Source organism: Canis lupus, chromosome 11 (genome assembly GCF_048164855.1).
Source record: "Canis lupus baileyi chromosome 11, mCanLup2.hap1, whole genome shotgun sequence".
Lineage (NCBI taxonomy): Eukaryota > Metazoa > Chordata > Mammalia > Carnivora > Canidae > Canis > Canis lupus.
Window position 1 is genome coordinate 66,918,363 of NC_132848.1, and position 121,896 is coordinate 67,040,258.

The 121,896-nt window shown below is 42.2% G+C and overlaps 1 protein-coding gene and 4 long non-coding RNA genes across 12 annotated transcripts; 2 read left to right on the forward strand and 3 right to left on the reverse strand.

Annotated features, from left to right (window-relative positions):
* Nucleotides 1-5,878: 5,878 nt before the first annotated feature.
* On the reverse strand, nucleotides 5,879-7,129 carry LOC140642324 (uncharacterized). Its single transcript, XR_012038799.1, has 2 exons — nucleotides 6,974-7,129; nucleotides 5,879-6,134 (listed from the first exon to the last, which is right to left on the reverse strand). It is a non-coding gene; the product is annotated as an uncharacterized lncRNA (long non-coding RNA).
* A 25,200-nt stretch (nucleotides 7,130-32,329) lies between these two features.
* Nucleotides 32,330-56,815, reverse strand: LOC140600365 (uncharacterized). The gene is made up of 4 exons (XR_012003625.1): nucleotides 56,589-56,815; nucleotides 44,338-44,383; nucleotides 40,484-40,585; nucleotides 32,330-32,646 (listed from the first exon to the last, which is right to left on the reverse strand). It is a non-coding gene; the product is annotated as an uncharacterized lncRNA (long non-coding RNA).
* On the forward strand, nucleotides 36,815-103,683 carry AFTPH (aftiphilin). Of its 7 annotated transcripts, XM_072768615.1 has the most exons (11): nucleotides 36,843-37,080; nucleotides 42,328-42,452; nucleotides 63,632-65,595; nucleotides 78,288-78,439; nucleotides 80,224-80,350; nucleotides 80,977-81,033; nucleotides 83,892-84,014; nucleotides 89,985-90,045; nucleotides 91,590-91,673; nucleotides 95,539-95,662; nucleotides 102,528-103,683. In XM_072768615.1, the coding sequence occupies exons 3-11, from the start codon at nucleotides 63,664-63,666 to the stop codon at nucleotides 102,673-102,675; spliced, it is 2,808 nt and encodes a 935-aa protein (XP_072624716.1). In that variant the 5' UTR covers nucleotides 36,843-37,080; nucleotides 42,328-42,452; nucleotides 63,632-63,663; the 3' UTR covers nucleotides 102,676-103,683. The 7 variants fall into 7 exon arrangements, 6 of the variants coding, with proteins under 6 accessions (XP_072624719.1, XP_072624713.1, XP_072624716.1 ...); XM_072768612.1 differs by lacking the exon at nucleotides 42,328-42,452 and having other exon boundaries at nucleotides 36,817-37,080; XM_072768613.1 differs by lacking the exons at nucleotides 36,843-37,080; nucleotides 42,328-42,452 and adding an exon at nucleotides 57,486-57,631.
* On the reverse strand, nucleotides 47,782-51,578 carry LOC140600362 (uncharacterized). The gene is made up of 2 exons (XR_012003623.1): nucleotides 51,328-51,578; nucleotides 47,782-51,239 (listed from the first exon to the last, which is right to left on the reverse strand). It is a non-coding gene; the product is annotated as an uncharacterized lncRNA (long non-coding RNA).
* A 1,694-nt stretch (nucleotides 103,684-105,377) lies between the features above and the next one.
* LOC140600366 (uncharacterized) lies at nucleotides 105,378-113,249 on the forward strand. Of its 2 annotated transcripts, XR_012003627.1 has the most exons (4): nucleotides 105,378-105,731; nucleotides 106,085-106,272; nucleotides 107,311-107,506; nucleotides 109,232-113,249. It is a non-coding gene; the product is annotated as an uncharacterized lncRNA (long non-coding RNA). The 2 variants fall into 2 exon arrangements; XR_012003626.1 differs by having other exon boundaries at nucleotides 105,378-106,272.
* The last annotated feature ends 8,647 nt before the right edge of the window (nucleotides 113,250-121,896 follow it).

Here is a 121,896-nt window from a genome sequence, read left to right on the forward strand (position 1 = left end):
CGAGGTGGCTTTGAGAAATATTAACCTCTCTGTGTCACACTTGCCTGTGGGAAAAATGGGAACAATGATGTCGGCCCTGCCTATGTCACCACCTGTATGAAATGAGGGAAAGAACACCTGCCCTGCCTGCCTGCGTGGGGAGTGAGTTCGGTTCACTGGTTCACACCGACCCTCTGAGGAGCCAGCCTCACCCCAGGGTGGGCCTCGGCAGAGTGCGTGAAGCCTGTGGCCACGGCTGACGGGCCCAGGAGTGGACACCAGTCTCAGGCAGCGAGGGCCCATCAGACTGTCCCTCCTGCGATCATAGAGTGGGCACCGGGGGACTCAGGGTCAGTCGAGGCTGAGAGATAAAAACCTCCGTTTCTGAGCTTGGCCATCCTTGACAGAGGAGGCAGGGTTAGAGAAGAACAAGCAGCTTGCTGAGAGGCATTGCTGACAATCGGGATGGGTTTCCAGTTCTGGAACCCTGATCTGAGTTGAGGCTGGCCTAGCTCCAAATCTGCAGAAATGCCCTGATGGTTTTATCATAAATTCCCCAATTTGTCTTAAACGCACTTAGATGGTCTCTGCTTCTTGTAAGTGATGGAGCTAACAGAGCATCTATTAGAATCTAATAGGCTCATTTTATATGAAAGATTTGAAACCTCCTTTAGAAAGTCTGTCTGCTGACTTTAGAGAGTTAAGGTGAGATCTCAGGGTCTGTTTGTCTAATCTGAAAATTCAAACAATCCTGCTAATTCCAATCCCGCCCTTACCCCACATTCAAAAGTGTATGTTGTGGGGTACCTGGGGGCCTCAGTAGCTTAAGCGGCCGACTCGTGGTTTCGGCTCAAGTCATGATCTCAAGGTCGTGGGACCCAGCCCTGAGTTGATTCTACACTCACGGCGCTCAACACAGAGTCTGCTTGAGATTCTCTCTCTCACCCTCTGCCCCTCTACCTGGCTTGTGCCCTCTTGTGCTCCCTCTCTCTCTTTCTCCAAAATAAATACATAAAATCTTTAAAAAACAAAAAAAGTATATGCTGCATGCAATTCCTGGGCTTTCTGGGGGTCTGTGGCACCAAGTAACATGATCCTTGGGTTCTGCATTGGTTAAGGAGCCCTGTCTGCTGTAACACGCAACCCCCCAATTCTCAGCCAGTGAGCAAAATAAGAAGTTAATGGCTACCTCGCATCAAAGTCTGACAGTGTTGGCAGGGAAGCTCTGCTCAACCCCATTATCAGGGAACCCAAGTTCCTCGAACCACGTAACTGCAACTTCTGGGGCTCGTGCTGTACCAGCCAGCAGGTAAACAAAGAGCAAGTGAGAGCACAAAGGCCAGGCCTGAAAGTGGCGTGCCTTATTTCTGCCCATATTTTGCTATTCAGAACTCAGTCACGTGGCCCCACCTAACACTGAAGAAGGCTGGAAAAACACAAGCTAATACGTGCCTGTACAAAAATGGGGTTTGCTGAACACACAGCTGCCCTTGAGTCCATTTCCAAGCCCCATCTCCCCCACTTCTGTTTGTAGCTGTCTCTGGTCTGCTGTTGTTTAATCAAGAATACAAGGGTGGCCAACAATGAATGGCCTGTGGGCCATATCCAACCCATGGCTGTTTTTATAAATAAAGTTTTATTGGCACACAGCTGTACCTAGGTTTTGTTGTTTTTTTTTTTTTAACCTACTGTCTATGGCTATTTTCACACTATCATGACAGAGTTAAATAGCTTTGACACAGACCTCGTAGCCCACAAAACCTAAACTATTTGCTACCTGGACTTTTACAGAAAAAAAGTTGACAACTTGTACAAAAACACATCAGCTTTCTAAATTCCAAGAGTGTGTTGACCTCTCTGTTGACTGAGTCTTTTCTTCTGTTTCTTTCCCCCTCGTGGGTCAGCACGGTACGCTGGCAAACCAGAGGATGAGACAACCTCTAGAGAAGAGTCCCAATGTGCTGGGGAAGAGCTTGGATGCATTTTGGTCATGCTGTAACATATATGAGGTTTTCTGTGTGTTTTAGACTTAAGGGAATTTCTTCCTGAATTTAATCCCTTTCTCTTACGCACCCTCTAAAAGAAGTCCCCATCCCACCTGGAAGGTTTATGTATATTTTCAACTAATGGAACAGGAAGTAAACAATCTGAGTATGATCAACTCAAGAACCAAAGAATGGATTATATCGGAAGAGCAAAAATTGGGAAGAGATGAGAGATGTTATGACAAGTCTCCCAGACTGCGACGCCAACTCTGCTCCTCTAGTATCTTCTTATTGCTGTTACAGAAAAAGACCAACTGCAGATTATGAGCTATTGCATAAGTTGTGCTATCTTTGTAAATTCAGAGCCTATATGTCACTTCGATCGTTTTTAGTTGACAACGATCACGCGTTGCTCCACTGTCCTTTATCACGTACAGTGTTATTAAGCTCTGCTGTATGATCGAGGCTTCCCGGATCTTTTCTTTAATAAAGATTCGGGTGCTTGCAAAGAAGCTGCATCGTGCCCAGATGGCCTCTTCTAGCCCGGGGTTCCCGTGATTCACAGCAGCACCATCCCAGTCCCAAGGCTCTGCCAAGCCCTTCCGCGGTGTTTCTAAGGACACAGGTTGGATTTCAAAAAGCACCGACACCTCCCTGCCTCTCCCAGAGCTCAGAAAAGAAGTTTCCAACCTCCTGCTTTGCCGGCTTTGGCCAGAGCCCACACCCTGTTCCCCTGTTTGCAGGACGCCAGAAGCGAGCCTGGGCCCTGTGGCGGGGGCACTGTCCTCTCACCCTGGGGAGCCAGTGGTGGGGAGCCAGTGTGGGTGCTGCCCTCCGGAGCTGCGGGGAGACTCTGGGTGCGGTTGGGGCTGGAAGGTTTGAAGGCTCTCTCTCTGGCCCCACCTGAAAGAGCTGTTGTAGTCTCCGAAGCATCAAAGGAACTTTGGCTTTCTGCTTTCTGGGCCTTTTTCACTAATCTCCAACCCTTTTGTGGATCGTTGAGGCCATCTCTGTGGCCTGCAATCTGTTCCCCTCCTCCTGAAATGTCCCCTTCCTTCACCCCCTCAAGGGGCCTGCTGGGATGTAAGCTCCATGAACACAGGGCTCTTTGTCTCTTCACAGATGGATCCCCAAAGAGCCCAGGACATATTAGTTGCTCAATAAATATTTGTTGACTGAATGACTCTTAGATGATTTACCTAGAGGACACTTGGGAATGACTGTGTGTCTACCTACTAGTGCTCCTTGAGAACTATGCCTTGTTTATTTCTTAGACAAAAGAGTTTTTATTTAAAGTTTATACACAGAGAAATGTCAGGTCTTCAATACACATGAGATTTCAAAGATATATTCCCCATGCAACCAAAAATCCCATCAAGATGTATAAAACATTTTTTTAAATTTATTTATTCAGAGAGAGAGAGAGACTGAGAGGCAGAGACACAGGCAGAGAGAGAAGCGGGCTCCAAGCAGGGAGCCCAACACGGGACTCGATCCCGAGTCTCCAGGATCAGACCCTGGGCCGCAGGCAGCGCTAAACCGCTGCGCCACCGGGGGTGCCCCCCATCAAGATTTATAATATTTCCATCACCCCGGAGAAGAAATAATGCCCTTTATTAATCAATTTGGGGTCCTACCTCACTTTACATATTCCCCTTTAGGGTTCTCATTTCATTTTATACTTTAGAGGGACTCATGCCTGCCTTCACCTTCCAAAGTATCAGCTCAGTGAGGTTGGGGATAGCATGACCTGTTGGGCCCTCTCCAGAGCCAGGCAAGTGAATAAATGTCGAAGCGCCCTCCTGGATATGCAGACAATAAAACGTACGTTGAAGATGCACTGATGCCCATATGACCTATTTCTGAGAGCAGTGCTGGGTGCAGAAGCACAGAGAGAAGATGCTGGTGGAGAAGGAGAAGCTTCTGAAGTTGAAGAAAGAACAGAACAGGGTTCACGAAGTGCCACACGATGGGACCCAGAAACCTGACAGTTTTGCCTCAGTTCAGATCTACTATTCTGATTTTTTTTTTTAAGATTTTATTTATTCATTCATGAGAGACACAGAGAGAGAAGCAGAGACATAGGCGGGACTCGACCCCAGGACCCCGGGATCATGCCCTGAGCCGAAGGCAGACACTCAACCACTGAGCCACCCAGGTGTCCCCAGATCTACTATTCTTAAAGCAGAAGGACTCTTTTTCCAATCATTCAATGAAAACTTAGCAGGGTTCATCTCCACCCCAGAACCTATACCCCAGGCTTACAAGGTAGTAGCGATTTGCACCTAACTGATACTCGGCACATGATCCTTGAACAGAGTTTATTGAACACCTGTCTTATCTCATGATACAGCCTGCAAATCACTAGGGGCTAACGGACCCTGCAGGAGATGGGCTAAGATCTGGAGCCGGCCAATTACAGCAGCCCGGGAAGAGCGCGGGCTCTGGAGCACCCCCCCCCCCCCCCCGGGTTCCAGCGCAAATTCCTGGGCCACTGCTAGACCAGGGGCTCCGTGGGTGGCACGTGGCCTCTCCGGTCACCAGCATCCTCATTTACAAAGCAGGCTGACAAGAAGAGCAAGCCTCTTGTGAGGGTTCAGGGAAACAACACACACACAGAGCTGGGCACAAGCCTTGCACACACCAAGGGGGTCGTTACTACCAAACCTCAGAGAAGGGCCAGCCTGGCAAGACCAGCCCCAGCTGCAGGAACTAGGGAAAAGCAGCCCCTGGGTTCCAGGGCAGCCTCAACAGGTGGGAGCCCCCCCAGAGGGGCCCTGGGGAGCCAGCTGGGGGGCCAGCAGAACAGCCCAAGGGGCAGGGAGGGAAAGCTCGGAATCCACGGCACCAGGGATTGAAGACAAGGCAGGGAGAAATCCTGATCGTGACGATGGAAACTGAAAACGAGTGATTCGTCCCAGAAATGGGAAGGAGTCAGCTCAGCCTCCGAACCTCCAAACCTCAACAGGTCCTGCCTCCAGTTTTTCAAATTAGGCCACGAGCACACACCAGGCGTGGGCTTCAGACTGGACACAGCGCGGCCTTGCCCCGAAGAAACAATTAGGCCAATTAATAGGGGATTTTGAAAACACACCTGGGGGGCGGGGGGAAGAGCCCCTGGCACCTCAGCTCTATGGGAGCTCACGCTGCCAGGCCAGGCCGTGCCCTGCAAAGCAGAGCCCCAGGAGCTAGTCCCCACCCCCAGACCCCAGCAAGGCGGGGAAGTGGGGGGCGCATCAGATGCCAGGCTGCTTCCCAGGAACTTCTTTTCCTCTTCCGAGCTCCTCTCCCAGCATCGCGATGATTAATTCCCCATCTCTGCAGTCCCTATTAGAGGCACCTCCTCCAGGGAAAAAGCAGTTGACCTTTCGAAAATGTAGTCCTTTAAAGGTTTAGACCTATGCCTGTCCCCTCTGTGATGTTCTAAAAATGCTTCCCTGGGCGGCTCAGCAGTGACTCATACAGCATGGAATAGCATTTCAGGGAAATTCTTTCTCTCTGTCTCTGAAGCCAAGCTTGTGGTCTAGTGGCCACAGTAGCCTTCCCTGGCGTGGCTGGTGGGACTCCGTGGGGCCGCCCTGCTGATGGTCTCAGAGCTCCAGCTGCAGAGACAGCCTGTCCGCCCCATGGCTCCTGTCCCCCTTGGGTGCTGCAGGAGAAGCGTCGGCTGTGGAGGCCTGGGACGCCCCCTCTGGGCCCTGAGACTCCTGGTTCACCCTTCCTGCCAGGGGGGCAGCTGTCCCCAATAAACAAGAGCTGTCGGAGCGGGTGGCGCCGCGTCCTCCCTGGCCTGCTCAGTCTTTGATTTAACACAGAAACAATTTGACTTGGAGAGTGAAGAAGGGATTCCTTCCCAGGGGATTTGTTCACCTGGCAGCAGGTCTGGCTAGAAATCTACCGGTTGGCACAGAACAAAAAAGAACAGAGTGATTCTATGAAAGCTGTACAATCAAGCCGGTCAGCCCTCCCCGCGTGAAGGCCTCACGTTGGATTCAGCCCCATCTGCAGGCCCCATCTGCAGGCACGAGTGGGCCTTGTGGAGTGGACACGTGGGCTGTGTGGAGTGGACACACTTTGCTTGTGTCCCAGCACTGTCACTTCCCTGATAAGTGATCCTGAGCAAGTCACATCAACTCTCCAGGCTTCCATTTTCTTACCTGTAGAATAGAACTAACAAACAAAAAAAAAAATAGAACTTGGGTGAATAGTCATGACTAAATTAGATCAATCACGGGAAGTGACCTGCAAAGCGCTTTGACATATAGTAGGCCATCGTTATTGCTCATTTCTTAACATGTTTCTCTTCCCTGTTCCTTCCCCTTTCCTGATGGCTCTTATAAAAACATGGAGAATGGGAAAATCAGTAAATAAAAGGCATGAAGAAAGAAAGGATAATCCAGGCAGGGAGGAAGACAGACCTGGAAGGAAAAGTCTCAGAAGGAAAGTTTAGGACATTCAGAAACAACAACAATGACAGTATTTTGTGTCCTAAGATGTTCTGTGGGGCCATCTGTCTGTTTTTCCTATCTGCTCAAATGTCATTCCCGCTTGTGTTGGTTTTCTAATGCTGTGTAACAAATTACCCCTGAACTTAGCAGCCTAAAGCAATGCACACTCCTTATCTCTCTCAGTTTCTGTGGGTTGGGAATGTGAGTGTGGCTCAGCTGGATCATCCAGCTCAAACCCTCTCACAGCTGCGATCAACCAGTAGGCCTAGGCTACCCTCACTCAAGTCTCAGGTGGGGAAGCATCCCACTCCCACATCCACTCAGTGGTTGCTGGCAAGGCTCCATCCCTTACTGGACCTTGGCCAGAGGCAACCCTCAGTTCCTTGCCACAGGAATCTTTCCAGAGGGCAACTTACAACATGGGAGCTGGCTTCACCAGAGTGAGTAAGGGAAAAGGAAGGGGTGGGGGTCACAGATTTTGGTTGGGCAATGTTAGAAGGGTTATCCCATCACTTTTGCCATATTCTGTTCATTAGAAATGAGTCAGTAGGTCAGGCTTACACTCAAGGGGAGGGAATTACAGAAGGCCTGGATACAGGAGGTGGTGGGGATCATCTGGGACCATCTTAGAAGGCTTGTTACCTCACTGCCCTTCTAATAAGAGCAACCCTCCTTCCTCTTCAAAGGCACATATGATTCTGGTGGGGCTGCTCTCCATAATACCTGCCCTCTCCACCCCATCCCCACGTTGGAAATGCATGAGTCATAATGCAACCAGGTATGGCCAATCATCATAACGCAACCAGTTGACCACAGTGCCTGGTTCAAGAAGTATCCATGTGACCCAAGCTTGGCCAATCAGTCTTTCCCTGGGATTTATATACACTGGAAACAAGGAGACAAAAGTTCTCTCTTTCATCTAAAATCACTAGCATGAAATGATAGAGCCTGCAGTTTCCTATGGCCACAACAATTGAAACCATGACCTTTTCAAGGAGAGACAAAAGATTTGATGTTAAAAAGAGAGCACAAATAAACTAGGGACATTTTTTTTTTAATTCCCTGAAGCTAGCTCCACCCCTGAAAGCTAATATATCTCTCTTTTTCACTTGAGATAGTTGAAATTATGCTGTTTCTTGAAGCAAAAAAGAATTTTGGTTAACTCAGCCTCAGTTTTTTCATCTGGAAAAATCAAGAAGCTAAACTAAATGATCTCCATGTTTTCCCCCATATTTTGACTTCTAAAATTCAAACTTAAGGGGCCTGATCTTTTACTAATAGATTGTTTAGGGATGCCTGAGTGGCCCAGTGATTGAGCATCTGCCTTCGGCTCAGGGCGTGATCCCAGGGTCCTGGGATCAGGTCCCACATCAGGCTCCCCACAGTGAGCCTGCTTCTCCCTCTGCCTGTCTCTGCCTCTCTTTCTGTGGGTCTCTCATGAACAAATAAATAAAATCTTAAAAAAAAAGAAAAAGAAAGAAAGAAATAGATTGTTTAAAAGTGGAGAAGGAGCAAGAGGAGCACCCTGAGGGAAGCAAATGCATAAGAAGGAAACAGCACTTCTGTGACCATGAGAGCCATAGACCAAGTCTGCCTTCTTCATAATGTAGGCAAGGCTCCAAGTTCTAACTCAGAGCTTTATGCATGTCACCCAAAAGGACTCATACCTCTACTGATCCAGGGTAAGACCCAGACATATGCTTCTTTCGCATGCTTCTGGAGCCATGATAACACGATATAAGGGGCATGGGCCTTATTAGCTAATTTTACTGACTGCTTATTATGTACCTGGTAGTGTCTCACGTCCCAGCTCCTTGATTTACTAGGTATGTTACCTTAGGTCACTGACTTGACCTTCCCTAAGCCTCTGCTTCCTCTGTAAAATGGGCATAATAACAATTTCTTTCTCGCAGGGCTACTGTGAGCATTGCATATCAGTCAATGCCAGTAGAGCACCGAGCACAGCATTTGGCATGGCTGTTCTTAAAAGCTTCTTCCTTGCCTTTTATACCCCGCTCAAATGTCAGCTCTTCCACAAACCTGCCCCAATTGCCCTCCACTTCCTCTGAACTCCCACAGCACTTTGCTCTTGCTTCCTTTTCTAACCCTATGACCCTGCATTACTCTTCCCTGCTCACATATTTACCACTCCTGGTAGACCATACCCTGGTTATCTTTGGGTTCCTGAAGGCTAGATCAATGCCAAACACACAGGGGGAGCTCAATAGATTCAAGTGGATGGACTGATAGGCACAATGAGTCTCTCAAGAAGAGGAAACTGATAGGCTGATGAGTGCGTGGCCACACCTTTTGGTTTCACCGCCTCATTGGGCATGGAGGATTTTTGTCAGGCGAAACTCTGATGTGTGTTTGTAAAAGTGGTTCTCAAATGAAACCACCAATTGCTCAAGTTAAAGGTAACAATTCCTTACAACTAAAGGGCCAGCCCATCAGTAACTGGTGTGGAGCCCAGTGTTAACGGGTGCGGTGCTGCTGGTTTGGAAGCTGACCAAAGAGACAGTGAATAAACATGACGGTTGCCCGGGTGCATAAACACAAAACCAGTGTCTCATCGCCTCATCCCCGAGACACTCCAGTCACCACACCGGTGACACCCATAAGTGGTTACTTGTCAGCTCCTGTCAAGCACAGCAGCAAGGCTCAACCACCCCCAAAATGCAGATATTAAGGGCAAAAAGAGTCACAGCAATTTTTATCAGAAGCAGAACACTGTGTGTGTTTGTGTGTGAGTGTTCAGAAAAAGATATTTTTTCTAAGGAGAGTACAGGACAATGGTCTGTGTTAAAAGAGGAAACATTTTTCAACTTTTGAGACCGTATTCTTTTCTCCAGCTAGAGGCTGGGTAGGACTAGAAGGGAAATTCTGTTGGAAGCACCCACCCAACTGTGTCCAGAGAGGCCCTCTGAAGAACAGTCAGCTATGCCACCTGGGTCTGACCATGCAGCACCCTCTTTCTCGTTAGTGCGAATCCCAGGGAAGCAGTACAAAGTGCTTTCTGAATCTATAAGGAGAGTAGAGGAGGAAAGGAGAAGCATGCCTGGCTGGGGTGGCAGAAATAATGGAATAAAAGATTTTAAAGCATTTTTTTTATTTCATTTATTTATTCATGAGAGACACAGAGAGAGAGAGAGGCAGAGACACAGGCAGAGGGAGAAGCAGGCTCCATGCAGGGAGCCGGACGTAGGACTCGATCCCGGGTCTCCAGGACCACGACCTGGGCCAAAGGCGGCACTAGACCGCTGAGCCATCCGGGCTGCCCATAAAAGATTTTAAATACAATTTTTGTTTCCCTGTGTTGATTGGAATTCAACTGTAGGGCTTGCGGGACTGCAGTGGGTGGTCTCCTATCACATGACAGGAGTACAGTAAAACTCACTCACTCCCAATTCCTCTTCCCCATCGGTTTGTTTCTATTCCTTCACTCATTCATTTCTTCATACCCTGCCTGGGTCCTCTACAGGCACTGGGGAGCTATCCGTGGTTTTTAAACAGGGGAACCCCACAATCAAATATGACTTTTAGATCATGGGGAATCAGTGTCTAGAACAGCATCAGAGAGGACAGGACAGGGGCTAGTAGCCACCCACAGGAGTCATCATTTGTGACTATGGGGGCGGGGAGGAGGACAGAGATTATTTAAAAGATCGAATCATCAGGATTCTTTGTTGGCTCCATGTGGATGGCAGAGAGAGAGAGAGAGAGAGAGAGAGGGTAAAATCTAACTAGAAGGTTTCTGGTTTAGATGACTTTGTGAATGATGACAGTACTAGAAGCAGGTTGATGATACCGGAAGAGGCCCAGCTTTGGAGAAGCGGAGATAAAAAGCTCAAGGAACTGCTTTAATGAAAAGTGTCACAAAGTGACGTGTCCATTCGCAGCATAGGGGACAGATAATGTTGTTAATGAGGGTCAGGCATCGCTCCAGTGGTCTGTTGGGGGTTGATCCCCAGCTGCCTCACTTGACGTTGCTCTGTCTTCCATCCACAGCTTGTCTGTGTCCCATGGTATGATCACTACGGTCACCAGAGGAACTCTGAGAGAGTTGGCAACGCAACAGTGGCCGAAGCCTAGAGCCGCCCTCAGACACCCTTCTCCTACTGACACGGGCCCCATGGGGAGCCGCTTGCACATAGAGATATCTGGACACTGGACGGAAATTAACACATGATGGAAAAGTGAGTACAGGAGGGTAGATAATGGGACTGCTGTGATTTTCTCAGGTCCCCCCCCTTGGGTCTCCACCCAAGTCTGACCTGCTACCCTAAGAGACGAGTCCTTTCAAATTAGCCTAGTTTCCTCTCTTGCGCTGGGACCCCCTTCTTCCCAGCTCAGAGCCTCTGCTGCCCCTTGCACGCCCCCCAGAATGCCTTCCTTTTCCACACTGGACCAATCCACCAGCATCCCCGGTGGGAGGAGCAGCAGCTGCCTCTGCATCTGGTAGGCTGCTGGCCCTACAGGTGGAACTCCGTCGTTAGGCTTGTGAATCCTCCGCGTATTGCTTATTTATTCTCATCTTGTTTTAAATAAACGTTTGAGGCATTTGCAGTATAATTTTTTTTTCCCCAAATAAGAACAGAAGGAAGGGGAGGGGGATGCCTTGCAGGGGCTGAGGCCCTACAGAGCAAATGTAGAGGCTCCCCCTGCCGGCTGGTGTTGCTCCTGCAGCCCCCCCCCCCCCCCCCATCGCGTTGGCCCCCAGGCCTCGGCTCCCCGCGGGGCTGCACCCCGCTGCACCGGACACTCCTGTTCTCACAACCAGTGGTTGGTGCCCCTGGCCCACCGAGCGTGTGTTAAGGCTCCTGCGCTCCCTTCCTGCGCTCCTCTTTCACCGGTGCTTGCACAAATATTCAGAGCCCGATGCATTGTCTGCGGGACATTGACCTGCAGCGCTGAGCCCAAGGCGGATGCGACCCCCTCCCTGCCCCCCCCAGGAGCCCCCATAAGCTGAAGTGCCCCCCTCCGGCTCTGCAGCCCCAGACGGGCACACTGAGAACGCTCAGACCGAGGGGCTCCCGGCCAACCGGATGGGTGGCACCTGTCTAGGATTTTTGGGAAATAGCAATGTTTTACCAGCAGTTGACTCGGAGGTTATTGGGGGTGGGGGGTTGGGGGGGGTCCCTCCTCCTCTAGGTTGAGACAGCACCAAGCTGCCCCCTACAGGTGGGAGGGAAAGGCAGGCATCCTGAAGACTGCAAACCCCCACCTCCCCCACCCCAGGAGGGAGAGGACAGGAGCAGAGGGGGGGTGGTGCTGTGCTTACCCCAGGTCATCTTCATCTCTGGGAGCCCCTCCCCCCCGGGAGGGCTAGAGCAGCAGTTCTCAACCCCTGATTCCCAGGCTAGTCACAGCAGCAGCAGCTGGGGACTTGTTAGAAATGTAAATTCTCAGGCCCCAGCCAGGTCCCACTGAAAGGCAGCTCTGGGAAATGGGCCCAGCAGTCTCATCTGGGGGATTCTGATGAACCCTCAAGTTTGGGAACCCTGGTACGGCCACCTGCGGCAGCCCTTGCTTGATAGCTTGGCCTGCTGAGATGGGGCCCGTCCCGCCTATTGGGAGGCACCTCCTGCAAACCCTTCCCTTAACAAATGAGGACACTGAGGTGCAAGGATGTGTGGCCTGCCTGAGACCACCCTCTCAAGGAATCTTCCCCCAAGCCTCTCAGATCACAGGAGAGGGAGAAGGAAGCCAATAAGAGTAACTATCTGGGGTTCCTCAGTCCTAACCGCTCCCGGAGGTCTGCCTCGCCCAGGCCTTGCTGGATACGTTGAGCCCTGGGCCCAGGCACAGGCCGTGTGGCACCCTGCCTTGTCCTCTCCTCTGAGGTGACGTCGCGACAGCTTTCTCCTCTCGGATCCCACTGTCCTGCCTGCCACTCACGCGGAGATGAACACAAAGGGCCCAGCTGTGAAGAAGATCACAACAGGATTTGGTTTTGTTTTTATCCATCTCCAGCAGCTAAAACTACTTGTCAATCGGAGAGAGATGGGAAGTCACTAGAAAGACAGGAAACGTTTGAGGATGGAAACGCATCCCCCCTTGGCCCGGTCATATGGCACAGATGTCTTTCCAGAGAAGTGCCAGGCTCTGTTTGGCAGGCGGGCATTAGGAGGGTGCTCTGCCCTCCTCGCCCCATAATATTCACAGGTGTTGATTTTCTAGAAGGCAGGTGGGGGGAGGAGAAAAGGAGAGAATAGCATCTTTATTAATATTAGTATCTTTATTAGTATCATCAGAAGTATTGGGTCACAAAGGGGATGTTGTGCTTTTAAGCCCCGTCTCACACTTGCACTGGGGGCTCCACTCCCCCCACCCCAGCCCTCTTGGGAGGTGGGCTTTGCAGAAAACTTGGTTGCATTCAGAGGGGTTTCAGCAGGTATTGGTAGCATGGCTGGACGTTAGGATGAGAATTAAAAGAAAAGGAGAGGAAGTTGCAGCTGCTGTGGTCAGGGGTGCTCAGGGTTTAGAAGTCTTGCCCATCTCACACACACACACACACACACACACACAGAACTGATTCTGTTTTATTTTCTGGCTATCCCACTTCATTCCAAGAAAGAAGCCAATTCATCTATTTCTTAACCTCAGGAGCACTTGCTAGGTGGAAAGCTGATGTTTCTAGAAGATGAACTCTTTCCCCAGGGCTCAAATGAATACTGTATCGAGGAGTCTATACTACTGAGGATACTATATTATTCTGCAAGGGGGCAGCATCTGAGGGAGGGGTTGGGGTTGGGCTGGAGGAGGTGGAAGATTCTTGGCTTCCTTGGAGGATTGGGACCCCTCTCTGTGCTCTGTTTGTGCCCCAGGGATAGGGCAGGGCTTCCAGGAGGAATGAGGCTAGATCTAGGTCTGGGGAATACTCAGGTCACGCAGAGATAGTGTCGTGGTTAAAAGAAGTCAGGTGGCCCGGGTTTGAACCCAAGCTCCGCCACTTTCTGGGTATGTGCCATGGGATAGCCACTTCCCTTTGTGTGTCTCCGTTTTCTCACCCGTAAAATGAAAAATATTTATGTATCCCACAAACATTTCTTGAACTGTAAGCCCTGTGGGTGCTGTCCTAGGGGCTTGAGAGACAGAAATAAACAAAATAAAGATCCTGCCCTCGTGGAGCTTACATTCCAGTAGGGGAGGCAGACCGAAACCCTATTGGTATGTATGTAAATCCTAGAGCAGAGTGTGTCAGAAGAAAGTGCTATGGAAACAAAAATAGCCCAAGGGAAGGAGAGGGGTGGCTGTGTGTGTTTGGGGTGGGGGGTGGGGTGAGGCAGAGATGTGGGTAGTTAGCCTGGGCCTCACTGGGAAGGTCATAGTTGGGCAAAGACTTGGAGATGGGGGAGAACCATGAGTTACCTGGGGAGAGTATGTTCTAGACCAAAGAGTAGTTGCCTCATATGAAATTATTTATGTGAAGCACTACGGAGTCCCTGGTGCTTTAGCAACTTTCCAAAAACGTTAGTTGATATTTTCATCTTCCTGCCCAGGTGTGGCCCAGCGGCCAGCGGCCAGCAGCCAGCAGGGTACACTGCGGTGTGGGCCATGGGCCCCACCCCAAACCAGGCAAGCAGGAGCAGGGGTACAGAACGTGCCGGCAAGGACCCCGGGGAAGGACCCATGGGTGGAGATGCTGGAGGCGGCACCCAGGGCTCTGCGGTGGGGGCAGGTAGACAGGCCTGGCGGAGGGGCTGGCGGCCCAGGTGGGGGCAAAGCCAACGGACATGTGAGTAAAGTCACATTTCCTTCTGACCTGCAGTCCATCGGCAACTACTGGAGGCTGCAGGGGACAGTCCTCCGGGACACCCCACCTATCTCAAGGTTAATGCTTTGCTAGAGGGAGAAACGACCTTACTTGACAACAGCTGGGCCTCCAGGGTCCTGTGAGGCTTTACCATCTGAAAGTCCTTTTGGAAACTTCCCTTGCCTTTACCTCCCCCAACTCCAGAGCAGACGGTTGCTCCTCACTGTCAGGGGGCAGCCCTTTCTGCCCACGGGGCCTGTACCCTGCTTTAATACAGCCACTTTTTTTGCACCAAAGAAGTCTCAAGAATTCTTTCCTGGGCTCCGAACCCCAACATTTCCGACATCAGTGATGGGACAGGGTCGCACGTGGCTCTGGGGAAGCAAGTTCGCCCACAGCCCAAAATGTTTGGGCTCCATAGATCCGAGGGCCTTAATTGTGTTCGAATTCTAAAGTGTTGAAATCCTGGAAAAGGCTTTAGTGCTTTTCTAATGTGACCTGTTCCTTTTTATTATTATTTTAAGATTTTATTTATTTATTTGACAGAGAGAGAGAGAGAGCAGAAGCAGGGGGAGCAGCAGGCAGAGGGAGAGAGACTGACATGGGGCTCGATCCCAGGACCCCGGGCTCAAGACCTGAGCCCAAGGCAGACGCTGCACACTGAGCCACCCCTGACCCATTCCTTTTTATAAGCAAAGGAACTGAAACTCAGAAACATGAAGCAATTTGCACAACTTGCCAGGGCTCTTTCATTCACAGGGACAGAGACCCAACTCAAACCAAATGAATAAACGAAGGGAATGTACTAGCTGCTGTAACTGTGAGGACCGGGACTGGTCCACACGCCAGCATCTAGACAGAAATTTAGGTATGAAATCCAAGATTTATGGCAGAGATGAAGAGTAGACTGCTGTCACACTATTCGGGGAAGACAAAAGCAGGCGGAGGCTCCCTGGACTGTACAAGACTTTTCTCAAAACGCATGTGGTCTATTTCCCAGAACAAAATAAATCAAATGTCTGCTCTGTGGGAGGCAGAGGACTGCTCGCAATCCTAAATGGCACTTTCCTCCAAAGACTTCTAAAATGGAAGTCGTAAACCAATGGGCCTTGAACTGAATGAAATCTCCAGGTGTGCTGTTCTGATTCACACAGTGGGATGTTTTTGTGTTTTTGTTTTTTTTTTACAAAATCATTCACTTAAATAAATGTTGAGCACAACGTGTCAGGTACTAGTCTAGGCACTTGGCATGCAAGAGCTAACAAGACAAGGCGAACAATTCCTGCCCTCCTATATTTTGATTATAATGATAGGAAATGGCAGAACAAGCAATATGTTTCTTGAATTATCATTTATTTAGAAGGTGATAAATAGTATGGAGGAGGGGGAAAAAACAGGGAAAGGGTTGAGAGTACAGGAGGGAGGGAGAAGGTGTTGCAATTTTAAGGAAGGTGGTCAGGAAAGGCATTACTGAGAAGGTGAAGTTTGGACAGAAAGATCTGAAGAGAAGAAGGACCAGGTCTTGCAGGTGTCTAAGAGGAAGAGCATTCCAGAAGGACCAGCAGGTGCCTAGACCATGAGGCAGAGACATTCCTATGACATTTAGGAAACAGCAGGGGTGTCTGGTCTGGGTTTTGACTTCATTTTGTTTAGAATTCGTATGTGCTGCCAACATTTAAATGTTGACGGAGTTCACATTCACATCCAGATTTCCAGCTTCTCTTGAAAAAAAATTTTTTTTTTTTTTTTGGTTAAGACCCGGCAATGCTGGCCCCAAAATATTTCATAAGAAAACAAGCTAGCTCTATCTGAGCCCCGCTCTTCTATAATGGGAGGAGCTCCTCCAACTCAACACGGTTCCCCTCCCACTCCTAGTTCCCTGATAGCCACTTTATTCATTTTAATTGCCTGCTAGTCAAGCCCCTGCAAGCATTTAAGCCCGCGTGGTCTGCCTACTAGGCCAGGCTAGGCTATGGTCATAAGTAAACCGTGACAGCTCAGTGGCTTAATTTCACAGATTTATTTCTCATTCACACAAAATCCAGTAGGGGTGGGGTAATTCTTCTAGGCATCTGTCCTTCGTGCAGTAGCTCCAGGATCCAGATTATTTCCATTTTGTGGCCCTACCATTGCAACTCATCGGCTTCACGGTCACCACAGGCAGGAGAGAGAGAGCATGGAGGAGACACACTTACCCTTAGGTACTTCCCCTTGGAAATGACACACATCACTCCTGCTCACATCCAATTGGCTAGAACTAGTCAATGGCCTTGCCAACCTGCGGAGAAGCTGAGAAGTGTTGTCTTCAGGGTCCAGGGAAGGAGAAAGAACTGGATAGAGGTAATAAGTAGTAGTCTCTTCCCTACCTCTGTTTAAAATTGTTTTTTTTTTTAAAGGGGACCTGGGTGGCTCAGTTGGTTAAGCCTCGGACTTTTGATTTCATTCAGGTGGTGGTCTCGGGGGTCATGGGATCCAGCCCTGCATCAGGGTCCCCGCGGGGCAGGGAGTCTGCCTGAGATTCTCTCCCACTGCCCCTCTTACCCATGAGCATGCATGCACTCATGCTCCCTCTCTAAAATAAATTTTAAAATCTTAAAAAAAAAAGAAAAAAGAAAAAGAAAACTGTGCTTAAAAACTGTGCATGTAGTCCCAGCCAGAGCCACCTGGTTATATCTACACGATGTGATGTCACTGAGAATTTCCCAGATAGCTGAGCCAGCCAGCCAGATGGCTGATTTATCTAAGCAATCTTTGGTAAATTATACATGACACAGAGGTGAAGCACAGGAGCTCTGGAATCAAGCAGCTTCTCTAAATTATGGCTCCATCATTTCTATTCTAACAGTGTGACTTTGGCCAAGTCTTTTAACCTCTCTAAGCCTGTGTCCTCATCTTTAACTTGCAGATTGTAAGAGTGCCTGCCATATATGGTTAATGTGAAGATTAAAAGGTATTATACATACAAGTGCTTTGAAGATTATTTACTAAGTACCCATCAAGTCTTTTTTTTTTTAAGATTTTATTTACTTATTCATAGAGATGCAGAGAGAGAGAGAGAGAGAGAGAGAGGCAGGGACACAGGCAGAGGGAGAAGCAGGCTCCATGCAGGAAGCCTTACGTGGGACTCTCTCCCGGGTCTCCAGGATCACGCCCTGGGCTGCAGGCGGCGCTAAACCTAAACCGCTGCACCACTGGGGCTTCCCCCCATCAAGTCTTTAATAAATGTTAGCTTTATTATCCTGAGATGTTTTTAAACTTTATGCTGTGAAGTAATTCAAGATGGATATATTGCAAAAGGAGTACAAAGAATTTCCATATACTTTTCTCAAATTCCCCAAATGTTACTATATTATCACACTTTATTATTGTCAGCCTCTCTCTACACATGTGCAACTTTTCTTCTGAAATGTTTGAGAGTAAATTACAAACATGATAGCTCTTTACCTCTAAATATCTCGCTATGCATTTTCTATTTTATTTTATTTTATTTCTGTGCATTTTCTAAAAGCAAGGACATTTTCTTACATAACCATAGTATAATTGCCAAAATCAAGAAATTGGCATTGAAACAATAGTATGAAGTCTACAAAACTTATTCAGATTTTGCCAATTGCCCCACTATTGTCCCTTTTCTGGTCCAGGATCAGATTCTGAACCGTATGCGGTGTTGAGTTGCCACATTTCTTTAATCCGTTTTAATTTGAAACAGTTCTTTCACGACCTTGACATGTTTTAAGAAACCAGGCTAGTTCTTTTGCAGAATATTCCTCAGTTTGGGTTCGTCTGATGTTTCTTCATGATTAGATCAAGGTTATGCATTTTTGTCAGAAATATTCCAAAAGCTGTTTGTAGCCTCCTCATCGCTTCATGTCAAGGGGCACATGATGCCTTTTTGTGCCATTAGTGATGGTGTTCCCTTTGATCACTTGCTTGAAGTGGCATCTGCCAGATTTCTCCATTGTACTTGAGTAATTTTACCTTTGTAGTAAGTAGTTTCTGGGGAGATACTCTGAAACTGTCTGAATGTCCTGTTTTTCATCCTACTTTTGCCCATTAATTTTAGCTTTTCTTGGGGTGCCTGGCTGGCCCAATCAGAAAGAGCATTTGACTCTTGATCTCAGGGTTGTGAGTTTGAGCCCCACGCTGGGTGTAGAGATTACTAAAAGAAATAAATAAAATTAAAAAAAAAATTTTTTTTTAGCTTTCCTTGATGAATCTGAAGCAATTATTACTGTGGTGGTGGCTAAACAGCAAATTTATTTTTTTTAAAGATTTTATTTCTTTATTTATGAGAGACACAGAGGCAGAGACACAGGCAGAGGGAGAAGCAGGCTTACTGTGGGGAGCTTGATGTGGGACTCGATCCCAGGACCCCGGTATCACACCCTGAGCCAAAGGCAGATGCTCAACCGCTGAGCCACCCAGGTGCCCCTAAATTACAAATTTCTAATGCTGGCATTCCTTCTACATTCCTCATTAGTTATCATTACACATCAGTGCATCTTGAGCCTCTCAAAGGAATGGGCCCTCTGGTGTGAGGCTAGGAGATGTGTCATTAAATTAAAGATAATGAACAATGAAAGAATGTGGCAACATCAAGGGACTTGTGGAATGAGCACAGTTGTTTCTTTTTTTGGGGGGGGGCTGGGTACAGTATACTTTATTGATGGTACATGACAAGGTAGGGCTCCCCAAGCCCCTTCCCTTCCTCGGGGTCTAGGATGTAAATTGGAGGTCAGGAGATTGTCAGTGTGTTGGGGGCTTAAGTTGGAGCAGGGACTCCCCGGCAGCTGAGGGCCTCTCTCTTTCTCTCTTCTTCTTGTTCTTGCTGGGGCTGGTGGTCCAGGAAGCTCTTACTCCTTGGAGGCCATGTGGACCATGAGGTCCACCACCCGGTTGCTGTAGCCGAATTCATTGTCATACCAGGAAATGAGCTTGACGAAGTGGTCATTGAGGGCAATGCCAGCCCCGGCGTCGAAGGTGGAAGAGTGGGTGTCACTGTTGAAGTCACAGGAGACAACCTGGTCCTCAGTGTAGCCCAGGATGCCCTTGAGGGGGCCCTCCGATGCTTGCTTCACTACCTTCTTGATGTCGTTATATTTGGCAGCTTTCTCCAGGCACAGGTCAGATCCACAACTGACACATTGGGGGTGGGGACACAGAAGGCCATGCCAGTGAGCTCCCATTCAGCTCAGGGATGACCTTGCCCACAGCCTTGGCGGCACCAGTGGAAGCAGGGATGATGTTCTGGGCAGCCCCTTGGCAGTCACGCCACAGCTTCCCAGAGGGGCCATCCACGGTCTTCTGGGTGGCAGTGATGGCATGGACGGTGGTCATGAGGCCCTCCACAATGCCAAAGTGGTCATGGATGACTTTGGCTAGAGGAGCCAAGCAGTTGGTGGTGCAGGAGGCATTGCTGACAATCTTGAGGGAGTTGTCATACTTCTCGTGGTTCAAGCCCATCACAAACATGGGGGCATCAGCAGAAGGAGCAGAGATGATGACCCTCTTGGCCCCACCCTTCAAGTGAGCCCCAGCCTTCTCCATGGTGGTGAAGACCCCAGTGGACTCCACAACATACTCAGCACCAGCATCACCCCATTTGATGTTGGCAGGATCTCGCTCCTGGAAGATGGAGATGGACTTCCCGTTGATGACAAGTTTCCCGTTCTCAGCCTTGACTGTGCCGTGGAATTTGCCATGGGTAGAATCATACTGGAATATGTACACCATGTAGTTGAGATCAATGAAGGGGTCATTGATGGCGACAATGTCCACTTTGCCAGAGTTGAAAGCAGCCCTGGTGACCAGGCGCCCAGTACAGCCAAATCCGTTCACTCCGACCTTCACCATCGTGTCTCGGGGACGCGGCTGGCCCTGCACCAGAAGATGCGGCTGTCTGTCAAACGGGGAGGAGCAGAGAGCAGCACAGTTGTTTCTATAGGAACTCGTAATTTCCAACATGAATGAATGTGGCCACCATCACCACCCACAGCCTTTCCAAACTGGTGAATTAGGGTTGGGGTAGCCTGGTGCGTGCCTGCACATCTTTCAAGTTATCCAAAATAAACTGTGCCTCCTAGGACCTGGCTGGCATCCTCTTGGTCACATCAAAGCAGGAGGGAGTGTCGCCAGGCTTTCGGAGAGCATGGCAATGAAAGAGAAATCAAGGATAGATGCATGCAGAGAAATCTGTGTGAAGGGGCATTTGGGGTGTTTTGACTGTTAGGGCTCATGCAACAGAAGAGCCAGTGAGAGAGAAAGGCTAGAGCGGGGAATAGCACAGTGTTATGGAAACCATGGTAGGAATCCGAAGAAGGAGAAAGCATCCAGGGTTATCTTCTGCTCCTAAGTAGAGTCTTGGATTTGGAGTCACTTGGGGGCTTTAGATTAGAAACACTTGGGTTGAACACTTTCAATATGCCTGACTCTGTAAAATAAGGGAGAAACTCCCCATGGGCCCTGGGGTGTCTGGCCAACTCCTTTCCCTGAAACCAAAGTCACACGGCGAGTCCTCTGCCCAAGTCCACCAGGATGTACCAGACCTGCCGAAAGGGCCTGGGAGGCATCTCTGTTCCCTCTAGCCTCTACAAAAAGAACCAAGCCCAAGGTCCTGGTGTGTCTGACTCAGCTTTACCTCTGTAATAGCAGCTTGCAAAAACCGCACCTCCCCTCAGGAATCTCATTTACCTCCTTTTCCCTCTCCAAGCCCCAGCTGTCCCCCTTCCCTAAGCATTGCCCATAGTCAGGAGTATCAAGGGTTACAGCAGTCAGCAGCATGACCTCATTGGATGTGCGCTGATGCAGTGCATTGACGACTTTTGAGAGGCCAATTTTTTTAAAGATTTTTAATTTATTTGACAGAGAGAGAGAGAGCAAGCACAAGCAGGTGGAGCAGCAGCAGGAGAGAGAGAGGCAGGCTCCCTGTTGAGCAGAGAGCCCCACATGGGGCTCGATTCCAGGACCCCAGGATCATGACCTGAGCCACCCAGGCACCCCTGAAAAGCCAGTTTTAATAAAAATTGTGAGAGTTCCAGATAAATTGGCTACAGCCTACACTTTCCAGAAAGACAGGTTAGCTAGCAATGTAACAGGAAAGCATAGCTGTGGCATAGGTTTTTGCAGTCAAGACAACAGGGCATGTTTTTAAGAAGCTAGAGGAGAACAAGAACTTGAAGATGCCAGAAAGAGGGAAGTAATGAACAATGGGGATTAAGTGGAGAATCATTGGTGAAAAACCCCAGGAAAGGTCAGCTCTGCGGTGAAAAATAGGATGTGGCTTCTCTGGAAATAGAAAGAATGAAGAGGAAAAAGCTAAGGATGGATGGTGATGCACGCAAAACTGAGATAGTAGAGAGAAGAGATGAGGCCTTGACCTTCTCAGTAAATTAGGTGTAGAGGGCATCTGTGGCAGTAGGGGGAGGTCAAAAGTTCTTTAAGAAGAGTGAGGAGAATTTGGAACAGCTGCCTCCCAGAAGTCACTAGAACGTTAAGAGGAATAAAAAGGCTGCTCTGACAACAAAATGACTTATGAATCTGAAAAACAAGCATGCCCGGATAATGCATTGGGTACAGATTGATTTTCTCCAGAAAAGTCTTTACAGGTCTCTGCTGATTGTAATGCTTGTTGGACCATCTATCTGAATGTCTAAGTCTGATAAGAATCTTTGGCAGACCAATGGCTGGGATAACTATTAGCATGCACTTCTCAATACTTGGAGAAATGAAATTTTCCACTCACAGTAAGCTGTTAAAATCCTAATTATCCCCCTGGAGCCTGGCCCTCTCAATTTCAGACTAGCTCCTTTACAAAGGAAGGGGATCACACACACACACACACACACACACACACACACGAAGTAGCCATTCACACACACCATGAATAAAATAAATTGATCTTTGTTTCCTCATCCAGTAAGATACTCTAAGTCACTCCTTGACACATTGACTTTCTGGTAATCTCATCATTGATCCTTCCAAACACTGTAAGCTTTTTACCCACTACACAGTGACAGCAGCAGCTGGGTTTTGTTGGAAGATGCATTCATGTCAACTATGGAGAACATTTACTCCTACTCCCACTGCATCCCACACCACACAGCGGCCAATTATGAATGAAAGGCCAGGTTCTTTCCTCCTGAGCTTTTGTGGAGAGACTGAGAAAATCATTTCCTGGGGAAATGAAGGCTGAAAGCCCTAGCAGGGAAGGAGACAGTTCTCCAGAGAGGGGTAGGAGAAGGTTGGCAGGGACAAAGATGTAAGGGACTGATGCCAAGAAGCAAGGTACTGAATGTTGACAGCACCTTCTTCCAAGCCCTAAAGGGGTTCTTTGTGGGCTCTAGCTTTCAGCAAAAGGCAACTTGCAGGAAGCGGTGAGGAGAGTTGCCCTCGCTTGATCCAGAGAAAAAAGACTGAGTAACGGCAGCCTAGGAAGCCCCAAATCAAACACAAGCCCCATGGCAAGTGGCCCAAAGCAGGGCCCAAGAACAGAGTGGAGGTTGGAGGAGGTTTGGGAAGCAGAGTCATACTTTAACCAAAAGGTGATCAGCAATAGAAGGAAAGAGAATAAGAGTCTCCTGTGCAGTTTTGCCTGCATTGAAAATGGAATTAAGAGTTAAAATAGGGATCCCTGGGTGGCGCAGCGGTTTGGCGCCTGCCTTTGGCCCGGGGCGTGATCCTGGAGACCCGGGATCGAATCCCACATCGGGCTCCCGGTGCATGGAGCCTGCTTCTCCCTCTGCCTGTGTCTCTGCCTCTCTGTCTCTCTCTGTGTGACTATCATGAATAAATAAATAAAATCTTTAAAAAAAAAAAGAGTTAAAATAATAATAATAAATAAATAGGGGCACCTGGGTGGATCAGTGGTTGAGCATCTGCCTTTGGCTCAGGACATAATCCCAGGGCCCTGGGATCGAGTCCCACATCGGGCTCCCCACAGGGAGCCTGCGTCTCCCTCTGCCTATTCTGCCTCTCTCTCTGTGTCTCTTGTGAATAAACAAATAAAATCTTTAAATGATAATAATATTAACAAATAACATCAAGAGACTCAAAATATACTCTACAAAATTGAGAATTTGCAGCATTTTGTTATTTAAGGGCACGTGTCAGATTGCAGTTAGATGTGTAGTTTAGCATATAGATCATATCATACTTAGCTTAGCACATGCAGATCAGATCACATTACATATTACTATATTATTAGAGTTACTTTGCTCTTTGCAAAATGTGCCTTATAGAAAATGACCATCTCCCCAAATAAGTGATGACTGAAGAAGTGGTTCTGTTGGGGGAGAAAAGTAATTATAAAGTCAAACATGTTAGAAAAGTCAGGCTTGAGGGGACCAAGTATTTACCTTTAGAAGTTATGCTAGAAAATGCTGCAAGTGTGTGTTATAAATCCACCAGTAGTTGAAAAGAGAAGAAACCAACAGGGCTATGAGGACGGGGGACACCATGGGGACATAGTTATATGCAGTAAAAGAACACAAATAATATGAAGTTATGTGAATAGATTAGAGCTACTCTTGAAGATAAAAGAAAACACTTGAGTTGAAACACAACCAGACAGGTGATATATTTGCTTTTTCCCACAGTTGGCTGTTCTTTAATTGTGCTGTTTATCTCCTAAGAACACTTGAGTGGTTGCAAAGCAAACTTTTTTTTTAAAGATTTTATCGACAAGCAGGCTTCCCACTGAGCAGGGATCCCAACATGAGGCTTGATCCCAGGACTCTGGGATCACGATGTGAGCCGAAGACAGATGATTAACCAACTGAGCCACCCAGACGCCCCTGCAAAGCAAACTTCTGAGCCGAGATCTGAAGTCTCAATTCAAGGGCAATACATTAAGAGCATCCCTATTGCTATAAATCCATGGTGCAGAATTTAAAACCCTGTATACATCGGTCTCAGCCTGCTTCCCAAACTAAGGCACAGAAGAGAGCCAGTCGTTACAACGTTAGGTTGAGAAAAGATGAGTTAACTCTGGGCTAACACCATGTTGGTAATTGAATGAATTTACTGGTTGCCTAAAAAGGAATGGGATGCTGGGAAAAACAAGACGTGCCCACCCATCCAGGCATTGCCCCATCTCCTCTGCTGCCTTCTCCACTACCTTCTTCCCTCACCTGTCACCCCTTGTATTCTAGAAGTGACCTCAGACCTGCTGCAGTTATCATCATATCCAAAACCAGACTTGCAGCCAGCCCTCTGATATGCTCCAAACTTACTACTCTCCTTTCCTTCCACTTTCTACCCTACTCTCCTGATTTAAGATATCATGGCATTATTTGTGACAGTAAAACATAGTAGAAAATGTGGAATTCGTTTGGTTTTTCTAAATACATAGTTGGCCAGATTATGGAGTACTATGAAGCCATAAAAAAGGAGAGAAGAGTGTTATGTGTACTGATGGGGGAAACATCCATCATCCATAATATACTATTGAGTTGGGGTTTTTTTTTTTAAGTAATTAGCCCAAAACACCATCTGGAGTCAGATGATACTATCTTTGTAAAATAAACGAAGCAAAACAAAACTACATAGATGTCTTGAGATTCTAAGGGTACGACTGAAGAACAACAGGTGATCTGCTTGGTTAAGGCCAAAGAGTCTTGCCTTGCTGGGTTGGGTTGAGTATATACATACCAAGTGCATCTAGAGGTGAAGGTAGCAGAGAATGAAAGGCAGTTCTGGAGCAGGGAGGCTGGGAGGAGGCAGGTGTGGGAGGAGGATGAGTAGAAGAAAAGGAAAGGTGAAAGAGATCCCATAGAGAGAACTACTTTGAGGATGTCCTGCCAGCTTCTCTGCAAGTCATGTGGGAATGTGGTATGACAGCTACTTGCCAGAGCCAATTGTTCAGCTCAGAATATATTTTTTAAAGATTTTCTTTATTTATTCATGAGAGACAGACAGAGAGAGAGAGAGGCACAGACACAGGCAGAGGGAGAAGCCGGCTCCATGCAGGGAGCCCGACATGGGACTAGATCCCCTTTCTCCAGGATCACGCCCTGGGCTGATGGTGGTGCTAATCCACTGAGACACCTGGGCTGCCGAGCTCAGAATATTTTTAAAAATTCCCTGAAGAAGAAATGAAAGTCCTCATTGGGTTTTAGGTTTATAAACTGTTAAAAGAACTTTTATTTATTTATAAACCACTACAAAAGGAAGATAATGGAGCTGGTTCTTGTTGCCTCAAAGACCAGAAATCACACTGTATGGTCTTAAAGAAGGAAAACCCAGAGAAAGATGAGGGAGGAGAAGAAAAAAAATGCTTTGAGTTTAATGGAACTTCATATACGTATCTCCATAGGATTAGCACTAAGGTAATTTCTGAACCATCATCATTTCCTATCATTGTTTTACCAGCTTCCACGACTGTAGGAACCTTTATCACAAGCCTTTCTGTCCATATAGATGTAATAGGTTTATATTTGACATAGATAAAGTTCTGTAGAAAACCCATTTGACAGCAGTGGTGATTTTGTTTCCCCATAATCAATGACAACAGGGATGTCTGGGTGGCTCAGGGGTTGAGCATCTGCCTTTGGCTCAGGGCGTGATCCCGGGTCCTGGGATCAAGTCCTGCATGAGGCTCCCTGCATGGAACCTGCTTCTCCCTCTGCCTGAGTCTCTGCCTCTCTCTTTGTGTCTCTCATGAATAAATAAATAAAATCTTTAAAAAAATGACAACAGAGAAAACTATACTTTGATGGATATCAGTGCACAAATTTATGCTAATCTGAGACCTTCATCATTATCCCAGTTGCCAGCTAACAAAGGCTTTTTGTTTAGTTCATTAGGTCTTCATCTCAGCTTCTTCATCAGCCAAGGGCAGGACATTTGCAACACAACATTGAATTAACAAAATATTTTAGATCCAAGTGATTTGTTTGCTAGATTCCGTTGAATAAAAACTGATTCTCTTCTTTTAAAAAAAAAAAAAAGATTCATTTATTTATTTTAGAGAGAGAGTGCATGTACAGGAGCTGGGGGAAGGGCAAAGGGAGAGAGAGAGAGAGAATCTCAAGCAGACTCACCCACTGAGCACAGAGCCCCACTTGGGGCTCAATCTCACAACCCTGAGATCATAACCTAAGCCAAAATCAAGAGTGGGCTGCTGAACTGACTAAGCCACCCAGGTGTCCCAAAACTGATTCTCTTCCAAAGGAAAAATATACTTCTGGTTTTTTGTTTCAAATTTAAATACAATCATTGATGCTAATTAGACTTACTATGATGATCATTTCTCAATATATACAAATATTAAATCATTACATTGTACACCTGAAACTAATAGGATAATGTTATACTGTATGTCAATTATACCTCAATTAAAAAGAAATTCTGGGAAAAAAATGGTATTTGGGATTTTGATCAGGGTTATGTTGAATCGGGCAGCCCCGGTGGCTCAGCGGTTTAGTGCCGCCTTCAGCCCAGGGTGTGATCCTGGAGACCCAGGATCGGGTCCCACATTGGGCTCCCTGCATGGAGCCTGCGTCTCCCTCTGCCTATGTCTCTGCTTCTCTCTCCTCTCTACGTATTCTCATGAATAAATAAATAAAATTTAAAAAAAGGATTATGTTGAATCCATAGGTTAAACTGGGGGGAACTGCCACCTTAACAATGTCAAGTTTTATGCTGCATGAACATTATAAATTTCCATTCACTTAGGTCTTTGCTAAACTTTCTCACAATGCTTTGTTAGCAGAATAAATGCCTTGCAGATTTTTGTCAGTTTATTCCCAAATATTTTGCCTTTAAATTCTATTGTGATGTCTTTCAAGTTCATTTTTTTCAATTGTTGTAGGTAGCATATACAAGTAGAGCTGATTTTTTTATATTAACCTTGTAACATGCAATGTTCTTAAATTCACTTTTCAGTTTTAGTAATTTTTTTCATAGATTCTAAGAGGATTTTTTTTAAGTTTGTTTATTTCAGAGAGTGAATGAGAGAGCATGAGTGGTTGGAGGGGCAGAGAGAGAGGGAGAAGCAGACTCCCTAGTGAACAGGGAGCCTGACGTGGAGCTGATCCCAGGGCCCTGGGGCCATGACCTGAGCTGAAGGCAGACGCTTAACCGCTTAACCCACTGAACCATCCAGGCGCTGCTAAGAGTTTTCAATGTAAACAACCATGTTGTCTGTAGTAAAGGGAGTCTTGAGAAATACCCCACCAGATAGTGGTTGCTCTACATGGCTGAAACGTCTAGAATTTGCATAACTGAAGATCTAGATTGCTAATCTGTGATGAAGCTGGCAAGAGTGAACTTCAATAACATTTCTCCAGGTTGGGTGCTAAAAAAGATGGATAACCTGGATTCTCTCAGCAGAAGCAGATCAGTGCTCCAGTATTCAGGGTGGACCCATTTCTGTAGAAGGTAACAGAGACTTAACACTGTTGCATCCTAAACATATGCACTCATTCATCCAATACACATTTGAGTATCGTACGTGCATAATACTGATGGAAGGATAAAAGCACCATGATAAGCTCATAAAAGCTCCCAGGGGCTGGGAACCACCAACACCATTTCCTTAGTGCATGTTACTTAACATATTCTCTTTTGTACCTGAGTACAACCCAAGATTCAGCCCTGCTTCATCCCAGTCCAGGAACTGCTTTGAGAACCACAGGGAAGGAAGGGTCTTGGGACCCATGGAACACTGATCTACTTGAACCCGTGCTCAGGAGTTCTCAGGAGTCTATCTCCAACTCCATGCAGCTGATACAGTAGGAAAAGATCAGTTCTGTCTCCCAGTCGGTAGGGACACAACACTCGTGGAATAACCACATCAGTGATAGCTAACATTTGCTGGTACTTATCATGTTCCAAGCCCTGTGTTCAGTACCATAGGTACAGCATCACATTTAGACCTCCTATAGGTCCATGAGGCAGAAACTATTAACAGTTGTTTTATTGAAATTTAAAATGTACAGAGAAAGTGCACAAAACATGTAAAATCTTTGCATGTACCTGATACTAGGCTGTAAACTCCTAAGGGACAAGGAGTATCTTGTTCATGCTTGTCTTCACAAACCCTAGGATGGAGCCTTAACATACTACTTAATGTTGTTATGTGGTTAAATAATAAGCTCATAGCCAAAAGTAAATAAATGGTCCCTCTGTCTTTTATTTATTTATTTATTTATTTATTTATTTATTTATTTGAGACACAGAGAGAGAGGCAGAGACATAGGCAGAGGGAGAAGCAAGCTCCATGCAGGGAGCCCGATGGAAGACTCGATCCCAGGACCTGGGATCACAACCTGAGCCGAAGGCAGACACTGAACCACTGAGCTACCCAGGCGTCCCAGTCCCTCGTCTTAATTGTTATCAACTTTTGGTGCACATCACTGTCATCTGTGGAACTGCAAAAGCCATAGGTGCCAATGTTCCAAGCCTGGGGATCTGATACAGTGGAAGAATCCTGATTCGGTAGCTGGATTTTTGGCCATATAAATATTTTCATTAACCTTTAGCCCTGGGCTGTTCTCAAACAAGAACGCGTTTGCTACGGCTTCACTAAATCATATGGCTAGAAGTTTCACGATATGTATCTGTCATCTCTTCTAAGATGACTTTTTTACACAACTTTTCATCTCAAATGCTTAAAGTACTCTGGGGAATTTCGCTAAAAGGATTTTTAAACCCACACTTCCAACATTTTTACATCAAAAAAAGAATAAAAGTAATCATTGGAATAACAATGAAAATGTCTGTGGCAGTGCACAAAAAGGAAATAGGTACTAGGTTAAGAAGGAATCCATTAATATTATGGATATCAGTAGTATCCAAAGAATTTACGGTGGTATTTTATAAAAGCAATACTCTAAAATTTGCTCCATTTTTCTTGTCAAGAGAACCTTATCGATGTTCTATTATGACAAGAATGTAACTGGTAAAAAAGAATAGAAATGATAACTGTTTATGTCCAGAGAGGTTATAAACATACTAAATTTCATACCATCAATTTCATTCATTTCAATTACTCATTCAGCCAACAAATGTGAGATAAACACCATACTAGGCACTAGAGATACAGAGATGAAGAACCCAGTTCTTTCCCCTTAAGCTAGAAGTTTCAGGGCGCCTGGGTGGCTCAGATGGTTAAGCATCTGCCTTCAGCTCAGGTCATGATCTCAGGGTCCTGGGATGGAGCTCCACATCCAGCTCCTCCCTCAGCAAGGAGTCTGCTTTTCCCTTTCCCTCTGCCTCTCCCCACTGCTCCTGATCTTTCTCTCTCTGTGTGTTTCTCTGTCTCTGTCTCTCTCTGTCTCTCTGTCTCAAATGGATAAATAAAAATTAAAAAAAATAAAGCTATAAGTTTAGTGAGGGAGACAGTTTAGGAAATTGGAAACGACAATCGATATGATAAGAGCAATATTATAGATACACACAAGGCACAACAGAGGCTTAGAAGAGAAGAAACAAATTTGAGGGGGGCAGGGAGTACAGAGAGGATGTCAGTGAAGGTTTCTAGGAGGAGAAATTGTTGAGGAGGAATGAATCTTTGAATTTTATCTTAAGGAATGAATAGGAGCAACATAGTTGAAAGGAGTATCTGTCAGGGTTCTTAGTCACCAGCAACAGAATTGACATAGACTGATTAAGTGGAAATTATTAAAACATTAGGTAGCTCACAGAATCTCCTGTATGACTCAAGAACAAAGCTCAGGGTCCGAACAGCCAGGAACCTCTCCCCAAATCATGCCAGAGATCTGGTCCAGTGAGGATGCTGCGGAAACTGGTATTGCCAGGGCCACTAGCCCTGGACATGAAACACCAGCTGGCTCCTGCTGCGTCAGAAGCTATCTCGCCAACCCGGCTACCATCACCATCAGAAAAAGTTCTCCGTGGCTCTTGCTTCTATTTGTTAATTAGCTCCCAATTCAAAGTCTGGGGACGGGCATCTGTTTGGGAAAGCCTAGGTCACACGCTCCACCTAGCAGCAAAGGAAGTTGAGAAAGGAAGCATCTGCCCGCATTCATTGCCAATTGCCAAGTAACAAACCACTGCAGGACTTGGTGCCTTAAAACAGCAGTGACCATCATTGTAACTGAAGATTCTGTGGGATGACTGACTGGGCTCAGCTGGTCAGAGCTTCTGCTCTAAGTGGTGTCTTACTGGGTCTAAAAATTATCTGAAGGGTCATCTGCCTGGAATGTCCAAGATGGGTCACGTCCATGGCTGGCTGTTGGCTGAGAGCTTAGAGTAGGTCACTTCTCCTATCCTTGTGTAGATTGGGTTCCCACAGCATGCAGCACTCAGGGGTTGTTGTACCTTTTACGTGCTGTCTCTCTTCTGGGACAAGCATACCAAGCAGAAAAGTCAGAAGCTCCAGATCTCTTAACGCTCAGTCTGAAAAGTTACACAGCACCACTTCCACCCATTCTGTTGGTCAGATTAAGCCACAGGCTAGTGCACACTCAAGAAGAAGAGCAATAAATGCCATCTCAAAATTGCAGAAGTGGCAAAAGTCTGCAGCTGTCCTTACTTCTCCACATTGGCCCTTTCAGCCTTTATACTGGGAAGAAGGGGTTGCCTCCCATGTAGACTCATAAATTGGTGATTTTCCCAAACATAGGAAAGAGGTTCGGATTCTGAGCTCTTCAAAGAAAAAGAGAAAAAGGGGGGGGGGAGACAATCACCCACTGTAAGAAGCAGGAAGAAGGGCATTTCAAGTAGAAGGAACAGTATTGGAAAGTCACAGAGGGCTGCCGCTGATACTACCACTTAAATAGTGCACTACTCTTGATAATATAATTCCCGCTGTTCTCTTGCTAACACTGCATTAGAACTGCTCCTTGTTGAACAGAGCTGTAATTCTACTGTATTTGTGCATATTAGAGGATTTAAACTAATTACAATTGATTTGGAAGTTGCAGTCCTTGCTTGTTTTCTCCTTTCTACAGATTTAAAACCCTTTACAAGAGCACTGTTTACAAGGTCTGCTCCAGAATCAGAAATGTGTATTTGACAATGATTGCCTGGGGAATGCAGTAATTTGAAAATAAATGTAAGGGAAACCCAGACTTCATCTGTATGCTTGGATATTTTTTTAATAGCCTTTTCTTTTACTTTGTATTATGAAATACTCAAAATAGCAGAGAAGTTAAAAAAAAAAAAAAGCCTAATAAACACTAAGACATCCACCACCTAGATTCGGTTTAATAATTTCTAGCATTTTGCCATATTTGCTTTATCTCTAGGTATTTGGGGTATTTTTCTGAACCATTTTATTTTTTAGATTTATTTAGAAAGATTTATTTATTTGGGAAAGACAGAGAGAGCAAGCAGGGGGAACCGCAGAGGGAGAAGGAGAAGCCGACTCTCTGCTGAGTGCAGAGCCCGACGTGGGGCTCAGTGTTGGGATCTTGAAATCATGACCCGAGCCAAAATCAAGAGTCCGACCCTTAACCAACTGAGCAACCCAGGTGTCCCTTTCTGAACCATTTTATTTTCTTTTATTTTTTAAAAGATTTATTTATTTATGAGAGATGGAGAGAGAGAGAGAGAGAGAGGCAGAGACACAGGCAGTGGGAGAAGCAGGCTCCATGCAGGGAGCCCGACGCGGGACCCAATCCCGGGACGCCAGGATTACTCCCTGGGCCAAAGGCAGGCGCTAAATTGCTGAGCCACCCAGGGATCCCCTCTGAACCATTTTAAAATAGATTATACACATCATTATATGTCAGGCATCTCCAGAAAGTAAGGACATCCTCATACAGATCCATAATTTCATTACCAGATCTTAAAAATTCACAATAAATCCTCAAGAACATTAAATGCCAATACACAGTCAGATTTCCTCAACTATCTCCAAAAATGTCTTTGTTAACTGGTTCATTCAAATAACAATTCTGTCAAGAACCACAAATTGCACTAGGTTGTTATTTCTTTTACATTTCTTTTAACCTAGACTATCCCTTTTCAAGAGAACATGTTATTTGCAGAATAATCCATGTACTGGATTGGTACATTTGTTTCTTAGTAGTCCTGTTTAACTCGTTGCTCCGGTATTTCCTATAAACTGGAAGGTAGTTTTAAAGGCTTAATGAGATTCAGATTAAATATATTTGGCAGAAATGCTGTGTACTTCTGTGATCTGTGTATTTCACACTGCATCACACTGGGGGCTCATTGTGTCCAATTGCCTTTGTCTTTCACTTTGGGGAGGGACACACAAAAATAATGCACGCAGGTTGGGTGAGACAAAACAGTCTAAGACAGGATTCCAACAGGACTAAAGGTGTGGATAGAAGTGACAGTGAGCCCCTTGGGGGTTGCTGTCTGCTTCTGAGCCCTTAGCTTTGGGCTGACTCGATTACCTGAGAGGAGAGACATTCATCTTGATGGTATTAATGAGGGGAGGCAAAGATCCCGGCTGGAGTCTGAGAATAAAAGGAGAGTAAGGTCCCGGCATAGCCCCTGCTCAGGTCTCTCTTGCCTTGTTCTGGAAGATGTCTGGTCTGATTTCCTATTAGGAAAAGCACCACAGCAACATTTTACTTACAGGGGTCTACAGACCTATAAGAATTTAGGGTCTGGCATACTTAATATGGACCCAGAGGCCAGAGCCTCTGAATTATTGTCTCTGTCAGCTGTAACATGCCAGTGGAGGCCCAAAATGCTAGTAGAAAGCTCTGAGAAAACCAGTGGGGCAGTTTGGCTCCTGGAGTGATTTTTAAGTTTGGGGGAGCAGTAGTAGTAGCAGACACTTGGGGGACCTACAGGCTCTACAGGGACTGTGCGAGAATCAGGAGAGAAATATACTTAAAAGCGTTTTTGAACAGTTGAACAAATCTTAGATATTAACATTAGCATAATACACCAGGAACTCTCTCTAGGATGCTGTTCGCAATTTGTCGCTTTAAATTAACTGGCTCTGGAAAAGCTGTTTTTTAACTTGAAAAAATGAATACAGAACATGTCAGAGAATTATATAACACACACCCTGTACCCTCCACCTAGAATTAAATATAAATGGCTTGAACAAAGCATCAAGTTGTACGTCTTAACTAAATACAACTTTTACTTGTCAGTTGTATCTCAACAAAGCTAGAAAAAGAAGAAAAAATGCAAATGGCTTGCCACATTTACTTCAGATTTTTTTTTTTTTAAGATATAAGACATTGCAATTACAGGTAAAAATCCACTTTGGTGCTTTCTGACCCATTCCATACTGGCCTCTAATGAATTTTGTGTATCTTATTCTGGTCCATATTTTTGTACTTTATTATACAAAATTTATATCCATTAATTACTGGTTTATTTTTTAAAACTCACATACACTATAAAATTCATATCACATTTTACCCATTCTGAAACCTCATTCACTTTTGTTTTTATAATCATTGATACCTACAGGTCTAGTTTATTTAAGTGCTGAAAAGCAATCCATCTATGAATATATTATAATTTATTTGTCCACTAAAAAGTATTACTTAGCCAGAAAGCATTTACTGGGTTATAAAATGAAATCCTAGGAAAACGTGTAGATGAAAAGAACCTTGGAAGTCATCTGGGCAGGGTTTCTGAAGCTGTGGTTCATAGACCCTCTTCCATGAATGAGCTCTAGGAGGTCTAAGAAATTTGAATGTCTGTGGGATGAGCATTTCCCGCAGAAAGGGTCAAAGCTTTGACCATATACTCAAAGAGATACATGCGCTAGTTACTTGTCCTAAAGGAGTTGAGGACCTGTGATCTAGTTTTCACTCTCTCATTTGACATAGAAGAAGACTGAAGTCCAGAGAGGTTAAGTAATTTATACAAAATCATAGTGCCATAGATCCTGTTCATGAACCCAGGTCTATGTTATTCTTCTTCCAGAATATCAGATTGCTAGGGCTTTATGTTTGTTGATTTCTTATATAAATGAGTTAACTTCCTTTCAACTTTTAGTCTAAAAAGCATAATTCCATCTTTTTTTTCTTTTAATGATTATCCACTGCTGGTAAGGAAGTGGTAAAATTGGTACATTCCTATATTACTGGTAGTATTGTAAACTGGCATAGTCTTTTGGAAAATAATATGAGATGATAAAGTGCCAATAAAACATTAATATCTTTTTGGCTCAATCATTTTTATATTGAGAAAAAAGTCCTACAATTGGACAAAGCCCCATGCACAAAACGTTCATCAGAGTATTATTTGCAATGGTGGAAAATATCTACTAATAGGATAACGGATAAATCACGGTATGTCCACTCCATTGAATACCATGGAGATCATTAAGGTCTTACAAAATGTTAAGCAATAGAGGGAAATGCTTACAACAAAATATTAAGTGGAAAGTTAGCTTTATTTAGTTATGATTACAACTTTGTAAACAATCTACACAAAACACTAGAAGTACATACAACACGTGATAAACTGTCATTTACTTTTTCTTTTCTTTCTTTTTTTTTAAGATGTATTTATTTATTCGTGATAGTACTTTTTCTTTTCTTGATGCAAATTCTTGGGTAATGAAGTTCTGGTCATAATTTTTAGAAAGTAAACCAAAACAATATCATCATTAGATCCAAATGCAGTAATTTTGTTTTTCCCCAAATGCGATGAATTTTAGTAATTATGTTTCCTACAGACTCATCGTCTTAAAAAACATTGAGAAACAAAGGCTGTCCTTTTGTACTAGACTTTAGTAGGCTTTGGAATGCTGCTGGGAACCCTGTGTAAGATTACCCATTACCAGCTGGTTGATTGCACTCACAAGTCATCTGACCAAATAGCTACCCAATCGCCTTATTCAGAGTTGGACACTGATTTCTAAATTGTTGTCCTCAAGTGGATAGAATTGGCTCCTACCATTTATCTCATTAAAAAAAAAAAAATCACTTTGGAATCGTATGTTATGTGTGGATCAGGGACCTACTTTTTCCAAAATCAGGGTTTTCTTTTTTAACGTTCTGATGTTTGAGTCCACTATTTCAATGCAAACATTTTCTTGGTGTAGGGTCTGCCTTAAGGATTTTACATGTTCTTCTCATTCCGAGATTTCCGTGTAGCAGAGCTCTCGAATTAGGACAAGCACGTGTTCATCTAAAATTAATTCATTCCCAGTCTCCACAACAAACACACAAATACTTTTCTTTCTTTCCTTCTCGGTCAATAAACATTTATGGTGACATATATGTGCATTATTTATTTTTTTCCAAGCCTGCACGTGAGCTACACCAGCAGGGGGCGAAATACAATAGGAATTTGACAAGCCATACAGATTTTTTTTTTTTCTTTAGTGACTGAGCAATAACCAAAAATCCAGCAGGACCACAAAGCAGTCGGTGCTCCCACTGAAAGTGATGCAGTCTCCGTGTTTCTTACAGCGATTTGAGTTGTAAAAAGACCAATGCGGGTCTGTTGTAGCGCTCCAATTAATTTGTCTAGAACATTGCAGAGGCGGGATTAAACCGTGATGAACTGCTTTTGTCCTTATCTTTCCCCTGATTTGTATAATTCCTCCACTCAAGGGGGAGGGAGGCGGGGGGGGGGGGGTGGACACTTCTCCGTGGCTGAGGGGGTGTTTTCCATCCTTGCTTCTTTGCGCAGCTCTGGAGCTTGGCTGTCTTGGGACTATTTTAAATTTTTCAAATTGCCGGTGCGGGTTTGCCCAAAAGTGAGGAAAATGAGCGCCCGGCAAGCAAGCGGGGCTCCCGATTTGCAGGCTGGATACCCCGGTCGCCTCGTCCTGGACGATGAACAATGATCCTTGAAGCCTTGGAGTCTCTTTTTTTTTGCAGTAGTCAGTGTTCGAACAGATATTTGTGATAAAACCGAGGGGGAAAGGTCACAAAAACGCCAATGATCAGCTGCTGGAGGCTGACGGCAGCAAAAAAAAATCCATGATGAACCAGGGGAGCGCACACGTCGACCTGACACCTTCGGCTTCCTTGGAGGGTCTCCATCTGTTAGCAAAATTCCCGATTTAAAAAAAAAAAAAAAAAAAAAAAAATTTTTTTTTTTTTTTTGGAACATATTAGCTACTGGTCTCAAAAGCCCATTTGTCCGTCTTCGGCGGGGGCTCTCCCTCTGCTTTATAACAATCTCTCTGTTAAGGTAGCAAAACTAGCAGCTTCCTCTTCTGGGAGTTTAAATTAAAAATGAGGAACATTGGACTGAATTTAAAAAAAAAAAAAAAAGTCGATTTACGGGGCGGGGGGGGGGGGAGGGCAAGCTGATAAGGGCTCTCCGTGGTGGAGAAGTTATGGTGCAGGCGTTAACAAAATCTTGGCAACTGTTGTTTGCAGAGCGGGACACTTGGCTCGGTCCTGCCCGCGCCGCCGCCGCCCGGCTGGGGAGCACCCGGCTGGGGAGCACCCGGCGGGGGAGCACCCGGCCCGGCGCGCAGCTCCCGCGGCAGGCGGGCTGCGGAAAGACGTCCTTCCCCGCAACGCCTCGCGAGGAAGTAGAGGAGAAGGGCAGCTTGCCCACACCCAAAATGGCGGCCGGCACGCCACGCGACCGCGCCTGCGCAGGGGTAAGCGCTCTGTGACACTAATTCCCCCTGGAGTGTCCTCCCCCGCCCCCCCCAGCAGCCCCCGCCCCCCTGCACCCACCAGCGCCCGGCCCCGACCTAGCCACCTGCGCCCGGAAGTGACGTGTCGGCGGCAGCGGTTCCCCCGCTGCATGATGGGAGAGTGTGTGGAGTGGGCGGGGGGTCTCGGCGGAGGAGGAGGTGGAGGCGGCGGCGGCGGCGGCGGCGGAAGAGGGCGGAGGGTAATGGGATGGGGGTCCCGCGGCAGCGCTGAAACTCCGGGTGGGCGTCCATGGCGCTGCTTCGCTGACGGGGCTGGGAGCAGCCTGCCTTCCGCTCTCTCCAGCTCCGCGTCGGGCTAGCCGGTCCTTCCCCGGGGAGCCAGTTACTCCCCGGGCCCCTGAGCCATGCCCATCGCGGCCGCCCCGGGCGAGCCAGGTAAGCGCCTCCGCTCCGCGTCCCCGGCCGCGCGGGGGCCCCAGGGGGCGGGCGCCGGGCCCGGCCCACCGGCGGGACCGTCGCCCGGGCCGGGAGGACCTGCCTGCCGCGGAGCCTGGGACTGCGGGGCCGGGGACGGTGCCGGCTCTGCGGGCCTGCGGGCTCCGGACTGGGGCTCTGCCCTCTTCCGCGGCGGGTGCGGGGACGCCCGCGGCGGCCGCCAAGCGCACAGGCTCGCTCCCCGCCATCCCGGGCACCGGCCGGGGCAGCGTGAGCCCTTCCCACGTCCGCGGCCGCCGCCGGCTCGCCCTGCCCCTCCGCTTCCACCTGCCCGCAGCTCCGGCCGGCCGCTCCCTCCCTCCCTCCCGAGAAGTTTGGGGCTTTGCTCCGGTTTCCTCTTTTTTTTTTTTTTTCCCCTCCCCCTTCCTCGTGACAGGTGTAAACACTGCCTGCTTCTCCCAGGCCCGAGGCCGGCTGCGACCGGAGTGTGGCTGCTTCCGAGGGTCTCTGAAGCAAGCGGGTTTTGAGACCTCCCAACAGGCAGAGCTCATGCATCCCTTCCCGAAAGGGACCTTTTCTGCCCCTTTCTTGCACTTCTCGAGAAATATTCCGTGTCTGCTCCCCAGATTGCGTTCGCAAAGTTGGACCATTATTCTTCACGCGCCCGGTCTGGCAGGTGCAATGTCTTGCTCGGGCAGAGGACAGGAGTATAGGGTGAACGGTCCGAGGGTCTTTTCTCCCATTAAGAAAGTACCGAGTGGCTAGTTTTTTTTTGTTGTTGTTGTTGTTGTTGTTTTGTTTTGTTTTGTTTTGTTTTTTTCTCCTAGAGGTTAATGCAAGTTTTAGCTCGGTTTCCCACCGAGCCTTCTCTTTGGGGGCCGAGGAAGGGACTAACTCACACTTGTAAGTGTTTCATTGGGGGCATCAGAAGGGGGACAAGTGAGACAAAAGCAGTGGTTCCGGTTCCAAAGTTCTCACTTTAGGGGAAGAAAAGTAAAACTTTGCTTTTGAGCTTTGATCTTCCCTCTTCACTGGCTTTCACGGAGGGCTTTCTCCTCCTCCCAACTGGGGTTTTGTTTTTGTTTTTGTTTTTGTTTTGAGGGTGGGAGAGGGACACAGTTTGACCCCTGGTGTTACATTTAATTGTTATTCTCAGGTAGCCTTTGAGACATTGAAATGTAAGCCAGACTCCAGGGGAAACAAATGTTTCAACACTATTCCGTTGATCTAATTTGCAGTTTATCTACATTTGATATACTTTGCCGGCTTAAATTGTTGGCTTTCGTAGTAGTCATTCTTAACTCTTTGCAGAAGTATCTGTGTCTGTACAGAGTACCTATGGCAGCCTTGTGCATTTTGTCCATGAAGATATTGCAGATGGATTTAAAGATCTCGTATAAAAATATTCAGCCCAGTAAATGACACCTAGTAAATTCTCATTAGATCGAATTCCTTTATATATCAGTTAGATATATTAATTGACCTTCAAAGCATAGGTATATTTTAAAACCTTTAAAAAGCTCTTGTAAGAAATTCACTAGAATTCCCATAATATGTAGGGCATCTGTTTTTTCTGTTTTCTGATTTTTGACCTAGAGACTATTATGAAAATAATTCTGTATCAAATGTCTCCCTTATTGGATACTGAGTCCATAATTGCATTGATAAATTTTGCAGAATCCAGTTGTCTTTATCAAAATTTTGTGATCTAGATGAATCCTCTTATGAAACATCATTTAAAATTGTAATTTGTTTTACTTGCAGTTAGTTAAAAGTTACTCCAGAAAACAAATGAAATTTGAGTACCAAAGGTTTCATTTTTGTGTGAGATCCAAAGTGCTTCCCTTAACAGTCTAAAAAAAGTCTTTGAATAGCTTCTCATTGAGGAATTACCCCTTCTCTCCTAACCCTACTTCCCAAAACTCATGAAAGGAGGCCATTAAGTATTTAGGTATTTTTAAACTGTCATAAATCATTTAAATCGAATGTTTATATTGTAATTAACCTACAATTCCAAAGTTAAAAAATAAGTATTTTATTCTCTCTTAGCACTTTCAGTTCCTCTTTAACTAGGCTAGTGAACCTTTCCAGCCTGACTTAATAAGTATTTATAATTTTTACACAATTTGTAAAATGTCTGGCATTATATGGGATATGTGTGTGTGTGTGTATATATATATATGTATGTATGTGTATATATCTATATATGTCTCTCAATTCAATAATTAGTCTTTTCTCAGAGTGTGTGTTTGTAATACAATCACAGGTCCTTTTGCAACTTTATGATAATTGCTAGCACTAATTAATATACACTACTTACTATGAGTGTGAGATACTTATCTAAGCGATTTATATAGAGTATATTAATTCATTTAATCCTCATAACAACCCTATAAACTCGTAGGTGGTATTATCCCCATTTTTCAGTGAAGAAACTGAGGTACAGATGTTAAGCAACTTGCCCAGGGTGAAACAGCTGGTAACAGAACCAGAATATAGTATAGTTTTGCTTATCGTATTTATGTAGTTTTAATACAGTTTTTAAAACATGCAAAACTATACAATATATTTTCTGGGAATCTTGGAATAGGTAGCAAAAGTATAAAAACATTCATGGGAATGATAAGTACCAAATGAGAATAAAAGTTACCGTTGAAGAACTGAAGAAGAATAAAGGATCTAGGAAGGGCCTTTGTTTTTGAACCATAGCTTTGCTGTTTTAAAAATAAATCTGTAGCAGATTTAGTAAAAGGGTACTTGATCATTCATTAATTTTTTTTCTAAACGTGTGTGCTTAAAATCATAATAAAATAAAAGATCGGGTTTATCATTTTAAAAATAAAGTATCACTTGTCTTTCAGCATTGTATATTTTAGAACAGGGAAGTAGCTAAGTAGCTAAGTGTTATTTTGTATTGACTTCCTTTTAAAATATATGAAGTTCCTCTGCAGTAACCTCCCTTGCCTGCCTGGCTCTCCTATTACTCCTGCCAACCATCTCCAAAGCTCTGTATCACACTCTTAGTTTCTATTTCTGGCCTTAACCTGGGGATAAGGCTTATAGGTCTGGATTAGACCTATTCCCTAGGAAAAGGAAAAAGTCAGAAACTGTACACTGGGGAGGAAGCAGAGAGGTGGGGAGTCTGTGTTCATTAGTTTGGGGGAAATGAAAGAAGAAGGCAAGTAGATTTAATACTCCCTCCTTTCTTCCTCAATCACCACCATCCCTGTTTCAAATACTAACTTAAGTAAACCTTGCAGAGATAAATTGCTAGTAAATTAAAGGTTGTCTGTATGCTCAAAGCTTAATTTATAAGCACTGTTTTGGTGAATAGTTCTCAGAGGAAAATATAGTAGTGAATTAGAATAAATTCACTGTAGGTTCTATTTATGTAAATACTTACAATATGCTGTAAGCCATTTCAGCTAAATATCTAACACCGTGGTAGTCTCTTCCTTTGCTTCTTACTGCAATACGCGAGGCTTTATTCTAGATGCTGGGGATACTGAAATGAACAAAAAAGAAAAAAAATAGCCCTCATTGAGCTTTTCTTGTATTTGTGTGTGTGTATAGGGAAAAGAAAAAATAAAATATAGAGATGGCATATGATGTGAAGTGTCACAGAGAACAGTCCATTTGGAGGGATACCGGAGTACAGACTTTTTGTCTGAGACAGGAGTGGGAGGTGGTTGTTGTTGGGGTTTGCTGTTGTATGTTGGATGGAGTCAGAGAAAGCTTAAGACCTGAAGTTGGTGAGGAGAATATGAGCGAGAGCGGTAGGAGCAGAAGTATGCCTGGAATATGCAAAGCATTGCAAGGGGAAGAGTAGTATATGTGATCACAGAGTTAGAGGGTGAGAGGGCAGTGTGCAGGGCTTTGTAGAAATTCTAATGACTTTGGCTTTTTTACTGTGTGAAATGGGAGGCCATTGCAGGACTTTTGAGTAGAGATGTGACATAATCTATGTTTTAAAAGGATCCGGCTGGGGAAGAAAAAAAGGATCTGGCTGGCTGCTGTACGAAAAATAGACTATAGGAGTGCAGGAGTGGAAGCAGGAAGATTCCATTAAGAGGTGGTTACAGAGATATGGACAGTTTCTTGAATTGGAACCTCTAGTAATTTCCCCATCGCTAAATTCAAAAGATTTCCCTTCTGAAAATTCAAGGCCCTCATAGCCTACTTTTTGAGCATACTGCCTACTTCCTTCATATATCCCGCATTCTAACCAAACTCTATTAATGTGACTTACTGTTCTTTGACACTTGCCCCATACTTTATTTTTAGTGTCTGCTGTTACTTGTATCAGTTAAAAGCCTTTTCATTTCAAATTCTATCTCCATGAAGCTTTTTCTCATTTTTGCCATTCTTCCTCTTTCCAATCAAGTAAGGTCTTTCTTTTTCTTAGAATCCTTATAACTGCATTTTACTTCATTTGATGTTTATATTCTGGTTTGTGTTAATTACTTTTATTTTTCTCTTATGTGTTGTTCCCCTTAAATAATCGTAGTTTACTTTAAGATTGTGACTCCTTTTACTCCTTTCTGCCTCTTATAGAACCTAGCACAGTTTTGTATGTAGTAGATGCTCAGAAATAGTGGGTATATATACCTTAAATTTTAAAAGTAGTCTTTTATTACAGGAGCATTGTAGAAAATTGGCAAGCAAAAAAAATTAAAAAAAAAAAAACAAGAGGAAAAGAAAATCACATTCCTGCTGCTCAGAAACCCCCCCGTTAACAGTTTTGTAGATTGTTTTGTGTTAATCAACTAATCTCCTCTTACCATTTTAGAAAATTTTCATCTAAACTAATATTCAGGGCTTTATTCAAATTCTTCCCCAGGTAACCCAGAAATATCCCTTTATAGCTGATTTGCCCAAATCAGCATCCACTGCACGTTGTATTTTATTTTTCTGGTTATTAAAATTATGAAAGGATAATGTGTTTTTTAGAGAATATTTGGAAAATGTGGAAAAGTGTAAAGAAAACTGGTATGTCCCTTGATGGCAGGGACCCATCTGTTTTAATGCCTAGCAGAGTAGCACTTAATAAATACATGTTAAAAGGAATAATATGTGTTAAAAGGAATATTAGTCATCACACTACAAAGAGATAACTAAAATTTTGGATTGCATTCCATTGTTTCCCCCTGTGGGTATGAGTGTCATATACACATGTACGTATGAATCATGTTGTATCTTGGTCAACAAGTTTGTGATCTTTGACTTTGTTTTTGGTTCTTTCTGTAGGACTGAGTCTTAGATGCGGCGTTACTAAAAGAAAGGGAAAGCCGGTTGCTTTCCAAGCGGTTCTAATAAAATCACTTACCTACAAGGAGTGTTTGAGAGTACCTGTCTTCCTTTAATCTCCTCAGGTGATGAGTAAAAATGCAGTTTTTAAACTGTTTACCTGAATTTTTATTTTGTATTTAGGCTTTTCAGCAGTATGGAATATTTGCATAATTTAAACATTTTTTGAAAAGTTTAAATACGAGATGTGTCCTTATTTGATATGCAGTTAAAATTGCTTAATGCTGTGTTGTTTTAAAAATAACTGATTATGTTAGTAAGCTATTTAAGTACAGGAAATACAGTATTATTTTCTGGAACTATGTTGTGCAGTACAATAACTTCTAGCACATGTGGAACTTTTAACAAAGCTAGTCCAAAGTAGATGTGTTCTACATGTAAAAAACACACCGACACTAATGTTAAGATACATGTTTTAGGTTGGTTACATGTTAAAATAATATTTTAGATGCTTTGGGTTAAGCAAAATATAATTTCATCTGCTTTTTAAATTGATTGTTAGAAAAGTTAAAATTGTATATGTGGCTCATAGCGTATTTCAGTTGGACTGTCGTGCTCTAGAGCCTGACACTGACTTGTTTTTACGTATGGAAAAGAAACGTAAGATTAACTTCACTCTTCTGAAAAGCAGTAAGTTTTTAAAAACCAACTTCTTACATTTCGATATGTCAGTATATTTTTCATAGGATATACAGTTTGCAGTCATCTTTCAAATTATAAGTGTCTGATTATAGACTATAACTTACTGCAGGTCTTATGCTGTCAAAGAAATATATACAGGAAGACTTGGAGAAGGGTGTTAGGAATTTATCTGAGAAATTGATCCCTCATCTAAGAATTGAAGAACATGTAGGAATGTTTTAGGCATTGGGACTGCAGGTACAAAGGCCCTGTGGCACAAAAGAATGCATGCTTTCAGTAAATGAAAGAGGGCCTAGTTTAGAGTATTGGAAACAATAGAGGAAGGGAAGAGGAGGAGGTGACTGAAGAGATGGTAATGGCTTATATAGACTTTATTAAAGATTTTTTTTTTTAAATCTTTAGGGCAGCCCCGGTGGCGCAGCAGTTTAGCGCCGCCTGCAGCCTGGGGTGTGATCCTGGAGACCCGGGATCGAGTCCCACGTCGGGCTCCCTGCATGGAGCCTGCTTCTCCCTCTGCCTGTGTCTCTGCCTCTCTCTCTCTCTCTCTGAATAAATAAATAAATAAATCTTAAAAAAAAAAATCTTTATCACAAGCAGGGAATCAGTGTGATCAGATTGACTTTTTAAAAGATTACTTAGGTTGTGCATGATTGCTTACCAGTCAGGAAGAGGCTGTTTAAGTGATAATGGCAGCTTAGACTGGAACAAGTCACAGAAGGTGAAAGGAAGTACAGATATTCTAGAATTGAGGGATTTATGAGATACAAATCATTCTTTAGAAGATAGGGGAAGGTGAGGAGCTTTGTCAAGGGTGGTTCTTATGTTTCTGATTTAGTAACTAGGTGGGTGGAGGGGCCATTCCCTGAGTTAGAGCACCCTGGAAAAGGACTAGATTTGAGGAAGAAAAGCTTTGAGTTTTCTTCCTGTTAAGCTCAGTTTGAGTTGAAGAATTCAAGTGCAGAGAACTAGTAGAGAGTTGGCCTGGCAGGTCTGGAGCTCTGGTTTGAGAGCAGGGTTGTAGGAATAAATCTGGGAGTCCTAGAACGTGGTAATTAAAGCCTTAGGTGGATGAGATTGTTTAGGGGGGACGTTGAATAAGAAGAGAGCCTGCACGAAACCTGGAAGAACCTACACTACTAATTTGGATATGTTTCATACCTAACAAGAAAATGTAAATTTGTTTTGAGACCTACTTGTAAAGTGAAAGTAAAGAGTAAATTAGATCAAGTAAGTTAAATATTTCTGTTTGAAGTGTGTAATCGAGCAAATAATCTAACACAATGCTTATTTGATTATTTGGAAACATACCTTTTTCCTGCATCAGAAAACAAGCTGGGCTTCCCTTCTGAACACGCTGAAAAAAATTATGAATAACTATTGGTTCTTTTTGTTAACATTACCAGAACTAAGGAAAAATTATGTAATTCTCTCCATAAATACTGTAATTGTCTCCATAAATTTTGAAACTCACTTTTAATTTTTTTTAACAAAACAACTTAAAAAAATTATTGGATAATTCTGCAATATGATAAAATGTATATGCCTCAAACCAAAAATCATTATTTTAATTTAGGGGGAATAGTAATGCCCGCTGTCACCATTACTAGTAGATTTGGTATTGGAGGCATTAACCAGCACAGTCAATAAGGAAAAAGACATAAGAATTGGAAAGGAAATGATCAGACTACTCCAGTTTGCTTATGATGTGATGGTATACTTTACAAGTAATAGGAGCTTTCAATTTTATAAGTAGCACTTAGCAGTTAGAAAATAGAAGAGGAGACCCCATTTTACATGAGCAGCAAAAAAAAAAAAAAAAAAACCTAACAAGTTTAACAACAAATGTAAAAATCCTACATTGCTAACATTGGATTTTTCTGTTGCATTAAATAACAATTTTGTGTTTAGATAACAGAGGATATCATTCCTAGTTCACATCTTCTTATTCTTTAAATGTTAATTTTAAATGATACTTTCCAAAGCAAGACTTCTAGGAGTAGGATCTTTAATATTTGCATATTTCTTAATGAGACCAAAGAAATAAAATGAATACTGTTTCTGCCTCACGCACCCTCCCAGGTGGGTATTTTTTTTTGTTGTTTTCTTCTTAGTCATTGCTTATGTTTTGTAGTATTTTCTATTTTGCTATAGTTAATCATCTCTCATCTCAATTGTTCATTATTTGGATGCAGAAATGTTGACCTGGAGTATTTTCAGGTAAAACACTTCTGCTATAGTGACACTCAGAATCTGAAGCATTGATTTATTTTCTTAAAACTTTTTTTTTAGTAGCTATTTATAAAATTAATGAACCTACATTAAGAAATAAATTAACTCTTTTTGCACCAAATTTTTTTTTAAGATTTTATTTATTTATTCATGAGAGACACAGAGAGAGAGGGACAGAGACACAGACCAAGGAGAAGCAGGCTCCATCCAGGAAGCCCAATGTGTGGGACTCGATCCCGGGACTCCAGGATCACGCCCTGGGCTGAAGGCAGGTGCCAAACCGCTGAGCCACCCAGGGATGCCCTGAATATTTTTAATAGTATCTTTGCTTCTTAAAAAAAAAAATCATACCAAGAGTTTCAGGTATAACATTCATATTTTCTCTTCCCAAAACCCAAACTGGAATGTTTGAATATTCATTACTTTTTTTTAAAAAAATATTCATTACTTTTTACCTATAGTTAAGTCCTCATTACTTCATCCTCCTTTCGTATTTCAGACTTATCCCTCTATATCATAACGAGCTAGCAGATGATAGCTTTCTGTCTCATTAGGTTTCAGAAGTTTACTTGCAACACAGTGCAAGCGTCACACCTAAATAGTACAGATTTTAATCAGATTATCAGTGACCTTGGTTTCTGGAAGTAGAGAAGAGTTTCTGTTGTTGCTGTTCACATTCATTTCTTAATATTCAATAGCAAGTGGAACCGATTAAATTTTTAAACATGGTTTTATTTTTACCAAGAATTCTATTAACATTTAAATTATGTACATAATTGTATCTGTTTCCAGGATTATTACAGTAATTCAAATTTGATCCTTTAAGGAAATTTTCCAAGTTTTATTTTTAAGAAAAGTATCAAAAATTTTGTTGTGAACTCTTTAAAAAATTTTTTTAAGATTTTATTTATTTGACAGAGAGCAAGCACAAGCAGGGGGAGTGGCAGGGAGAGGGAGAAGCAGGCTTCCCACTGAGCAGGGAATTCAACGTGGGCCCCATCCCAGGACTCTGGGATCATGACCTGAGCCAAAGGCAGGTGCTTAACCAACTGAGCCAACCGGGCACCCCTTTCTTTTATAAATCTTGAGTGTGAAATTTCTTTGTGATATTCTCAGGTAAATTTTAGAAATGTTTGTACAATCAGATCATTGTAAGTAAAGGAAAACATTTTATAAGAAAAATGACAATTTCATTGATTTATCTCCATCAGTGTGTTCAGCAGTGAAGTTTGCAGGCATTTATGTCAACCCCAAAGTTATAAAGTCCAGTAACATTCTTATCTTCTGGAAACTTAACTCAGTGTTTCTCCAGCTTTACTGACAATCAGCATCATCTTTGAAACTTTAAAAAAAAAAAATACAGATCTTCAGGTCCACCTGTTCTATTAAAAAGGAAAAACTTAATACAAAGCTAAGATTGAGTAACATTGGTTTATAGGCTACTAGAGAAAAACATGGAAACAAATTTGATTTACTCTGTCAAATGTAATAAAAGAGGTAGATATAAAGAAGGATTAATTGATTTAGAAAGGCAAACTAACATAATGAAAAGAACAGTGGTTGTAATGTTAAGGCCCTACTTTATGTACTTACACTTTGTGAGACCTTGAGCAGATTATTTGACCTCTCTGAGCATGTTTTTTTCCTCTACAAAAATAGATGGTTGAGATTAAGTTGGATCATGTATGAATAGTACCTAGCATAGTACCTATGACTTAATAACTTGATAAGTATTGGTGGATCTCACTTCACAGAAAACTTCATGCCTGGATAGGGTTTGAAAGTGTAGTAAGTGGGCTATCTGAATAGGTAACAATAGGAAGTTAGAAAAAATGATGTATGACAACCTAGAGGTAACAGAGCCAGTGGAGGAACCAGGGGTTAGTTTTGTCTGATTGGTACAAAGAGAGAGTATCTTAGTCATGTTGGATAAGATAGGTGTTTCAAATAGACTGTAGTAATCCCAGCCAGAAATAATGAGGCCCTGACATAAGCTATTGGTTGTGGGATGTTAAAATAAATACAGTAAGAAATATAAAAGACCTCATTTATGGTTGATTTAATTTGTGGGATGGGGGTGGGATGGGGGCAGAGGGAAAACAGGGCTAACCCTCAGATTTCTGGGCTTTGGATTTAGAATGTTATATGGGGGGGCACCTGGGTGGCTCAGTGGTTGAGTGTCCATCTTTTGTTCGCGTCTTGGTCCTGGAGTCTGCCTCTCTGTATGTCTCTCATGAATAAATAAAACAGGAAGGAAGGGAGGGAGGGAGTGAGGGAAAGAAAGAAAGAAAGAAAGAAAGAAAGAAAGAAAGAAAGAAAGAAAGAAAGAAAGAAAGAAAGAAAGAAAGAAAGAAAGAAAGAAAGAAAGAAAGAAGAAAGGGAGGGAGGGAGGGAAAAGAAAAAAAAGAAAGAAAAAAAAAGAAAAGAAAAGAAAGAAAAGAAAGAAAGAAAGAAAGAAAAAGAAAGAAAGAAAAAGAAAAGAGTTGTATAAGAACAAGTGGTTTCTGTTCTTTTTTTTTGGGGGGGGGGGGGTCCAGTTTCTGTTGTTTTGAGTAGAGGTTGATTGACTTCAGTTTTGGAATTGGAACATATGAAATATCTTAAGGACATCCAAGTGGAGATATTCAGAAAGGCATTTAGGTAGACAGATCTGGAGGTTAGAGAGCCTGTAAGTAGATAGTGGTTTTAGCATTCTGAACATATAAAAAGAAAAGGTGGTTGAGAACCCTCTGGGATAAGAATATGGGGAGACCAAGGCCTGAGGAACACTGAAATTTAAGAGACCAGCAGAAGAAGCAGATTCATTGAAGGAGAAAGGCTATGATAAGAGGAGAATCAAGAGAGACTGCCTTTCAGAAAATGCTTTTTTTTTTTTAACTTAAAAATGTGTTTTAGGGGCACCTGTGTGGCTCAGTCGGTTAAGCATCTGCCTTCACCTCAGGTCATGATCTTGGGGTCCTGGTATCCAGCACCTTGTTGAGCTCCCTGCTCAGCAGGGAGTCTGTTTCTCCCTCTCCCTATGCTGCTCCCCCTGTTCATATTCTCTCTCACTCGATCTCAAGTAAAAAAATCTTTATTAAAAGTGTTTTAGACACATTTCCCAATTAATATTGTAGCTTTATCTTTTTTTTAGTGGCCATAGTTTTTATTTACCCTATTCCTTATTTTCTTTTAATAATTAATTAATTTATTTATTTACTTACTTGACAGAGAGAGAGCACACAAAGATAGGAAGTGGCAGGCAGAGGGAGGAGCAGAAGATTCCCTGCCTAGCAGGGAGCCCTATGCCAGGCTGGATCCTGGGACCTTAGGATCATGACCTGAGCCAAAGACAGTCATTTAATTGACTGAGCGCCCCTACCCTATTTCTTATTGATAAATATTTCAGTTATTTTCAGTTAACTTTTTAAACAATGCAGGAATTAACATTTATGTGGAGTGATCTTTGGATGGTTGTATGATTGTTTCTATAGGATACATTCTTGTGGATGAAATTGTTTAGTCCAAAAACTGTGCATTAAAATTTTTTGTATATTGCAGAATTACCTGGAGTATGAACCAACATGTAGTCCCACCAATAGTATCTTTAATTTTATCCTTAAAGTGGCTTGCTTTGTAGATTGAGGGTAGTATGAATTTGAAAAAATGATAGTATTTGTTATTACTTTATGTAAAATTCTGTGAAGAGAAAAGGAACACTTTCACTTTATCAAATTACTTGGCTCATTCAAATAATGTAATTTAAGAATGCATTTTGTCCCTGTAAGCACCAGATCAAGGAGGAGTTCTTTGTTTTGAAAGAAGCTCTGTTCCCTCCTCTTATATGCTGGAAGCAGTAATTGGATTTAGAGGAAGTGGATCAGAAGGAAAGGGAGTGATAGTATTATTGTGAGGGAGATTAAACCTTGAACAAAATTGATGCATGCAAACAATTCTTGTTGTGGTAGACATACATTACTAATACAAATTCTGTGTTAAGATTTTGTACAGAGATATTTTGAGATTTTTTTCTTGTCGTAGCAAACTTTAAGCAATGACTACAAGACTGTAAAATGATTCCTATAAAAGTGATCATAGGAGAATTGATGTCTTAGAAAATACCCAGAATATGCAGGAGTTTTAAGTCGCCTTAAATTGTGCTACTTACGTACTTTAAAGGTGAAAAACTATGGACAAATTTCAAATTTTTTTAAAAAATTTTTATTTATTTATGATAGGCATCACACAGAGAGAGAGAGAGAGGCAGAGACATAGGCAGAGGGAGAAGCAGGCTCCATGCACCGGGAGCCCGACGTGGGATTCGATCCCGGGTCTCCAGGATCGCGCCCTGGGCCAAAGGCAGGCGCCAAACCACTGTGCCACCCAGGGATCCCCAAATTTCAAATTTTTTTATTGACATTATTCATAACATCTATATAGAAGGACCTGCGTTTCCCTAACCTCAGTGATACTAATAGTATTTAGGGGAAATTGACTTTTAGTTTTGTTCATTTTCTTTAAATTCTTCAGTGTCCTTTTTGTCTTTTTATTATTATTATTATTTTTTACTTTGGGTTATGACCTATTTCTGGTTTATAAAATTTAGGTTTATAAAATCAATTTAGGGGATCCTGACCAACTTTTAAGAAAAAGTGAAATAGAACTAAAAATATCAAGAGTACCCAGAGAGTAAGGGTAAGTACTAGTTGGTGAAATTCTGTTTGCCCTTTACCCTTTCTACCTCTCAGGGGAAAGTAAAACTTTAAACCAAGGAACAACACAATTAAAAGGTCAACCACCTAGAATTTGTTTGCTATGGGAATTCCTTCCATAATTTCCATGAAGGTTATCAGTACTGTGGGACCTACTTGTGGCATTACCTGGGTATATCACAACATACACTCTTGAGCACTGTTTTGGAATGTGTTTACGTTTGATTTTTCACATATACAAAGCTTTTGTTTTATAATCACCCCAAGAACGTCCTTATATGTTATTATTTGTGGATGATGTATGATTATCTTTAAGCCTGGTTCATTATCTGGTTTCCTTCTCCCATGTTTCTAGGTTATCTTTTTCTCAATTGATGGGTGGTCAGAGAAGAAATTAACAGATAGCATTTAGCAAAGATAATTTGTGAGGTAAATCTGCTGTTGCATAGGACATATTTAAAGGCCAAATTTGTGAGTTATAGATTATGTAGGACACTGCCTGCATCCCTTTTTCATTAGCTCAGGTGATTGAATTCTAACTGCATTTGGTTGCAGTTTTAGAACCTTTACTAGATGTTTTTTTCTCTAAAAGATGAGTTCTCCTGGTGGGATTTATAATATATAGAGTAGCAGTGTCAGGAAGGGTAGCTGCCAAAGGCCTGAACAATTTGAGTTACAGACTAGAGTGGGGTCTTTCGTTTTGAAAGTCCATAAAGTAGGTCTTGTGGTTTTGGTTTTTATTTTTTTCAGAATACCATGGGATCTTGAGGTTTAACTCATCATTCTTGACCAGAATTTAAATCTAAAGCTTTACAGCTAGAAATTTCTTTCAAAACATGTCAGCTATTCATGCTGGCTGATTGCAAATCTGTGGGAAATTTTACATGGAGTATTAAAGTTTCTGGGAACAGAGAACAAGAGCAGGGGAAATTAGTTGGGCCATCCAGAGTCATATCACGCTCTGGAGACACCAGCTGACACTTCCACTTATGGTGAGAAACTGCTTCAAATCAAAGCAGAAAGTCGTACTGGCTGGTCTGTTAAACACATACATGAACAAAAATTTGTCCTTTAGCTGTTTGGTTTTTTTCCCCCTAGTTTGCATATAAACACTACCCTGCTCAACATATTCTTTTTTTTCAGACAGGTGCAGCACAAATGATTGGACTTGCTTTCTTTTGCACATGTTACATCTCAGACCAGCCTCCCAGATCATATTTACTTACCTTGACTGAACTTCGATGTTTTCTAACTTACTTGGTGGAGCACCAGAGCGAGGGTTATAGAAATCTAGTGGGAGGTGGAGAAGGAGACAGTTCACAAGTGGTCAGTGGGGTAATGCCCCAGCAAGAACAGTAATAGGGTATTCAGTTCCTACCGTGCACCAGGCCCTGAGCTGCAGTGGTCAACAGCAGAGGCCTGTTCCGGCACAGTATTTCCAGTCTTTTGAGCTCAAGTAAAGTATCTCTTGCAAGTGTAGTTTCAGTGGAGTGGTAGGATGGAAGCCAGATTGTTCTGGGTTGAGGAGTGAGTGGGAGGCTAGGAAGTAGAGATAGCCAATAGAGCCCTTTGAAGAAGCTTGGTGGTGAGGAGGAGGAGAGCTAGAAGGGCACAGAAGGGAGGAGTTTGTTTTGTTTTGCTCTGATTTGTTTAAGGTTGGAAGACTCTGGAACATTTACAGGTTGGTGAGAAAGCATCAGTAGTAATGGAGAAATTCAAAGGGTCCCCTGAGCAAGCAATTGAGAAAGAGAACAGAAAGTCCAGAGGTTATCTGTAGACAATATGGTAGATATAAGCAAGATTTGAGTGAAAGGACTTGAAACTGAAGTAGTTCTGCTTTTAGATTCTGTTTTTGTCGTAAAGTTTCAGGGATGTTAAGGAGGAAATTAGAGTGGCTAATTTATTCTGTAACTGTGTAATAAGAGCAGAGAGTACTAGGGAAAAAAACTGTTTCCCAGGGCTAATGCATCCATTCTCACCACTGCTTCTGTTTTGTTGTCTTTGTTAGCAACAGTTATCCAATATCATTTATCCAATTTCAAGTTGAAGTACATTTTGGGGAATAAAAGCTAGTAATCTCTCAAATATGGTCAGTTGATATGATGAATTAAAGATAAAATAATTTCAAAAGTTTTTATTTATCTTGTTTAATTTTTACTGTGCAGCTAGAAAAACACAAAATGCCTTATGGATTTACATAAAAGAAAAGCTCTTAGGAATTTTTGAAAACTACCTTCTGTAAAATGATAACTTTTATTGCTACTTAGCAACATTCATTGAAGAGTGTGAGTTGCTGCTCATATTGTCATTTAGGTTATAGGTATGATATTTGTACTTTTGTGAATCATCGTTATTGACATCAAAATCAGGAAGATAGAAAATTTGGTTGTCACTTTTTGGCAATCTGGCCTTTTGAGGGTGATCAACTTAGTTATAAAGATATTTTGCTGCTTGTTTCTTTACATTTTTACCATTGTATACATTAATACTAAAAAGACATTCACCTCTTGGCATTTTTGTTGGTTATTAGCTTGTAAGCATCTTTTTTCCTCTTTCAAACTATCGTGAAAGTTTCAGAAACCTTTTTCTTAACTCAGAAAACTTTAAGGGATGATTCTTGTAATTCTAGTATTTGCTCTCAATTATTTCTGCAGTAAGATATTTTTCAAGTATTTTATTAGCTTGTGACTGATTCACCACTTAGTAGTTACACTACCATGAGGGATTATTTAACCTCTGTAAGCGTTTATCTGTAAAATGAAGATAATCCCTACCACATAGCATAGTATGAGGAGTAAATGAGATAATTCACAAATGCTTTTCATATAGTATCAGCACATAGTAAGTGTTTAATAAATGTTACCTTGATATTGGTGTGAGCAGAAGAAAGTGCTTGGACTCTACTGTTGGTTCAACAAATGTTTTAAATAATACTGTATGTAATGCAGTTGATGACATGTTGACATATTGATATAGCTGATGTCTATAATGTCTTGCGTTTTTGTTCTTAAGTCAGCAAGTTCAAATCATATCTCTTAAAAATATTTGTCTTTAGAATTATGGAAGTTTGATTAAAGAGCCTTGAAGTTTGCAGCCTATGTTGAAGGGAATCTTAGAAACAAATCACAACAACATAACGCTTCTCAATTTTTTACTAAAAAGCATCTATTTTTAGGGGCTTTCCTTGTTTTGTTAGCCACCATAGAGCTAATACAATATGCTGAGGAGAAATCACTCAAAAAGAGAAAATGAAAATTACCATTTTTGTAGATTTTCAATTTTAGAAGCATGAAAACTTTCGTGACATCATGCATGGTCCAGTTGTCTCTAGATGGTTTGGAAAACCAGAAAGTTAACTAAAATCCCTATCTTCATATCACTCAGAATAAGGGCTCTTTCTGAGACAAGATGACCTAAACTGAATGTAGGCTGGGCAGATTCATTGGCAGTATATTTTTATAGTATCTTAAAACTCCTGTGAAGATATTACAGTAAAGATTTGAATAATTTGAACTACTGCAATAGCAGGCAACATTTGTAATGCAAATCGATGTTGTTAATTGCTTGTGTAACATTTTCATTCATTTTTCTAAAGAAAATACACATTTTTTCCCATCACTCACCCAAATGATTTGACAAGTGACTCATTAAAAACCTCAGACATCATGATAAAAAGGTAGCAGGGTTCTTTTGCGTGTGATCCATTAACTAAACCTCGCTAGTGTGGTTTGTGCTACTTAGAGCTTGTAGCACAATTTACATGGTTGTTTGTCTTTTTTCTTTTTTCTTTTCTTACCACCATCCTTCTGCTTGTTTGTGTTCTCCTTTACTTACCCCCACCTCCATTCCAGTCCTATAAAAATAAGTTTGGAGTGAAAGGTTCTCAGTAAAGCTGGGGATTATATAATCTAGATATGCTTATCTGGCCTTCAGAGTTGATGTACACATTGATGCAGCTTGATCAGTGCCCTGTAAAACGTAGGAGTTTCTCTCTCTGGTGAGTTTTTAGCTTATCTGGAAGGTTCTCTCAGTGTTTGGGAAATTTCTAAAGGGCTGCTTAGAGACCCCACCACTACCACCAAATGTGAGCCCAGAGACCCTTAGGACAGTTAATACTTTGTGTGGATGATGGAGGATAGAGGGGTGATCACGAATTAACTCTATCCTAGAGGAGTATGTAAAATCCTTTGCATCCCAACTAGGTAGTTTTTTAGAAGCCTTTATTCTTGTGGTCTTTTCTCTAAATGGATAATATCTACAGCTGCTTTACTTCAAGTTGCTTGTGAGAACTCTGGGTTGTATTGTCCTCATCAAAACCTCCATCTTTTAATAAGCTACTACTAGTCCCTTGAGTTGGTTCAGAGGCTGTGGTCTCAGTCCTTCAACCTTGGGCATTGTTTCATATTTTCCAGGGGTGGGTTAGAGAGATTGGCAATAAAATCAATGTCTTGTATCTTTAGTGCAGCTAGGAATATTTTTCTTAAGTGACTTATTCTTTCAGTGACCTTTTAAAGTATATGCAGAGTCATGTGAATGTTTTTGGCAACTAAGCAAACATTGGCTTAGATTTTTGTTAAAGGTAGATTATGGTTTGAACCACAAACTTGGTGAAAGTTAAAAAGTAATGATAGTTGATAACTTGCTGAGGTACAGAATGTGCCAGGTACTGAAGGTCTGTTATCTGTAATCCTCACAACAGCATTGAAAGGGAGGAACTGCTAGCCCCTTTTTATAGATAGGACACCGAAGCTCAAGGAGGGCAAACTCACATAATTAGTAAATGAGGAAACTGGAATCTGAACCTAGGATCTCTTTGACTCCAAATCCAAGATCTTTCTCCTGTACCATGCTGCCTTTTGAGACAAACGCATATTACCTTAAATCCCAGAATTAGGAAAAGTATAAATAAGCAAAACTTTTTTTTGATAAATGGTATGCTTATTATTATGATCCCATATGCATTCACTTTAACGTAGTTGTTAAATGTGTTGATTTTCTGAGAAACACGTTTTGTTTTTTATTGTTACATACACAGAACAAATGTACGAGTCTTAGTACATTGTTCATATATGTAAAATATATATGTACCTGTGTAACTAGTATTCTCATCAAGAGATAATAACATTATTAGCACCCTGGGGCTCTTTTATGCCCCCTTCCAGTCAGTACTGTACCTGCTATAGGTACCCCTGTTCTGAATTATCCCCGTAGATTCGTTTTGCCTATTTTGAACTTCCCAGAAATGGAATCGCAATATGTGTTTTGCGTGTATATCTGGCTTCTTTCACACATCATGTCTGTGATAGTCATCCATGTTGCATGTAATAATAACTCATAATGTACTCCATTGTATGTGTATACCATGGTTCGTTTTAACCAGTCTGCTGATGGACACTTGGGTTATTTTTAATGAAGAATAAAGTTATCATGGGGGCGCCTGGGTGGCTCAGTTGGTTGGGCATCTGCCTTCATCTCAGGTCCTGATCTCAGGGTCCTGGGATTGAGCCCCGCACTGGACTCTCTGCTCTGCTTCTGCAGAGTCTGCTTCTCCCTCTGCCTCTGCCTGCTGCTTCCCCTGCCTGTGCACACATGCATACTCACTCTTTCTCTCTCTGTCAAATAGTCTTTAAAAAAAAAGTTATTATGAACAGTCCTGTACATGCCTTTCAATGCACACATGTACTCACTTCTGTGGAGTATAGACCTGGTACAGTTTTAGTAAGTACTGCCAAACAGTTTTCCAAATAAGTATACCAGTTTCCAGTTTACACTCCAGCCATTAAAATAAGAGAGTACCAGTTGTTCCATATTGTTGCCATTGGTAGCTGTGGTTAATATTGTTTTGTTCTAATTTTATCTGTTCTGGTGGGTGTATAATAGTGTCTTCTTGGGGCTTTCATGTGCATTTTTCCCTGACGACTTTTCAGATAGTTATTGGCTATTTGTGTAATCTCTTTTGTGATTTACCTGTTCAAAATATTTTGGTCATTTTTCTGTTGAGTTGTCTCACCTTGATTTGTAGGAATTCTTTATATATACTGGATATGAGTTCTTTTACAGTTACATGTAGCACAGAGTTCTTCTCCCAGTCAGTGGCTTGCCTTTTCACTCTCTCAATGTTGTTCTTTAGGTAACAGGAATTTTAAATCTTAATGAAGTCCAATTTACCATTTTCTCTTTTATGATTACTGCCTTCTGTGTCTTATTTAAAACACCTTGCCTTCCCTAAGGTCTCGAAAATAATCTAAGTTATCTTCTAGAAGGTTGATTATTTTTACCTTTCACATTTAGGCCTACAATCTGTCTGGAGCTGATTTTTGTATAAGGTACTAGGTAGAATCAAAGATTGAGTCCACCTGTATAGACATTCACTTAATCTAGCACCATTTGTTGAAAAAAAAAAAGGCTTGTCCTTTCCCCCTCCACACCGCAGTGGCATCTTTGTTATCACATGACATGTAGCTTTAAACAAGTCTTGATATCTGGTAATTTAAGTGCTTCAGCTTTGTTCCTTTAGGGAAACTATTTTTAAATTGCCAGATAGTCTTAAATGATAGTGAGCCCCATTCCTCCTCATTCCTCTGCGTTCCCAACCCTTCCTTTCCACTTGACCCCAGAGCTTTCAACTTATAGACCTACCAACTCTTCTTTTCCATGACCATTTCAGACTTGAGGCTAGAACTCCTTAAGCAGGTACAACTTCTTTTCTTATGAGAGATTAGTATTGAATCACTTTCATCCATTGTATGCCTTGTTACCCTGGCTGCTATTCTGGCACAGGACTCAGGGTTCCACAGCTGATTGCTACTAGGCTTCTGGATTCTTCCCCTGGTTCCTTTCTAGTGGACTCCTATAAAAGAATTACCAAACCCAAGATCCTTTGATTTTCATAGTCTGTAGCCCTGAAGGTCTTCTTTGGCTTGCATTTTTATTTTACTATTTTTCACTTATATTGTCCCCTAGTCTCTGTTCTAAGGGTGTGATTTCCCATGGACAGACTCTGAAGTGCAGGTAGTCTGCCAAATTCTCTATCTGCATGCTCTAACTTTAGGATACCCCATTTATTACCCATGAAAGCCTACTTTTTGTGTATAATATGGTTTGAATCTTTTCTAGATACCCTCATTACTTGTTTACTCCACTTTATGAGGTCTTGGAATAAGCAGGCATAAAACTGGGAAGTTGAACACACCCTTTTACACACACACGCACATGTGTGCATGTACTTGTTTTGATTATAAAGAAATTAGACAACTGATTAGAACTCCTTGTGGTATGAAGTAAGAGTCCATTAAGACAGCTGAAGAGACATTAAAGTTGCTGTGTGCCAGGCACAGTATTAAGGTAGCTCATCTATCTCTTATTCCGGTTAAGTAAGAATAGCTATTTAAAGTCCATATTTTCTGTTAAAAAAAAAAAAGAAGTAGATTTGTCTAAGTCAAACTTAGTATGCGAATTCATCAAATACTTCAATTAACAAATAATACTTCAACTAAAAAATTTTACTGAGTTGCCCTGGACACTGAAGAATTTTCTGAAAAGTTCCAAGCCTCCTCCACACTGGCTGGTTGGCATTCTTGACTGAAACTTGAGAGTGACATTCTCTTAAATCGTTGAAGGATGAATTGGACCAAAGGCAAGACCTGCAGGAAGGGAATCTGTAGCCCAAGTTCTTCCCATCAGTATGTGACACAGTTTAGAGAAATAAGGAAATGTTCATAGTCAGGGAGGCTGACAGAGCCTATTGTATCTAGAAGGAGAAAGAGAATACTTTGTCAAGATGTGGCAGGAAGGACTATTTTTTGTATTGTTGGTGTGATTATAAAGTTGCTGATTCAGAAATACAAAAACCTGTACATAAATGTTGTTAGCATCTTTAATATGTATACTATTTAAATATACTATTGGTACATATATTAAGGTTATGTTTATGTAAAGTTTAGGTACTACTTAAAATAATAAAGTATAGGAAATAACCCATATGTCATTCAGTTGATGAGTGAGAGAACAAACTGGTATATCTGTACTATAGAATACTAGTTAGCCATAAAAATAATTGACCTATTGATACATGTAATAACCAGGATGGACCGTAAGGGCATTATATTTAGTGAAAAAAGTCAACTTCAAGAAGTTGCATACTGTATAATTTCATTTACATAACACTTTTGAAATGACAGAACTATGCAGACAGAAAATAGATCAGTGGTTGGCCAGGGATAGGGTGGGGGAGAAGGAGCAATTCTGTATCTTGATAATTGTAGTTACAAAGATTTGGGGATCCCTGGGTGGCGCAGCGGTTTGGCGCCTGCCTTTGGCCCAGGGCGCGATCCTGGATACCTGGGATCGAATCCCACGTCGGGCTCCCGGTGCATGGAGCCTGCTTCTCCCTCTGCCTGTGTCTCTGCCTCTCTCTCTCTCTGTGTGTGTGACTATCATAAATAAATAAAAAAAAAAAAAAAAAAAAAACAAAGATTTGTACATGGGATCAAGTTAAACAGAACTACACACAAAAGCTTTTTTTTTTTTTTTCTTTTTTTTTTAAGGTGAAGACTGAATAAGGACTGCAGTCTAGGTAATAGTAATGTTTCAACAAGGTCAGTTTCCAGGTTTGCTATTGTCCTAGAGCTATATAAGATTCACCATTAGGGGGAGCTAGATGAAGGCTATACATATGGTGTCTGTTATTTTTGCAACTTTATGCTAATCTATTATTGTTTCAAAACAAAGAGTCAAAAAAAATAAGGTATATTGTACACCTGTGTTCAACAACGTTATTCACAACAGCCAAAAGGTAGAAGTAACCCAACTGTCTATCAACAGATGATAGTATATACATACAATGGAATAATATTCAGCCTTGAAAAGGATGAAATTCTGACACATGCTACACAAAATATATGAACCTTGAGGACATTATGCTAAGTGAAATAAGCCAGTCACAAAAGGATATCTATTGTGTAATTCCACTTATATGAGGTACTCTAGAGCAGTCCAATTCGTGGAGAAAAAACAATGCTGGTTGCAGGATCTGGGAGGTGGGAGAATGGGGAGTTATGGGGAGTTATTGTTTAATGAGTACAGAAAACAGGTACCTGGGCGGCTTAGTTGGTTTAGTGTCTGATCTTGGTTTTAACTCGGGTCATGATCTCATGGTTGTGGGCTCAAGCCACATGTCGGGCTCCATGCTCAATGCAAAGTCTGCTTCAGGTTCTTTCTCCCTTTTGTTCTCTCTCTCTCTCTCTCTCTGTCTCATCAATCAATCAGTCTTTTAAAAACATGAGTACAGAAAATATTTTAATATTTTGGAAGACAAAGATTTCTAAAGATGGATGGTGGTGATGGTTGTACAACAATGTGAATGTACTCAATGCCACTGAACTGTACACTAAAAAATGGTTAGAATAGTACATTTTTAATTTTTTTTTCATTTTTAAATTTTTTAAATAGGAATTTTTATGTATACTTTGCCAAAAAATTTAAAAAGAAGATACTTTATAAGTAACATGTATTTATTATACAACGTGCATATTTAAATGCAAACATAAATCTCCTTGAATACTTTTAATTTTTTAATTTTCATTTTGAGATGATCATAAACATAGAAAAGTTGCAAGTTCAGTACAAATAAGTGTTTTTCCAGAATAATTTGAGACTGTTACCAACCTGATGTCTCATCTCTCCCAAGTATTTCAGTGTGCATTTCTGACAACCAAAGACACTCTCTTACGTGACCACCATACTACCCTCAAAATCAAGAAATTAGCATCAACACGTTGCTCCTTGGACTCTATTCAGATTTCACAGTCGTCCCAATAATGACCTGTACAGAAAGGGAAGCCAGTTGAAAATTATGTGTTGAATTTACTTGTCATGTCTCTAGTCATCTTCAATTTGGAAGAGTTTTTAAGTCTTTCCTTAATTTTCATGACATTGATACTTCTGAAGATTACAGGCCAGTTGTTTTGTAGACTGTGTCTCAATTTGAATTTGTCTGAAGTTTCCTCATGAATAAATTCAGGTTGTGTATTTTGGTCAGGAATATTGCAGGAGTGATCCTGTGTTCTTGTTACATCTTGTCAGGTGATACATGATTTCAGTATTCCCATTACTAATCATGTTCACTTTGATCATTTGATGAAGTGTCAGCCTTCACCACTGTAAAGTTACACTTTGTTCCTTTGTAATTGAGTATGTTGTGGGGAGATATTTTGAAACTGCAGTATCTTACATGTTTGTATCTGAGGACTGATAGTTGATTCTTTTATTTGGTGGATTATAATCCAATATTATCTTTATTTTGATGCTCAAATTGTCACCGATTTTACCACTAGGAATCCCTTCAAGCTGGCTTTTGTGTCCTTTTGACATGTTGGTATCATTATGAATGCTTTTAAATTTAAAAAAGAGTAATCATGATATTAATGGCTACATGGCATCCTATTGGGAGGACAAAGCGTAATTTGTTTAAATAATCCCTTTGGAACATTTTTGTTTTACTTTTAAGAAAAAAAAAAAAAAAACAGGGATGCCTGGGTGGCAGTGGTTGAGCATCTGCCTTCGGCTCAGGGTGTGATTCCAGGGTCCTGGGATCAAGTCCTGCATTGGGCTCCCTGCTCAACAGGGAGTCTGCTTCTCCCTCTGCGTGTATCTCTGCCCCTCTCTCTGTCTCTCATGAATAAATAAATAAAATCTTTAAAAAAAAACCATACACAGTTTGTATAATATAGCCAGATTGCCTTCTGGAAGCCTTCTAACAATTTACACATCCACAGCAGTATGTGTGTGCAAATGTCCTTTTCTCCACACTCTCATTAACAATCAGTATTTTTAAATAATAGGAACTTCATAATCAGGGAAACTTTTAGAGGCCAAATTGCCTTGTATAAGCATTGTAAGGGGTTATCAGGACTCTGGACAAAGGAGGAAAGTAGGGTTTATATGTATCTTTTACTATTTTTTTTTCCTTTTCTCTTTAAATCAGCAGAAAAGGTATCTCAGAAGTAAAGCCATAATTTTCTTATTTATGATGCTGGTTTTGTAAGGAAGACAGTTTAAAATAGATATATTACAATGGAGTCTTTTTCTTTTCTTGTGATTTATTCAATTTCTTTCAAATAACTCTCAGTGACTGACCAGTCATTGACCTCAAAAATCCTTTTCAAAATTCTGAAGTCATTCTCTACTAACCAGCTGTATGACCTTTGGGAAAGTTGCTTATCAGTAGGCTTCATTTTCCTCATATCTAATTAAGTTAAGTAGTTTCTAAGGTATCTTCTCCCTAAAGCTGGAAGATCTTACGAAATTTTGTTCTGAGAGTTAGAAGTGGTTGTTTTGTTGAGCTTACAAAACTGGTTGAATTTTGTAGTAAAATATTTTCCTCGTGTATCTAATTTTACAAATGTGAATTGCAGGAAATATTCATTGGGCTTCAGTTCATTGGAACTATCAATTTATGGGCTGGTTTTGTTCTAAGACTTCTGTTGTTTATTCTCCTTTGCTTCTAATGTAAATCTGTCTTGTGGCCCTTTTGACTATTTAGTACAAAGAAACAGGATAGCCCAGACACAGATTCCATTTAAGAGTTAAGTGTATATAGAAAGCAGATATCATAGACTAATGGGTATGGAAAGGATTACTCAGTAAATGGGATTATGACAATTGCTTGGCCATTTAAAAGAAAAAAATGCTTAGACCTTTGCTTTAGATCATATATCAAAATAAATTATTAAAAAAAACTAAATGCAAAGAAACCACCTGAGGTAGAAAAAAATAAAATTGTATATTTATTAAATCTCAAGTTTATATGAAAGCAAAATAATGAAAATTACTAATGGAAAGTTGATTTGATCTCTTACAAATTAACTTTAGAAAATAGTTTGGCAGTTTCTTATAAAGTTAAACTTACACTTAGGTGTAACTGAGCATTTGCACCCCAGGGAATTTATCTTAGAGAAATAAAACCTCATGATCAGATAACAATCTGTATACAAATATTGATAGCAGCTATATTTGTAATTATTTGTAATTAGAAACAATCCAAATGCCCTACAGTGAGTGAACAGAGAAACTGTGAGCCCTTTTATAACAGTACTCCTTGGCAACAAAAAAAGAAAACTCTTGACATGTAACAACATGGATGGATCTCAAGGGCATTAAGTCGAGTGAAGAAAAACCAACTTCAAAGAATTACGTATTATATAATTCCATTTACATAATACTTGTGAAGTAGCAAAATTATAATAATGGATAATAGATCAGTGGCTGGCAGGAGTTAGGGCTTAGAGGAGGGTGTGAATATTGAGAGGTAACAACAGAGTTTCTTTATATTGATGAATATTACTGAACTATTTTTGCAGGCAGTGCTTATCTCAATTATAGTCTTGGTTATTTGAATCTAATCTGCACATGTGATAAAATTTCATAGAATTACACACAAAACTGGTGAAATCTAAATAAGGTCTGTACCTGAGTTAATAGTGTTGTACTGATGTCACTTTTCTGGATTGGTTATGTACTATCGTTATTTACCATATTATCGTTGTGGAAAACTGGATGGAATATACATGAGAACTCTCTACTGTTTTTGTAACTTCAAGTCAGAAATGGTTTCAATATTGAAAATTATTTTAAAAAATTAAATAAACTGGGGTACATCCAGACAACAGAATATTATTCAGTGCTAGAAAGAAATGAGCTATCAACCATGAAAAGACATGGAGGAAGCTTGGATACATGTTACTAAGTGAGAGAACCAATCATATAGTATGTACAGGCTACATACTATGTGACAGACTATATGATTCCAATTATATGATATCCCCAAAAAAGGCAAAACTATGGAGACAGTAAAAAGATCAGTGGTTGCCAGGGGCAGGGGAGAGAGAAGAATATAATGGGTAGAACAGAAGGTTTTTAGGGCATTGAAATTACTCTCTGTGATAATGTAATGGTGGATACATATGATGCATTTGCCCTTACCCATAGAATGTACAACGCCAAGAGCAAACCCTAACATAAACTATGGACTTTGGGTGATAATGATGTGTGTCAGTGTAGGTTCATCAGTTGTAACAAATACACCACTCTGGTGTAGGAGTCCATAATAGAGGAGGCTGTGCATGAATAGGGTTAGGGAAGATATAGGAATTCACTGTACCTTCTGCTCAATTTTTAGTGAACCTAAAACTGCTCTAAAAAGTCTATTAAAAAAATGGGTCAGAAATAAACATTGAACAGCAAGGTGAGGAATATATTTGTAGCAATTATTAGAGATAAAATTTATTTTCATGTCTTATTTATAAAGAACTCATATAAATCCATAAGACAGACCCTGAATCCTCTGTAGACTGGAAAGAGAACTCCAGAGAACAAGCAAGTGCCCCAAGAGAGAATTTTGTAGATACACTTTTGTGTTTACTCAAAAATTTTTGGAAACCTCAAATTCAGTAATGTAATACCACTGTTCTTGGAAACGTGCCCTGGAAGAAAGATTTTTTTTTTTTTTTTTTTTTTTGCCATTATAACTGTGTAATCTCACCTAAGAGAAAAATAATTTAAAGGATACAAACAGAGCACTGTAATTTGCATTGTTTTGAAATAGCTTTGAGACAATTTTGAAAGACCTTACTGTATATAATCTGTTCCCTCCAAAAAAAAAAAAATCTGTTTTTTTTTTCCAGGTGTAAATTAATCATTTGAAAGCAATTGAACAATGGAGCCAGACATCATTCGAATGTACTCTTCATCCCCACCACCACTAGACAATGGAGCCGAGGATGACGATGATGATGAATTTGGGGAATTTGGTGGGTTTTCAGAAGTGAGCCCTTCTGGTGTAGGGTTTGTTGATTTTGATACACCAGATTATACTCGTCCCAAGGAAGAGTTTGTACCTTCAAACCATTTTATGCCAATTCATGATTTCTCAGAAAATGTAGATAGCCTTACTAGCTTTAAGTCCATTAAAAATGGTAATGATAAAGAAATCAGAGCTGAACTTTCTCCTCCTGTGGAAGGACAGTCTGATGTTTTACTTTCTACCACCAGCAAAGAAATAATTTCATCTAAAACTTTAGATACTTCCATTGATGGCATAGAAAGTCCAGAAGATTTAAATACTATAGTGAAGCAGAGACAGAATGTTGGAACGCCTGAAAGTTTCTCTCCAGGAGATTTTAGAACTGATATGAACATTGTTCATCAAAACAAGCAGTTAGAGAGCTGCAATGGTGAAAAGCCTCCTTGTCTGGAGATTCTGACAAATGGGTTTGCAGTACTGGAAACTGTAAATCCTCAGGGAACAGATGATCTGGACATTGTAGCTGATTCAAAAGGAAGAAAGCCTCTTAGCACTCATAGTACTGAGTATAACTTAGACTGTGTACCTAGTCCTGCTGAGGAATTTGCAGATTTTGCCACATTTTCCAAAAAGGAAAGGATACAACTAGAAGAAATAGGATGTGAAATTTTGAATGATAAAGAAGCATTAACCATTCAGGAAAACAATAAAATTAATAGAGTCAGTGAACTTAATTCTGTAAAAGCAATGTCTTTGGGTAGAAGTTTTGACGAAAAAGGAGACATTGATGGAGAGGATCAGGTTTGTGTCTCAGAAATAAACAGAATGAGTACCAGAGGTTTCAGTACTGAAAAGCAACGCCTTCCAACATTGCAACAGGATGAATTTTTAAAATCAAGTGTTCAGTCAAAGCCTTGGAGTTTGGCAGACTCAGCTGATAATTTAGAAGCCAGCATAAGAGAAGACGAGTATAAAACTGAGGAAAAACTTGATTTATTTACTTCAAAGTGTGCTGACCTGTGTATGGATTCTATTAAAACTTCTGATGCCGATGATGAAGTTGGTTCTTCCAAAGAAGAAAGTAAAAAGTTTACTTATTCCCAAAGCCCCAGTATTGATCCCACAGAAGAAAGTGTTCTGGATGATTCTATAAGTGTAAAAAATGGTGACAGTAGTAATGATTTTGTGACTTGCAATGATACTAACGAGGATGAGTTTGGGGACTTTGGCACAGCCAGTGGCGCAACTCCACCTTTCGTTACTGGTACTCAAGATTCAATGAGCGATATCACTTTTGAAGAGTCCTCAGAGCACTTTCCACATTTTAGTGAACCAGGTGATGACTTTGGAGAATTTGGGGATACAAATGCTGTTTCTTGCCAAGATGAAATTATATTTACTGAATCCGACCTAAAACAGACTTCTGATAGTTTATCAGAGGAATGTAAATTGAGAGGAAAGTCTACTGGAACAGGCACTGATCCTATTTCAAAACTGGAAATTGGGCAAGAAGGTGAATTTGGAGATTTTGATTCTGTGCCAAATATTCAAGATGACTGCAGTGCTTTTCAAGACTCTGATGATTTTGCAGACTTCAGTTCAGCTGGGCCTAGCCAGGTTGTAGATTGGAATGCTTTTGAGGATGGACAAAAAGATAGTTGTTCTTGGGCTGCTTTTGGAGACCAGGCTACTGAATCGCACCATCGAAAGGAAGCTTGGCAGTCACATAGGACAGATGAAAAGATTGATACTCCAGGAACCCCCAAAATGCACAGTGTCCCTTCAGCAGCTTCCAAAGGAGCAGTTGCTGGTGGCCATTTACAGGAAACAGCCACTTCAGTTCAGGTATTTACTGATACTCTATTTTGTATGACATATTAATTGCTGTAGAGGCTTTTCAGAAAGTATTTTTAAATTGGGTGGGTACCTATTGAAGGAGTCTCATAATGCTTGGTTTGTAGATTATATTTTTCACAACCCTTTGGTAAACTTTCAATAGACAATCCTATAGTAAGTAATGCTTGGTAAGGTTTTTCTTTATCTCAGTGAATTTAGTACTTACAGAAATCCATCAGCTTGCTTTTTGATTAACATAAATACCACTTATGTAAAAAATTCATTCATTAGCTAATTATTCCAATGAATCCTTCAGTTTTTACCTTTACAGTCATTTAAGAAAGATTAAAGCGAGATGTAGAAGATTTTTTTTTAAGTTTCAGAAATAATGTCTCTTAATTTTGCCCACCAAGAGACCTAGGAAATTAGAATCAAGTTTCCATTTTTTGAAGATTGATTGATTGATTTGAGAGAATGAGAGAGAGAGAGAGAGAGAGAATTGACGTGCACCAGCTGGGGAGGAGCAGGGGAAGAGGGAGAGAGGGAAAGAATCCTCAACAGACTCCCTGCAGAGCCTGACCAAAGAGGGGCTCTGCTGACTCAGCTACCCAGGTGCCCCTAAAGTACAGTTTTGAGTGCAGGACAGAACAAGCAGAATTTTAAACCTCAGCCTGTGCTGAAGGCTGTAGGGAATTGAAGGACAGAAAGAGAATTTGAGCAAAGCAGATTTGGATTTCATAATTTGACAATGACTAAAGACCTAGGATGAGAGTTTGAGAAGGATCAAGGGTTAGACCTAGAACAAGAAACAGTCATAGGTTGACTTACTGTGGCTGTATTTATTTGCTTATAGTTTCTTACAAACGTACATTTTTGTTCACACTTTTTGGGGAGTAGGTATGTCAGGGAGAATATTTTTATCCTCCAGCACCTGTACTTTATCCTTTTCTGTTCCAGACTCTTTCAGAGACGATTCATCAAGATTTATTCTGACCTAAAGTAGCCCCTAGAGATATATTTTGATATCCAGGCTGTTCCACAGTCATGAATTGTACCCTGTGCTAAACCTAACGTTTCCTCAACCCCAGAGGTGTTAAAAAGAGCACTCCCTAGAACATTACTGCTTTGCATTGACAGTTGATAGAAGGAACACTTGTCTCACCAGCTTTTTTTAAAGATCCTGAGGACAAAATCAGAGTCTGCAAATTCTTCCATTTATCTTTTGCTAAGCAAACCATTTTCAGTTGGAAGTATTTCCAAAGTCTGGATGTTAATTGAAATGGTTATACATCGTTGCTTTGATACATGAAGATATTATTATGATATTATCAGGTGGTATATACAGCTAATCACTTTTCATTTGACTTTGAGTGTCTGAACAGCTTAATTTGCTAATTCAGTTATTATATGGTTTGGCTAATGTGTATTATTCCTGTTGATTAATTAATTATTGAAGTAGAAGCTTTCAGTTTTAAACAAGGAGTAAACTAATTATATAATGCAAAGCCAAGACTGTTGATGGTTGATTTTGACCTAATCCTTTCCCTATTTAGTTTCATCTTAGTAAGGTGACACTGGTATTGAATGATCTTTAATTTATAGCCCTAGAACTTGTAACATCATGAGATAATAAATTTTTAAAAGTATGACCACTTCAAAAAGGACTTTTTTGCATTACACAAGTTGATTAAAGTTATTTATAATTTGATAACTGGGTATAAGAGGTAATAAAGTATATAAGCTTTGTATAACCTTACAAATCTGAGTTCAAATCTTGACTCAGCCTCTTATAAGCTTTATGATTTTGTAAGTTACTTCTGAGCTCAGGTGTTTGTAAAAAAAAAAAAAAAGAGAGAGAGAGAGAGATAATATCCACTTCAAGGGACTTTTGTGAAGACAAAATGACAGGAAATTTTAAAGTGAATGAAAAAATCCACTGAAAAATAAGAATTTTGTAGTATGATTCTATTTTGTAAAGATAAAGCAAAAATTGTGTGGATGTGGCAAGATACATTAAGACTTCCCAAGATTTGTTTGGCTCAGTCCTTAGACTTTTATTTTTGCTGAATAGATTTGGGAAATGAGCAGAACTTAGAGATGGATTTTGGAAAGGAGAAATTGTTAGAAGGGGCTGGAAGATAAGTTTAGAAGGAAGTTGAGGTACGGAAATGGGTAAGCCCCTACTCGGTAAATGACGAGTTGGAAGTGATATTCGTTCTTATTCTGCTGTTGTGAAAGAGGCTTGTGGCCTGCAGTTTCTTCCTTTTCCCAAACATGCTGGAAAAATACATTAATCTAAGTCCCCTAGGAGAGGATTAGATTTACTAGCATTTTTCCTAAAATGTTTCATCTGCTTGCTACAGTGTTGGGGACAGAACAGAAATCCTCTTTTTTTTTTTTTTTTTTTTTTAAGATTGATTTATTGTAGAGAGCATGCACAAGCATGGTGAGGGGCAGAGGCAGGGTGGAGAGAGGGAGAGAGAGAAGCAGACCCCCCACTAAGTACAGAGCGCGACACAGAGCTCGATCTGAGGACCCTGAGATCAAGACCTGAGCTGAAATCAAGAGTTGGACACTTAACCAACTGAGCCACCGAGGTGCCCCTAATGACAGTGAACATTAAGTTTTTAATGGTGGAATTTAGAATGATTTTTTCCTTTTAAATTTTACCTGAATGTAACAATTCTGTCCTGAACAGAGTATCTTCAAGTCCTTTTGTCCAAATTCGGCTTTGGCAGAATGTTGTGAGTCTTTCAGAATTCATAGCTTAGTTAATTCATTTAACAAACATGGGAAACAATTCTGTTTCAAGAAATGAGTGCAGTTGTCATTTCAGATTTCTATTTCTCACTATAACGTTGTCTGGGTCTCTGTTTTTTAGTACTTTCTTTTTTTCTGGCTACCAAAAGGATATCTTAATATTTTAATAAAATATGTCTTCCTTGGATCAAGAGACAGTTTTATTGCAGCTTTATTGTAATAACTTATTACTTAGTGAGAAGTCAACCAAAAAGAAATCTTCCAAACTTGTAAAATGTTCTTAGTCAAACTACTTCTTAAATGTGGGTCTAGCAAGCCTCAGAGAGTTCAAGCCTTGATATAAAACCATACATGACCATGTACTGCGAAATCTTCTTCCCTTTCAGTGAACATTGTTTTCTGAGAACACAGGGATCAATATATTTTATTTTCTTGTTAACATTCTCATAAATTGTAGAGGAAAACAAGTAGTGGTATCTCTGTTGAACAAATTGGAAAAGAGGTCCAAGCTGTTCTTCGGTTTTTAGGCTAAGATTCAAAACAAAAAGATGATTTAAAAAAATCCTCCTTAATTTCGAAGCAGTCCTCTTTTCCAAAAGACCATTATGTATGTAGTTTTAACTGATTTCTTTCTTCCTTCCTTTCCTTTCTTCCTTTCTTTTCTTCCTTCCTTCCTTTCTTTTCTTTCCTTCTTTCCTCCCTTTTCTTTCCTTCTTTCCTCCCTCCTGCTCTCCCTCCCTTCCTTCTACCTGTTAATATTCCAGAAAGGAAATCTGATTGAAATAACTAAGATTACTTGTTCGTACATGTATGGTAAAGGAAGTTAATATTGTACGTACTACATTTAACTCTGAGCTTTTGTAAAATTTTTAAAATATTGCTGTGGATGTTATTTGAGAATGTAGGTAATTGGTAAGTAATCTCTTTATATTACTCGACTATAGAAAAGGAACCAGGAGTAGTTTTTTTCTTATTAGCTATCTACTTGATAATGCTACTGAGAGGTGCTACTAGATGAAGATTTTTTTTGAGAGCCTTAAAAATTAAGAGTATCACAAAAAGAAAAAGGAAGAGAATTATTAATACTTTGGCTTATTTTACTTTTAAATTAAATTTTTGGTTCACCAGAAAGTCAGCATTCTCAAACTGACTCTTAACTCCACATTTTTACCTTTGTTTATTTTATCATCTGCCTAAGATACATGCAAGGTTTCCCTTCTGTGGATGAACACCTGAACTTATTACTGAAAAAAGAAGTAAGCAACCAAATAAAGAAATTAAGTGGTCAAAAGATACAAACTTCCAGTTATAAAATAAACGAGGGGATGTAATGTATAGCATGGTGCTATAGTTAATAACATTATATTTTATAACTGAAAATCTCTAAGAATATAGATCTTAAAAGTTCTCTTGACAAGAAAAGAAAAATTTGTAACTATGTGTGGTGATGGCTGTTAAATAGGTGTATTGTGATCATTTTGCAGTATATACATATCAAATCGTTACGTTGTACACCTAAAACTAATATATGTCAATTATATCTCAATTTTTAAAAAGAAAGAAATTGAGATTTTGGCCTTAGAGCTCTTTGCTTACTTGAAGTATCTGGATAGCAATTTCTTTTGTTATTTTTCCCCTCAGGAAATTAGAAATTCTGGTCTCTAGTTCCAAAATAGGTAAAAATACTTCACTAGATTTACCCACAACTTGCACAGAAGGGGCTAACCATCTTTTTAGAACAGGTGAATATTACAGTTGGTCACTCTTGATAAAGTATACAATTGTAGATTGTATTTGATATCTTACTAAATATTTAATGGTGGCAAGGCATAAGGTAACCTATTAAATGGAAGGTTAAATTACCCAGTGGATTTTGTGTTTCTTCTAAACTTCCACTTAAGAGCAAAATCTAATGCTATCCGTGTTAAAATTATTAGCATTAATCAACTTTTGTTCTGAAGGAAAAAAACTAACTAGATACATGTTGAAGGAACTTTAGGAATTGCCGTAAATACAAGCTACTTTAAAGGAGATCTGAATTGAGTGGCATAAGAACCAGAGTCTTGAATCCTAGGTGCTAGTCTTATGCACCCCTTTGGAAAACTTAATGAGATTTTCAATATACTTTTTATACTCCAGTATAATTATTTATAAAGTAGAGGTATATTAGGGTTCTCCAGAGAAACAGAACCAGAGAGACTTATTAAAAGGGATGGCTCAAGTCTTTTGGAGGTAAAGAAGTCCCAAATACAGTCCTAAAGCTGTCTTCAGTTGATCAGATGAGGACCACCCATATTAGAGAAGACAATGAGCTTTACCCAGTCTGCCATTTCAAATGATAATCTCATCCAGAAACACTTCCACACACATACATCTAGAATAATGTTTGACCAGTCATCTGGGCAGGGGCACTTCATGTCCTAGTCAAGTTGACACATAAAATTAACCACCAGAAGAGGGAGTGCTATTTGTCCCTGTACAGCTTTCAGGGTTTCAGGAGATTTGCAACCTGTTTGTGACTGGGACCTACCAACTGGGAAGCTCTGCACTCGATAATATGACTTGTTTACATCAGTGGGTAAAATGAAATGATTGCTTATATACCTCCTACTCTAAACATCGAGATATGAGAGAACTGAGAATGAGTGTAAGTGAATGCATACTTGATGCTTTGCCCCCGTTGATGAATTTAACCATTGGGTAGTAGATCATTTGTGCTTTCCCAGAAATCACATCTGGTTTGAAAAAGTAGTAACTGTTATTATAGAGACATTCAAGGTAATAAAGGACCCTGGTAGGAGAATAAATTTATGACAAATGAGAAAATTGGGAAAGATAAAAAAGCCAGTGTACCCTTGAGAGTAACATAGCTAGGGCCACATGTGACTTTAATGTGACTTACCTCTAAAAGATATTTAAAATTCTATTTTGTGACTTGGTATAAAGATGAGGATGTTAATACCTATTTTTAAAACATTTTCATAGGGACAGCTGGGTGACTCAGCGGTTGAGCATCTGCCTTCACTCAGGGCATGATTCCAGGTCTGGGGATCGAGTCTTGCATCGGGCTCCCTGTGGGGAGCCTGCTTCTCCCTCTGCCTGTGTCTCTGCCTCTCTCTCTCTGTCTCTCATGAATAAATAAATAACATCATTAAAAACCATTTTCATAAATCCCTAAAGTTATGTGGGCCTTGGGCCCTGGCAGTAGTATAGTGCTTAAAAGCAACACTCTAGAGTCATACTGCTAGACTGAGGTCCAGGTTTCAGCACTAACTTGTATTAGTCACTTCCCTGAACCTTAGATTTAGAGAATAATAGTACTTATTAAAATCTCTCATTCTGAAGGTAAAATGAAAGTGTGCATGTAAAGGTGCTTACCACATTGTCTCGCACCATAATAAGTGCTCAACAAATGTTAGTTACCGGATCCTCTCAGAAATGAACTTCTTGGAAAATGGTCTTTAAAGGTGCAAAGAAATAGTGTTGCCAACTGAAGTTTATGGTGAATGGCAGAAAGTAATAGTGGGCAAATAAGAATTTGAGTGAGAATGCCTCTATTTCTGGCTATATACTCATCTGTCAAACTATTTTGAGAAGAAAGCTACTGCTTTGGGCTAGTTTCCATTCTCAGAATAGTTTTGGCAGATTAGGAACTCTTCTGAATACTAGTGCCCTCCTTCTTTGTCCTAGCACTGGACGTAAATAGGGAAAATAAAATGGACTCTGGCATCTGCCTTGAATGGTATTTGACTTTCAAGTCTACATGTATCAGCTCCCAGTTCTTACAATGTGTACTGGCCAGATGTGCTGCTGTTTGCCGTAGGCTGAGAATTTGATGCACATGTGAACTGAAGAACAAGACTGAGTTTACGTAACTGATATTCAGCTAAACCAGTCACTAGTTCTCTAAGTCCAAATTCAAGGGAGAACTAACGACTGCTTTTCCTATATGACTTTGGAGTTAAAGGCATTTAAAAGTCAAGTAATTAATGTGAATATTATTTCATTTAGTTTGCTATTCAGTTACGGTTGTAACCGTAAATAGCTAACTATTTAGTATGCTAAGTGTGTGGGCACTTGGCAACTTCTCATTAATTTACAGTGCAGCACTCTTTAGTAAAATGTACATTTTGCTTTGTTGAAAACTATGAATTGTAGTGTTAGATAAAATCATTGCTTTCTTAGGTATAGTCATCACCTCAGCAGTTAACAGTTGAATCTCTTATCTCATGGCTACAAATGTTTGAAAGACCACCAAAAGTGGGTAAAAGAATGATTTGGTGAAAATAGTAGGCTTTGGAGTTCAGACTTGGGATCAAATCCTTGCTGTGCACCGGACCAGCATGAGACTGTGGTTAGTCTCCCTGAGCTTTAGTTTGATTTGTTATACTAGAAACAATAGTATTTATCTTTGGGGTTTTTTATTTTAAAAAGATTCATAAAGTAGTATATATATATAATATCAAGCATAGTACCTAGTACATAAGGGATTCAATTATTTATATTTGTTACAATTATATAAATATATCCAACAATGGTTAGATGGCTTATAATAAGATATACTTTCATAAGTGGAACAAATATGCCCCCTGCAGTCTTAAATAAAAGTGAAGTGCTTTTTTCTTTCTTTCGTTCTTTTTCTTAATCTAGTGCACACTGATTTAGCTTACATTTCTGTATCAACTATGTACAGGAACCTAATACTGGAGATTCAAAATGAGACATAGTCCCATATAATTTTTAGAAATTTAACCTAGAACTGCTTTGATGACAGCATAATACAGTGTTTAAGAACAGACTCTGGAGCTATACTTCCTAGGTTAGGATTCAGCATGTAATATTCATCTGACTGGGAGCAAGTTAACCTCTTAGTGCTCCATTTTTCTCATCTAAAAAAGGGATGATAATATAGACTGTTACTTCCCTCCTGTGGTTTGTCTGTGTTCTTCTATGAGCTAATATTTGTAAAGCATTTAGAATAATGCCTGGCATGTGGTGAGCACTGTGTAAGCATTAAATAAAAAATATAATGCACCATATCAGACTTTGGCAGTTTCTAACTATGTTTCAGAGAACATCTTTTGATCTTTTACTGAATTTAGGCTCTCACTTTCCTGAACTGATTCGGGTTATACTTACATGGTTTGCTTTACATGTTCTGCCTTATCTGCCTAGGGAAACTCATGTAGCCAGTCTAACTTTACCATTAATTCCAAATATTAAATACAGTCTTTTAGAACTTTGCATCTAATGCAAGTCCACATGTACTGTAACATGTTAATAAACATTATTATTTAATTCACATCTTTTTCTGAATCAGCTATAAGGAGTTTAAAAATGTGTAGTGTTCCTATTTAATCAAAACCAGGAGTGGAAAAAAAAAAAAAACAGGAGTAGATTGCCTCTTATGGCTAGATAAATAAGAATTCTTAGAAGCAGGGTAATATTAAGTTCCATTTCATTCATACACAGAATAAGTCCAAGTTTAAATAATATTTCACTTTGTTAAACCTAGTATTGATGTAATATTAATTTTATTACTGATTTGGTTTTAAATTGTTATATGTATTAAACTGTGGCTGATAGTGTTGAGGGAAAAATTATATATATTATACAACAGTTAAAATTATTTAATAATTAAAACAACTTTTACCAGTAGCATGGTTTTGATATATAACTTATATCTCATGCTTAAATTTTTTGCTCAGAATAACAGTAATATTTTTTTTAATTTAGCGTGTGATTATTATCTGTTTTAGAAAATCTGTTTCTTGGGATCCCTGGGTCGCGCAGCATTTTGGCGCCTGCCTTTGGCCCAGGGCGCGATCCTGGAGACCCGGGATCGAGTCCCACGTCGGGCTCCCGGTGCATGGAGCCTGCTTCTCCCTCTGCCTGTGTCTCTGCCTCTCTCTCTCTCTCTGTGTGACTATCATAAATAAATAAAAATTTTTTTAAAAAATCTGTTTCTGGGAATCCCTGGTGGATCAGTGGTTTAGTGCCTGCCTTTGGCACAGGGTGTGATCCTGGAGTCCCGGGATCAAGTCCCACATCACGCTCCCTGCATGGAGCCTGCTTCTCCCTCTCCCTGTGTCTCTACCTCTCTCTGTCTGTGTCTCTCATGAATAAATAAATAAAATCTTTAAAAAAAAAAATCTGTTTCTTGAAAGAAACCTATCTGCTTGGTCACAAGAAAAACTGTTCTTATAGTGGGTTAATTTTTCTTCTGAGCATTATGTTATGTTCTTATACCTGTTCTATTTACCAAGTTATTTGGACTATATTCCATCATATTTTTTGAACTTGTAATTTTATTGCACTTCTTGGGAAGTAAAGCACTCTTAAACCCAATGCTGTTTACACACTTTGTATTTTATTTTATTTATTTATTTTACACTTTGTATTTTATATGTGATCACAATTTAAGTCATGAATGCCAAAGTGTCAACCAAAATGTTTACTAATCTACAAAGAGGGGCGCCTGGGTGGCCAGTTAAGCATCCAACTCTTGATTTTGGCTCAGATTATGATCTCAGGGTTGTGAGGGTGAGCCCCATTTCAGGCTCCAGACTGGGCCTGAAGCCAGCTTATGATTCTCCCTCTCCCTCTGCCCCATCCCCCCCTTTTTCTCAAAAAAACAAATTTTTTTAATAAAAAATAAAATCCACAATGAGTAGCAGGAAGAGGTTCTGTTTATACAAGTGGCTCTTAATGATAGACATTTTTAAATTGGTTCTTATTTTCCAATTCAAGAGGATCTTCAGGTGGGTGCAAAAATTTGGATTATTTCATTTCTTCTTATACTGTGGTAGAAATCGATAGATTGAAACAAGTATTTTCATAATGATTTTTTTTTAAAGATTTTATTTATTCATTCATGATAGACATAGGGAGAGAGAGAGGCAGAGACAAGGCTGAGGGAGAAGCAGGCTCCATGCCGGGAGCCTGATGTGGGACTTGATCCTGGGACTCCAGGATCGTGCCCTGGGCCAAAGGCAGGCGCTAAACCGCTGAGCCACCCAGGGATCCCTTCATAATGATTTAGAATGTTAAACAGTGGGGATCCCTGGGTGGCTCAGTGGTTTAGCACCTGCCTTCAGCCCAGGACGTGATCCTGGAGTCCCGGGATCGAGTCCCACATCGGGCTCCCTGCATGGAGCCTGCTTCTCCCTCTGCCTGTGTCTCTCCCTCTCTGTGTGTGTCTCATGAATGAATAAATAAATAAATAATCTTTAAAAAAAAAATGTTAAATAGTGGTAGAGAAACATCTCTAGTGAGATTTGAACCTAGATTTGACATTTATTTTATTCCTTTGTAGCCCACTGTGTTTCTATGTACCACCTGTATAATAACAATAGTAGTGAAAAAAGTTACCACTTTCTCGGCACACACTGGGTACCAAGTATTTAATCCTGTGGTTGGTTACCCACCCTGTGAGATTGCCCCTGATATTTTCAGTTTATAAATCCAGAAACTGAGTCTCACCCCTGGGTCCACAGTCCTCTATTGAAGTATTATATTACATCATACGTTTACTTCCTGGAATTAACTAGTAGCAAATGAAATTTGGCATGTATAACCATGAACAACATATTAGTAAGAAATTCTTCGTAGAAGATTCCCTTTTACCATCAGACTAGTTGTTTGGGTAGCTGGAAATTATACTTTTAAAGCAAAATGTCAGGAAATTTATTTTTCATCACAATCTTTGTTAATTCTGTTAGCTGCTTTCTTGTTGAATCGTTAAGAGTTCCTCCTTATGGTGGGTGGTCCTGTTCAGTTAGTAGGTTCTGATTATTTAAATCTTTGTTATTTATTGCTCTACCTCAGAGGTCAGCAAACTGGCCTATGAAACAAATCTATCCTGCTGGCTGTTTTAGTAAATAAAATTTCATTGGAACACAAGACACATATGTTTATAGATGGTGCAAAGCCGAAAATATTTACTGTCTAGCCCTGTATAGAAAAAATTTGCTGACCCCTGGTTTACTTCATTAAAGAAAATATATAAAGCAATTGAATGTAATATCTAACCACAAAGATAAATGGAACTTTCTTTTAAATTTTCCATGTAACTTACATTCTCCATGAGAAAAAGTTAGGTAGTAAGTAAAGACTTGAGGTGAATGTGATATTCTGTTTGTTCATGTACATTCCACTGATTTGAGAATTTGCTTACTGGTATACCTGGTAGTTAGGTGTAATATTGCCCAAATAACTGGATGTCTTTTGGGGTCATTTCTTTCTTCCTTTGATAAATATTTTTTCTTTCCCAAGAAGGATAACAAAGAGGATACAAGAGAGATTCAGTTTTAATTTACAGAGAAGTAAAATTTGGTCATATGTGAGTTTTTGTTTACCTTCCTTGCCCAGAAGGAGCCAGCGCTCATCATGTTTCCAATTAGATGGTTATCTGATCCCTTTAAAAGTAATGTCTGTCCATTCCCTCTGTTGAAGCAAGTAAGTATGGGTCCCCTTGACACACTCAAGTTTCACAAGCCTTGGGATCTTGAGTCTACTCTTTACTGTAGGTTTCATAATTGATACTGAGAACCTTTTCCCATATCACACACATGAATATAATGAAGGTGTTAGAGTAACTTTTGTAGAGATAACAGAAGAGCACCCTGAGACTAATTATTCATTGTTAAGTTTTTGCTCTGATACTGCTTCCAAAAGAGAGGTTTTAGTTTGAAAAACATGTTTGTGAAGATTTTTCCTTTTGTTTTGCATTTTCCTGTTTGCTGAGTATACTAAACAGCAGAAATCAAGCGTTAACTTGTTTTTGTTACTTGGCAGGAAATACTACCATGATGTGGCATTTCCTTGTACACTTGGTATCATTTCAGTAGTACACTTCCAACAGTCTTTAACTTCACAGTGTATATTCCTATTTGGTATTTAAGTAATAAATTGGAAAAAAATAGTAAATTGAGCTAAATTGAAAATATTTCCCATGTATCTGACATACAGTAAGGAAAGTAGGAATAAATGTTATTGTAGGCTGTACATGTAGAATAACCTAGTAGTACCCCCCAAAAATGTCAGTCAGTCTAAATTCAACAAGTTTTAATTAATGAAAATACTCCAAAATGCCAGCGTTCTCAGTGAAAGTACTCCAGGGAATATCCAGTCTTTGCATGGAGGAAAGGCAGTGTTCTATTAAAAAATACTTATATACACACCATATATAGAAGCGTAGAAAAAAATGGAATTTTTAAAAGATAACACAGATCATCAAAATGATAAGTGAGCTATTGAATTTCTTAGTAAAAATTGAGACATTCTTTCATACTTTGGTTCTTTTAGCAGCAGAGATATTTCGAAAAGGCTTTTAAAGTTCAAATGTTTATATTCAAGAAAAAGGTTTTGTCAACTATGACTGCATAATATTTTTCATAAACATCCAGTTTAAGTATTCTTAAATCTGGAGTACATGGGTGATCATAGGGAGCATCTCAGTGATGTAAATAATATGAATGCTGCCTGTTTGTTTTTCTGAATGTTTCTATTTGTTTTTTGGGGGGAGAGGGGTTGTTTTTTGTTTTTTGTTTTTTGTTTTTTTTTGGTTTGGGTAGATTATTCACACTTTGAGAATGATTTCTCACTGTACAATTGAATAATAATTTTTTCTTTGTGAATTCTGTAATAGATTAAATAAGGTAGTGTTTGTGAAGTACCAGATATGTTGCTTGGCATATAACTACATTTGTCACCACTGTATCACCATGATTACTTAATGTGATCACTTAGAACAATTGTTTTATGAGTAGTTATGCCCCTGTGTTTTCCTGTACCCTGACTGGTAGTTAACCTCCCTTTCTCTTATAGTGGTAAACAGGGTGCAGAGTTAGAGACGCGTGCGCGCGTGTGTGTATTGATGATAAAACTGACATTAAAATTAGAGAAATGAAAATAAACTTTTGGGGGGTGTTTTGATGCAGACAGCTTTATTAAACCGCCTGGAGCGAATTTTCGAAGCATGTTTTCCTTCAATACTTATCCCTGATACTGAAGAGGAAGTTACTTCCCTGAAGCACTTGCTGGAAACAAGCACCTTCCCATTAAAAACAAGAGAGGCCTTAGCTGAAAGTGGGTAAGTAGTAGACAGTTTTTAGATAGCATGCATATTTGTTAGTTTCAAATATTCCAACTTACAAAGTTCTCTTAAAGCATCAAGGTTCTAAAATTTTCTTGTAACATTGTGTTGAAGTTTAAAAAATCATATTGTCCTACAAAAAACTCCCTGCTCCATTTTTGAACACTTTAAAAAATATTTCTAAATGGATATTGTCATCACTTTATATATTATCTTTTGACTTCTAGTATGATAGATGAGAATTTAGACTTTACATCTGCTATCCTCCATCATCTCTATATACTTATATTTTTTGTTGAGTTGATATTTGGTATTTGCATTATTGTATCATGTAAATAGTGCTCACTGTCCATTATTAGAGCTTCTTTCCAGATGTATAATTGCCTCTCTTTTTCATTTACTAAGTCTTTTCCTACCCTTCAGCAGCCTATTAGTACAGTTTTACTTAGGATCAAACCATTCCATTTTTTTTCCTGAGTCCTCTATGAGAGGACTCAGTCCTCCTGAGTCCTATTCTAATCTGGAATGGATTCAATCTAGGCTTCTTGTCTACATGTTGTCTTGGTAGTTCCCTTCATGTAGAGCCCATTTTGGTGAAGCACATCCTCTAATGCCTCCTGAGAAATAAATGGGTACATGGGTGGTAAAATTTTATTTTATTCTATTCTCCCATTAAATTTATAATTTAGGATTGTTTGTTGTTGGTATTCTGAAAATTCACAATGAAGTGTCTTGATAGAAATCTTTTCGTTCATTGGACTAAGTACTAGGTGTACGATGTTTCAGTATCGGGCAGTTCTCTTGTATTGACAATTACCTGCCCTCCATTGTCTTTCTGGATCTCCCATTAATTATTAGATGTTAGATGGTCTAGGTTGTTTTTCTCATTTCAAAGTTACTCTTATTCCTGTACTCTCTTGCATTTCATTACTATCCATGTCTGGACACATTCTCTCCCTCTTTACAAGTCTCTCCATCCCTCTTTGTGACTTCAGTGCTTACAGTGCAGGGTTTTAAGTACCTCTTAATTTCTTTAAAGATAGAGATTATGATTTGCTTCTTGGTTTTTGGGGGATGATTTCTGAGAAGAAAAGGGGACAAAGGTTTATGCTTTACCATCTTAAAACCTTTTAGATGTGTTATTTTAAAATATGCTAGTTGTCCAAATAGACCCAGGAATCTCCCCAAGAGACTCATTTTGGGGATATAGCAACTCTACAACAAAACAAACCATAAAATACAGGAAAATATTTTTTGCCTTACTAACAATAAGACCTAAACAGTAAAAACAACTTATTTAAACTGTAGAATTGTGGTCAATTAAATAATGATGCATTCTGTCTAATTGAACGTTACACAGCCATTGAAAAGGTATACATGTAGATGAAGAAATGCTTAAAATCTGAAAAAAATTTTCTATATGCTATAATTGCAGCTGCGTTATTGGGCCAAGACTTAAAGAGAAAGCACAAATATTAAATGACTGTAGTAATATGGTAGAAGGATGAGTGATTTCTTTTCTCCTTTTAAATATTTTTGTTTTACAATTTAAAAAAAAAACAGACTAGATTTTGGTTGGTTATTGGCAAATTGTTTCAAATGAGTTTAACTTAGCTATTTTAATAACTAAGTGGTAGTTGATTTTATTCAGATTTGTAATAATTGTATACTCATGTTAAACGCAAGATTTATTGGAATATATAACATTTCACCATCACATTAAAACTAGAATTTGTGGTGAAAGCTATTGCATAACCTGTTGTTGGTGGCTTCATCATCAGGGAACTGCTGGATGTGTGGACCGAGCTACAGGACATCCATGATGCACATGGCTTGAGATATCAGTGGGGCGGCTCCCATAGCAACAAGAAGCTTTTGTGCTCCTTGGGAATAGACACCCGAAACATTGTGAGTTTTGTTAGTACCTTGGAAAATCCTTTAGTGGATCTATAAGTGTTTTTAAATTCTGTTACACTTCTGATCAAGCTATGATAAGCTAGTTCCTCAGAAAAATAATTATTAGTTGTCTTAAAAACTAATTTATTTTGAATATGACTTTTTTTCTTAATGTTTATTAGGTTTTTTTTTCTTTTTAAGATTTTATTTATTTCATGAGAGAGAGAAAGGCAGAGACACAGGCAGAGGGAGAAGCAGGCTCCCAGAAGGGAGCCTGATGTGGGATTTGATCCCAGGACTCCAAGATCATGCCCTGAGGTGAAGGCAGACGCTCAACCACTGAGCCACCCAGGTGTCCCTGAATATGCCAACTTTTAAACATAAATCTGTCTAAATTTTTCTCTGGTCGTATGTTATTTTAAGAAAAAGTGGTTTTAGTGTTTTTTGTTAACTATAAAAAGAAAGGATTGGACTAAGATATCAAAAACAGAAGCCCATATGAGCAGTTTAATAATTTGTTCTATTTATGTTTCACAGTGTATATAATAAAGCATTGCAAGCATATTTTGTTAACTGTTTCATTGTATAACATGTCATTTTCTAAATAAATGTTCTTTTTCTGTAACACATGTATGTAGCTCTTCACGGGTAATAAGAAGCAGCCTGTTATAGTGCCCATGTATGCAGCAGGATTGGTAAGTACAAAAATGTCTGTGTGCAAATTTATTATCGCTGCATTCTGTAAAATTTATCTTATGTGGCATGACACGGAAAGTGTTTTTTAGGGGGCATTTAGTGTGGAAACATTAAATGAATAACTATTAATTTCCTTTAAGATCTCATAAATCCTTTCAAGTCTTGACTTAAGGACATTTTTCTATATTGTATTAATTAAAAACACTGTTTTGTTTTGAATTGAAGATTTAGTAACATAGTGCTCCTAATTCTCTCTAAAATGTACCTTTGGAGGTCTTGTTCTTTCTGCCTTTTTTTTCTCTTTTCTAAATTTGCTTTTAAAAAGTGGAAGCTAAAGTATCTGAAGACTGAGATATCATGTATTTTAATCCACTTCTGATCAATTTTAAATGATATAGTAGTGAAGCTGTGGATGTATATAAAAGCTTGGGAATACCAAATGCTAGTAATTGAAAATGAGCCACAATCCATAATTGGTCCTCAGTTTTTCCATTAATTTTTTAAAATATGTTCAATTTTGTTTTTTCAGATATGCCAGGTAGCCCAGGATAACTGAGGAATTTTCTTTCTGTACCTTATCAAGACTCAGTCACACTTTAAAGTTTGATGTGTTTGTGTTTTTTGGTGTGTCTTTAAGTTATTGGTGGACAAAAATGTTCTATTAAACTAGAAATATTTTTAAATTCTTACACCAATAACTACAAAATAAGGTAAAATACAATATTTAAGAAAAAAATAACTTGATATGGAATTTAAATTATACAACCCTTTATGTGCACGGGAAAGTGAATTTGCGGTGAAACTTGACCTTTAATCTTACAGACATTTTCATGAATAAACTTTAATTACTGGTAATGAATTGAAATGTTTTACTTTGTTTCATTTTTGTAGTTTTGTTTGTTTTATGGAATTAGGCAAAAAGTTTTCTGTGCTTCAGCTTTTAATCCATTTCTTCTCCTTTATAAGTGTAAATAGAATTTATCTTGTATTTTCAAAACACCTTGATTATCCTTATACTTTTTTCTGTTGTGATAAAAATAATGGAGAACATTCTTTAACTTTTGGTTATTTGTATTTCTTTTTTCCTCGAGGAGTAGCATTTTAAAGATTGTTGGTGTTAACTGTCACATTCTGAGTAGAAAGTATGAATTTAATTTGTAGGAGTTTTCATTCGGCACATGGGGAGCAGTAACCTACTTAATCCTTATGTGTAAGCCCAGCATATTAGCCAGTTCTTTTTAAATTTTGTGAGAAGTTAGAGACCAATGTTTTTGCTTTATTTTCCTACCTTAATTACTATCTTTCTTGGTAATAATTTTACCCTTTTTATAAGCTTTTAATACCAAAGTTGATTTAGTGAATATATATCTCTCCTTTACCATCTTTATGATGCTTTTACATTTAGAAATTTATTCTTTTTCATATCTGGTTTCCAATTTTAATTATACCTGAATTCTTCCCATGGTGCTTCAACCAATGAAATGTTTAGTATCTTTTGGTCTCATTTGGAGGAATAGGAGCTGAAATGATCATTTAAGTCACTGGTTCTCAGACCTTAATATGCATCAGAAATGTTTGGAAGACATGTTAAAACACAGAATGCTGGGCACCACCTCCAGAGATTCTAACTCAGTAAGGGTGAGGCTGCACATCTGACAAGTTACCAGGTGGTGCAAAAACTACTTGGGAACCACTTTGAGAACCACTGATTTGTGGGATGTTTCACTTTGGAAAAGTTGGCTAGCTGGGAATTGTTTGCTGCGTGCACTGTCGCTTTAGATAAGGGTGCACTAGAAAGCCTGTATAATGTATAAGCTATTGAGTTAGACCATGAATTTATTTTCAGTCAAGTTGCTGGCATAAAGCCTTTCACAAATAGCATTGTTAAGAATTGAATCTATAAATTGCTTTAGTTAGCATATGCCCTCTTTTATAAGAAGGGGAATTGTCCTGAAAACTTGTTTTTAGAAATGTATAGTTACCTTACTGTCTTAGCTGCTTTGATATTTTTCCTCCAGTAAAGGAAGATTTTGTGTGGTCTGGTTGATAAATACATAAGAGTTTATCAAGTATTATTTTAAAATGTGTTAAAGCTTGGTTTTTTTTTTTCAGGCCATTAACTGGTGATTACCCATTATTATTAGTGTTTGGTAGAGTATTGATACACATTGCTGATTTATTTTTCTTCTTTATTTCTACCTCCACCCTGAATTCATTCCTTTCTTACTCAAAAAGTGCGTTACATTTATAACACATCCAGTGGAACATGTAAGATGTTTTCCCCTCTGAAATAGCTGTGTCTCTGCTTTGTTAGCCCAAAGATCTAAGTATTAAGGTTCCCACCCTTTAGTGGAGATAGGATCAAATACTAAATTTACATTGAAGCAGGTAGACATCATCATCATGGATGGCAAGTTTTAGAATGCTCACTTCTCCAATCACCACCTTGGTGTAATGGGTACAAAGGGTGCCCTTTCCTGCAGTTTCAGTGTCTGAAATATCATAATATTGTTGGATTCTTAGGGCCTATTCTGTGTACTTGCCTCTTCCCTGCCCCTGCCATCCCAAATTGCTTATGCCTTTGTGTAGCAGTGATAACTAGGCACTTTAAAACCAATTGAATCTAAAATACAAGGTCTTGCTTCAAAAAGTTTGGATTCCAAAGGTACTATTGTAAAACATTTTCCATTATAGTGCTAGAAGATTGTCTCCAAACAAAATATAAGAATAGTTCATTTTTGTCTTTAGTGCTTTCCAAATGACTTGGTTTTTTTACTTTCTGCTAGATTGACATTCCCATAAAGTTGGAGTTGATTTCTCCCCCCTCTTCCACTAATAGCTAATATGCCTTTTTCAGGGTATGTTAGAACCCACCAAGGAACCATTGAAACCACTATCTGCTGCAGAAAAAATTGCTTCCATTGGTCAGACAAACACCATGTCACCAGAAATGAACACATGTACATCTGACCAATTCCAGGTAAAAATATCTGTATGTGTATTGATACACTTATGCATGTATACACACATGTGTCCAGACACAGTGTTTCCCATAATATGTAACTTTTAGTTTAAAATATTTTAAAAATTGGTTTAATGATGGACATGATTTTGATTACTTATTAATATCCCTTGGAATACAATAAACAAACGATCTTTAATTTTCAAAAAAAGGCACAATTTGAGAACTGGCTGGTTATGGGTAAGTCCTTTAAACCTATCTAGGCCCCAATTTCTTTACCTATAAAATGAAGACTTTGAAGCAGGCCTGTCTAAAAATCCCTTACAGCTTGAACATTGTATGATCATAATTATTGACACACCAATCTGGTAAGTACTGATTTTCAGAATAATTGGGAAACACTGCATTTACACAAACCCTTCAAATTTGCTAATGTGTGTTTTTCCTGAAGCCTACCCATTTTATAAAGTAATAAGATTAGGTGTGTTTATTACATCAAAAACTGTTGTTTTGAGAGTTTGAATAAAAGTGTTACTTAAGTTGAAAATGATGTGGCCTTTACCAAACATTATTTGGATTAAGAAAAAAGAAAACTGTCTTACCTTTCTTATCCTTCACCTCCTTGGCACTGTTAAGCACAATTTTTTTTCAGTCTAATATGTTTATTATCAAAGCTGCTCCCCTCGCTTTTTTATCTGGAAAAAAATTTGCTTACTCTTCCCACATCAAATTAGAAACTGACTCAGTGCTGGTTAAGCATTCTTTTTCAAAGATTGATATTTTTAAGTGAACATTACCATTTGTAAAACATCTGCTTTGTCATTTCTTACCTTCAGTATCATCTCAGTATCATCTTTAGTTATATCTAACACACAAATATGGACAGCCTTTCCCAAAATGTGTGTTCCATTGAATGCTAATCCCCAGAGATGTTCCATTAAAGAAGGGTTCCGAGGGAAGTAAGTTTGGAAATTTTTTCATCATACCCTGTAACCACCCTCGGAGATTCTCAACACACATTAAGCACTCTGGAGAATCCTGCAGTTAATAACCCTATTTAATTTTATTTCTTAAATTTAGTTGGCCACAGGATCCTTCTCTGCAGAGACCAGGGGAAAAGGGCCATAACACCTGTAGAACTAGTATTTTGAAGAATATACTTTAGAAAATAATGATATAAAGCAAAGTCCTACCCTTTCACGTGTGTTTCAAGGAACATTTAACATTACTGCTGTGTACCACTGTGGTTCATACTTGAGCATAACTTAAACATCCCTTTGAAGCCAATTCATTACTAGCACTGAAATAGTGGGCAAGGAAGCCTGAAGCATAAAATGCCTGGCCTTGTTGATGGTTGGGCAACAGGCAGGGTGATTTGGCAAATTTGTCTCCATAGGTAGAATCTGTCCTTAGTTATTCTCCGTTAATTGCCCTTGTATTATTGTTCTCTGGCTCTCCGCTTCCCTCCCAGGCCTGCCCTACATAAGCAGATTCCAAAATTACTTCTCCCACAGCACATTCCCACTTCTGCCTTATGCAGCATTTTTATTCCAACAGTGCTAGATGTTAGGAAAGTAATTTGAACTACCTGGTTCAAACTACCTGGTATGTTTACTGAAAATGAAGCCATTCTTTATTTGAGGCCACTTGTTGCTAGTCTTGCTAGCTGCCACCACCTCCTCCTCCTCTCCTCCGTCCAAGCACTTCTCTGTGTTACAGCCCCATAAGCTATTGCTTATTTTGTCAGTTAGCTGTCACCTGTCATTTTTGCCCCTAGTTGGTTTGACTTCTTATATTTCATTCTAGTCACACTTCATATCTATCATCTTCCTTACAGAATTTAATTGTAAATGACTAAAAGTCTAGATGATCTAATAAAAAAAAAGTGTGTCAATTTAATGGAACTTTTAATGGAAATTAATGTGTATTAATTAAATGGAGGTTAGTCATAGCTCCATGATACGTGTTTAGCTGCTGCTGTCTCTTTACACATATACACCCCTCTATATTTATGGTCAAAAGACTACTGTCCCCGTATTGATAGACAAGTATAGATATTTTCAGCAGCATTGAAGCATATCTAACTTTTTTGCTAGAAGATGGAACTTGGTCTCTTGCTAATTATATTTTAAAAACTTGATAATCACATCTGTTTAGTACACACACCTCTCTTTTTAAAAAATACACAAAGTATGAATTAACAAGTTTCATTCTGTACTTTTTTTGTGGTAGTTTGTGATCCTCATTAGCTTTCCCTTTTAGACTTTTTTGGGAACCAAAATAATATTTCCCAGTGGGAGTTGTTGTTCAGACTTCTTTCTGAATCAGCTTGAGCCTCTCTAGGTCTTCATTCTAACATACACACAATTACACTGGATATTTCATTATACATGTCGGGATTTTGTGCTGAGGTACCTCATCTTCTTCACCAGACTGTATGATCTTTGCTTGGCTCTATACCCCTGAATCAAGTTAAAATATTTTAAAAACATCTAAAATGCATTGTAAGATTCTCTTTCTATAAAGCGATGTTTCTTACCACTATTCTTTGGCAGGCTTGTATATATTATTGTTACTTTCTATTTTAGCCATGCAGTAATACACTACATCTTCCCATTAGTCATAATACCCCAAGGAAACAGCCATAGCCTTCAGTGCTGACAGTTCAGCAAAATATGTCAGGAAGGATCTGTTTAATACCTAATTATTTAGTTATTTATTTATTTTTGGTCAATCATACACCAAATCTTGCTTTTATGTTTTTATAGCGCCATCACTAACAGTGACTTTCAAACTTCACATTATTGTTTAATTCTCATTATGATATCTGCTTTCTCTTCTGTCTGTCCTGTTTCAATTTTGGTATCCATTGAATTTTTACTGTTTTTTTTTGTTTTTTTTTTGTTTTTTTTTTTTTCCCCAATTAGTTTGTACTCATTACTCTTGTAACCATTGCATCTCTTGTTTAAGAGCTGGATGACTTACTAACAACTGTTCCTGGTGTTTTTTCCAGGATACTTTTACCTGAAAAGATAGCTTTATGGGCAAAAAGCAGTAGTGATACTTTTGTTGTTTTGTTTTTAAATCTTCATTCACTGAATTTTATGGTCACATCATTCACGGTGCTGCTACTGATTCCCCTCTTAGTAAGATCAGTATGTCAACCACATCTTATCCACTGCTGAGTAGAGTCAGCTCTCTGACCAGCAGTTATTTATCTAGCTAGTCACTACTTAGCAAATATCCTCTTAGGCCATTTGATGTGGCTGTTCCATTTGTGAATCAGAATTTTAAAGTTAGAAGAAAGGAAAAATGATTATATGGCATTGTTCTCTCTTTTTACATTAAGAGAACATATTTGGAAAGGCTAAATGATGTATGCCTCTGATCTGTAGCCTCCATTGGTTTGGGGGAGTGAGGTGGGTTCTGCTCTTTTCTTTTTTTAACAGGCATTCTTTGTCTTTCACACAAGTCATTCACAAATGACATGATCATCTACATAGAAAATCCCAGTGAATTTACCAGAAAACCATGGTAATGCCAATAGGTGAATTTGACAAGATTTTGGGATATCAGATCACTATATAAAAATAAGCTGTATTTTTAAATATCCTAAAAACAAGTGATTGGAAATTGAAGTAAAAAGCATGTTACTTGCCAAAGCAACAAAACCATGAAATATTTAGGGATAAATGTAAATGTACTTAATTTTTCTTCTTTCATTTTTTATTTCAAGTTTTTATTTAGATGCCAGTTAGTTAACGGATAGTGTTTTTGCTCTTTTTATTATGACCTTTTCTTCCTTAGTGCTTTTAGTTGCTGCAGTAATCACTTTTACCACATTGCTTGAGGTTGTTTTAGTGCTTCATTCAGTGCTTTCTCTTTAAGTAGCCCTCCTCACCAGTGCCATTAGTTAGCTTATAATTGCTAATGTCTCCTGTTTTACTTCTGTCTTATTTCCACTAAATATTGACTAGTGTTTTAGTACCTCATTATTATAATATTGGCTATGTTTTCAAAATGCCACATACCTGTATGAGAATCTAAAATTCCAGCAAATCATTGAAATATTTCTAAGCAACCAGCTAACTGACATCGTTTAGATAAAACATGTTAATGAAAGAGCTTTGCTTTCTTCAACCAGAAATTTTGTTAGTGCATTAACCTGGTTGTTGTCCATCCTGGGTGTTGTCTAACCAGTAAAGGTTTCTTTCACTGGTCTCTGAGTAGAATAATAGAAGTTGAATCTGTTGGGATACTTAGAGCTTTTCATTTGTTTGTTTTTGAGATCAGCTAACAAAGATCTTTTCTAAATGTTTATTAATCATGCAGATAAGTTATAAATCAGATTTTCGCCAGCATTATTTTTTATTTTATTTGGAATAATTATAGGTTCACAGGAAGTTGCAGAGATAGTACAGAGGAGATGCTTTGTACCTTTCACCAGTTTCTCCCCCTAATTACATCTTTCTTAATTATAGCCCAATATCAAAACCAGAGATATGACTTGATTACAATGTGTGTGTATAGCTCTATGTCATTTTGTCATGTGGGTAGATTCGTAAAACCACCACCACAATCAAGATACATGAACTCTTCCATCACCATAAAGAACTCTCTTAATAGACCTCCCCACCCCCAGCTATCCCCAACCCTCTGGCAACCACTAATGTGAGGATTTTGCTTTGTTTATACCTCCCTCCTCAACCTCCAGTCCTGACCTGATATAGGGAAGACTAAATGCATATAGTAACATGCCTGTCATTTGTATCCCAATTATCAAGACAATTGTATTATAATATCATGGGATTAGACTTTCAAAAATAACCAATTCATGCTCCTTTCCTATAGGGAACAAGCAATTATCTATACACCAATATAATATAATGTTTTAATAGTACCTACCTTACAATAAAGCATAGTGGTAAGCAATAACCAAAAAAAAGCAACGTGTTGGTATTAAGAGTCTATCAGAACCCAGGTTGTTCCAGTAAATGTTGTCAACACCATCCCCAAAATAAAAAAAGAAAATCAGGATTTTCTTGTTAAGATTTTTTTCTTAAGATTTTTTTCTTGTTAAGATTGTTCTTAAGGCAGTGATCATTTTTAAATGTTTTGTATTACCTTCCATCTTACATGTATAATTTACTCAATTTATCTTTATGTGTTTGGCAGTCAACAAAATTTAAAAACCCAAAATAGTCAAATGGAACTCTGATTATGCTTTTAAGTATGTTAAAAATTAAATTCTGATGCTGACTATAAGTAATTTCTAAACTGGAGAAGTTGATTTTAAAAATTCTTTTAATTTTAAATGTAGTTTCTGTCCCGTAATTTTCTTTATAATTTGGGGAATTGTAAAGAACCGGAGACCTTAGACTTTAAACCTTCTTATTTTATATGCAAAGAGACTAACTAAATTAAGCCAGATATGGTCATATAACTAGTTATTTAGTAGTTACTTAGTCTTGAAAAATGCCGATCTCCTTATTTTCATATAGTACCTTCTGTATTGCATTAGACCGTCCTCTGAGAAATTTTAAGTGGCTAGTTATTTAATATAAAGTAGATCACTCGTTAGTGAAAAAAGTTAGTGATTTTTTAAAATATCTGTATTATAATCTAGCCAATAGTTTAGATCATAACTTGAGAATAGATTGAAATCTTGACATAGAATCAGTCCATAAAAATCTGTTTGAAAATGTAAAGTGAATTCCTTTTCTCAGAGAGTTTTTTTAAATTACCAATAAGCTGTACTTTGTCAATTTTTCAGTTTCAGTTCGTGTTCATATTTTTAAGTAACCTTCTGAAATTGTAAATTATCCCAATTTTGTCTTTAGGTACTTTATTGCCTAATGATCTTGCTATAATAGTTTTTGTTTTTTGGGGTTTTTTTGTTTTTTGGTTTTTGTTTTTGGTTTTTTAAGGATTCTTTATGTTGCTATAGCCTGTACTGATTAATTTTGATTTTTTGGTTTTCAACTCTAGGAGTCTCTACCACCCGTCCAGTTTGACTGGAGTAGCAGTGGCCTTACTAACCCTTTAGATGGTACGTCTCTCCGTAGAGCCTCTAGCACCAGAGCTAGAGTTAAGAAAGCTACAAAGTTCAGACAAACTTCTCTCTGCTGATTTCCTTTTTTGTTTGAACATAACTTCTTATCTTTGGAAATTCAGGCTTTCTTTCTGAATAGTAATTGCTCAAAAAAAAAAAAAAAACAGCTGTTACTATTATTAAACAGTATTAAGTACATAAGTAGGTGGCAGTAGCTAGGTAAAATTTTAATTTCTTTATCTTAAGTCAAAAACAAGCTTCTTTATTTTTTACAAGTATCTAAGTAGTTGAAATGATATTTTAGGTAGAACCAGTTTACTTGAAATTTGTTCCTGTAGTTTTAATTTATGGAATTTTCTTGGATGCAAAGTCTTGTGGCTAGAGGCTGCTTAAAAAAAGCACAAAGCACAATTATATAACCAAAAACAGTGTGCAAATAGATCATATTTATTGACTCAAAGTAGTTTTCAGATTTAATAATATTTTATAGAGCACTTATGCAAATGGAAAATGAATGATTTTCATGATCCTTTTCTAAAACTTATCTCAAAATACTAGTAGGTAGTTCTAGAAATAATTGGTTTCTCTCATGGCTTCAAGAGAAAATCCTGGAAAAGGAATAACTTATCCTAGTAATGTGGGTCTTTAAAATAAATGACACAAAATGCTCGTTTTCCAGTGTGCTGACACCACAAATTTTGATTGGACCCTAAGATACAATTATCCTTATTCCTTATACTTTATAAGTTATTTGAGCCATTGTCTAAAACACCCGTCATTCCATCAGCTTTGCCTTAGACTGGGGGTCCTAGATCTGGAAAGCATCCAATTGAATAACAGTGCTGAAGGAAAGCCTGGATGCACCTTTTGCTGTTGTCTGGTGTCTTGAATATTCAGTCAAATCATCATGCTTTTTATTAACAAACAACTTCTTTAAAACTGTATACTATTTCTGATTACTGTTTCAGAGTTAAAGGGGAACAGTACAGCTTGAGGTTGCACATCAGGGTAGGGCAGTAATGATAGTCCTTATTAATGTTATTTTAATTTAAACCAAGTTAATGTATTGGTGCGTGTCCTGAAACTGACAACTTTGTCACTTTTTAAAAATCATTAATTTGAAACCAACATTACTAACATGGAAGATTGATTTGGGCATGTACAGTGATTTACTGTTGGGTTGAGATTAAAGTATTGTTTCCCTTTAACGGGTATACTTTCCCCTTGGTCTTTCTGGTATGGCTTTGAGTTTTGATTGAAAGAACTGAACTCCTAACTAAAACCTTACTAAGTGTTAAATTATTTACTTTGTACATGAGAAAATGTACATTGAATTATTAAATTGTTACTTTAGAAATGTCCTTAGTAATGAAAAACTAATACTGTACACATTGTTTTAATGTTGATTTTAAAATATGTAATGACTACTAATTATAACCTGCATGTTCAAGTGTGTGTCTTACCCCTTTTTACACATAACCCCTCCTCCCTTGGCTTACCTTCTGTGTGGCTGCCTACCAACACGGTCACTGAATTTCAAGCTAGTGGAGGTTCCACTCTTCTGAACCTTGATTTCTTTGGGCCCGTGGATGACAGTAGCTCTAGCAGCAGCACCACAATCCCAGGTCAGCAGAGTGTTAAAACCACAATTCTAGTTTAATTACTAAAAGCATGACCACATCACTTGACTTTCCTATAAACAAGGAAACAAGTAGTTGTATTCTCTATAATATCTTTCTAATACTTTTCTTTTATCTATTGTTATTTTCTAGTATCTGACTATAACAAATGATTTCTGTAAAACATGTTTTAAAGAAAGCTTTCTCAGTGTACTATTCAGAGCTGAAAGTAGTTTCTAGGAATAAAGTAGCCCTAATATCTTTAGCCAGTTAAAGGGAAGGTTTGTTTGTGGGTTTTTTTTCTTTTTCCTGTAAGTGGAAAATGTGATATTTTATATGCTTATTTTTAAAAGCATATTCTATAAAGTCATTTAAAAAAATACGGGTTTAGAAATATAAGGATATTTTAGTATACAAAGATGACTTTACATTGTAGTGCCTGTGATAATAGAACCTCTACAAATTCTAGCAGTTAGTTGTTTATTAATGCTAAATGTATAATTAGGTTCCAAAATGTTAGAGTCTAGCACTGAGTTATATATAGGTCCCACATAGAATTTATGTAGCCCTTAAATAGAAAGTATTCTGTTAGTTTTTCATGGAGAAAAAAAAAAAAAAACTGTTACAGAAGTCATAGTAGAAAATAATTGCTATGAGAAATTAAAAACTAGAAATTAAAACTTAATGGAGTGCCTGTTAAATTAATGTTCAGCCCTGCGAAGTTCAGTTTATTGACCAAAGGACTAATGTACTTTGTCATTTTTTAACTGAATAAAAGATTAAAATATAATGGCATTTTTATGTTTACATTTTATTCAATATGATTTTAATGAGTCCCTGTCATCCCACCTTGTGATCTGGTAATCATGCCCATTGATCACCGGACAGCTGTTGGGGTGCTATATAGATGCTGATGCCCAGAATGCGTAGCAAGGATCCCTGTCTGTGCCCTCTAGCAGCCAGTTACACAGCCAGCCTGGTTCCTGAGAATTTGCTGGTTTTGTTCTATTCCACTTGATATCCTGTCACCCACTTCAGGAGCCATGGTGGGAAATGGGGAAAACCATAAAAGTCAGATAAGGGTGGGCCTGGAACCCTGAACATCTTTCTCCAGAATATGGTTATTGAAATCTGATCCTGCTATGAGGAAGTTCCAAGGCCATTTGATAGAATGACTGGATTTCTCAAATCTAAGCCCCTGGTTATCATTTTCATTATTTCCAAGATTTTGCAAGCAGATAAAAAACCAATCTGTCTGGTTTTGACTTCAAAATGTTATTTTACTATTTACTCAAATTACTTCTAAAATACATTTGAGCTATGGAATGACCGGGGTGAGCCTAATTAGCTGTTTTTAATACTTAATTGGGGGAAAAAAAGACAACAAAAACTTGTGTATCAGTTTCCTTATTTTACCATATTCCCAAGAATGAATTACCAAACTCCCATTTTTAATTTGCTCTCAGATTTGTTTTGTCATGAACTGTACTATAGTTTACATGGGGTCACTATTTTTGGACACCTAAAACCTGGTTTAAATTTAATTTTTGGTTACATTTCAAACTCCGTTAAGAACACAAATAAGAAGTATACAGAAATTACGTGATAACCAGGCTCAAAATACACACAGAAGAGCAAGTGGTTTCAGAGGCTTAGAGCTGTAATGGAAGTGAAATTAGCATGCTCAAATGCAGTCCTCATTATTTTGGAACCTTTTAAATATTTTTGTTCCATATTTTCATTAGTATGCTCTAGCCGCTATATAAACTTGATTACTATAAATTTGCTTTGGCTTCTTTTTATTGCTATTGGGTTTTGTTAAAACTTACCATCAAGCTACAGGTATCAACACTTTTCTCAGTGTTCCAGTTCACCACTTGCTTGCACTTTTTCTGACTTGTTTCTGGGAAAGTCATTTTGTCTTAGCTTGCGGTTATTTAATTATTTTGTGTGTGAGACTTAGGAGGTTGGCATAGAACTTGGTTGGCTAGCTTTAGTTATGTAACTAAACTATGCCTCATTAAGGTTCTGAAAAAAAAAAACAAGCAAACTCTTCCATTAAAAAAATTACTCTCCAATAATTAGTGTAGAGTAAGTTATCTTATTTTTGAAAAATATAAAATAGTCACGGTATCATGTACCTTCCTTTATTTTTTTTTTAATTTTATTTTTTATTTCTTTGGTGATGGTGGTTGTTTTGTTTTGGGCTAGGGAGTTTGGGTTTTTTGTTGTCTTTTTTTTTTTATCTCCCACTTTATTCTTTGACAGCCAAGTGGCCAGTATTTTTCAAACTCAACCAAATTTTTACTACCACTTTTCTGTTGCCAGTCAGAATACAGTTGTTTATTCTGCATTATATATTAGACATCAGCTTAAATTTTGTGGTTACTTAAAATCTAACCTTTCATAAAGTAGAGGAAGGAGGTACTTTTGGTTCATTTCGTTCCTTATAGGCATCTACAATTTTTTAGATTTTAATTGAAACCTATATACTTACAGAGATACAAATAAAGGACCTCATTAAGTATATTTTGAAATTGTACCTTAATGAAATATTAAGAACTTGGGAGAGTCAACAAACATTTTCTATAGCCTTCCTCCCTTGTTGGACATAATAACTGTGGAAGCTGCTTTTGCTTGTTTGATTTCTGTAAACATCTGAGATCTGTGTTTACATCTGCTAGGTATCTGCAAAGTTGGTTAATAGAAGGCAGTTCCTGACTTTCTTAGCCTTAAAATATCTTAAAAAGAAGCTTGTTAATAACATTAATATTTACATTTATATATAATTTTCTATCTTCAGAGAAATTATAAGTAAGGATTGATGAAAGTATAAGACATTGTTCCTTATAGTCTGCTTTTCTGCTATATTCTGAAACTACTAAACTTTTTATCTCAAGTAATTTGCTGGTACCACAGAGAGTAGAGGATTGATTGATTTTTTTTAATCTGAGTCTCTATTAACTAAAGTTGAGCTTGAGTCAAAAATGTTTAATTGTTCGTTTCAGTGTTTTTGTAGTCATTATTACTTAATATAAATCTATATCCAAGGGAAATATAAAAATATATGTGTATATTTAGTGAAGTCCAATCAAAGCTAACAAATCAGCTTCATTTTGAATTCCTTAAAACCAGACTGGATATGAGACCATAGAAATATAAGTAATCCTTGAGACAATTTTCATTTTGTCTAAAATTAGTGCTCTTATTAGTTTTTCTGGGAATATTTTACCCTCCCTGCTTCGGACCTGAAGAAAGAACATGTGGTATATAATTTATCTTTAGCACTAATTTGATGCTTTGAGTAATAGTTCGTGTCCTCAGGGCATCAGAATATATTTAACCAAGTCATTTACCGTATTTGAGACTTTAGATTAGCTTCTGAATCTTTTGGTGTGGAAGAAAGTGTAATGGAGGTAAAATGGTTACAAACGTGTAGAGGGAGAGAAAACTTCAAAAATGAGGTTTATCAGTCCATTTAAAAATTGAAGTATCATATAACAAACAAATCATATGTGCTCTCTATGCAACATTGATAACTTTCATATTGCTAACTAATCCAAAATTGAGTTTTCTATAACAGATAGAAATTTTAGAAGTATTTGCATATCTACTGCATAAATGTTAGATGAATTAAGGCTGCATTTATACCAAAGTGAGATCCTAAAAGTATTTTCCTACTTTATAAAAATTCTGAAATGTGAAATCTATAATTTAAAAAACAAATACAATACTACAGCAGTCTAAAGACCTTTTGTGCTCATAAAAGACTCAGATGTTTACAGAATGAGTGCCTTTTGCATCTTGGATCATGGCTGATTGAGTAACGCACTGCAACTTGCCCTCACTGACTGTTGTTTTATACTATAAGGTGTGGATCCAGAGTTGTATGAGTTAACAACTTCTAAGCTGGAAATCTCCACCTCAAGCCTAAAAGTGACGGATGCATTTGCAAGACTCATGTCCACAGTAGAGAAGACAAGCACATCTACCAGGTAAACAGCTAGTGTTCATTACACCTTGCTTTGAATTCTATGTTAAACAAAACAGCTCTAATGGGAAAGCAAGTAAGTTGACAGTATTTCAATATATTGTATTAAAATTCACTTCTTATTTATAAAAATCAATAAATGATGCCTCATTCCAGAAAACAGTTATCAAATTATGTTTAATTGTGAACTCTATTAGAATAGAGCTATTTCATGAGAGGCTGGGAAGGGCTGACAGATGAGGTTTTCTTTTTACCCCACCCCCATAAACTTTGTGGAGAAGAATTCTGATTAAGTATTGAGATCATAAGCCATTGTAGAAACAGTCCCTCTCCCTTCATAACCACTGAGCTGATCATCTGTGGGAACTCACTTTCACACTCCCAGAGTCACTTAAGCTAATCTTGCTACTCCTGACCTAAGATGGAGTAGGCGATGGCTACTATTTTATTTTCTGCATTATTGCTGATGTGCAGCACCTCTAACTTGGGATGTGAAGCCTTGCTTTGCCAAGCTTTCTGGGAGGCCCTTCAGGGGCATGGCTTTTATAGAAAAGCAGTGTTGGAACCAGACAGAAAGAATGTCACTTGGGCCCCTGTGCTCAGGATTCAGGAAACCTTTAGTTTTACATAATTTAGCACTGGAACAGTAAGCCATGCTTACTCCCTTGACACGTTAGCCATAAGAATAGGCCAGTTCCTAATAAGAGGTAGTCATTGTGAACCAGGAAATCACTACTGCGATAGCAAATACTGGTTGATAGGGGTACCATCTTTGTTGTTCCAAATCCATTATTCGTCAGCATTTTCAAGTGGAAATATTTACCTGCTAGTTGCTCGCTTTGGCAAAAGTATTATAGGCCTTACTCCTAAATAAATCCATTCTGCCTCCAGGTCAGATTCAGATTTATCTCTTTAATCAGTTCTTCTGTAGAAAAACATCCATTTAAAAAGCCCTTTTTTCTGGGGATCCCTGGGTGGCGCAGTGGTTTGGCGCCTGCCTTTGGCCCAGGGCGCGATCCTGGAGACCTGGGATCGAATCCCACGTCGGGCTCCCGGTGCATGGAGCCTGCTTCTCCCTCTGCCTGTGTCTCTGCCTCTCTCTCTCTCTCTCTCTCTCTCTCTCTCTGTGACTATCATTAAAAAAAAAAAAAAAAAAAATTAAAAAGCCCTTTTTTCTTATGAATAATAAATGCTTACCGGTCTTAAAACTTTGATTTGAATTATCACATTGCCTTTCAAACTGTATTCTTAAATATCCATTCATTAAACCAGATATGTATTATTATTTATAATTATGAAAAGGCATTTTTACTTATTTCATAATTATGAATCTCCTTAACTTTTCCCTAGAATAATTTATGGCATGCACACACCACAGATTGTCATTCTCCTTGCTCCTGTTTCTTTGTGGTAACGCCTCCTGGCACTAGGAAGGCTTCCTATTTAGTGAACCTATTTGCAAATGAATCCTCCGTGGATTATTTTTGCTTATTTCCTAATTTTTTCTGTCTCCAAATCATATTTTCAAATCGAAAATCTTCTCATACAAATTTCTCATCCATTTTTTCTATAAATGCATCAATAGCCAAAGCTACTACACATTTGACTTTTTAAAAAAGTACTGATGCTTTTATTGTTTGAGCTTTCCCCTGCCATTTTTAGGGCAACCTTTTCTAAAGACGGTTGTACCATTTTGTTACTTTTTTACCTCTGCTGTCTGACTGAATGAATTGTGGTAGTTTCCAGTCCCATGATGAGAATTAGTCTTTGTGCCATTAGGAGGAGCTCTACACCACATTGTCAGCTTGCTTGCTCTCCTAATTGTTGTTTTACTCATTCTTGAAACATCCCCTGTACACCAGGCAACCTGAACAACTCCTATCACTTTAAGAAATTATCTTCATCATTTCCCTTACTCTGTACTGTTACAGAGTGTACTAGAATCATTGTGTGTATCCTAAGGTTAGTGTTGTAACGGCGTTGAATTGCTCTCTAGTATCTGTCCAGCTTTGCGTTTAAAACACAACCAATTAGGGGCACCTGGGTGGCTCAGTGGTTGAGCATCTACCTTTGGCTCAGAGTATGATCCTGGGGTCCTGGGATTGAGCCCACATCGGCCTCCCCACAGGGAGCCTGCTTCTCCCTCTGCCTGTGTCTCTGCCTCTCTCTCTGTGTCTCTCATGAATAAATAAAATCTTTTTTTAAAAAAAGCCATTTTAAAAAAATAAAACACAACAAATTGAAAAGAAAATGAGTTGCCAACTCTGTATTTTGTTTTGAGGAATTAATTATTTGAAAATGGTAAGAAATGCAGATATTCACAAGTCTTAAAGTTAGAAGGTAATACTGTAAAATGTCTCCATGAATGATTCTCAGTTGTACAGGGAAGAAAAAGATGGATGGCATGCATCACTTCAGGAGATTTTGGTGTCTTTGTTACTTTTACATTTTGTTCTGTTTTTCTTTTTGTTTTTGAATAAAACTACAGAAAGCAAAGCTCAGCAAACTTGACTGTTGACAACACACAGAAGGTAGGGTGACTGTAGGGCACACCACAAGGTTAAGAAGCTGTGCTGTAGGCAGAGGAAGGTGGCGAGTAACAAAAGGACATACTCTTTTCTAAGTGCCTTTGATGCATATGCAAGAAGTACATGTGCTCATCTCCTTCCAGACACAAGCTGTTACAAGTGACTTCTTAAAAGAGATGCAAGTTCTTAGTTTTAAAATAACTTAGTTTTAAAATAACCTGGGTGGCTCACTCAGTTGGGTGTCTGCCTTCGACTGCAGTCATGATCCTGGAGTCCCGGGATCAAGTCTCGGTGGGCTCCCTGCTCCGAAGGGAGTCTGCTTCTCCCTCTGCCCCTCCCCCTGCTCCTTCCCTTTCTCATGCACTCCCTCTCTCAAATAAATAAATAAGATCTTTTAAAAAATAAAATAGTTCCTTCTTCTTGCTTTACCTTTTCTAATATAGAGAAAAATTCCCTCCTGATTCTAATCAGTGGGGCCACCCAGTTAGTAGTGGCAAACCTCCAAGTCAGGTTTATTCAAGCCGAACGACTCATCGCCAAAAGTGATACGTACATCTTTCTTTTTTTGAGCTTTTAGTTGAGATACATTCCACATACCATGAAATCTACCCTTCTCAAGTATACAGTTCATTGGCTTTTAGTATGTTGACAACATTGCACAACCATGACCACTATGTAATTCTAGAACACTTTTATCACCCCAGAGAGAAACTCCATACTCATTAGCAGTTACTCCCTCTCTGTCACTTTTCCCAGCCTCTGACATCCACTCATCTGCCTTCTGTCTCCAGTAATTTGCCTATTCTTGTTATTTCGTATAAGTGGAATCATACAGTATTTGACCTTTTGTTCCTGGCTTCTTTCTCTTAGTGTGTTTTCAGTTTCAAGTTTGGCCATGCTATTGAGTGTATCAGTATTTTCCATTCCTTTTTATGACTACATTATATTCCTTTGTGTGATTACACCACATTTTGCTTACCCATTAATTGGTTGATGGATATTTGGGCTGTTTTTACTTTCTGATTATTCTGACTAATGCTGTGAACATTCATGTACAGGTTCTTGTGTAGACAAATGTTTTTCATTTTCTTGGGAGTGAAACACTGGGTCGTACAATATATCGATATGTTTAACTTTTTGAGGAGCTGCTGGACTGTTTTCCAAAGTAGTGCCACCATTTTACATTCTTCAATAATATGTAAGGATACAAGTTTTTCCACATTCTCTCCAAGGCTTGTTATTGTCTGACTTTTGGTTACAGCCATCCCAGAAACCATTGTCTACATCAAGGTCAGGAAGATTTACACCTAGGTTTTTTCCTGAGAATTTTATAGCTTCAGCTCTTACATTTAGGTCTTTGGTCCATTTTGATTTAATATTTGAATGTGGTGTGAGATAGGGGTCCAACTTCATTCTTCTACATGTGGATATCCCACATTGTTTGATGAAAAGACTCTTTTTTTCCCCATCAATGGTCTTGGCACCCTTGTTGAAAATCAGTTTTCCATAAATAATGGGTTTGTTTCTGGACTCTGAGTTGTATTCCACTGACAAAAAGGATAAATCTTAGCTAATGAGAATGTAAATCAAAATTAGGTCACTGCTTTTGGATTTGAGAAAAGTTCATGATACAACTTTTTATTTTTAAATTCTCCTCAATTTTCTTCTTATAGTCCAAGAAAACTAGATCACATCAGTGCACAGTGACTACAGATAATACACAAACTATCAACTCTGTAAACTTTTTTTTCAATTTCCTGTTGCCTCTAAATAGCGCTTCTAAAGTAAGGCCATTAGTAGAACATCTAGAGTAATCTTTACTAACCATTTCTTGGGTATAAGCTTCTACCTTGCTCTCCTTTCCCACACCCCAACTGCATTCCACAAATGAGAAAGTCCATTTAGGTCCAATTTTATTTGTTGCTGTGTTTTGTTTTGTTTTGTTTTGTTAAGATTTTGTTTATTTGAGAGAGAGCAAGCGCACAACTGGGCTGGAGAGGGACAAGCAGACTCTCCTCTGAGCAGGGGGCCCAACACAGGGCTCCATCCCAGGACCCCAGGATCATAACCTGAGTGGAAGTCAGACTGCACCACCCAGGCACCCCTGTTTGTTACTGTTTTTAATAACTTTTATCATTATAGGAGCAATAAGATATATTATAGAAACTTAGAAAATACAAAACAATTAAAACTCAGTTTTACATTCTTACCACTCAGATCTGTATAATTCCTTTCAGATCATTTGCTATGCAAATATATCCATATGTGTGGTTTTTAGCCAAAAATGAGGTTTTATAGTCCATACCGAAATGAACTTACCTTTGCAGTCTGAAATCTCCATCTGTGAACTTCAGTGCATTTTTATTCCATCTAATACCAAAGCTATATTCAGATGTCCCCTCAATACCAGTTCTCAAAGCAGGGAACTGTTGTACCTGGCTGTTTCAGCCTCTAAGCCTCCTTTAACCTGACTTATCTACCTCCCACCCTTTTGTTTGTGTTCAGTTTTAACATTAGCTTATTAAAAAGATGTCCAGGTGTCCTGCAGAACATCCCAACCTCTGGATTTATCTGTTGGCTTTCTTCTAGTAGTATTTAATATGTTTCTCTATTCCCCCTATTTCCTGTAAGCTAGAAACTATATCCACAAATTAGATGAATTCGAATGAAAGGTTTTGGCTGGAATACAGCACAGGTGTTGTACCGCATCAGAAGTTGCATAGTGACCTGGTGACTCCTCAGTAGTGATGCGAAGATTGACCGTTGGTGAGAGCCTTGATCTCTTTCCATTATACAGACACTTCCAGTCTTTCACTTTGAGACTAAAAATGAACTCTCTGGTTTTTCTTCATCAAACATCCACCTAATAATTTTGCCACCATTTAAATGCAATTAAAATTGTAGATTTTAAGCAGAAAATACTGGATTGCTCTCCCATTCTTCTGAGAAACCTTAGAACTGAGTATTGGTTGATCTGATGGTTTCAATGCCCACCCCTCGTTGAAGAACTTCGGTCTTAAAATTGTGATGTTTGATTTTTCCATCATTCTATTAAATCTTTTCATTTCAGCCTGAATTTAAAAGTGACAACAGAAAAGCCTAGATATGAAATAAAAGCCCGTTATCTATCTTTCCCTTCTCGCTTCATCTCCTGACTTCCTGTTCCCCATTCCAACGACAAAGAATTCAGGTGGAAGAAATAACTTGTGTCACACCTAATATAGGACCAACTATTTTACCATAAAAGAGAATTGGGCTTTTTAGAATCAACAATTTTAAGCAAAATTTGGTCTAAAATTAATATCTCAATGACTACAACTATTCTTTCAATATATTTAACATCCTGGAAAAAATCAAGGTTGGCTTACAGTCATGTGCTCAACTTGAGCCACATTTGAGGCTCACTTGACATTTCCGCAGCTCACCATCTGGGAAGCCCTGGGTAAAAGGGGTTCTTCCTGAAGTGCTCACCTCTAATATCAGGGGCCAGCGAGTAAAATCTACTTCGTCTACAGAAGCCCAAGGATTTCGAGCTTTCCCCTCTCCCTGAGCACTTCCTGCATAAGTCCATTCTCAGCACCTGCGACCAGCTCCCGTGCTGCTCCTTTTGGACCTGCTGTCAGTGTCCCGGCAGGGCTGAGACTGGGCGTTTCTGAGCCAAGGGCTTCCTCTCCTGGAATTCCCCAGGAAGGGATGAAGAACGCCTGAGGTTAAAATGATTTACAAGGCCTTGTGCCAGACATACTTATGTTGAAGTAATTTTGGTAGTTTAGTGGGGTTCAGGGGGAAATCCAGTTGGGTGAAGTTTTATTAGGGCTCCAGCATGATATTTCTGCTTAGTAACATTTTAAAAGTGTGCCCGGGGATCCCTGGGTGGTGCAGCGGTTTGGCGCCTGCCTTTGGCCCAGGGCGCGATCCTGGAGACCCGGGATCGAATCCCACGTCGGGCTCCCGGTGCATGGAGCCTGCTTCTCCCTCTGCCTGTGTCTCTGCCTCTCTCTCTCTCTCTGTGACTATCATAAGTAAATAAATAAAAATTAAAAAAAAAAATTATAAAAGTGTGCCCGGGTAGATGCTTCTAGCCTTAAGCAGATCTGTGAGCTGTACCTAGGTGCATGCGAGTGTATGTGTGCACACGCCCAGCTGTAACGCACATACACAAATGGGGATGCATCTTCGGAAGAGTGGTACCTGGCGCAAGAAGCACACACAGTTCCTTACGGGGTCAGGAACTGGCAGAGAAGTCCCCACAGGCCGCTGTCTACCTTGAGAGTGGATTTTCTCCCTGCTGTCTTACAGCAGAGTCCTGTCAACACACTTCTCTTTTTCATTTGTCCTTAGGAAACCGAAAAGAGAAGAGCACCTGAGTGAAGAAGCCATCAAGGTGATCGCTAGCCTTCCTGACTTAACGTTCATGCATGCTAAGGTGTTGATGTTCCCAGCCACGTTAACACCTTCCACAAGGTCCCAGGAGAAAGCGGATGGATAACTGATGTGGATTGGACAATTTCAGTTGCTTTTCCTTCCCTCCAGCCCTTCCTTACCTACCATCAAAAGCATACCTGCTCTAATTAAAAAAAAAAAAAAAAAAAAAAAAGTTCAGCTGATTTGTTGGTAAGCCGCACTAGAAAGGTATACATAGTAATGTATATTTATTTACATACTGAAGTCCTAAATTTATATTAGAAAAAAAATGTAAATAATCGGGGGTGAACATTTTTGAAGATTTATTCTTTTTGTGTTGCTGGGGTGTATACATTTATGTCTTTGTGAAATACACTGGTGGTGTCCTTCTTACAAAACTTTTGAAATAAAAAAAAGAAAATTAAAAACTCAAATCTCCACTGTCTGTGAAATCCCCTTCAGTCTTTTCAGATTGCATTGAATGTTCTATTAATTTTTCATATCATATGTTGAATTACTTTTGCTATCATAAATAAGCTCCAAAGTCCCTGTTTAGCTTTCCCCCCCCCCCCCCCAATTTTATGTGTGGTGGGTATGTTTCAGATCTGGCTTTTTGTTAACATTTTTGCACTCTTTTTTAATCTTTTCAATCTGGCATATTGCTGTTTGACCTTTTGCAAGGTACTTTATCGATTGCTCTTTTGTTATAGGGTGTGTGGATCATTGTCAGAACTTGATTGGAGGGGTTTAAAGAGATTGTGTCTGTTTTAAATCAGTTTGGTTTGGAGAAGGACCAAATTATATGAATGTCTTACAATGAAATTTACTTGTTAATGATTTTTTGTTTTATCGTACCACTATTTTTTGAGGATTTTGCACAGTGTAAAATGACATAATCATAGATTGCTATGGTTTAGGCTGTATATACAGAAAAAAACTATGGGTTTTACATGTTTGGGGAAATTCCTATGGAAAAAAGAAAGACACGTAGAAGAACCTCTGACAAGGTTAATGTGCATGCCCAAGGTCTTTTGAGATTTCAGTGTGTAAATTTCCTTTTAGCTTACACAAAAATAAAATAATTTAAAAGAAATTGAGCGTGGTGTCTTTATACTTTGGTATCTGAGGGAAAATATGAGTTTGGATGCAAAGATTTATTCCATTTTAATGTATTTCAATCCAGAGGAAATCATTTAGCAGGGCTTCCACTTTTTTGAAAGCAGAAGGAATTAGGATCTGGCCCATGGGAACTGGGTCAGTACTAAAGGGGAGCCGTTTTTATGTAAAACATGAGATTATAAAAGAAATTCCCATGATTCACTATAAATGTATCTTCATCAGAATTGGCAAGATTAAATAAGGGTTTACAGGGAATTTCTGTCTTTTCCAGAAAATACATGCATGATATCAAGGTGAGCAGGAAATTTCTACAAGGTAATCTTTAAATATTGTTATTAGCCGGGTGCCCAGGTGGCTCAGTGGTTGAGCGTCTGCCTTCGGCTCAGGCCGTGATCCCAGGGTCCTGGGATCGAGTCCCGCATTGCCTCCCTGCTCGGCAGGGAGCCTGCTTCTCCCTCTCCTCCCTGCTTGTGTCTCTCACTTTCTCTCTCGCTCACTCTCAAGATCTTTAAAAATATATAAATATTGTTACTAGCTGTTGTGTCAGCTGAGTCACATGACCTATTTCATCAGAGAGTGGCAGCCCGCCCGACAGCGGCCCTCAGCCTGTGGGGAGACTCCGGTGGAAGCCTCGGCCCCTCCCTCACCAACAGTCCTGTGCTGCCGGGTTCACCCGGGCTGTGGGACCCCCGTTGCAAGCACAGCCTGGAGTGACGGCGCCTCTCCATCCTCCACCCGCCATCTCCCCAACTTTTCTGGAGGGTTTTGGGGGTTCTCTCCGAATAGTCCCAAGTCCTCAGTGACCCTTCCGAGTGGAAGGATAGAAGCACTCAGCAGAACTTCACCAGTTGCAGTAACTAGAGCCCAAAGGGCTGCTTCTACCCTGAGACCAAACCATAATGGCAGCCTCTCCCAGCCGTGGATTAGCTGCGTTCCTGTGAGAAAGGTCATCAGCCTCTCTGAGACTTAAAAGGGCACGGTACTACCCTCCCGTGGGGCTGCTCTGTTCTAATAAATGTAGAACGCTTGTCACGTGAGGAAAGAGCCAACGTAGCCAGAACCTAGAGGCAGCGAAACCTGTGATGCTCCCCACACACCCCCCCATCCCAGTAGATTCAAGAAGCCATCGGAGGAGGAGGAAGGATCCTGGCAAGTAACAAGGGATGGCGTTGTTATTTAGAAGTGGTCCAGGGATGGGGATCCCTGGGTGGCGCAGCCGTTTGGCACCGGCCTTTGGCCCAGGGCGTGATCCTGGAGACCCGGGATCGAATCCCACGTCGGGCTCCCGGTGCATGGAGCCTGCTTCTCCCTCTGCCTGTGTCTCTGCCTCTCTCTCTCTCTCTCTCTCTGTGTGTGTGTGACTATCATAAATAAATAAAACTTAAAACAAAAAAAAAAAAAGAAGTGGTCCAGGGAGTCTTCGTCCTCGAAGTGGCCCTGCCTCAGTGACACCCACAATGGATATGTCTTCTTAGAACCACATTCTAAAAAACTAAATACAAATAAATGAACAAATAAAAATCACAAAATAAATCTGACAAGCCAGATTCCCTGCTTGTCTGTCCTATGGGCCTTCGATGTTTTCGTCACAGCAGGCACGTCCGCCTCGCATTCTCACAGGTTAAAGGCCGACTCGCCTTGACCGGAAGTGCCCCCACCGAGCCCGAAGGCCGCGGCAGAGCGGGGAGCGCCTCCAGCGTCCCGGGGTCTGTCAGCCCAGGGAGAGCCGTGGCGGCAAACAGCAGCTGACCCTCGTCTTTCTCGTCAACCGGGCAGGCCCTGCAGAGCCGGGAGAAGAAACCAGAGAGCAGAGGCCCTGAAAGCCGGCCACGCGCAGTGGACACCGGTGTAGCCGTCAGCTTTGTGTCCTCGACGCCTTCAAGCCAGCTCCCCTCAGCCCCCAGCCTCGCATCTCCCCTTGCTGGTCAAACCCCAGCAGCCGTACCTAGGTCCCCATTTAATCCAGACTGGGAAATATGGGAGAAATGTCCCTAAATTGAGTCATGTGTCACTACTATTTTTGTGAGTCATGCTTTTATATAGAAGCTTGTTCTTCCCTCTACATGATTATCATGTTCTCTATTTAGAACCTGCCACTTCGTTCCCTCGCGTTTCTTGAATCCGTTAGGATTAGGTTTGGCTGTGAGTAACAAAAACCCAAAATACTGCATTCCGTGTAATAAGATTCATACTTCTGTCATACTTCGGAGCTGCTCCGAGATTGGAATGTGCCCTACAGTTGGAGGGGCACCCATTTCACCGGCAGGGGTCTTTCTGTTAGTGACACACCAGCTCATGCCGTCTACGGTCAAGGCCCAGGGTTGATGAGACCTGGTAATGGCGGCTTAAACCATTGAGGTTCGTTTGTCTTGCAGGCTAGGGCTGGCGACGGGGCTCCGCGAGATCACCGGTGACTGACGCTCTTGACTATCTCGTTGTTCCGCCACCACCCACGCGTGGTGTCTACCTCATGGTCCAAGGTGGCTGCAGATGGTTCGGCCACTAGCCCTATGTCCCAGCCATCAGTGAGGGAAGAGCGAAGAAGAGAGCATTCTCCCTCTCCGTAAGAGCACTTTCCATAAGGTCTACAAAATAACTCTAATTACTACCTTGTGGCCAGAACGTGGTGGCAGCGCCGTATCTGGCTACAAAAGAGACTGGGGAGGACCTGTGTTCTGGGCAGCCTCTAAATGGGAGTCTGGTAGGAAGAAGGAGAGAACAGGCCCTAGGACATCTGCAGAGCTGGGCCTCATTTTTCACTGCATGCAGTGTTTCACTGAGTTACAGTAATACCTAGGGAAGTGGATTCCAGGGTCACTGTCTCAGGACGGGATCTGTTGACTTCCTGGTGTTCTAAGAGGGGAAGGAATCGGGGTACCTGGGTGGCTCAGCGGTTGAGCATCTGCCTTCGGCTCAGGACGTGATCCCGGGATCCTGGGATCGAGTCCCACATCGGGCTACCCGTGTGGAGCCTGCTTCTCCCTCTGCCAGTATCTCTGCCCTTCTCTGTGTGTCTTATATGAGTTTAAAAAAAAAAAAAAAAGATTTAAGAGGGGGAAGGAATCTATAGTGAGCAGCAACACAAGTTTACTGGGACCTGAGAGGAACAGATGCTAGGACACAATCCTGGATGGTAGAAGAGAGCACCTGGGGAGGTAGAAGGGACAAGGGATGGAGCTGGGGGTCGTGTGTTCTAAAGAGAGTTCTCCACTAACCAGCTGTAGCGTGTGGAACAAATCCCTTTTCCGAGTCTCAGGTAGTTCAGAGTCTATAGAATTGAAAACTAAGGTAGGAAGAAACCTCAGAGAACCACAGAATTCTCGGGCTGGGAGATGAACGAGAAGGATGCCCAGAAACCAGCCCCAGGGGCCCTGCAGTGGGGGAGGGGAGGGCTGGCCCCTGCAGTGACTCATCGGGCCTCTATGTCGGGGGACGGGGGTGTTGCAGATTGCAAATTTCAAAAAGCCAAGGATGATTCAATTCTCCAAGCTGAGGAAATGGGAAGTCTACACAGGAAATCGACTTGCCCAACATTACGCATCTATAACCAGAGGCAGGACCTGAAAACGGTTTTCCTGACTCCCGGTCTTTTCATCTGCAGCCTCCCGCATCTCCCCCCCTTGGAGGGGTGGCTAGGCCAGCCTGTGCCTGAGCCACATTTGTAGGGACCTCAAGGGAGCTGCGAGTCCCAGAAGACGGGGGCACCACCAAGCTCGCTCTGATGGCTGGCAGGACCGGTAGGACTTCTCAGTGGAGACCCAGGGTCCCCACAGACTCCGGCAGTGCTGTTCCTGACAGTAAGTCAGCCTGACCCCCGGAGTCTTATATGTCAGTTACCCGTTGTTTCAGCTTATCCTTCCGGCCCAGGCTCTAGCTCAGAGGAGCATTTCTTTTTTTTTTTTTTTTTTTTTTTTTTTAAGATTTTATTTATTCATGAGAGACACAGAGAGAGAGAGAGGCAGAGACACAGGCAGAGGGAGAAGCAGGCTCCATGCAGGGAGCCCCACGTGGGACTCGATCCCAGGATCTGGGATCACAACCTGAGCCAAAGGCAGATGCTCCACCCCGAGCCCCTACCCCCACCCCCTGCGCCCCTGAGAAGAGCATTTCTCAGATGACTTCACATAAGACCCGTGACCGTGTGACCGTGTGACCGTGTGACCGCGGCGCGGCACCTGCGATTTCACCCTGTGCCCCCCGGGCCCCGCTGCGGGATGCGCTCACCTGCCGGCCCCTCCCGGGAGCCCTTCCGGCGCCCCCACCGGGCCCCCCTCACCCACGCGGCAGCTCCCCAGCCCCCAGGGCTCAGCAAGCGTCACCAGCCCACCTGAGGCCCAGACGCGGGCGGCGCTCCCGTTCTGTCCCCCGCCTCCCCGGAGCCCTGAGAGGCACCCCAGCTGTCCTCGCCCCAGTTCCCTGGTGAGGCAACCGAGGCCTAGAACGTGGAACGGCCAAGGTCACTCAGCCAGAGGAGGAGAGTCTAGAACCCAAGCCGTCTGGTCCGAAGGCTGAACGCTTCCCCAGAGCGGCAGCGGCCGGGCCGCGGAGGGCCGACGGCACCTCTGGGCACTTCGGGGCGGCCCTTGGCTCTCCTCAGGCTGCGAGGCCCGAGGGCACTTAGGGACAGTGTCTGCCCCTGTTGGCCTCGGGCCCCCGCTCGGCGCCGCCACCTGGGCAAACCCTCACCTCGTCCGCTTCCTAAACTAGTTCATGCATCAGCCCCCTGGTGAGGTGCACGGGGATCCTTCCAGAATCTGTGCTTTGCCTTCGCCTGCAAATTCCGCAAGCCCCCCGCAAGCCCCCCGCAAGCCCCCCACAAGCCCCATGTGGTTTTCCCCACAACATATCCTGTCCTGTGGCTCGGGGACTCGGCCTCCAAGCTCTGGAGCAGCCGAGGCACCGTGCCCGCCCCAGGGGCTTCCATTTGGCCGAAACCATCTGTCTGGGGCTGGTTTTGCCTCAGCCCCTGCCCTGCAAGCAGCAAGAGGGGCCGGCCGAGTGGGGATCGGGGCCACTCCGGGCCGACCCTGTGGTCTACACCGCCAGTGGCCCCTGGCTGAAAGTGCACGGCTCGCCAGGAGACCCCCAAACCTAGAATCACCCCCTTCCCGGGGATGCCCCCCAGGTGGTTGTCTGGGAATTGGGGGGAAATCAGCAAGGACGCCTCTCCGAGCAAGGCCCCACGTGACCCCCGGGTTGGTCCTCAGACAAGCTGGGTACCCCCAGGGAAGGCACGCTGACAGTCACTCCCCCGGTGACCACGAGGACCCTGAAGGCACCGCTGGGCCATGATGACGGCGGCCACCCGCTTTACCCCCCCATCCCCCGGGGCCCATCAGCGGTGGGATCCACACCCCGCTCGCCTTCCGCTAGATTCAACCCCCCCGAACCCCCCCTGCTGCCGTGCCTGGGGCGGGTGGGGGGGGAGCAGGGCGCCCCGGACCGTCCCAGCCCTCGGGCTCCGCTCCTCCGAAGCCGCAGTTTGACGGGCTTACGGTTTGTTTCACTTTATTTCTGCGGAGTTGTCCTGGGGGCCGGACCTGTGACCCGGTGGGAGCCGCTAATCATGGGCTCAAGACGGCGGCACAGACCAGCCTTCGGCCTCCTGCCTCCGTGGGAAGACGCCGCGCCCCGCCAGGCCCAGGAGAGGCCAGAACTCGGCGGGCGGCCCCTCGGGCTCGTGGCCTCGATCCGGGCCTGATCCCGGCCAAACCCCTGCTCGGATCCCAGTCCCGATCCCGCCCGGATCCCGGCCCTGATCCCAGCCCTGATCCTGGCCTCAATCCCGACTCGATCCCTGCCCTGATCCCACCAGATCCCAGCCCCGATCCTGCCCCCGATCTCGGCCTGGATCCCAGTCACGATCCCAGCCCGATCCCGGCTTGATCCTGGCCCTGATCCTGGCCCCGATCCCGGCCCTGATCCCAGTCCCGATCCCGCCCGGATCCCAGCCCAATCCCGGCTCAATCCCTGCCCGATCCCGCCGCCGATCCCAGCCCCGATCCCGCCGGGATCCCGGCTCCGATCCCAGCCCCTGGAATCACCCCCGCCCGGGCACCGCGCGGCCTGGGCTCCGACCCGCGAAGGGGAGGCGGCGTTTCCCTTCGGCTACTATCTTGTAACTCCCTCCTAATTTGCAATCTGTTTGCTGTTTCAGATGTTTGGAAAGAAAACTCCTGAGTCAGCAGCTCTGGAAAGCTTCATTTGCAGTGAAATCTGGACTCTTCTTTCCCATCCCAGATTTTGTTTTGTTTTGTTTTGTGGCTGGAACCTCACATCTGTGAGGCAGGCGGGACCTCACGGGCCGGGTCACCAAACACCTATTGAAAGGATGCATTCAAGGGTGGCAAATCTGGGCAGAGCCCACGGGTGACAACTGGTATTTACCTAATGTCGGCCTCAGCCGAGCGGACAGAGAGGAGCAGGATGACAGCCAGTGGTGGGTCCCGGCTCCCGAGATGGGGGACCCCCGCAGGAACAGCGGCCCCAAGGGCAGACCAGAGAGCAGAGAACAGAGGCAGTTTTCCCAGCCGAGGGGGTGTCACCCAGGGGTAGTGTCTCCACCGCCCACTTCTGCGGAGACCGTCCTCCCAGCCACTTGCACAGCAGGTGACACTGGTCCATCTGGCCGTCCAGGGCGGCGGCGAAGGGGCGCGCGCTTGGGAGGGGCGACAAACGGACCTGGAGCCGCAGCTTTCCTGGCTAGCTGTCCCCAGCTGTCACCAGCCCCCGCCACGGGGCTCCTGAGGTGGCCTGAACATCCCTCCCGGGACAGCAGCAGCAAGGAGGCAGCAGGCTTCGAGGCCTGGCACTGCCGCTCCCTGACGGCGACACCAGACCCAGCCTGTAAGGTGCGGGTGGGAATCAGGGGGCAGAAGACCAAAGCAGGCTTCTTAGGAGAAATCAGGACACACGTCCTGTTAAACACTGAGCAGGACACGTGGCGACGCTAAGCGCTCAATAAATGCTGCGCGCTCAGATTATCAGGACGCCGCGTTCCCCTGGGCGCCCGCAGTGTGCTCTGCCCGCCCTGGGAGCCTCTGGACCTCAGGCCTAAGTTAGGGTGCAGCCCCCCAGTCCAAGAAGTAACTAGGGAGCAGCAGGCCGGCCATTCACCGCCTTTCCACCTGAACGGTGAGGCCCAGACCTGCTGAGGCCCGCGAGCAGGCCCCGGGTCTCTGTGGGGGCCCCAGGCCGCAGAGGGGTGCCCGGACCCTCCAGAGGGAACGCACAGGGCGTCTCCATAAAACGTGACCTGTGCAAGTCCTGTCTGGTGGTGGGCTTTTTTTTTTTTTTTTTTTTTTTTTGAGAGAGAGGGAGAGAAAGAGCATAAGCAATGAGGAAGAGGGAGAGGGAGAAGCAGACTCCCTGCTGAGGAGGGAGCCTGACTCCGGGCTCGAACCCAGGGCCCTGCGATCATACCAGAGCAGAAGGCAGACGCCTGACGCGCCGAGCCCCCCAGGCGCCCCTCAGGGTGGCCTTGCCACGGTAGCTGGGAGGTAGACGTTAGGGGAGGAGAGCTCAGTCCCACAGAGGCTGCCGCTCACTCCTCGTCTTCCATGAAGCAAGTGAACGCCCTGCGCTGGCGCGCGGCCCTCCTGGACACGCAGGGGGTGCAGGGGTTCGGGTGTGTGGAGCACGGGGGTCCAGAGGGCACGAGCCCTGGCCCTCGGGGCACCTCATTCTCCCTCCTTGAGCCGTCCTAGACCTTAGGTAGCTTAGATTTTATTTACTTATTTACTTTGCTGAACAATTTCTGAATAAAGGGTGGTTATCCTCCCATGTGCCCCCCAACACGCCAGCGTCACATCAAAACACAGGGGTCTTCTCACTAACCCCAGTGCTAGTGGCACCCCCGCGAAAATGAACGATAATATCTGAACACCATTTGAAAACCAGTCTCCTTGGACTCCCCGAGGTGTCCCTAAAAAGTCAGAGCTTGCCTGTTCAAACCGGGCTCCACTCAAGGAGGGAGCGTCCCACTTGACCACATGTCCCTTTCAATCTAGAACAGTTCTCTCGACCTTTTATTTTTTATGACGTTGCTGTTGCTGCTGTTTGTAAGAGACCAGGCCAATTGTGTGGCAGAATGTCCCAGATTCTGGATGTGCCTGTTTCCTCCCGGTGCCGCGTAGCTTGTTTGTTTTCCATCCCCTGTATTTCCTCCAACGGTGTCTGAGTCCCTTCAGGCTGCTTAAAAGAAAGTACCATAGACAAGGGCGGTTTGTAACATCAGGAATTTATTTCTCACGGTTCTGAAGGCTGGGAAGTCAAAGGTCAAGACAGCAGCTTGGCCAGGTTCCGGCGAGAACCCGAGTCCTGGTCCTTTCACCACATCCTCACACGGCAGAAGGGGTGAGGGAGCCCTCTGGGGCATCTTCGAGGGCCACGAGTCCCATCCCAAAGGCCTTGATCACCTCCTAAAGGCCCCACCTCCAAATACCTTCACACTGGGGCTTAGGATTTCAAATAGCAATTTTTTTTTCAAGTAGCAATTTTTTAAAAAAGATTTTATTTATTTATTTATGAGAGACACACAGAGAGAGGCAAAGACAGAGGCAGAGGCCCCACGGAAGGTTCCCGCAGAAGGCCGGGGACATCAGACAGCGGCCATCCGGGATCCCCCAGCTGTGGGAAGTGGCCGCGTGGGTCCTCTGTCATGTTGGGCTACGGCAACCCAAGCAGCACTGGCCACCTGGTGGGCGGCCTTCCCTCCCCCCGGGACCTCCCCAGGCCTCTGCATGGCTCAGAGCTCCAAGAAGCCTTTCCTGAGCGCTAGCTACGAGCGGACGCGCCACACTCGGGGCTGGGCTTTTCTTCTCAGTGCACATTCCCCTCCCACATATATTTACTGTTTATGTGGTTTATCTGTCTCTCCCGCCAACACTCTAAACGTCATTAGGACAGGGAGCTTTGGGGCAGCCCACGGGGCTCAGCAGTTTAGCGCCGCCTTCAGCCCAGGGCGTGACCCTGGAGCCCCAGGATTGAGTCCCACGTCAGGCTCCCTGCATGGAGCCTGCTTCTCTCTCTGCCTGTGTCTCTGCCTCTCTCTCTCTCTCTCTCTGTGGGTCTCTCATGAATAAATAAATAAATCTTTAAAATAATAATAATAATAAAGATAGGGAGCTTTGCTGCTTTGTGCGCTGCTCTATCTCCAGTGCCTAGAACAGCTTGTCATGGGTAAGGAAGGCACCTATTAAATCTTGAATGAATGAATGAATGAATGAATGAATGAATGGGCCCCACAGCGGACAGCCCCATTCCAAGCCTACAATTGACCTTAACAGATACTGTTTGAAGTTATCATCTTCCCAGAAACAGGTATGAAAATTCCAAAACGACACTCGACATGAAGTAGATTAAAAAAAAAAATCACACCAATGGTGAGCAATAAACTCTCCCCTGCAAGTTGTCTGACCTCCGCAGTCCCGGGGCCCCCCTCCCTGCTGCCAGAGTTTGGGCAACTCCCGAATGGCTCAACTCGGGCCGAGTCCAGGGCCTGTTGGTCATAAATACCATTTCGTCCCACTCAGCGAATAAAAAGCCTGCTCACTTACGGCGTTTGGCTGGAGGTTGATTCCCTCTCTCTGATTTTTTTAATCTGAAGTTGAGTCTTCTTCTCTCTCGCCTTCTTGTTTGCCCTCGACCGCTGAAGGGTGCCCCTTTTCACTCCCAGCGCGGTCGAGGCTTGGTGCAGGCCCGAGTGAGCCCGGGGCCTGGGAGAGGGAGTGGGGGGCGGGGAGCCCCGAGCCGAGGGCCTCCCACCCATGAGCCAAGCAAGGGGGCAGCCTTTGTTCTGCTGCAGTAACACCAACAGCCAGCCCCGGGGTGGGGGTGGGGGGCCCTAGGGAGGGGCTCTGGGGCCCGCCATCCCCGACCCCGCAAGGCACCGTGCACTGGGGAGAGGCCGGTGCGCCTGTTCCCAGCAGCTTGGTGACAGCGCCCCACCCCCTCCCGCAAGCCTCCCCTGGGGAAGAAAAACACAAGACGGCATCTGGCAGCTTTCTGGAAGGCGACCCAAGCCTCGTGTCAAGCTCCAGGGCAGGCCCCCTCCCTCCAGGAGCGCGAGGCGACTGGGGAGACGCGGCCCAAGGGAGGGGCGGGGCGGGGCATGCGGGGTCACTTCCCGCGGGTCTCCGGCAGGTGCCGGCGCCCCCCCCCCGCCCCGGAGTCCCCCACGGTAGCTCCTCCCAGCAGCCCTGGGCACAGGCGCCCCGCTTGTCGCCTCACCCTGCGCCCACGAAGCTCCCGCAACGTGCAACCTGCGCAGACTGGCCTGCGGGTTGGGGTCCGAGCGCCCCGCTCCCCCTCGGGCTCCCCCCGCCAGGAGCTGCGAGGGCGATCTCGGGGGCTCCCGGCGCCCTTGCAGCCCCCTTGCAGACCGCCTGCCGTGCGGGCTGGGAGCCAAAAGAAAGAGGAATTTCAAGGGGCAAGAGGTCCCCCTGGGGCAGGGCGGCCGGGGGAGGAGGGGCTGCGCACGGGACCCTAACCCTAACCCTAACCCTAACGACAGCTCCCGGGGCCTGGGCCGGCCCCCGGGAGCCCCCCCCCCCCCGTCGAGGTTAACACCCCTCGCTCCCTCTCCTGCAGGGTCTGGGAGAAGCGCCTTCCGAGGGGAGACCCAGGGATGAGCAAGGCCGCGGCCCCACCCCAACCCGCCCGCCTGCTGTGCCACCCGGGCCTACTCACAGTTCGCAGGGAGGCCTGGGTGAGGCCGTCGGGCCTCTGCAGCCCCTTCCCGAAAGTTCTGTGTGGTCTGCTACGCATTCCCTTGCTCTAGACGTTTGGAGAAGAGCCCCAGACACCGGGAGTCCGCGAGCTGGGGGCTGCCTGCAGGGTCCCGCTGCTTTCAAGACCCGATCACTTCCCTGCCCCTCCTGCTAGTGTTTGACCTTTATCTGGATTCTCGGAGGCAAAAATACCTACAATATAGCACATATATGGGCAGCCCAGGGCAGGGGGGGGGCGGGGGGGGGCACAGCGGTTTAGCGCCGCCTTCAGCCGAGGGTGTGATGCTGGAGGCCTGGATCGAGGCCCGCGTCGGGCTCCCTGCGTGGAGCCTGCTTCTCCCTCGGCCTGTGTCTCTGCCTCTCTCTCTCTCTGTGTCTCATGAATAAATAAAATCTTAAAAAAAATAGTACACATATTTATACATTCTATACAGACGAATATCTTTCAGCCACTCGCGAGGGCATTTTTGCCACTTGCCACCAGACTGTGTTCTATACTTCCCTGAACCATCTGGACATTTTGCAGGAGCTTCCTTTCTTGCAGAAGGGGGGCGGGGTGGGCTGGGGAGGACACAAAGGCCTCTGGGTTAATGTGCTGGAAGCCGCTGCCAAGCTTATAAATTAAGAACTATTGTCTTTTTTTTTTTTTTAAAGATTTCATTTGTTTATTCATGAGAGACAGGGGAGGGGGGGTGCAGAGACACAGGCAGAGGGAGAAGCAGGCTCCATGCAGGGAGCCCGACGTGGGACTCGATTCCGGGTCTCCAGGATCACGCCCTGGGCTGAAGGCCGCCCTAAACCGCTGAGCCACCCCGGCTGTCCCAAGAACTACTGTCTTTAAACTCGTTCGGCAAACCTACAGAAAAATGGATTTAAGTTGAAAATAATGTCATTTCCACACAACCTGGGGAGCACGTGCAAAGCCCCAAAGCGAAAAGCGACTACTGCACACTGCTCAGGAGCTTGCCGCCCCCTGGGCGGATATCCCAGGAGCTTTAGAGAAAACCAACATAACACCAACTTGTTTGACCAAGCTTTTAGAATAAATGAGCTATTAGATTCTTAAAGCAGGACTAGAACATGAATGAGCTCTAGACCCCAGTTCAGTTATAAACCAACAAATTAGGCATGGTTTTGCTTAAGTTTTAGCTTAATGTAAATATATATTATTACTTAGAACATTAGCATCTGGACTACATAATGACTTTATCATTTTACTTTAATTAAAACCAGAATTTTTTTTTTTTAAACCAGAATTAAACCCCATGGGGCTCCCCGGCCACGCGGGGGCCAGTGCACGGGGGCGGGGCTTGTTGCTCGGGGGCGGGGCCGCGGCGCGGGGGCGGGCTCCGGCCTCGGGAGGTACAGCTGGGAGCCGTCTCCTGTCCAGCTGGATTTTCCAGTCAAGTCTGCACGTTCCTTCCTGTTCCTTCCCTCATCCCCCGGCAAACACGTGACTTGAGCCGGGCGCCCAGAGAGTGAGGGGATTCCCACAGAGAAGGGTGCCTTGGAGGCCAGGGCGCCTGCCTCCCGCCTCACCCTCCTTACCCACCCACCCCGCCCCGCGCGGCTCCCTGTAGGCCCCGGCCCCGGCCCCGGCCCCGCCCCCGCCCCGGACGGCCACCGCCCCGAGAGCGGGAAGGGCCTCGCAGACCCAACCCCCGTGCCCCAGCCGCTCTCCGCACCAGGCACGGGATGGGGGGCGCCCGGCGGCGGGGGCCGGTGCCCTGAGCCTCGGGCTCGTCCTGGGCGCCAGGAGGCGGCCCCGCGCGCCGGCCACACGGTCAGAGGCGAAGCCTCGGTCTCGCCACGTCGGGCTCCGGTCCCTGTGCCGGCCCCAGGCCCCTGCGCCCCACCCCGCCTCGCCCCTGCACATACCCCCCTTCCCTGCCAGGCCGCCCTGAGCCGCCCCTCCCGGGATGGGAGACGCCCAGGCTTTCGGGGCTCCCGGACCCCCCCCACCACCCGGACCCCTCTCCCCTTCCACTACCCGGACCCCCCCCACACCGCCCGGACCCCCCCACCGCCCGGACCCCCCTCCACCGCCCGGACCCCCCCCACCTCCCGGACCTACCCCCCCACCGCCCCGACCCCCTCCCCCTCCACCACCCGGACCCCCCCACCGACCGGACCCCCCTCCCCCTCCACCACCGGACCCCCCTCCCCCTCCACCGCCCGGACCCCCCCCACCGCCTGGATCCCCCCCGCCCCCCCCCACCCCCACCCCCCCCGCGCTCCGCAGGCCCCAGGGCACAGTCACGTCGGCGGGAGTTAGAGCAGCGCGTCCACGGGGCGCGGCCTCGGGAGGACCCGATCCTGCCTTCGTTCCCTGTTAGCCGTGGGCCGGCCCTTCACCTCGGCCTCCGGGGACCGCGGACAGGCGAGCCCGGCTTCCCCCATAGACATGGTCTTTCCTGGGTGACGGCCACGAGGGACTCGGAAATGGACCCCAGTTTCCTCAAAGCCTTGATGCACTTAGCGCCTCCGCAGCCTAACCGGGGCTGGGGCTGGTGGGGCTGGAACAGGTTAGCCGGGCCTCGGGGCGAGTCCTGGGTGCGCCGCGCCTCCTGGGGGACCGCGGGCCCTGCTTCCTGGAGGTCCTTTATAGGCTCAGTGACAATCCACCCAGAAGGTCCTGGGTCCCTTCGGAGACACCGATCTGAAAGCTCGCTTCACTAACCTAGAGCCAAGAGACGGTCCTAGTTCATCCTTTTCCCCAGAGTCATCTTCAATACCTTTATATAAGGTTTTCTTTTTTTTTATTTTAATATAATGTTTTCAATAACATTGTAAACACGCCTAAGTCTGTAATGTGTCCCAATCCCCCAGGCCCAGGTCTTACCCTAGTGACAGAGAAGGGGAGCCTGGTAGCGATGATTTGGTGGGAATGCCCCCCACCCCAGACGTTTTACAGCCAGCAACCTTCGGGCCACACTGCCCTTAACCCAAGCAATAACTCTGAGGACGGGATCCGGATCAGAGAGGGGGAGATTCGGGCATGGGTTGGCCACGTTCCTCCAGTCCCCTCTCCCAGGTGACCCTCCCACCTGCCTCTGAGCATTTGAATGTTCACAGGGGTTAAGGAGTGAGAGGAGCGCCTGGAGAATTGGGCCCCTGGCTGGTCAGCGGGTGCCCCTGGGTAGGTGAGACCAGGGAAGGCCGGAGAGAGCAGGGCTTTGTTCAGAGCCAACTGTGATATGCCAAGAGCCTGCAAATATCCTCTTTGTCCCAACAAGTCCACTGCAGGTATTTCTCTTCTGGGAATAATCAGAGAAACCGTAAATGAGCCACAACGATATGGGAGCGGTTGCAACAGGAGGGGCGCTGTCACATGAAACCACGGTCTTCAGCCATCAAAAATCCCTTTTCCAAATAATTTCTAATGATCTGGGAGTTTCGCATGATATAAGGCTGAAAAGCAGCATAAAAATAGTATTGTAGGGGGGCCTGGCTGGCTCAGCAGGTGAAGTGCATGACTCTTAATCTCAGGGTTGTGGATTCTAGCCCCACGTTGGATGTAGAGATTACTTGGAAAGACAATCTTTTTTAAAAAAATGGTGTTGCATGTTGTTGAACTTTATCCAGAAATACATCTTATTTATCTAAAAACACATATTATTGTAATATAGATAATAGATATAAATAAAACAAAGGACTAGAAGGAAATTCACCAATTCACAAAGGTTTTCTGTGGGTGGTGGGATCACGGGTGATAGGTGTTTTCTGCTTCGCTGTTTCCCATCTGTGTTTCTAGAATGAGCGCTTTTTTACTTTAGCATTCGAAAAAAAATAGTTTAAGAACCTACAATGCTCTCAGCATTGTACCAGACTCAAAGATGAATAAGATAACAAAAGCCTATTTTCCGTCTCGGAGGAACTGAGGTCCAAGGAGACAAGAGGTACCCCCAAAAAATACCAACCCAAGGCAGGGTAGGATACATCCTGAAGAGGCGAGCAGCATGCAGTGGGAGCACCGGAATGTAAGCTCCTTGGGGCCAGGCCTGGGGGAAAGTGGCGACAGGCCGGGGCACAGGGCAGGGTGGCCTGAGAGTTCAGCTGTGCTCCCAGTGCCCTGTGACTGTGGGCAACCTGGGCAGAAGGAGCCTAACTTTCCTCATGTGTAAAATGGGGTAACAAGAATGTTCCCGTGAACAGTTAAGGTGATGGAGATGAAGCATGGTGCCTGGCACCCGGGAAGCTCAATAAAAATGAGATTTATGGTAAAAATTTGAGTCAAGTCTGGGTGAGAAAGCCCAAGGGCTATGGGGAAAGGTGGGGGAGTGGGGGATTGGGGGGGGATGAGGCAGGGGGCTAAGTGCAGACAGCAGGGTACAGCTTCCGGGGTAGGAGAGGCTCAGTGCAGGAAGGGGGGGTTCGGGGTGCCTCCTCCGACCCAGAGCAAAGGAGTAAGTGGGGGACACAGGGATGAAAGAGAGGGTGTGGACCGAGCTGGACTGGGAGCCTTCAGCTCCGGGGAGGGCAGGGAAAGGGCGTGGAGAGGCACACGGGGTGGGGGTGCTCACAAGCCACAGGGTGCCAGCGGCCTGGGCCTGGGCGTACTGCCCCCGGGTGACAGGTGACGAAGCGGAGGCTCGGGGGCTTTCCGGGGAAACTTCTGCGTGTTCCCCGAGACCCCTCACCCCTCCTGTCCCCCAGGTGGGGACTGTACGGGCTGGAGCAGGGCGGCTGCGGGGCAGATCCCGGGGTTCGCAGAATTCGAGTACGGTTGCTTGGACAACGTCCTAAACCCCTTGAGAGGCCCAGACGTGGGGGAGGTCCCCCCCCCACCCGGCGGGACCCCTCCGGGCGGGCTGGCGCCAGGGCCCGGACCCCTGGACCACCTGGCTCCCTGGGCCTGCGCTCCTCTGTCGCGCTGACAACTGGAAAGAGATGCAGTGCCTCAGAGGAGGCTTCCCTTCCAAACCTTAGGGACCCGGAGGGGCAAGATTGCTGTGCATCTGAGGGGGGACAATGGAGAAGCAAACGTGTCCCGTAGAAAGCCAACTTTAACACCCCCCACCCCCACCCGCACCCCCACTCCCGCTTAGAGCCCAGGCTGTCTTCAGGGAAAGCCTTATTGCCTGAGCGAGCATTTTTAATTTTTTCCAATCCACCTGGCAGAGAGCCTGACCACAGCATCTGCCTCACCCTTTCTCCTGAAACCCTGGCCTCCTTGATGGGATTTATAGAATTTAGGGGAGGAGGGGGGCGGGGGCTGTGTTGTTTCCCAGTTCTGCCGCCCATTTTTCACAAGAGAAAACTGGGTGTCAAAGAGAGGAGAATAGATTCTGCAATAAAAGCATTTGGAGCCAGGAGGGGGAAATCTAATTTATAACAAGGGTTCTCAACCGTAGCTGCAAATTAGAAGCACGAGGACACTTTAAAACATACCGATAACCAGGCTCCGTCAAATATTTGCTCTGGGATGAGGCCTCTCCCTGTCTCTCTCCCTCCCTTTCTTCCTTCCACCCTCCCTCTCTTCCTTTCTTTAAAAAGTCAGCCAGGTGAGTCTCATCTGCCAGGGCCGAGAACTGCCCACATTAGGTGAAACAACTGTGTTAGAAAGAAGAGGATTCGATAGAAAAATGGACCCAGGAGGCGAAGGGGTAACTCAGAGAAGAAATAAAAATGGCTAATGGGCACATGAAAAACAGTTGACCCCAATTAATAATTAAAGAAATGCTAAATAAAACAATAATGAGATAGCATTTCATGTATCAAATTGTCAACCTTTCTTTTTTCTTAAATGAAAGAATATTCCTAGGAATGGCAACAGTAGTGCCTTGTGAGTGTGTGAGTGTGAGTGGTGGGGGGCTCCGGCATCCTGCGCTTTTAACCCGTCAGTGTCACCTCAAGATTCTAGATCAGGATGTCCTGAGATTGTAACTAGAGTTGTTAATCATTGCAAGAAGAAAAAAAAAAAAATGGAAATTCCTAAATATTTCACATTAGGAAATTAGCTCGATGAATTACAGTGTAACCATAGAACAGAATGCCACCCAGCCACGGAATATGATATAGTAGATGAATAAATATGTCCCTGCTTGGGGAAAATGTTCGGATAAATTATTGAGTGCAAAAAAGTTTCCAAATAATAATGGTAACCGTTTTTGTTTTGTTAGAAAAATAAAGAGTATGGAAAAGTGTGTGTGTATGTAAGCGTCTGCACTTAGGAACTTACAAAAACGTATGTAAGGTTTTAATAGTCATCACCTCTAAGACAAAAGTGAGGATTTTACATTTTTATTTTTGCTTCTCTGTATTTTCCAGCTTTGCCCTACAAAAGGACACACTTGTTTTGGTCAAAAGGAAAAAAAAATCTTTTTAATTGTAAAACTTACATTGCAGAGCAAAATTGCTAATCTGTTTTCTTCTGGGAGGGGCAGTCAATATCTTGGAGCAATGAAATCTCCAGATAATCCCCTCCGCTCTTCTTCCTCTAGCATCTCATCTTTGACCAAGAAGCCAAAATAGAGCCTCAATTTGGATCTCTCCTCTCCTTCCAGGCCTTTCCCACACTGTCGAGCTGTGGGAACTGGCTAGGAGTTGGCGCTGGGGGAAGAAGAGGATCCAGAGGTCTGAGAAATCCCATCAGCGTGGAGAAGAACCCAGGCTTTGAAGTCCTGGATCTGCCTCTATTTAGCTCTATGTGACCTTGGGTCAAGCCCTTACCTTCTCCAGGCCTCAGTTGTGCGCAGCTGTAAGGTGGGAATAATAATAGTGCTGAGCTCATTGGTGATTGCTCACAAGGCTTTCCTGGGATAAGGCGACGTAAAGTGTTTAGCACGTCGCACGGCACAAAGCACTCGACAAATGGCACTTCTGATCATTTCTGATTTGGGATGCCAGACTCTTCCCTGCCTGGGAGGTGGGGGAGCCACACCGGGAGCCTCTGACCGTCCTGACATTCACCGAGGCCCTTCTGACTGTCTTGGGAAGGAAACGAGAGAGAAGCCAAACCGCTGACCCACAGACTCCAGAAGGGCCTTCTAGACTCTCTGCTAGACTTATCACCTAGGTGGGGGCTCTTACCTGTAGCCCCTTCCCCACATGCCCTGTCCCTCCTTCCTGTAAATGTCTGTGGACTCTGGTTCTGCATCTTGACCTTTCCTCCACGGTACCTCTGTTCATCGCAGTCTACTTGGGGATGCCTCAGAGCCACCCGAGGCCTGTGAGCTCCTGTTGCCACTGTTCACCACCCCCACCCTTGCAACTTGGTACTAGGGGATGAAAATAAACTCACCCGCCCATCCTCTCAACCCCATGACCATCTCCATGCTGTCATGCTGAGCCCCTTACTACCAACCCGAAGGCAGTTCCCACTGGGGTGACCCAGCTCCTCATTGCAGAGTGAGGTTCAGAGGTCCCCGCCGGTGCAGCAGCTGGGACCTGTCACCCAGGCTCAAGGAGCTTCCTTGACAGCAGTGCAGGTGCCTTCTGACAAAATTGGGAACAGA

What these genes read in the sequence shown, in the direction of transcription:
- AFTPH (XM_072768612.1), top strand. Translation starts at nt 63,664, where the DNA reads ATGGAGCCAGACATCATTCGAATGTACTCTTCATCCCCACCACCACTA. An exon ending in CCATGTATGCAGCAGGATTG is followed by an intron (nt 81,034 to 83,891) that starts GTAAGTACAAAA and finishes TGCCTTTTTCAG; the next exon opens with GGTATGTTAGAACCCACCAA. An exon ending in GTACATCTGACCAATTCCAG is followed by an intron (nt 84,015 to 89,984) that starts GTAAAAATATCT and finishes TTTCAACTCTAG; the next exon opens with GAGTCTCTACCACCCGTCCA.